The 144179-nt window shown below is 29.1% G+C and overlaps 4 protein-coding genes across 8 annotated transcripts; 3 read left to right on the plus strand and 1 right to left on the minus strand.

Moving 5' to 3' along the window:
* Positions 1–3352: 3352 nt before the first annotated feature.
* On the plus strand, positions 3353–28726 carry LOC129956781 (2-hydroxyacyl-CoA lyase 1-like). Its single transcript, XM_056068726.1, has 17 exons — positions 3353–3752; positions 5530–5634; positions 7035–7075; positions 7431–7511; positions 9811–9883; positions 10210–10287; positions 11253–11460; positions 19031–19166; positions 19843–19948; positions 20088–20171; positions 20542–20643; positions 24676–24729; positions 24965–25065; positions 26478–26636; positions 27390–27500; positions 27933–28116; positions 28514–28726. Exons 1-17 carry the CDS (start codon positions 3708–3710, stop codon positions 28544–28546), a joined length of 1701 nt encoding a protein of 566 aa, XP_055924701.1. The 5' UTR covers positions 3353–3707; the 3' UTR covers positions 28547–28726.
* A 4453-nt stretch (positions 28727–33179) lies between these two features.
* Positions 33180–33793, minus strand: LOC129961669 (CXXC motif containing zinc binding protein-like). The gene has a single exon (XM_056075197.1). It carries the CDS (start codon positions 33709–33711, stop codon positions 33229–33231), a length of 483 nt encoding a protein of 160 aa, XP_055931172.1. The 5' UTR covers positions 33712–33793; the 3' UTR covers positions 33180–33228.
* A 220-nt stretch (positions 33794–34013) lies between these two features.
* LOC129961977 (leucine-rich repeat protein SHOC-2-like) lies at positions 34014–81833 on the plus strand. 5 transcript variants are annotated; one of them, XM_056075628.1, is made up of 10 exons: positions 34014–34186; positions 36498–37694; positions 50950–51081; positions 60533–60661; positions 67020–67185; positions 67705–67782; positions 67944–68021; positions 68183–68260; positions 79246–79344; positions 81377–81833. In XM_056075628.1, exons 2-10 carry the CDS (start codon positions 36510–36512, stop codon positions 81529–81531), a joined length of 2100 nt encoding a protein of 699 aa, XP_055931603.1. In that variant the 5' UTR covers positions 34014–34186; positions 36498–36509; the 3' UTR covers positions 81532–81833. The 5 variants fall into 5 exon arrangements, with proteins under 5 accessions (XP_055931603.1, XP_055931605.1, XP_055931607.1 ...); XM_056075629.1 differs by lacking the exon at positions 34014–34186 and adding an exon at positions 35023–35094; XM_056075630.1 differs by lacking the exon at positions 67944–68021.
* A 6544-nt stretch (positions 81834–88377) lies between these two features.
* Positions 88378–111983, plus strand: LOC129961964 (peptidyl-prolyl cis-trans isomerase FKBP8-like). The gene is made up of 11 exons (XM_056075613.1): positions 88378–88791; positions 93104–93248; positions 95036–95123; positions 95382–95489; positions 99285–99359; positions 101012–101042; positions 101907–101993; positions 102780–102869; positions 106319–106396; positions 107114–107236; positions 111353–111983. The coding sequence occupies exons 1-11, from the start codon at positions 88483–88485 to the stop codon at positions 111431–111433; spliced, it is 1215 nt and encodes a 404-aa protein (XP_055931588.1). The 5' UTR covers positions 88378–88482; the 3' UTR covers positions 111434–111983.
* The last annotated feature ends 32196 nt before the right edge of the window (positions 111984–144179 follow it).

Genomic DNA, 144179 nt, shown 5'->3' on the forward strand with positions numbered 1-144179 from the left:
ACTGTCAGCGGGCTTGTAAAGTTCCATAAGTCGCAACACAACAACAGATGATTACATTAGTAAAAGATCTGAAACGCTTATGTATTAAAAAATCAATATCTGTTGTAGCAAACTGATAACTATAAGTATCTTAAGAAAAGAGAATGCATGAATAATATCATAATGTGAAGAAACCTTTGAAAAGAGAAGTAGATTAAATTTTTCAATAAAAATTTATCATTCAGCGAATGAGTGGAGGAATATCACTTTATTGTCTCATTTTTTAAATACACTTATCAATCTATACTTCCTTATCAATCTATCAATGGACTTATTAATCTATAGGACTTATCAATCTATAATTCAAAAATTAAAACAATTGTAACAGAAAGATTTTTTAACGGGTTAACGAATATTTCGAAGAATGGTTTATAGAAATATTAGCATTCTAACAAACAACGTGTTTAAAAGAAAAAAAATTGCAATTTCAAAGAAAAGGCAACAGTAAGAAACGAAAACAAGAACCAGTAGAAGTAGTCTCCTTGAAACTTTTTCGCATACTCTTTAATAAAAGTATTCTTTCCTGCGCAAAAACAATGGTGCTTGCACAAATTGCGAATGCCACAAGCGCTCAGATTTTTATTTTCTGAATACTTCAGAAAATTGTGCTTTAGAATTAGAAGAATTCTGTGCTTATAGTATAGTAGGGGGGGGGGGAACCGAATATGATTTGGAAGTTTTTTTATGAACCAATTGAAACCAAAATTTGACACAGAACTCATATGCCAAATGTCATTAATCTCAGTCATTCTGTTTTTGCGATATCGCATTTAGATACATACGAATATACAGGCCAAAAAATACCCAATCTGCTAACCGATTTTATATAAAATTTGAAACAGATTCACTGTAGATGGTAAAAATGACCCAAGTTGAAGAATTTTACCCAAGTTGAAGAATTTTACCCAAGTTGAAGAAGTATTAATGAAACTTCGATACAACTAAATATTCTGATTAAGAAAAAAGTTTATCTAAAATGAATTCGGCAAAAGAAAATGATAATTTTTAAATTGTAAATGGGAACGCTTATTGTGTGTGTGTGTGTGTGTGTGTGTGTGTGTGTGTGTGTGTGTGGATGTGTGGGTGTGGGTGTGTGGGGGTGTGTGTGTGTGTGTGGGTGTGGGGGTGTGTGTGTGTGTGTGTGTGTGTGTGCGTGCGTGTGTGTGTGTGTGTGTGTGTGTGTGTGCGTGCGTGCGCGTGTTATCACTCTAGAGTTCAGACTGTTTGAAAAGTACCAAATTTGACATGAATATACTTTCGAAGATAGGGAGGAGGGGTTGGTTGTGATAGCTTCTAAAAATATTTCCACCCAAAAAAGATTTTCACATCATTTTAAAGTCAATAAAATCTTGTGAATGTTGCTCATTTATTTGCTGTAAAATTCTTTAGTCTAGATTTAATTAACTTTGAAGTATACTTTTAAGTATATTTCATAATAATAGTTTCATTTTTCTGAATGAAACCCAAATCATTTTCATTTTTCCATCAAAAATGTGATTGCCGGATTTTCTTCCATAAATGAAAGTTGAAGAAGGAGTTTGCTTAATATCTGAGTAATTTACAGAAATGAATAAAAATGTGTGAAATTACAATACAGTTAAATTTAAAAGATGGACGAATGTGTCCTTTACGTTTTTAATAATGTTATGATGTCATGGAGCTGATCTCTGTTAGAAAATTTCATGCACTCAATAAACAGATCATATATTAGTCACTTAAAATAACACAGCTTTAATATCAGACAATTATAATTTCATATCCATCACGTCTAAGCAATTTAATTGAAATTTAATATAGCCAATATATTCGGCAAACCATCTGGGCGCAAAAGGTGGCGAATATTTAATAATTTTAATGAATCATACTAGAAATAATTTTAGTAAATATATAAGTATTAAAAATGAAGTTTCTTTAAATAATAAATTTAAAGTCTAAGCACTTGAATATAACAATTATTCAATATAAAACTTCAAAATAAACGCTCCCTAAAACCAGCAGTAGTGATCACCCCGAAAATTTCTCGTCCACTCTTTAATAAAGGTGTTATTTCCCTCCCCTAAATAAAATTTTGAATTTTTGGTTCAGGTTGTGTATGCTTTTCATTGCATTGGAGGACAATAGTTACGAAATATTGATTTTAACATGAATTAAGCATTTTTACTGAATCACGATAAATTCAGTAATTTTTTTAACGAAAAAATTCTGACACGTAATAATAGGTATCCGAAAATCGAATTTGTGCTTTATAAGCGAATTAAACCAAAATTTAACACAGCCATCGTTAAGGACAGATATTCCGGAAGTGTGCTAAAACTTTGCATGTGTGAACGTGAATTCACCCCTTGTAGTCACAAAGTCACTTACCAAAATTTTATATATTTAAATCGCTACATTTTTTACTTATAACGCTTAGAAACTTCTGAAAGTACAAACCGACGAAAGTCAATCCCTTTTCAGATTTGGTTCCAAATCTGATAGACATCTACACTTCAGATGTTAAATATATGATACCAAATTTTATTCATTTATTTCTCTTCATTGTACTTACGTTAATTCTTATTCGGATTGCAGTATCGGCAGATTTCCTTGGAATGGATTTCGCCGAAAATTTGATAAAAATCTATAAGTTTTGAGTACTCCAAATTTCTTCACTCTAGCTCAAAGCGTTTTAAAATCGTGAGCTCGAATTTTTGAGGATTATGATCTTTCTTGTATACTTTCCATACTTGTGCCGATGTTTAAGACAAACGACTAATAGTTTAAGACTATAAGTTTTGTTTTATGATCATTTGTTTTATGGTCTTTTCTGTATTATTTTTTTCAATACATCGTAAACATATAAACCGAAATAAAATTTGTAACTTTGCGGTTGAGGATACCTATGTCTGCTTTGATTTCGAAGTAAATCCTGTATGTCAGGTTAATGAAGCGATGGATATTTTTTTTATTGCCCTTGTATATACTTTTATTTGTATTTCAATTACTGACGAATGAATGATCATCTCTATTCGGATAACAATTTCTTCTTTATTTCTAGACATTCAAGTCGAGAGGACCTTGCGTTTCCCAACTCTAGTGCGATTAAAATTGCATTTATTATTGGGTAAGCTGAAAATATAATGGTTTTATTTTTATAATTTATAGTTCAAAAATAGCGGAAAGGTAATAACAAGATGAATGATAATGCACAGTTGCTAAAGTTATAATTTTCTGATAATTTCTTGATTGTTATCTTGACTATTTCTATTGCAGTCAATCGTTTGTTGCCACCACTCTTGGTTTATCATTTCTCTCAAGATCTACAATGAATTTTCGGCGAGTTTTTTAATGTTGGCGAGTTTGTTAATGATTTTGTCGTGTTTGGCGAGGAACCGGGACTTTACTTTGAAGACTTGCCGCATTTATATTAACTACAATAACTTTATTTATAAACTTTTTCTCTGAAAATGATATAAAAAATCAAACTTTATTATCTATCATTATTTTAGCTTGCTACGTAGAGCCAACCTTCTTGATTAGGATTTTTTTTTTTTTCCAGATACTTTTGAATTCAAAGTACATACTTTCCTCTTATCATCTGATCAAATAAAGTTATCTTATTTTACAATCAGTTTTCCTCCTTCAGTGTGTTGACTGTAGGAAAATTGATATTATAATATAAAACAGCTATGGCCTCTACTGTGTCAGTTGTTGCTAAAGCTCTTAAAACACAAGTTAGTTCTTATTTTATATTGTATTAAACTGAAATAATAAAATGAATGTTATACTTTTATAAGTTTTCTTTAAACTAACTTAATAAATAGCATGTATAATAACTTATAAACTATTTGAACTAAATTAAAAGTAAATACTACTGTCTGTAACTATAAAAATTTCCAAAGTTATTTACTTTTCTGAAATATATGTATAAATTCATTTCATAAATGAATCAGACTTTGTTATTATTTGTCTTTCTATATAATTTCAAAAATCCAAAATTTGATTAAAACTAATGTATATTTTGGAAATTGTTATGAATCGAAAGAGAATGATTTTAATTTTTAAGAGAAGGAATAGAATGTTAACTTTTAAAAATATGAAACTGTACAGTTGAGTAGCACTGTGGAAGTGGACATAAAAACGGATTGTCTTTCATTGTATATTAATTATTACAAAAATGTAAAATATACTAAATTTTATCATTGAAATAACCATTTCAACTGATATTTTTCACTTGTTAATTATATTTTTAATACTTTCTTACTTTGATCAATTATTATAAAGTCAAAAACAAGGCATCTTCTATTTATAAAATAATTAAAATCCCACAAGAGGCAGGCATCTGATCAAAGTATTGGCATGAGCCGCCCGCTCGCATATGCAAATGCTCAATTCTTCTGTGTATCTAAAGGCAATGGATTCAAGAGATTTTATCCAGACTTTCTTATTAAGTCAAATTACTAACATTATCATAAAATTATCACCTTGTGTGGGGGGTTTTTTCCCAGTGTCAAAGATTATTATCTGAAATTTTCATAGGGTTTTATTCTTTACATGCAGAAAGAATCTTACATGTGAGACTTGATGGGGTGATTTATAAAAGGGATATAGCCCAAATATGATTTTTGTCATCTGATTGGCTTCAAATTGTTATGTTTGTGCAAAGTAGTCTATGCGTCGCTCCAAATAGGTTGTTAACAGGGTCGCCTTTACAAAATTGGGCACTTTGGATTTTGAGTAATTTTATATTCTATTAGAACCGTAATTTGAGAGCTATAGTCTAATGACAATATATATATCTAATAAAATAATTATGAAATAAAAATGTTTCCTGTTTTCTGATTAACACTGACAATGTAGTAAATTAATGCTTTTTCAAAATAGGATTTTTCAAGACAATTTTTATAACATATGTAACTTCCCTTACATTCGTAATTTAAGTTTTCTCAATGTTTGTTTCTACACAAATATTTTTTGAATGATATGCTTACTTATGTAATATTACGAAATTTGCAGCTAACTAGTTACAAGCTATAACTCCATTTTTTATTTCTATGTGTTTAAAACTCTATTTAAATACTTTTTAACTCAAAATTAAAATACAATCACTACAAGAAATTTCTAGGCTTAGTTAATCAACATAAGCTACAGCTCAATAAGTCCGTTCAATGAAACAGCCATCAATATCTAATTTAGCCAGCATGCATAAATTAAAAAAAAAAAAGAAAAGAAAACTGACTGAACTCCAAGAGTTTATCTTTTAACAAAAAGTAAAAGGAGCATTTTAATTATTAATGGTAAATATATTACACAATATTTAATCTCATAATAAAAGTTAGAGCATAATATTTAAATAACTAAATTACCTCCCTTTCTTGAATATATTTTTCTGAAAGTGTTAAAACAAAATGGATAATTTCATTTTAAATTTGTATTAGAGTCAATTTTTTTTTCCTGAATTTCTTTTCCTTTGAATAAAATTCTTATAAATTTTAATTTGTTTGCTTCAAGGGTATCAAGTATGCATTTGGAGTTGTTGGGATTCCTATAGCTGAAGTTGCTTCTGCCCTACAAGAAGTTGGAATAAAATTCATTGGAATGCGAAATGAGCAGTCTGTGAGTCAATTAGCGCTTTCTATTATTATATTTTTCTACTTTTTAACTTTTAATCCACAAAATTTTGTTTCTGTTATGAACATTTCTAAAATTTTTATTTTAAACAGAATTTTTGAGAAAATGTCATTATTTTTTTTTTTCATTCTTAAAATTGATGTATTTAATGAGCCATTAATGGGTATTTTATAATTATTTACTATATAACTCCAAAGGATTATATTTTTTTATATCAGAACTTTTAAAATAATTTATTTTTCAAGTTAGTTTGCGCATGAAAATATTTTCACTGATTTGCTTTTATTAAAAAGATTTTGTCACAAACTTAAAAGTAAACAAATAACTTTTTTAAAAAATTGAAAATTAGAGATTGAAAAATTTAGTTTCATATATTTCTGTAGGAACTTTTTGAAAATATTTTAAGTATCATTTATATACGCGTTCATTCCTATGATACAAATTAAAATTTTGTAGAACAATATTTTTGCTGTAATTAAAAATAGATTTTGCAAAATAATATAAAGACAGATGAATAGAATCTGAAATATTTTTATTCTGAAGTTTCTAACTAAATTTGAATTTTCTTTAATTACTTTTCTTTCTTTGAAGTCAAATATTTTCATTTATTCACTATAAAATTTAATGATGATAAAAAGTTTTTATGGTGTATTAAAATGCCATACCATTAAAATACCAGTTAGTAATTGGATTTTTTAACAAATGTTATAATTTCATTTTTCCATTTGCCATGTATCAAATTTCAGTATATCTCTCTCATACAAACTAGAACTGTTTAAAGAGAATATTATGAGCTATATTTGTATTTAAAAACTTTTTTGAACTCCTTTATAAAACTGGGATTTCTTGTATTATTTATTTAGCTATCAGCATTTACCATTTATTTCTTTTTGCTGTTATACTTAAGATATTCCTTTTTGTTGTTGTTGTTGTTGGTATTTCTAAATTTGTGAATACACCTAAAAGTCAATAAATAAAAAAGAAAAAACTTTTCTGCTTAAGTTCATCCTGATATGATAATTCATATTTATATTAATCTTATGATACTTCTGTTAGTACTTATAGGCTTGTAAATGAAATAATACATTTTGCTTCTTAAAACTATTTATAACTTATTATATAGTTATAAGTAGCTACATTCATCATCATTAGTGGTAAAATTAATCTCTTTAAGAAACATTACTAAGAATGTTGATTAAGTGGACTTGGCAGAATTATGATACATATCCCTGTAGGAAAATACTATTGGTTGCCACTTTTAATAATTTATTTTCTACTTTAACTTTTTGAATTATTTTAATACTGTTTTTACATTGAACTATTTAAACAGTACTGATTTCGGAAAAAAATTGCTGATTTAACTGTATTCTTTTCGACATTTGTAGGCATCTTATGCTGCTGGTGTTTCTGGATACTTAACGAGAACGTAAGTTTTAAATTATAATAACAATGATTATTTAAGAAATTTGCAGTTTGCTTCTTTCAGAGCTATATATTTATTAGAATGAAACTAATCAATAGTGAAACATATATTTGTTAGAATATAATATTTTTCAATTTTAAGATATATTCTCATCTGTTCGGATTTTATTTTATCTTCAAATGTGTATTGCTGTACCTATGAATGTGACTAACATTTCTTTTAGTAATTATTTCATTTCTGTTTTATCAGATGTAGGTGATATATTATGATTTTAATATATTTTTCATTTGGATGTTATTTTTGTACAACTATTGTGCAACAAATTTTAATTTAATATTTTTCTTTTCTTTTATAAAAGGCCTGGAGTATGTCTTGTTGTTTCTGGACCAGGTTTTGTTCATGCATTAGGTGGAATGTCAAACGCTCAGATTAATGGATGGTATGTATCTAAATTGTGAACCATTCATAAATTGATAATTTCATATTTACAATTGCACTTACATCGACAATCAGCGAAAAAAAATTTCACGTTAAACATGATAATGTTTGTGGAATAAGATCAATTATATCCATTCTCTTAAAAACATATACTACATACAAAGAATGATTTCATATGTATATAAAATTATTGGATGTTTCATTTTAATGTTGCATTAAAATTATTGGATGTTTCATTTTAATGGGGAGAGGGGGTCAAAATTCATGTTGGTATTACCAGCAGATAAAAAAGAATATAACTTAAGTATTGGATAATTTTAAGTATATTTTAATAGTTTCTTGTGTATAAATCACATACCAGCAATTAAATACCAAAGATGTCATGTTTATTGAAACCGGAAACTAATTGATAAAAATGTCATATTAGTCATAGCTAAAATTTGACTGTATTCACCAGTGACCTGCAGTTAAGCTTAAAACTCACCATTAGCAAGTAGTTAATATGCAAATACCTTTAGATTCATTTTGAAGACAGTCGTATCTTTTTATAATAAAAATTATAAATGAATGTTCTGTGGTAGGAAAAAAATTAATGATTTTCCCTTTGATTTCTTTCACAGTTTGTTTTTCTCTGCCGATATCTCTCCTAATGATGTGTTTGATAAATTTAATACAGAGTTCAAATTTTGACATTGTGATTGCATAACTCTTACATTCATCTTGTATTCTCTATTTGTGAGTTAGTATGTTCATATATACACCAATGAACAGACAATATACTTTTTGAAAAATTTTGTCTAAAATTTGATATAGATGTACAATTTTGCTTTAAAACTTCATGTATAATTTCAATTTGCTTGCTTGTTTGAGTTTTTGTATTGTTTATTTCAAACACATTTAGGCATAATTCTAAACATTCATTTTTCAAAATCATAGAAATTTAAAATTTCATCAAAATCTTACGATTGGATCTTTGAAAATTATGCAGTTAGTACAATTCATGTAGAAAAAGATTGTAGTTTCTTTTTAAAATGCGAATATAGCAAGTTTTCATAAATATTTATATTGATATCTTATTTTATTTGACTATCAATTAATCAATAATGCCAAAGATGTGAAAAAATTTAGTAAAAGAATTTTAGCACAAGAAGCCAGCATTTTCTGACTATAATAGCTCCATAGCAGCAACATTATTCATACATTTTCTAAAAATATGTGGATAAAAAAAAAATTTCAGATTTCAAACTTTAAATTTGTATTAAAAAATTTGAGTTTCATTCTCAACAATATCATTACTTTGAATTGTAAATAAAGAGATCAGATTTATTTGGTGTTTATTTAGCTTTTATTTAAACTATAATCTTATGAAATTTTTTTTAAAAATATTTCAGTATATATTAATATTTAGTAATTCTTTTGGACCATTGTTATAGCTTTAGTATAACAATTGTGTCTGCAGGAATAATTTTTTGAAAAGTATTGATTATTTTGAAGAAAAAAAATTTAGTTATAAAGGTACAGATAATCAAAAGCATTTTTAATAATATTAAAACACATTATTATGAAACTTTTCCAAAAATCTGCAAAATCAGTGAGTTTGATGTAGTGGATGTACAGTGAAGCAATCCAACAGTAACAAATACCACAGATTAAATAACAAAGAACAACATTTATTCAACACACAAACACAGACAACAAAGCACAGGTGAAGCATACTCAAGAACAGCACTTACAATAAATAACAACACACATGTAACAAATCAGTCATAAACAACTATAATAGTACAAAACACTCTGAGAGAATCCCATAAAAGAGAGCCTCTTCAATATCTACTATTTTTCACTGCCTACTCACTTGAGCTAAACTCAGCTGCTTACTCACTAATTACAATGTTCAACTTAATAATGACTAGCTCTCCAGATGATGACTCAATACTTGACTGAACTGCAGCTTTGCCCCCTGGAATTTTATAGTTTCCATGGCAGGGAAAAGAATGTTCTAAAAATATTTTCATACTCATACCCTAATGAATTTATTGCTAAAATTCCTGTAAATTCTTAAAATTTCTATTTTTTTCACCAAATTTGTTTTTGAGATCGGGGGTCATTGATCCAGCATACATCAAAACTATTTGTAAAACTTTTTTTCACAATGGAATGAACTGTGCTGGAGAGCAACATTACAAATCTATAATTATATTAATTCTTATTGAATAGTTAAACATTAAAAAAAAAAAAAGAATGAAGCTAAAACTTTTATAACTTGTTATGTTAAATATATAAAAAAAAATTCCTTGTAGGCCAATGATTGTAATTGGTGGTTCTTGTGGGAGAGATCAAGAAGGCTATGGTGGCTTCCAAGAATTTCCCCAGGTAATTTCCTGTAATTAAATACATGTTAATTAGCTTGTGAGGCATTTTTAAAAAATTTTCTCAGGTAAAAATTCAGTTTTATGAGCAAACTTATCATTTTTTTTTTTTTACTGTATTTGTGCTTGTGTGTATGTGAAAATGTTTCTACAGATGCTTTGATGCATATATGATAAAGTACAAGTGAAAAATCATTTCACAATTTTAGTAATGTTGACTGCATAACTTAATTTCTGTAATTTTTTCAACTATAACTTTTTTTTAAAATGCATATTTTGATATTTTTTTATTATGTTTGTGCTTTATTAAATATCTGTATATTACAATAGGTTGAAGGTGCTCGTTTGTACAGCAAATATACGTGTCGACCAGCAGATATTACTCAAATACCTTTTCATATTGAAAAAGTGAGTTAAATCTGTGTTTTTTTTTTTTTCATAAGTTATGCTCTACTTTCTTTTCATAAATTATGTTATATTTGGATAGCTTATGTATTCAACACAAAAATTTACTGGGATAAACAATATTGAAGAAACAATGAAAAAAATATAATAATATTTACAAAAATCTAAACAACTATAAATATTGCTAATATTTTTATGTGCTGATTATGTGACTGGATATAAAAAAGCAGCATATTTCTTAAATAATGTCAATATTGTGTTTTGTTTTCTATTGTTTGCAAAATAAAACATTCAGCTACATTGTTAATTTAATTTTCTTCATCAGCAGCCAAATTTCTATTTGTATGAGGTAAAACTTGAAATTTTTTTAACATATTTTATTATTTATATTTTTATTCAGTCAGAAGTTTCATAATAGTTTTTGTACTGATTACTGGCATGAAATCTAAATACTGTAATATTTTATTATGTTATTCATATAGCCAAAAATTAAGTTACTTAGCCATAAATTTTGCCTATTTTTGCCCTTATCACAATAATATGAGATTTTATTTTTACTTTGCAAAAAGCATATTTACTGATATATTATTTGAATAAAAATCAATTTTTGTTATCTTAAATTAATTTGAATCTCAAATGTGACATGAAATGCCCAATAAATGATATAAATCTTCATGATATTTTCTGGATTCGGAATATCGAGCAATATCATGGAGATATTGGAGATCTTGTGCTATAATATATATATATTCCACAGTTGCATTCAATATATAAATTTGACCAATTTTTGAAGAAACTTTGTAAAAATTTTCATTACTATTTTTCATTATTTTCTAGCATATCAATTGATTTATTTCCCTAAACATTTTAAATCTTTTATGTTTGTAGGTAGAATGCACAGTTGTAGTTTTCTAAATTGTTTGAAGATGTTTGTAATCTAAATATTTCATTTGGGTAATTTTTTTCAGGCTATAAGATTAAGTACTTTTGGACGCCCAGGTGCCTCATATATTGATCTTGCAGCAGATGTAATAGCTCAGGAAACACCTGAATCTTCAATAGAATATCCACCCAAGTGTCCAGAACCTCCTATTTCAATGGCTCCATTAAGTCTTATTAAATCTTTAAATGATGTTTTAAGTACTGCTGAAAGACCATTAGTAGTTATTGGAAAAGGTAAATTTGCTATATTTATATATATATATATATATATATATATATATATATATATATATTATATTGTTACAAACATATAATATTGCTTCCCAGCACGGTTAGTTCAATCATTGAACAGGCCGTCGTTGTACGATCAGCTCAGTTGGGTGCTGATCAGGGTGTTGCGTCTGTGGTGATGTTCATGTAGAGTGTAGTGTAAAGCATTTCATCGCTATTAGAAAAATAAACTCTTTATTACACTATCAACTATCGGAACATCGCTGCTTAGCGCACGTATACACAGAACGGGGATTCCCCGGGAGAAGTATTAACATAGATTGTATTAGGGAAAGTAGATAGGTAGAGCTTTAGAATGACATGATTAAAGATGGCGCTACGATCACTACATGAGTATCCCCCTAGTGAACAAGGAGAACGACAAATGTAATAATACAAGATAATTATACGCGCATAAAAATAAAACATCACATAATACAATAAGTATAATATAGGATAATGGTTTCAATGGTAAATAGAAATTGAAGTAAATAGATGCAATAATATATGAAATACATAAAATTACAGTTACAATATATATATATATGCATAACAATTTATATCTCAGTAATTAATCTCGTTGGAAAATGGACATGACGTCCACTACGAGTGGTAGTTGGTTTTGTCGGTAATTGTTCATTTTCAGAAGAAAGTTCACCTTGAGTTTTATGAATAGTTGCAGGTATAGAAGGTAACGAGTCATTAGATCCTGTCAACACATATGCAGGTTTGACACGGTCTATGGAAACTGTTACATTTTTATTATTAACTTTTAATACAAAAGTTTTATCTTTCCTGCTGATTACAAGGTGTGGACCAGTGTAAGGAGGTGAAAGAGGAGGTTTAACACTGTCCACTCTCAAAAATACATGAGAGCAAGTACTTAAGGATGGATGAATATAAATAGGTTTAACCGAGTGTCTAGACGTTGAGATAGGATTTATAGATTGCATTAGTGCTTTGAATTTTGATACATAAGTATCTGTTGGTACTGATAGATCTACTTTTGAGGTTAAAATGTCAGAAGGCAATCTGAGAGTTGTACCAAAGACTAATTCAGCACATGTGGCATTTATGTCCGGTTTAATTGCAGATCGAATTCCGAGTAAAACTATGGGAATAGTTTCAGTCCAGTTTGGTTGACAATGGGCTATAATAGAACTCTTAAGAGCCCTGTGGAAACGTTCTACAAGTCCATTGGATTGGGGATGGTAGGACGTTGTACGGATTCGATTTGTACCCAAAATATTATTCAAATGTCTAAATAGATGTGAATCAAAATTTTTACCTTGATCTGTAGTTATAGTTACTGGACAACCGAAACGAGATATCCAATTATGAATTAGGGCTTTACATGTTGTTTCAGCAGTTATATCTGAAGTAGGAATAGCTTCCGGCCATCTGGTAAATCGGTCAACTATTGTCATACAATATTTATAACCATCAGATAGTGGGAGTGGTCCTATGAAATCAATGTTTATATGGGCAAATCGAGCATCTGGCAAAGCGAAGGTGCCTATAGGAGATTTTGTATGTTTTTGAATTTTAGAACGTTGGCAATTATGACAAGATTGAACAGAATTTTTAATAAATGAATTCATGTTTGGCCAAAAATAACGTTTAGTAATCAGCTTTCTTGTTGCTCGAATGCCAGGATGAGAAAGATTGTGAATATTTTCAAAAACTATTGAACGAAAAGAATTTGGAATGTACGGACGAGGTGAATTAGTAGATAAGTCACAATACAAGGTTACATCCTCTAAGGGAAAATATTGCTTTTCTATTTTACAATTTGAAGACTTCAGATATTCTTTAAGTTCAGAATCATTTAACTGTGCAAGTGAAATGTCATTAAAATTTAAATTTTTCTTTGAAATTGAATTGATTTCAATGCGAGACAATGCATCTGCAACAATGTTTTCTGTACCCTTGACATAACGAATGTCGGTAGAAAACTGGGATATGAAGTCTAAATGTCTCAGTTGACGAGGTGAGCATTTATCCGGCTTTTGCTTAAAGGCTTCAGTAAGGGGTCTTTGATCAGTATAGATTGAAAATTCCCTACCTTCAAGCATGTGTCGAAATTTTTTTATGGAAGCATAAATAGCAAGAAGTTCTCTGTCGTATGTTGACCAATTAGTTTGACTTTTAGAAAGTTTCATTGAGAAGAATGCAATAGGTTCCCAAATTCCATTTGAAAGTTGATTTAAAGAGCTTCCGATAGCAAATAAGGATGCATCAGTCCACAGACTTAAAGGAGCTCCAGGAATCGGATGTTTGAGTAGGGTAGCTTCGGCAAGAGCTTTCTTAGCATTAGAAAATGCCTTATCAGCTTCCTCAGACCATTGCAGAGTAGTTTCAGATTTTTTTGCTGGCCGTGGTGATTTCTTTTTGTTAGTATGGCCTTCAAGAAACTTAATCAAAGGTGATAATATGTGAGCTGCCTTGGGAAGAAATCTGCGGTAAAAATTAAACATACCCAAAAATCTACGAAGTTGAGTAAGGGTAGTGGGTCGTGGGAATTCTTGAATTGCACTAACTCGATCAGGAATTGGAGAAATACCTTCTTTGGAAACTTTAAATCCTAAAAAATCTAGGGTAGGAACACCAAATGTACACTTAGAAGATTTAATTGTAAGTCCATAATGGTCTAATTTTGAAAAGAGAGCTCTGAGATGTTGTCTATGCTCTTCGATTGATTTTGAAGCAATTAATAAATCGTCAATAAAAGCATACACACCATCTAAATCTCTAGTAACTTCATCAATAAATCTCTGAAAGGTACTTGATGCATTGCACAAACCAAATTGCATCCGAGTGCTCTCGAAGAGTCCGAATGGAGTACAAATAGCTGTTTTATGAACGTCCTCGGGAGCAATCGGAATTTGATGAAAAGCTTTTACCAAATCAATATGAGAAAAAATTGTGGTTCCATGTAGTTCGCTAGTAAAATCCAAAACACTGGGAATCGGATATTTGTCCTTTTTGGTCTGAGCATTAAGAGCTCTAAAATCACCAACAGGACGCCAATCGTCACTTCCTTTTTTCGGAACCATATGTAGAGGAGAGGCATAATTGCTATTGGATGGCCGCATATGGCCTAAATCCAACATATGCTGAAATTCCATTTTAGCGATTTTTAAGCGATCGGGTGCTAGCCTACGAGGTTTTGCATAAACAGGAGAACCAAAAGTTTCAATATGATGCATAACAGAATGTTTTACAGTTTGGTTTGCACATGGAGCTTTAACAATATTAGGAAAATCATTCAATAACTTTGAAAAATCATCATTACAAAATACAGATTTTACAGAATGAACATCAGTATTATTAAGAATAGCATGAGCATTTATATGTGTATACATATCATTTAAACAACGATTTCTTAAATTAGGTTGCAAATTAAAATGATGTAAAAAATCTGCACCAATAATTGCAGTTTTAATATCACAAACATAAAAAGGATAAACAAATTGTTTTCTTAAACCTAAATCTAAAGATAATAACTTCTGTTTATAAACATTTATGATGGAACCATTTGCTGCAAAGAATTTTTGAATCGGAATACACAGTTTATCATTTCTAGTCGCAGGAATCAAACTACAATCACTGCCAGTGTCAACAAGAAAATTTACATTTGATTTTCTATCGCGAACAAAAAGGCGACGAGAACTACTGGGCGAGGCGTATGTCGCCGCTACTCCTTGCCGTTGTGGTTTGGCTGATAATTGCAAGGCGGAATGCATTTTTGCGCTTTGGAGTCGTACTTCCGATGATACCAACAGATATCATTATTACTGGCAGGGCTTTTCCGTCGAAACCGAGGTTGGCGATTCCGTGAATGACTTCTGGAATGGCGACGTATCTGTGCAATTTCTTTACGCAACATTTTAATTTCTGATAACAGTTCAGAATCAGCTGTAGCAGTTGCATTTGAAACAGCACTTACCTGGTTTGGTGTTATATCCAGTATTTTGTCGGCTATTTCAGAGGCTTTTTGAGGTGTCAAAGGTTGTATTGAGGCAAGAATCGATTGCACATTAGATGGTAGTTGCTGAAGAAATAATTCCAGTAAAAGAGAATCGGCAATATTGTGACTTTCGGCACGTCTTTGCATAATTCTTAACAGCTCGGACGGCTTTCTATCATGCAACTGCTCTCCAGCCAATAACTTACGAATTTCCTGAGATTTTGATTCTCCGCATCGGGAAATTATCTCAGATTTAAGTTGGCTGTAAGGGTCAGTTGCATCTGGCGAAAGAATGATATCGCGCACAGTTATCGCGATTTCAGGTGGCAAAGTGCTCACGCAGTAGTTGAATTTAGTGCGAGAAGCTGTAATTGGCTTTGGAATAGCCAATTCAAATGTTGACTCTACCATCGTAAACCAGAGGGAAGGGTCGGACGGAATGAAGTTAGGCATCTTCACCGCTGAGATTTCCTCCATCATGAAGTGCGCTTTCGTTTCAAAACGAAACTTAGTAAGATAATATTAATCAAATTGAATCAAAAGAGATGCGTGATTTCTTATCCGGGTCACCATTTGTGGTGATGTTCATGTAGAGTGTAGTGTAAAGCATTTCATCGCTATTAGAAAAATAAACTCTTTATTACACTATCAACTATCGGAACATCGCTGCTTAGCGCACGTATACACAGAACGGGGATTCCCCGGGAGAAGTATTAACATAGATTGTATTAGGGAAAGTAGATAGGTAGCGCTTTAGAATGACATGATTAAAGATGGCGCTACGATCACTACACGTCAGTGATCTCAGAGTGTGGTAGTCATTTCGCGATAAACTTTGCTACTTTGGAGACAAAAGAGATATTACTGGAAACGAGAATTTTAGCAATTCAGTCAATAGGAAGCGAGATAGGCCTGATTAGTTCAGAACCTTCTCTGTCCGCCTCTCGGGAACTATATTAAGCTGCAGTAATAAGTGATAGTCGTTAAGTCAGTCGTGTATCGAGTCGTCGAGAAAATAACGAAGCAATGTGGAATAGTTCAGTGAAGAACAAGCGTTGTGTGGAGCTCAAGAGATTGCTGAATTGAGCGGTGTGCCGAGTCCTGGTGTCTATTGAGGGAGCAGCATCGATTCGTGTGGTAGTGAGTCGGCAATTGGATACAGCTAAGGAGAGGAGACAGTAGAGAATTGCAGACGTTTGGAGAGGCCGTAGAGGGAAGCTACGCAGATTCCCTCCTTCTACTGAATTCTGTCTGGCCTCTTTGTGTGCTGTGGTTGCTTTTATTACCGATTATTACTTGTGAGCTATTGTTTGTTGTAGTGCGTTGCCTGTGTTCGTCTCGGCTGTATATTTGTCGTCGTTGTATTAGTGTCTTCGTGTTTAATAAAATTCGTCATTTGTTATTGAGGCCTGCTGATTGTTTTCATACCATACACTCACTGCAAGCGACCCCGGTGACTTTACGGACTTAGTGGAATTGAAGTTCCGTAACAATGTATGTGTGTGAGAGAGAGAGAGAAAATGTATAATTATGATAGAAGCTATATTTGAGAAGCCGGGTAGCTCAATGATGTTGCTGTGACTGTACACAAGATGTATGGATGCCTTGAGCTCCCGTCTAATGATGTGGTGGCAGTATGTGGATAAAATGTTTGAAGCTATATGACAATAGTATTTTTAACTTAACAAGAAAATTTGTAACTGTTGCCTTTTTTTTAATGTGAATATTTCAAAAATTAACATGACATTCAGAGAAGATAATCAATGTCTCAAACCTGATGCTGGGACATCAATATACATAAAAAATTCAATATACATAATCTGAAGATTAACTTGTCCGATATAGTGGATGTGCAGTGAAACAACCTAAAAAGCTCACTAACAAAGAATGAGATTTATTCAATACGAAAACATGAAAATAAAGACAACAAAACACATTCAAAACATACATGAGAACAGCATTTTCATTAAGTAGTTTCATACAAGCAGCAAATCTGTAGTAAACAGACATTGCAGCATAAAGCACTCAGAGAGAATATTATGGAAGCGTCTACTCGCTTGAACTGACTCACTACTAACACAATGTTCGGCTCAACACTGAATGTTGTTCAGCACATGAACACCATTCTGCCTCAATACTAGACTGACTTCAACCCTGTCTTCTGACTTTTCATAGTTTCCGTGACAAGTCAAAAGAGATTCTGAAAAGATCCTCATAACTGTCATTTTAATGGGGCTTATTACCAAAATTCTTGTTGTTTCTAGAATCTTAAAATTTTGTTACCTAGACTGGGAGTAATTGATCTGCATCCGTTCAGCAATCATGAAAGTCATCTGTAAAATTGTCTTCCTTACCAGGTGATCCACTATACTAAAAAGCAACATAGTTATAATATTCTCCTTAAATCCTTTGTCTTTTTCATCGTTGTTGTAGAAAGAAATAATATTCTTTCTACTCCTGAGATCACAGCTGGATCCAGAAAATTCAATACTTTGTGTGAAACTATTGTAATGCTGCCATTTGTGTATGTGTGTGTGTGCGTGTGTGTGTGTGCGTGTGTGCGCGCGCGTGCGTGCGAGTGAGTGAAATCTGGAGAATGTCTACATATACCAAATACCTCGGTGAAAGACCGAATATTTTATTATATTCTTATATATTCGGACTATCACCGGTCTATTTCTACAATCATCACGCACTGATGGTGAATGTTGAAAAAAAAATATTTTTATTACTTTCTTAAATCATACTTTATTATTAAAACATATTATGAATGATATATGTCAAAATAGGAGGAAACTATAGTAATTAAACTATTGAACTTAAAGCTATAATATTAAACTTAATTATGTGATTGACATTATACTATCTTATTTGTTACAATAATTTAAACTGTTATGGTATTTTGAATTGCACAAGAGTTCCTTGCTTTTACAATTGCATTTAGCAATGAAACATTTCTTTTTACAATGACAGCATGTATAGTCCTTGCCTTCCACTTCTCGAATTAGCTGCAGTGGCTTCTCCCAGTGACATTTCTGGAGAAGAAATCTCATCTATGGAAAGTAACTTTTCTTTATATATATATATATATATATTCCTATTACTCTTCAAGATTTATAACCATTTGGCAACCTTATGTGCATACAGCTTTCTGTGGCATGGTTCAGGCAGTTTATCTCTGGAGTCACCCTGCATTTGAGATAACTAATTACAGGAACTATTATTTTGTTAGACCTGTGTTGCTTATGTGAATGACCTATCTTGCCTAAATACTGACATTCAATAATTAAGTGCTTCATTTTTAATGTATTTGGAATAAATTATTTTGCAACTGAAATATAATAAAATAATTAAAAATATTTATAAATTATTTTTAAAGTGACTTAGCTGGTAGTCTTTTTTTTTTTTTTTTCGACAATGCATTTTTGCAATAAATAAATAAAATTATTTGTAATATAAAATTATTAGTAATATTTTGGCACTGAAATGGATGCTTCATTATTATTATAAGAGCTCCAGTGTAATATTATGCTTCAAGTAAATACTTTTTTTTCCTTTCTGAAGGTTCAGCTTATAGTCATGCTGAAAATCCTGTCAGACAATTTATTGAACAGCATCAAATTCCTTTCCTTCCCACACCCATGGGAAAAGGTGTCGTTTCTGATCGTAGTCCATTGTGTGTTTCCTCTGCCAGATCTAAGTGAGTTATCATTGTTCTTATTTTAATTTTTTTAACCTTTCTTTATTCTGAAGCAAAATCTTCCATCTTCATAAAGTTATTATTAGTAACAATGATTTGAATTCAGTTCCAGTAATTAATTTGTATTGAAAGGGATCAATAAGTTAAGGTGTCTGTAGATAAAGGTTATAAAGAACATAATGGTACTTTCATATTCACAATAAATAATTGACAAAACACCCAAATAGGATGACTTCTCAAAAAATGGTGGAGGCTTTATCGTCATTTCTAGATATATAAAAAAGCAGTTGTAGTACCATTAAAATATTACTGACCTTCCTGTATGGTTGGGAAATGACCAGGAAAAGTGTCAAAAGTTAAAAAGTAAGTTGAGTGTCAAAAAGTAAGACACCAAATATTGAAGTATTTGGGATGTATATGATATTTATGATATAATGTATTCTTAAGTATATTGAAACAAACCTCAAGCATCAAAAAAGTTATTTAATAGTCAATATTTCTTATTGTTGTTGATGTGAGTAAAGTCAAGAAAGGATATGGACCTTTTTGTTTTTGTACTTTCATTGCTAGACTGCATACTCTTGACTATTCAGTACTCCACACAACTCCATACATTGGCAATGTAAAAGAGTAATATATTATTTACATTTGAAGATTATATTTATTTAAATTCCAGAGCACTTGCCAGGGCTGATGTGATATTACTGTTGGGAGCTAGACTAAACTGGATACTTCATTTTGGCAGGCCCCCTAGATTTCATCAGGATGTCAAGATATTACAAGTAAACAAATGTTTTTTCATTGTGTTCTTCTTTGGAAACATAATAGATAAATTATTCAGTTTGGTTATCTTATCTGGCACTTTTCTGTATTAGTGTGTTTATTCATTCTAAATATATTATGTATGTGTATTTATATTAGGTAGATATTGCCATGGAGGAACTCCATAACAGCAAGCAAGCTTCTGTAGCAATAGCTGGTGATGTAGGAGCTGTTGTACAGCAAGTATGTCATTTTAACATTAAGTACTAATATTAATTTTACAAAATATATTTGTGCCAAATTTGGAGGCTACAGACTAAATATAATACAGATTTGCCTGTAGATGGCCATCACGGAAATACACATTCTCTTTTATTAATGGAGCAATTTCAATAAACATGAGAAAAAATTATTTTCCAAAATATGTTTCTTTAATTTAGAAAAACTTGATTCTTTTAGTCTTATCATACTTAAAGCTATTTTTTTGTAACATTTCTATCTAAAAATTATTTTTATTTTCTTGTGGAAAATTTATTTTATCTCATTTTCTTTTTTATGAAGATATTTTCACCATAAAATATTTTATTTCAAGTATTTCTTTTGAATGATATAGATAAATGAAGACCTTAATAAACGCCAGTGGAAGTTTCCCCAGAAATCAATATGGTGGACAGAATTAAATGAAAAGAAGTCTGCAAATGCTTCTGCAATCCAAGTAAATATTTTTTGTGTGTGTGTATTTACATCATTTAACAAGTTATTTTAGTTCATTACTGTATTTATTGCCATTAAACTCTAGTCACTTGTTGAAAGTTGTATGCATGTTTAAATTAATTGGTAGTTTAATATCTCTAAAACAATAGATATCAGAAAATTCAATTTATTTAAAATATAGGGAGATTAAGTATCTAGTGACATGAACATATAGTTTTTAAAATATATTAAAGTTTGAAATGTGATAAATGTGTTTCATATATAATGTATTTCTTTTAGCAATTTTTTCAACCACTTCTTAATGAAGAAAATATGTTTTATATCCATGATATGTTACAATTTAATAACAATGATTAAACTTAATTCAATACAAAGAAGAAAGTATACAGGTAAATTACAATTAAAGTTGCACCTTCAAAATGCTATAAAAAAAGCATCACTGATGAAAATGACATAATATTTCATCTGAGTATCATATGGAAATTTGTTTTGAGGAAGGAAGAATAGTTTGAAAATTGACCAATAAAGGGCACAGTACTCGTCATAAATTAATTAAAATGGATTACTAGTTACTGATTAAAAGATATGAAATGTTCAACGTCCATCCACCAAACAAGTGGTGCCCCAGCAGATAGGGAAAAAAAATCTGTTTTAACTGTCTCTAGGCCTGAAACCGTAGAAAAAGCAAAAAGTGATGAAACCATCAAGGAAAGAAAGTCTTACTTAAGAAATGTTCAATATAATATCCATTTTTCCATTATTGCCCTGTCCAGTTTTCTCTTACGAGCTGAAAGCACAAAGTAGCATGTTGCACAATAAATCGGAGCGTTTCAGTAGTGATATTATAAATGTGTTGTTTAATGCGTGTTTTCAGTTCACCTAAATTCACAATCGGGTCTCCATACACAGAGTCTTTAGATAAACCTTCAGCCAAAAGTCGCAAGAGTTCAGGTCAGATGATCGTGGCTGCAAAACTGTTGCTCCAAAATGTAGATTCTGTAGCTGCTTCACTGCAATGTGCCATTCTGCATAAAAATTGGGCTATCCGCACTGCTGTAGTGCTGGGATGTGCAGTTGAACAAATGAGCTAGTTGTGCAAAAAAAAAAAAAAAAAAAATCATAACATGTTTCCATTGACAGTACAGGATTTAGGACCCAAAGGACCAATTTCCTCGAGGAGGCTGGGAATAAAAGGTCAAACGATAAATGCTACTGTAAACCCACATGATACAATGACCTTTTGAGAATGAAGATACTGTGATTGCAATTCAAACAGATTCTCTCTTGCCCATATTCTGCAGTTTGAATATTAAAAGTACCTTGAAAGATAGCAGTGGGCTCATCTGTCCATAAAATTTTCCATCACCATGCATTACCCACTTCCATTTGAGCAAGAAATTGCAGTATGTAAGCTTTTCGTTTTAGCAGATCAATAGGAGCAACTCCTGAGTATGTAATTTTGAATGGATAGCATTGCAGGGTGTTTTGTAAAATTTTACAAACTATGTTGTCAAGCATGTCTAAAATTTAGGAAAACTTCCTGTATATTTGACAGTCCTAAAGCACTTTTTGCAATTCTGTATCCACATCTTCCACTGATGTCAAAGCGGTTGCTTTCCTCCTTTTGCCACATATCACATCAAATCAACCCGTCTCTTCGATTTTATCAATCATCTTCTTTGGATCGAATGCAGTCATCAGACCAGAGCTACCTCTTAAACCCTTTAATGTCTGGAACTCCTCCAATGCAATTGCCACACAGTTCATGCTCTTGTAAAAAATCTTCACAAAAAGAGCCGAATCCTTCTATAATAGAGTCATGAACAATTTTCTCAAGTACAGAATAACTGCATATTCCTTTCCTTACATCACAAGTGTGATGTGCGCTGCACAGGTCTTTTTTTAGTTAGACTCTTAAAATTAATATACCTTTTAAAGCATTCTTTTTATAGCATTTTATTATCATAGCATAGTGACATTTATGGGTCAAGTTTTGAACTATTTTTTTTTTCTGTCGCAAAAGAAATTTCCATTATTTACGTATGCTCGGCTGAAATAACAGGTTATTCTGATAAGGAATTCATTTTTTACTGCCTTTTGAACATGCAGCTTTAATTATAATCACTTTGTATATCAATGTCAAATAATCACTTAATAAAAGAATTACTTCAATTAAAAATTTTAAAAAATTAATTAATTAATTTTATTTTAAACCTAATTATATGGCATTAGTTGCAAGGTGAAAAGTTAAATTATTTTAAAAAAGAATCAATGTGTATTAATGAATACAACTGTTTAAAGCATTGTCTAACATTTCAGAACTGTATCTTATTGCTTCTAATATGTTTTTCTCTTTTTAAGAGAACTGAATGCATCCATAGAAACAAAAATAACGTTATATCTGTTCGAGAAGCTCTGAAAAATGTATTTGATTGAGTTCTGTGTAATCCAATTTTAAAAATCATGACTTAAGAATATGCTGTAAAAATATTGCAATCTCAGTAGAAAGTTGAGAAAAATGTTTGGATTTCATTAGTTTATGCATTATTAGTTTTTCTGAGATTATATGATAAACAATTGTGTGATTATCATATTGTGATATGTTCCATTTTCAAGTGTTTCTTTTGATGGATATAGATAAATGAAGATATACAGATAGCAGATAAAGATTCATAAACAGTAATAATCTGTTATCTCTTACTATAGAAAGAGTGCATGTGTATCATATTTTGTACATTGCCATACTAAAGTAGAGTTGGAATATTTTAATACAGTATTTACTTTTAGTGTTTAGATCAATATTAACCCTGAATATATATTTTTGGTAATTGATATTTATGTTGTTGTAAAAGAACAACACTTCAAGGAATAATAATAAAAGGAATTCATATCTCAGAATCTTTATTAATCCCATTACGTTCTTACAAAGTTGGGTCAGCTTCCTTTTTTCCTAAAATGAACTGATAAACGAATATTTTTAAAAACTGATAAACGAATACCATATCATAATGATTATTTTTATAGTGAAATAGTCTTAATCATCAGTATTTATATGATAGAATATAATTTGAACATCTCACAAACATTATTCTGCTGAACTGAATTAAGTCATTTACAACATTTATGTATGTATCCACATTCTCATTTCGACAAAATATAACATAATATATTCCCTTAAAATTTTATCTTATATTTATCACTGATTTTTAATATTTTTTAGCATAGTTGAATATAAATCTTGTGAAGCTGTAATTTCAATAATGATTTTTTTTAAAATTTGAATGCATATGACAAATGAAATATTTACTTTATGATAAATTTTAATTACAGAATTTGTATTCAGACAATTCAAATAGGTTTTGGTTTCATTTCATTCACATAAACAAATATATGGTATATTTATTGAGGTATGTTTTACTTTTAATGGCAAATGCATCGCATTTGTATATTAAGATCTTTGTGTTGATATTTTCTGAATAAAATTTGTTATTAAATTATTTATGATTTTACATTATACGAAATACTTTAAAAAAATTTCATTTTTTTAAATTCTTATTGTTAAACTTTAAAAAATTTTGAAAGTTATAATGATCTAGTAATAAGGTTTTAACTTTGGACTTGAGGGGTTCAAGTTCAAAACTCATTCTTCTAATGATTCATCTTGCATATGGATGTGATGTACATTGAATCTCATGCAGTGGGTCAAAAATCCTGACTTATGTGATGCAGGTGTTAATAGCATGCATCTGCAGTTCAAAATTATAAGATCCGTCCTAAAATACATCTGTTTGATATTTCAATATAAGAAATAATTAATTCAAAATAATTTTGTTACACATAAAATTTTGTTTATTATCTCTCTCTCTCTCTCTCTCTATATATATATATATATATATATATATATATATATATATATATCATAACTATCTATATCTTTATATAAAGTTTTATTTTTAATTAAACTTTAGCCTGTAGAGGGGTTTTTTTTTTTTTTTTTTTTTTTGCTAATTTAACTAATAATTTTCCTTTGCAGAAAATGATTGAGGATAAATCAACTCCTTTAAACTATTATGCAGCTTATCATGAAGTAAGTTATGCAAATCTAATGTATATAATTTATATGTGTTAAATTGTTCTATTATAATTGAAATTTCTAAAAATTACATGTGAAAACAACAAATATTCATAGCTTTAAATCTTTGGTCTTAATGTCATCTATGTTATGAATGTCACCTTAAGATAACATTGTATATAAATTTATCTATTATATACTTTTACTATTATTATAATTATAAAACAAGACATATTTTAAATTGATTTAGATTCAGTCTTTGATTCCTTCTGATGCCATAATTGTCAATGAAGGTGCAAATACAATGGATATTGGTCGAACCATGCTATTAAATGATCTTCCACGTCATAGGTATGTAATTCTACTTGCATCTATTGTATGTTAATCTATTCTGCTTGCGCCTATTGTAAATATTAATTTGTCTTTCTGAAAGAAAGGAAATATGTGACAACTATTAAATATTTAAAAAATATATATCCTTTTGTGTTTCAGTCTATTGAAGTAATGAATTAATGTTTTAAATTCTTTCCTACAAGTTTACAACTATGAAATAAACTGAAGTATTCACTAAAATTTATTTAAATTTAATTATCATTTCATTTGAAGCTAGAATAAACTGAACTTTTGGCTTTTTATTTATGAATGAATATGTTCATGAGAAAAAAAAGTGTATTTTGTCTGAAAATATGATTTTTCTCCTATCCATCTTTCTTATTTTTGCTCAATCAAAGTTACACTTGTTCCAATTTTATAAAATTAAAATAGAAATGAAGTCTACAATAGCTCCTGAAATAATATGTAAAATTACCTTCAAGTAAAAATATTTTTAATATAAATTGTTTTAATTAGGATTGTCAATAAAATTTGTCTACAGTTGCAATAAAATAAAAATTAATTAAAATCAGATTATTTTTTGTTTTTATGTATATATTCATACAAACTGTTAACTTTGCTTATAGATATTTACTACAGAATGCTTCTTTATAATTCAAAAAATATATTTGTATTTTAACTTTCCTCTTTAAAAAAAATAGAAACATGGAATCAATATTTGACTATTCTTTCATCTTGTAATCATTAAAATTCTTATATACTACTGTATATTTAAAAACTTCAACAAATTGTTTTAACTTATTTTTTAAATTGCTGATTCTTTTAAATATTCATATTAAAGCAAAGTTAAACAGGAAGTAATAACTTAAGAGTAATGTATTGTATTACTAAACGATTTCATTTGGATATCAGCCATATGAACTGCTCTAGACTAACCTTCTGATTTGTTTAAATATTATTCAAATAAATTCTGATGGCACATTGCATTTCATTCAGTATTACAACTTACTACTTTTCTCTATGTTAACTACTCTCTTTTTCTCTATAAAAGTCTCTTTTAGATAAATTTCAATTTCATAAATTGCTTTGAAATAATTATTTTCTTTGCTCATTGTTTTTTACCAATATTTTATGGATATAATGAAAAAAAAATTGAAGATTCTCAGCCAATTGATTTTTTAATAATTTTTGAAAAGTAATTTATGCAAAAGTATGTTTATGATTTAAACCTATATTTATTCAGAAAAGATATCAATTAATTTAGAGCTATAAAAATATGTGCAAAAATTTTGACTTGAAAATATATTCATTATATACTTAAAGAAAAGTAAAATATTTGTTCAAAGTAAGTATGCTGAACAAGTTGCTTTTTTTTTTTTTTTTTTTTTTTTTTGAAAAAACTAGAATTTGTATCTGTTTATTTTTCTTAGACTAGATGCTGGCACATTTGGAACAATGGGAGTTGGCTTAGGTTCAGCTATAGCTGCAGCTTTGTGGTGTGAAGATCATGCTCCAGAAAAAAGAGTTATATGCATTCAAGGAGACAGTGCTTTTGGTTTTTCTGGTATGGAAATGGGAACAATTACCAGGTAAATCAAGTTAACTAAATTGTGAAGTGTATATTATGTTTTATTTTTACATATTCCACTAGCGTTTAAAATTATAACATTTTTGAAATGAAGTTTAATTTATTGACACTTTCTCTTCCATTAATGAAATACATGGTGGTGAATTTATTTACGAACTTTTCAGGAGACATATTTCCAAATTAACAATCTTGAGATATGAAATGTTTAGTCTAATGTAATTTTCAGCTAAATTTGTTTCTTAGTTGCATTTTTACATAAATGATCCTCCCTGGTAAAATTGCATCTTGTTTTTCTTTCCTTCTTTTTCCCGTTAAAATGTTAAAGGGTCAAGTCTTTTTATTTTAAAATAAAATCAATAGTTTCAATTTCTGAAATTATTATTTTTGATAGAAACACATTATCTCAAGATAATAAATTATCTTTGGTGGGGGGAGGACCTTTATTTCTCACATTAAGCAATATTACATCACTTGCATTTGAATTGGATTATTATAAGCATTAGCATCACTAAGTTTAGATTATTATTCTCTAAAAGTTGTCCAAATATAGGAGCAAATATCTTTGCTATCTTTCTCTTGAACATTTAGCTTGGAGGATTTGATGTTAAGTAATCAGGTATATAAAACATATACCATGTTTTGCTAGTTGCTTTTAAACATTTTATTGAGGTTTCAGTTAGTTAAAAGTATGAATTTGTGATTAAATAATTTTATAAATATATAAAATGAATTGTTTTATCTTGATTTTTTTTAGATATCGCCTTCCAATTATTGTGATAGTTTTTAATAATGGTGGAATTTATTTTGGACTTGAAGAAGATAGTTTCAAATCACTTCAGGAAGGTGATGCACATTCTGCCCTCAGGTAAAGTTCATGTTTTATAAAGAATTTATATATTATATCTGCATAAAATTTGTATATCTAATGTATAATTTTAAAAATGTCTAAATCGTCTCATCTATTCCTAGAATCTAATTAGTTAAATTTATTTTTCAATATCCAATTAATCATTCTTATTGATATAGATAAATTAATTTTAAAAATATTTTCAATAGATTTTACAGCCCTGCCTTGCACTTTTGTTATATCTACTAATGTTCCCTCTATATCCGAAAGTTTTAAATGAATATCCATGTTATTATGTTCATTTTTATTAAGAAATATGCCTATGCTTCTTTATTACTATGGATTAAAATAATCAGAATAAAAATTTTATCTTGATTATGTAATAACTTTTATCCATTTTCTTTTGTTCCATTGCATATGACACATATATTCTTTATTTGGTACTTTTAGCATTCCACCTAATTCCCTTTCACTTGCTGCCAAATATGATAAAATATGCGAAATGTTTGGTGGAAGAGGATTTAATGTGAAAACTGTTGAGGAACTAAGGACTGCTGTGACTGAATGTTTGAAAATTAAGGAACCATGTGTTATAAATGTAACGATTGCACCTTTTGCTCAAAAAAAAGCTCAGGTACAACAAAAATTTCCCTTTTTAAAATTAAATTCATTTTAAATTTCTATTTTATGTAATGACTAGGTGTGTACTCCACCATTGTCTTAAATATATATCATAATGTAATAAGAAAAATTATTCAATAGGTATGGTTTTTATTTTCTGATTTTGTTTTCATGTTTTAAAGTAAAGTCCATCCATTCTTCTAAATGCGAGTGTTGCTTGTTTTTTGTTAAAAACTATTTTTAAAAAAGGAAAAATGCTTCATTCTTTCACTTAAATACAAGAAATGAAATATGTTAAATTATAAATTAAATATTAATGTTTTATTATAAATGTGTTTTGTGTTCATTACAAACTACCATATCTTTCATTTGACTTCCATAATAAATGAATATCTTTCCTATATTTACAGGAACATCCATGGTTGACTAGGTCACATTTGTAAAGATTCGTATACAGCAGAATTATTATATTTTTCTCATATATGAAAACTGAAGACAAATGTTCACTATTATAATTATAAATTGTTCTATGTACATGAATAATTTTCTGTTTTGTGTATTCATAATTGTTTTCTTTGTATTTATTGTAATATGAAAATAAATAATTATATTTTTCTACCAAATCTTCATTTTTAATTTGTTCAAGCTCTGAATGTGTATAATTGTATGAATTTTAATCAATAAGTCAATCATATTGTGATCATTATATTCTTTTTCATTTTTCTTTTTAAAATGCAGGATTTTACCCTTTTAATTTTTTTACCAGCCAATCATGTTGATTTTCCTTTTATATAAAGGAGTATTTCACATGCAACTAAAAATAGATAATTTTGTAAAAATAATTTCATTATTAACTGTTTTCCACATAGCAAGCTCTTTTCCTCTTAAGTAACTAGCAAAAACGAAACTGTAAAAAACACTTGTTTATGTCATAAAAGCATGGTATTATCTAATAAACTCTTTAATTGATTCTTTATAGATATCAGTTTAATGTAATGGAGTTAAAAAGATTTTAACTCTGTTATTGCTTGGCATTTTGCCTAAATATTGTTTTTAATGAGTTTTTTTTTTTTAAACTTGAATTTTATTTTCTGCCAATACTAAAAAATATGACTCATAAAAATTAGCTTCATATTAAATATTTATGAGCTATTTGCTAATATTTTTGAACAAAATAAATAAAAACTTGAATATAAAAAAAAGATTATAAATTGCTTAGGACTGTTTATAAATAGAAAAATTATCAATTATGTTTATCTATATCTATATTACTTTCTTTCCTTAGAAATCCCTCTCTCTTTTTTCTTTTTAAGGTACATATGTATCTTCTCAAATTTTATAAAGAGGAAAAATATTATGAGGCATCAATTATTTTATGTAACAATACTATGAATGCTGCAGATCATTTATTGTACATTATCATTTATTGTATTACTAGCTGCCTTTGGCGACCAGCTCGGTTCACCAATCTTAATGTTTGTTAAAATTTTAATAATTAAATATCTTATACAATTCCTACTTTAATAACTGCTTCATCAAAATATTTTAAAACTTCAAATTTTGATAGTCATATAATTTACTCATAATATTATAAAGGCCTTCAGTCATAACGTAATATGTATCTCTCTAGTTTTCTGTTAGCTCCCGTAGAATTTATGCTCTAAATTAAATTGGAAAGGATTAATTTGCAATTAAATAATAATATTTTTTACTGAAACAAAGCATTTTTTTTAATAATATGATTACTGAAAATAGAGTCACTGAGCATTTAAACTTTATAGGCACTAAAGAATATTTTCCTTAATTTATGTAATATCTCAAGAATTTCTCAACTAAGTTTTCTCAGATTCATCATGAGCAGATTGATTAATTAACAATGTTTAATTTTAAATGCATCAAACACTAAGGAAATAAACAAAATCGTTTAAAATAATTGGTCGAAAACAGGTTAAAAAAACTACTTAAAAAACGATGTACTTAAAACTATAAGCATATACAAAATAATATATATATAACTAACATAAATTCAATTTAATTACAAAAGCATACAACTAACCTAAAAATAATTTAAATCAACTCTGCATCCGTTGAAAATAGTTAACAACAATCAGAACACAATGTGCATGCGTGAATTTTCAACGCCAGTTATGATAACTGAAATGCATTAATTTTTCTACGGCAGTTGGGGTAACGCTATGCAGATTAGAAATTTTTTATTTCCTTTATTCTGTTTTATTTTAATTCAAAAGTACTTCAGAATGAATCTGAAAGATTGATTAATTAACAATTTTTAATTTTAAATGCATCAAACTTTAAGAAAATAAACAGAATCGTTTGAAATAATCGGCTGAAAAATGTTAAGCCTAGCCTCATTACTGTTGGAAAAAAAAACTGAAGCCTTACTCATTTGGCACTGGGGAAAATAATAAGATTTTTTTTGCGGAAAAATTAGTTTTTAATTAATAATTAAAATTCTAATTCAAAAAAAGGAATCCCAGATGCACATTCCCAACCTCCAAGGTATACATGTACCAAATTTGGTAGATATAGGTCAAACAGTCTGGCCTGTAGAGCGCCAACACAGACACACACACACACATTAAGCTTTATATAAGTATAGATTTGATATTTATTTTTGGATGAGCATTATTGAATTGGCAAAAATGAAAGTATGTATGTAAAGAAAGTATAGAAAAAGGCTTTGATATTTTTATCTGCTTAAAAACATCATCAGTTCGACATTCACATATTATTCTATTAGCAAAATTGAATGTAACATCAAAGATGTTGTTTAATATATTTAAAATGCAACAAAATTCATACCTGACTTTGAAGTTAAAAAAATTCAGATATCCTATGGATAATTTAATTTTTAATTGCAATTTATGATTATTTGTTGCAGTATTAACTTCTAGAATGACAATGACCTTCTTGTAATCTTAGTTTAATTTATTTAAAAACAAACAGAAAAATATCTGTATAAAAAAGGCATTTAATTATATTCAGTTCTGAAATCACACATGCACACCAAAAATAGCACATAAAATATTTTGATTAAAGTTAAAAGTCCTGTATATTAATTTCGATTAAAACACACAAATTTAATTAAATAAAAGTCATTGTGACAATGTATTTATATATCAGATACAACACAGATTTGGAATAAGAGAAAGCTGAACTGCATAAAATAATGAACTGTGCCAAAATATAAATACTGAGAAGTAAAATAACTATAATTGATTAAGTGAATAATAAAATGAATAAATTTATACAAAAGTGCTTGACACAAATCAAAAGTAATAGAGCATAACATGAAAAGAAAATTAATCTATCTCAATAAGGATAAAAATTCCATTACAGTAAAGGTTAAATCTGTATTTTTACAGAAATATGTCATATCTGACATGTATATACCACATCCTCTCCTAAGTAAGTGGACTAAATTTTTAACCCAATTTTGCATACTTATTACATAAAACATGAAAAAGAATACTGCCAACATCTCAAACATTAATTAAATATTCAACAGATTAGAAACTAAATTTTTTATCTTTTTTTAGTAGGAACCATTCAACCTTTATTTTTTTTAATTTCTTTTATCATTTTGCCTATGCTATTACTGTTTTTAAAGAATTGATTTAAATGTACTTAAAATTTAGCATAAATCAATTCTTCAAACAAAGGTAGTCTTTCCAGTACTTCGGCATTGAACAAAATTTGCAATACTAAAATAACAAATAACTTATGGTGGGAATTAGCTATCAGTGATTTCTAAAAATCAGTTGGTTAAATTGATATTCTAACTGAATAAAAAGAAATGATAAAAAAATTTCATGTATTATATTTTACAAAAAAGTAGTTTTGACTTTAAAAATATTATATATCAGCTAGTTCTCAATACATTGCTCCAAAAAAAATAAATGGCTTTTGCACTCTACTAATTGAATTAGATTTAAAAAGTTGAAGATTTTACACATAATCAGCTGGTTAAATTGATATTCTAACTGAAAAAACAGAAATGATAATATATAATAAATTATTGCTAATTATAACTTTTTTTTATGATACAGAAAAAATTATCTCTTACACACTAATGAATAAAACTGGATATGATATTGGTTTCCAAAACATGGAAGATGGTGGCCATCATAATAAAATAAAATGGCTAATCAAAAGTCCTACCTTAATAAGTTTACAGTTAAAGCTTAGTTATCTGTTTTTATTTAATCTTTAATGAATGAAAATGTTCAAAAATAAGTTCAAATATATTTCAGTTCATAAGTTTTTATAAATTAAATTTATTCCCTCTAACAAATAAAATTAATTATTAGTTCATATAATAATAAGTATTCTATGTTCAAAAAATTATCCTTCCAGTTCATTAGAAGATAAATACTGTCATGAAGTAAATATCCGTTTTTAATTTTCATTCAAAACTTTTAAGATGAAATATTCAGTTTAAAAACATGAATTAATATATCAAGCTCAAAAACAGGCATTCACTTATTTAGAAATATTTATCTTAAATTATAATAAAAAGATACATTGGAAATTCTTAAACTTCTCTACAATATAAGTTTTTCACAAATTATGTCTACAATATATAAAAGTTCTTAGAAAATTTAATTTTGTATTTCAAAAAAAAAAAAACTAAATAGAAATCTATTAATAATAAGGAAAAATATTTTTATTTGACCTTAAACTATTTAGAAATAAATTACTTGCCATAAGAAATCATTGTGCTTTAATAAAAGATGCAAAGTTCTGGCTGCTAGTAATTACAGTCTATCAGCTTTTGATAGATTTGTTTTATAGTTTAAAAAAACATTTTTATTACAATTAAATGCCTTTTGAATCATATTCCTAATCAATTATAAATGGAATAAAAATTACACGCTATATGACGTAACCTATAATTTTTATACCAGCAGAAAATTTTAAAAATTTAGTCTCAAATTAATTTTTATGAAACAAATTCTTCTTATTAATTATAAGACTCGAAATTTTGGAGCAATTTTTAAAATTTTATCTTGTATCATTAGTGGAAATCGGACAGTTATTATAAGAAACTGCAAATCAGTTCGGATTTATTTTATTTATAAATCAAATCGAATAACGATATACATCAAACTTTGATAAATTTATGTTCAATTTCACACACAGATACAGACATATTAGCTCTTTCATCGTAATCAACCCATTCTTTCTCTTCCAAATTGATTTCGTCGAATTTAGTGCCCGAGGATTCACCGACAGCTTTCCATCCAGCTCTTGGTGAAAAATCAGTCGGATCAACTCCACGACAATCGAATGCAACAATAGTTTTGAAAGTTTCAGAATCTTCTGCTGTATATTTTTTTAAGGAATCTGGCAAGATCTCTACGGAATTTTCACGAGCACAGAGTTTACACTTACTCACAAAGTTAGCTTCGCCTCTACCACCCTTCAAAGGTAGCTTTTCTTCAAGAGATACGTATTGCCATTTTTCGGGTTCTTCACCGCAGTTCATACATTTCAATTTTAAATACCAACGAAAATCTTCACCATTAGGTTCCAAATCAGTAATATTTTCTAGTACAGCCTTAATTTGGAGGCCTATTTTCACCATCCTCACACTTATCAAATTCCGTAGCGACTCTGCTCCCAACTTTGTTTATTTACAATTTGATGGTTCCGATTCGAAAGTAAAAGTTACTAATAATTGCAGAACTGAAATCGTTCAATAAAATATTTCTATTCGAAATCGATTTTCATATTTAAAAAATATTCCTGGATATTATCTTATGATATTATGAAATTCAAGTTGCGACTAAGCAAAATTTTATTACAATCTGAAATCTTTAAAAATATTTCCCTGAATAATTGAATATGGCAACATTTTCAATATATGTTTACATTTTGCAAATAATTCGCGTTGTTTGAATTTGCATGCTCGTTCCCGTGAACATGTGCATCTTTTGTAAAATTATTATATTTATTTCTATAGAATAAATGTGTTGAATGATTTTCATCATTAGTAAACAAAAATACATGTTTTCTAAAAATATTTTTTTTCTGTTTCTTTAGTGATTTTCTAAACCAAGGTTTGTTCTTTTGTTTGACACATTACTTAATTATAACAAAATTTATTTTCTTGGAATAGCTAAAAAAATGTTTGAGAATTTAAAACAAAGAAATGTTTTATGAAATTTAAATTTAATTCTTAATAAAAATAGCCTGTTAGTTTTTTCGTTACTTTCTAAAAAATTTATAAAAAAATGTTATTAAAATGTAATCAACATGAATTGTATGAAATTTTTTAATGCAATCGTTTCTTGTGACATTTTTGGATTAACCAATTGTATTTCAAAAATTTCCAATTAAATATTAGAACGAAAAACAAGATAATGTGTAACATTAAAGCTTATTTGAAACGATTTATTGTTCCCTTGCAGTATTTCATTTTTTTATAAATTCTATGAAATAAAAAAAATGAAATTTCCAATTATGAATATGTTCATCAAATAACCTAGTCAGTAGGCAAACGAATTTTTTTAATTTATCTGATTGAAAACTATATATATTTTGAAAAGTAAATTTCAGTATTACTTTTTAGTTTAGTTATATGCTATTAAAAATGTGGGTATTTCAGCATTCCTTTTTTTTTTTTTTTTTTCTGAAATTCTCAATAATTTAAGATGGTAATGGTGAATTAATTGCTTAACATCAGGATGACGCAAATTAAAAGTAATTGGAATTTTGTATCAGCTTGATGCTATCATTGTTTTAACCATATTAAAATGGATTTTTTAGTATAATTTTTCAAACTGTATCACTTAATATCTACTTCTATTAAAAATAAAATAAAGGCAAAACTGATATTTTGCAAAAATCCACATTTTTTTAGGTGCTTTGTTTCATAACAATAGTTCCGTTTCTTGAGTCATTGCTCATTTTGGTGAACTTAGTGGCTTGTTTGTTGCCAATTGGTCCTCTAGCCATTTAAAAAAGTGTATGTTTTTGTTTTTTAATTTTATCAATACAATTTTTAATTTTTCTTTATCATGTTGGATGGGAATTCATTTATTGAGAAAGGAAAGAATAGCTTTAATTTCATCAATCTGTAAACCAAGTTTCATTTTTCTTGGTAATTCTGTGATCCAGAAAAGGGCAAATCTATTATTTTTATATGCTAAAAAGTTGTACTATTGTGAACTGAGTTATAACGATAAGTATGGTATTAAGATAGCATGTTGCTTTGCATGTTTGGTGTAAAATTACTTATGACATGATGGTATTGTATATGTTTTTAAAGATTTTTGTTTTGCACTTATGACACAATGTGCAAAAGATAATTTAGTTTGTAAAATAATATGCTAAATTCGGAAAATACAGGCCATAGATGTGTCTGGAATTCTATCACAGATATGGACAAAAAAATATCTTTTCTGCAATTGTACTGAATCTATTTTTACAAAATAATGTAAAATATTACCTTTTATAAATGATGGGAAATATTACTGATATATAAATTCAAAAAAATAATACGAAATATGCTGCTGCTTGATGAAGAATGTTCTATCATGATATCTTTTCTTAGGAATAAGAGGAAACTGCCCATGCCATTAAAAAAAAGAACAAAATCTTTTATTGTTCTGATGCTTGGCATGTCTTAATGCACTTTTTTTCCCCACAAATTAGAAGTATTTGTCTTTTTTGCCGGTAATTCTTTAAAATATTTTTCATTAAAAAAATCATATGTTTCTTAAATGACAGGAGGAAAATACACCATTATTCTTTATACTCTTTTACATTCTCATAATTAAAGGATACAAATAACTCTTTATTTTTTAGATATCCCAGCAACTGAATAAATTGTTTTTCAATTGGAATTGTTTGTATGTGTATAAATATTATAATTCTAAAACTGAAAGAAAGAGCAAATGTGAAATTAGATATGAAAGCATTACATTATATTTATTGAAGATCATTATACTAAAATATTTAGAAGAGAATGCTCTCTTTTATTTTCAAACATTATAAAAATGCATTTTATAAAAAATATAATTCCCCCCCCCAATGATAATTTATTTTAAATCATTTTTAGTACTTGTGTATTAATTATTATTCGCCTAGTATTTATATTTGTTATAACCAGTGACTAATCCTCAAAGATGTCATGTTAGTCCATTGATTATATTCACAAGTGACTTTCAGTTAAGCTTAGAGTTTATAGTTAGTATACCCCTTGTTTTTATAAAATAAAGTACACACAAATAAAAATGTATCTCTTTTTATAATTTATTTACATGTATTGAAAATTTTCTGATTTGCTCTGTATATTTTCTGTGCATAAATAGATAATTTATTTCAGTTATTTTTCTGAAGTGTATTTAAATATATTTTCTTTTACAGATTCTCCAAGAAATGGAAGAAATTTGTTTAAAATCAGCAAACCTTGTTGAAATACCTGATTCAATTTTGAAATCAAATTGTCTAAAATTAAATCTGGACTTCAATGATATTTCCTCTCTTCCTTCAGAATTATGTGAAAGTTTACTTAATCTGGTGTTTTTGTCTGTTAATGGAAACATGTTAGAAACCCTTCCTCTAAATATAGGTTTACTAACTGAATTGACAGAACTCTATTTAAAGGAAAATGATCTCATAGAGTTACCTGAAAGCTTTGTTCAATTAAAACATTTACAAAAACTTCATGTCACTGGCAATAAGTTGAAAGCCTTTCCTAAAGACCTGCATTTACTGATCAATTTGACTGAATTAATTGCTGATGAGAATAATATAGAAAGCCTGCCTAATACTTTTGGTGAACTAAAATGCCTTTCTCATTTGAGTATTGGTTATAATTCTATTAGATGCCTACCTGATAATTTTGGTAATTTACATAACCTCAAGGAATTAGACCTTTCTCATAATAGTTTAAAAAACTTACCTGAGAGCTTTCAGTGTTTACCTTCTTTGGAAGTGTTTGATATGACAAATAACAAAATATATTCTCTACCTCATGAATTTCAATCTTCAAGGACCTTACAAAAGCTTCTCATGTCTCAGAATGATATTTCATCAATACCTGCTTGGTTTTCAGAAATGGAAAACATTAAAGAAATACATTTAAGTGATAATCATCTAAATGAAATGCCTTTTCCAGATGATTTTGGTGACAGATGCAGTAGTTTAGAACTATTAGATTTGAGTGGAAATAATATCAAAGGACTGCCTGAAAATTTTGGAAAATTGAAAGCTTTATCTTTCTTAGATTTGGGTAGCTCATTCGAAGAATTAGAAAGAAATCGAATGATTTCTAATGGGAATGATATTGAACACTTGCCTATTACTTTTTGTGATCTTAAAAATTTAACTAAACTTGAACTTGATGAAAATCAACTTCTTCAGCTTCCAGAAGAGTTTGGACTTCTGGAAAACTTAATTTATTTAGATTTAAGTCAAAATATACTTAAATTTTTACCTGAAAGTTTCGGTCAGTTACAACTACTGAAAGTGTCCTTGTTGTCTATGAATTTTATTACTCATTTGCCTGCAAGTATTGGTATGCTAAAATCTATAGAAGAGTTGAAATTGGATAACAATATGGTATGTAAGATTTTCAATATTTTTATGCTGTATTATTTAAGTATTAGCAATGTTTTCATGCATGCAATTTTAGAACAGGCCTTTTATGTTTTTACCATTAAAAACTACACTTTGAATAACAAAATATTCTTCATCTGTAAATGAAACATTTTTTTGAAACTCAAAGCATTCATTCAACATGGAGGGAGAAATAGTCATTATAGTTAGAAAAGCAAATTAATAAAAAATGTATAAAATCTTAGGGAATTATTTAAATATAGGTAATTTTTAATATTCATTTAGCTTGCTAATATGAAAGAAGTTGGTAAAAATCGTTTTTCTTACTTCAAAACACAACATGATCTAACACTACTGTGTATGTTATTTCAAACAACCTGTTCTAGAACATTAATGTATACAAACAATATTATACATTACTTTTTTTAACTCTATATGCCTGAATAATCTAAAAATTCTAGTTTGTCAAAACCCAGGGCAATTTTTTGTTACAGAAACAGAATGAAATCTTCACGTCTTTCAGATTAAAAAAAAGAGGGGGACACTTGTTAAGTTATAATTGAAATGTCTGTCCAATTTTCCATTCTAACAGGTCATCTTGTGGTTGTCATTTGCAGTTTAAGGGAAATTTTTAATTTGTTATTAGTTACTAAATTTATACTCATTCAAATTTCAAAGATTTTTGGCACATTTTTTATTTATTTTGTGTGTATACTCCTTAATGCTACTATGTAATTAGATGCAAATTTTGAAAAATAAAATCAGAATAGTTGGATCAAGCATGATTATCTATAGAGTTTCAAATTAGAGGTTCTAATCTCCTTTAAACTTTTCCCTCAAAAAAATGTATTGCTTATTTATTACTTATGGGCCTTGATATTTAAAAATTTATTGAAATATAAATATGTTTAAATTTATAGCACAAAACGTAAGTGGTGTCATAAAATACAAATCAATATATATTTATATATATTGTTACAAAATTTTCCTTGTGGGTGTTTTTGGAGACAATTAGCTTTCCTGGTTTGGAAACAACCACCGAGCATTCTCTCTGTAAGTGCCCCTTCTAGTTACACCTCCAGTTTCGACGAGGGATGTTCTTTTCACCATCACGGCTATTCAATAATTTTTCCAGCATATTGCAGAGCGGTTCAAATTTGCCATCACTTTTTCCGCCGGTACCATTCTGAATCTCAACCGGTCTGACATGCCTGGAACTCCGGAAAACAGTTTTTGCAGCCTCATACTTCATGCTATAAGCTAGAGCTGATTTTAGATCTTTTTCATCCATTAGCCTCGTTGCAAGCTGCGTGTCTTCGTCTCTGATCGAATCGACGAAATACTGCGTTGCTAGGCTTTCCCGAACATTTAGAGGGCATTCGGCGTAAGCCAGGCTCATTAATCGCTCCACATCCGCGGCCAAAACTTGAAGGCTTTCTCCTGCCTTCTGTCGTCTTGTCTTCATCTCTGTTCTGTAAAATTGGGTTTGATGGCTGTTCCCAAATCTGGATTCCAGGGCTTTTTCAATTGTCATTAAGTCCATCAGCTTTTCAGATGGAATTCCTTGAAGAACCTCCGCCGCTGATCCTTGGAGAGACGCTACAAGTTGGCTGGCTTTTACAACATCTGTCCATCAAATGTCAATGGTTTTACTGTCGGTCTGGTATACGAGAATTCTGGACTTGGTAAGAAGTTGTTTGGTCTGTCTTCGAGTTCACTAAGTCTATTCTCGAGATTGCTGATCCTCTCCTGAACTGCTTCGATATTGGTTCGAGCCTCGTCCCTCACTTCTCCAATTTCCCTCTCGGCACTCTGGACGTTTTCTTCTATCTTCTCTATGCAACTGTTAACGTGATACTTAATTCCCTTGACTTGACTCTCGACATGCCCCTGAATCTGATTCTTCAATTTCTTTTGACCTTTCCTCATTTCGTCCTGTCAAGCTTCCAATTTCTTTTCTAATCCTACTTTCATCTCCTCTTGTCGTTTCTTCATCTCTGCCTTCATGGCAAGTAGCTCTGCCAATTTTTCATCCATTCCTCTGGTCCGGGGCATACACAGGAAAATACAACTAATCCCACATCTGACATCAATTGTTACAAAATTTTCCTTGTGGGTGTTTTTGGAGACAATCTAATAAGCAGGATCTTACAAAAATAAAGCTCTTTATTTTCACGTAGTCTAACAGGAAAACTCTAAAATAGCACTAAGCAATAGAAATATCAATAAATAACGCCAATCAAATTCAATAACACAGCGCATTTAATCGCTAGTTCTGCAGTTTGCTTGCTGTCTAATACTCCAATTCCCCCGGTCTTGAGTGCTTGCTCCTTTTTTTTTTATAGTCTCTCCACAGGAAGTGATGTCACTGACAGGAACTGGTGTAATCTTGGGAAAGTTCCAGAACTTTCTCCAAGTTTCAAGGAAAAAATGGTCTCGGTTGATATAATGTTCAGACCATCTGAATTCTTCTAAAAGATTCCTTTTGTCGCCAATGTTAGGGATACGTTTGGCTACTTCGTAATACTGCTTCCCCCCCCCTTCAAAGACTGCGCGACCCGGGCAGTCTCATTACATAGAACTATGATCAGTGGCCCGGTACGGAACCAGCCGATTAATGCGGATTACTTTTGGCATGGCATTCGACGACCTCCGTACTCTGTAGACGACATTGTTTAATCTCATGACAATAGTATAAGGTCCTTCCCAGTTCTGTTGTAACTTTGTACTCAGACCTCTCCGTCACTTCGGGTTATACATCCAGACTAGATCACCATCCTTAAATTGGTGGTCGATCGCTCTAGAGTCGTAACGAGTTTTCATTCGTTCGCTGGCCAGTTTAATTCGCTCTCTGGCAAAATCATGTATACTTTCCAAACGCGCTTCTAAATTTTCATGTACTCATTCGGCGAGGAAGGTGTTTCACTCGGTCGTCCAAAGAGAATATCACAGGGCAATCGCAGCGTTTGACCAAAAAGCATTTCTGCTCGGATCAGCCTGGTCGCTTCATGTTCTGCACTCCTATAGGTCAAGAGAAAGAGTGGCAGATGTACATTCCAATCTGTCTGATTTTTTTGAAACAAATAAAGGCAGATTATTTAATGTTGTTCAATTAAACCTTTCGACCATTTCATCAGACTCGGGATGCAACGCAGTCGTTCGAGTCTTTTCAATCCCCAAAAGTTTACAAAATTCAGTAAAGAGTGCCGAATTAAAATTTGTTCCTTGATAAGAATACAAAATCCTAGGCATGCCATAACATAAGATTCAGCTTCGCACTAATTATCCAGCTACAGTCGTGGCCTCCTGATCTGGAACTATAATTGCTTCGGGCCACTAGGTAAAATAGTCCATTAACACCAGAACATACTTATTGCCCTTTGTTGTCACAGGAAAAGGTCCTAGGATATCCAAAGCAATTCTTTCAAATGATGCTCCCACATTATAGAGTTGCAAACGACCCTTCGTTCTTGTTTTAGGTCATTTTCGGGCCTCGCAAGCATGGCATTCCCTGCACCATTTTTCAATGTCAGTGCGAAGTCGATCCCAATAAAATCATTCCCTTGTTTTACTTAAGGTTTTCATGACTCCAAATGCCCTCCACTAGGGCTGTCATGAGTCTCTCGCAGAACTTCTGGAATTCTACTCTTTGGGACAATTAATTGCCATCGGCAGGTGGTTCCATCATCACTCTCCCACTTGCGGTATAAAACACCGTCTTTCAGATGTATTGAGTCCCAAAGAGCCCAGTATCGTTTCGTTGCCGGACTTTCCGGGACGATTTCTTGCCAAGATGGTCAATCCGCCGAATTTAGTTTCTTCTCCAAAATTGGTTTAATAGTGGGATTTTCCAACTATGCTTTTTATATCTCACTTGAAGACCAGGGATCCACCTTTGTTATTGTTAAAACTTTCACGGAAATATCCGTTTTCATTCCGAACTTTTTTTTCCGCATTCGTGCAATGTTTGCAATTTTCCCTACAGGGTCTTCGAGTGAGAGCATCTGCGTTTCCGTGCGAGATCCCTTTGCGATGCTGGATCTCGAATTCATACTCTTGAAGTCTTTGAATCCAGCGAGCTATGTGACCTTCAGGTTCTTTAAAATTTAAAAGCCATCTCAAGGAAGCATTATCAGTCCGGACAAGAAACTTCCGTCCATAGAGATAGTGATGGAAATGCTCTATAAACTTTACAATGGCTAGTAATTCTTTTAGTGCGACACAATAATTTCTTTCTGGCTTACCCAAGCTCTTGTTGAAGTAAGCGATGACACGTTCTTCATTTCCAATCTTCTGGGATAACACAGCCCCTATTCCTTCATTACTAGCATCCGTATCCAATATAACATCTTTGTCAGTCCGAGGGTAGGTCAAGACAGTGGAAGTTGTCAAAGCCTGCTTTAAACTGTTGAAAGATTTATCGCATTCTTCTGTCCAATTAAATTTAGATTTAGTTTCAGTTAATTTGTGTAAAGATCTTGCTTGTGTAGAAAATTTTTTTACAAAACGTTGATAATAAGTACACAGCCCAAGGAAATCTCGAAGGTCATGCACTGTCTCTGGACGAGGCCAATCGACTACGGCCTTAATTTTCTCTGGATCGGTTTTAACTCCCTCTGCTAAAATAACATGTCCGAGGTAAACTACCTGCTTTTGGAAGAATCGGCATTTCTTAGGGTTTAACTTAAGGTTGGCTTTCTGCAGTCTTTGGAATACTTTCCGAAGGTTATACAAATGTTCTTCAAATATCCGTACTACTACTATGATGTCATCTAAATACACTAAACTGGCTTAAGATGATAGTCCACGTAATACTGTCTCCATTAGTCTTTCGAATGTTGCTGGAGCATTACAAAGTCCGAAAGGCATTACCTTGAATTGCCAAAGGCCTTGCCCGGTGGTGAAGGCTGGCTGTCTTTTCTCTATCTTCAGGTCGAATCTCTATCATTCAATTTCCTGTAGTCTACACAGAATCTTGTCGATATGTCTTTCTTTTTAACAAGAACAATAAGCGAAGCCCAAGGGCTAGACGTTTCCTCAAATATTTCGTCTTTGTTCACGATCTTGGATTTATTGTTCAGATTTAATACTCGAACGGGGATGGCTTCCGTTTTCAAATCAACCAGTGAGGCCGTCACAAGCACACCCTTTTGGGGAACTTCACTAGGAAAGACCGTTACATCGTATCTGAATTGTGAAAAAACTTCAGGTACCCCCTCGATAAGACATTCAGATCTTGGCGGTATTAAAGTTATCCCCTTGGCCAATACATAACATGGCTTTCAGTTCTGTACTTGAATTCTCTGAAAGTAGAGGATTTCTTCCCTTGCTGTCCGTATCTCGTTTCTCTTAAGGTCTACGGTAAAGTTAAATTTTTTAAGGAAATCCAGACTTAGAATGCATGGGTCAGTCATGTCCGCTATGTAGATCGTATGGTGAAATTTTCTTGATCCCAATTCAATGGATGCATCTAATTTGATATGTATTTTCAAATTTTCACCTGTAGCAGTCTTTAAAGAAATATTAGGAGCCGTGTAATAAAATTGTTCTTCTAGTTTCTGGGCCAAGTCTGTTCTTAAAAGTGTGACATTTGCTCCCATATCTACCAACATCATACACTGGATGCCGCAAATAAGTCCTTCTAAGTAGAACCCATTTTTATTTCCACCAAGAGCGAAAACTCTCAGTCCTTCTTCAGGGGCTTCATTCAGAAAAGGCAGCCTTCGGCCCGGAAGACGGCCATGAGTTAGTTTTCCTGGTTTGGAAACAACCACCAAGCATTCTCTCTGTAAGTGCCCCTTCTAGTTACACCTCCAGTTTCGACGAGGGATGTTCTTTTCACCATCACGGCTATTCAATAATTTTTCCAGCATATTGCAGAGCGGTAAAATTTGTCATCACTTTTTCCGCCGGTACCATTCTGAATCTCAACCGGTCTGACATGCCTGGAACTCCGGAAAACAGTTTTTGCAGCATCATACTTCATGCTATAAGCTAGAACTGATTTTAGATCTTTTTCATCCATTAGCCTCGTTGCAAGCTGCGTGTCTTCGTCTCTGATCGAATCGACGAAATACTGCGTTGCTAGGCTTTCCCGAACATTTAGAGGGCATTCGGCGTAAGCCAGGCTCATTAATCGCTCCACATCCGCGGCCAAAACTTGAAGGCTTTCTCCTGCCTTCTGTCGTCTTGTCTTCATCTCTGTTCTGTAAAATTGGGTTTGATGGCTGTTCCCAAATCTGGATTCCAGGGCTTTTTCAATTGTCATTAAGTCCATCAGCTTTTCAGATGGAATTCCTTGAAGAACCTCCGCCGCTGATCCTTGGAGAGACGCTACAAGTTGGCTGGTTTTTACAACATCTGTCCATCAAATGTCAATGGTTTTACTGTCGGTCTGGTATACGAGAATTCTGGACTTGGTAAGAAGTTGTTTGGTCTGTCTTCGAGTTCACTAAGTCTATTCTCGAGATTGCTGATCCTCTCCTGAACTGCTTCGATATTGGTTCGAGCCTCATCCCTCACTTCTCCAATTTCCCTCTCGGCACTCTGGACGTTTTCTTCTATCTTCTCTATGCAACTGTTAACGTGATACTTAATTCCCTTGACTTGACTCTCGACATGCCCCTGAATCTGATTCTTCAATTTCTTTTGACCTTTCCTCATTTCGTCCTGTCAAGCTTCCAATTTCTTTTCTAATCCTACTTTCATCTCCTCTTGTCGTTTCTTCATCTCTGCCTTCATGGCAAGTAGCTCTGCCAATTTTTCATCCATTCCTCTGGTCCGGGGCATACACAGGAAAATACAACTAATCCCACATCTGACATCAATTGTTACAAAATTTTCATTGTGGGTGTTTTTGGAGACAATCTAATAAGCAGGATCTTACAAAAATAAAGCTCTTTATTTTCACGTAGTCTAACAGGAAAACTCTAAAATAGCACTAAGCAATAGAAATATCAATATCAATAAATAACGCCAATCAAATTCAATAACACAGCGCATTTAATCGCTAGTTCTGCAGTTTGCTTGCTGTCTAATACTCCAATTCCCCCGGTCTTGAGTGCTTGCTCCTTTTTTTTTTATAGTCTCTCCACAGGAAGTGATGTCACTGACAGGAACTGGTGTAATCTTGGGAAAGTTCCAGAACTTTCTCCAAGTTTCAAGGAAAAAATGGTCTCGGTTGATATAATGTTCAGACCATCTGAATTCTTCTAAAAGATTCCTTTTGTCGCCAATGTTAGGGATACGTTTGGCTACTTCGTAATACTGCTTCCCCCCCCCCCCTTCAAAGACTGCGCGACCCGGGCAGTCTCATTACATAGAACTATGATCAGTGGCCCGGTACGGAACCAGCCGATTAATATATATATATATATATATCGGTTGATATAACGTTTAAACCATCTGGATTCTTCTAAAAGATTCCTTTTGTCGCTTTAATAATTTGTTTCCTTAATAATATATATATTTCCAAAATGGTGAAAATGAAACTTCTTTATTTATCAATATTTTATTACTTTTTATAAGAACAACAATTTTATTTCTAGTTTATTTTTCGCAGATGTTTCTTATTTCAAAGATTTTTATTTTAAAATAAATTTTATTTCTCTAACAAAAGAATTTTATACTTTAAGACAAATTTCAAATTTGAAAATATAAATAGTGGCTTGCTGCTTTTATACAAAGTGCATTTTGCATTTGTTAAAAGATTAAATGTATACAATTATGTATATTTAATTTGTTAGTTTTTGCATTGCTTAATCAAGGAAATGGAATGATTTTTTTTTCATTATTTTTTTTCTTACATGCTCAAAAATATAATTTAAAAACTCTAAGATTTGCATGAATTTTATATAAAAAAAATACAGACAACATTTCTATAAGTTCACATTAAAAATAAAGGACAAACTTCTTAATTTCATTTCAAAACTGTATAACTAATGAGAAATTACATTTAATTTAGAAGAAAGTATTTTTATTTAAAGAACTGCATATTAATAATGTCATAAAAATAATAGACTGCAGTATTATTTTTTAAATTATTCATAATTTTTTTTAAAAAAAGTAAAATTTAGTACTTCCAATTTCATTTTTATTTCAAAATAACATTCACAATCGATCTTACTGTATTTAACAGTCATAATATATCTTTAATATATGGTGACAATAAAATGTAATAAACTGTACAAATTATGAAAAATTGAGAATTAAAAAAAAAGCAGTGTTTGGCAAAAAAAATGGTAATCTTATAATTTCTAACGTGTGTGTGTGTGTATGTTTGGGGGGAGGAAGCTAAATAATCACTATCAATAAAAATAAAGAAGGAAAGAGAAATGGAAAATCTTTTTTAAAACGTTTTTCTCGAAGTTAAAATTTCTCTATATCTTAAGGCATAAAAAAGAACCCACTTATATCAATCATAATAAAATGTATAAGAAATTTACAATCTTTGAGTGAATTTAGATTTTTTTTTAATGACTAAATGATTTATGTCTATAATTATTGTCTTCCATACCCTCTGCTCTTGACTAAGAATGACATAAAAAAACTACTCAACCATCACTATGAGGGGCATCAACACCCCATAGAAAACATAATCATGGATGATCATGAATTCCCTTCACTCCGACATTTGAACCATGCCTCTGTCGAATGGACATTTTGAGGGAAGTCTGGGCTCATAGAGTTAATTTTAATATTGGTACTAATTTTCCTCTGCTTTTTTTTTTTACAATCATTAAATTTTAAAACATGCTCATACTTATAAAAATACAATAACATATTAATCTGTAAGTATCTTAACCATGTAAGGACACAATTGACTTTTTGTGCATTTCATATTCATCTCAAAAACAAACAATTCTACATATTATTTCTAGTTCTACATATTATTTCTAATTCTACATATGATTCTACATATATTCATCCGTCCTTCTCTATTTTTCAATTAATATAAAGCTACAGCTACAAATAAGATAATAAGAGTTAAAATCGGTGCCTGGTTTCTCTCCAAGCACAAGAAAATTGCATCAAGGGTCCACTATACTTAATGGCTGGAAGAAGTAGTAACAAATGACTCTTTAAAGTTGCTATAAAATATTGACAAGATTATATTTGGTGAGAAATAATTCAGCTTTGCCAATTGGACTTTAATCTTAAATCTAGTTGAATAAAATATCAGTGGATAGAATTTAAGTAAGGATTAGTGGATTTAATTTATGATAAAACACAATGTTTGTTTAAAATTTAAGTCAAGAGACGCTTAACTTTGCTTCAGCTTTCTAAACCTAATTTATTTGAAATATACAAGGAACTTGAAGTGAAACATGCTCTAACAAACTATTTGCTCAATAAATTTTGGTCAAAACTTATATAGTATAATTTTCTTTATCATTCCTATTATGATATAGAAAATTATACTATAGATAATTTTCTATAGATTTCAGATATTAAGGAGAAGAACTTTGGAAGAGAGATATTACTTCGAATACAGCTTTTACAAGGGTTACTAAATTTAACAGCATTTTTACATTAATTATTGTTTATAACAATCAAAGAATTAACGAGTATTACATTCTCATATCAAATATAATAAATAAAGAGGTATTGGGGTTATCACTATATTCATATCAATCAACTGTCATTATTATTTTGGATATATAATTCACTGGATGTTTAATTTCAATGACACAACAAACGACTTTTAATCATATTGGGGGGAAAGGTGAATGTACAAATGTTTCATCTGGATTTATTGCTTCATATGTATTATTCTTTTAAAATTAATATATTATTCTTTGTAATATATTATTCTTTAATATTATATTATTAAAGTTTTGATTACTTATCAGAAAATACGCCTACATAATAATTCCTTTTGTACTATCAGTATACTTTGGATTGAAGGTGTTCTTGAATTATAAACAAAAATTGCTATTATTGTGAAAAGTGGCTTTACAAATGCAAGTATCTATTAAATATGAAAGTGCCTTGGAAATGCAGGAAATACATTATGAGCAGACCAGTCATTGTACTATTTCTTGTTCTCTGGATTTGAATAATATATGCGGCTTGTAGTTTTCAAGCATTAAAAAGATAGCCAATATTTATTTGGGAAAATTCTTATAGACAATTTGCCTCAAACTTCAAAAAACGATTTTGAAAGATAGTGATAATAAAAGAATAAGTGAGAAAAAGATTTACATTTTTTTTAAATGTAAACGATTTTATTTAATAAAGCTTTAAATGGTGACACAATAAATGCTTTTTTATTGCATCTGAAGGGCAATGAACTAGGGAATGGTAACTAGGGTTTATACAAAAACCGACTTTTTGAAAAACCGGTTTTCGAATTTTTATCAAAAAAAAAAAATTGAATAGGGAAAAATAAAATATTTTTCCCTGTTCTATTTTATTTTAATTTATATAAAATAACAAAAAGCGAAATAAATATCAAAGTCAAAATATAAAAAACAAAATTAAAGATTACATATACATATTACTTACACAAAATAACGAAAACTCAAACAAAAATTTCAAATAATATTTATATTATTTTCACGAATTTTAATTTCTCCTAAGGAAATAGGATTTTAAAAAACATAAAATATCCACTGAACGGTGGCTAAGTCTCGTTCTTATTTTGGACACAATATTGCCTGAAATTGAAAATACTCGTTACTGAGTTTGGCATCAAATTACAAATCTAAGTTTTTTGTTCTTTTATTCGTTTGTTCAAATAATGAAAATTCAGCTTTCAGTGTCTTGGGGTTTGTAAGTTTTTCTTCAGGGTCTTGAAGAAACTAAGCAATTATATTATTTCCAACAATTATTTTATGAACTGCTTTCAAATGATTATGTAGAGTGCTCGTAGATGATCCTCTGCAACTCAACATTTTATTACAATGATTTCAGATTGCCTTGTCTATCCCGAACTTCCGAATTACTCATTTTTATCTAAAAATGATATTAAAGTTATTGAATAAATATTTTTGACGTTTATTTTACTATTTTAACTATTAATATTAATGCAATTTTAAAATAATCTAATCTACACATTTCCTAGGAATTTTGGGAAAAAAAAAAAAAGCACCTTAATCTAATTTCGATGCCTAGCTAAAGATATAATTTATGTTAAAACGTTACGAAAGAAAAGATGGAATATTTTAACACCTTGTGTTTTATTTAAAATTCCATTTAACAGAAGCCAGAACTTCTTATTTTACACTAATTTTTGATAGAAGAAATTTATATAATAAAATTTAAATTTTAAAATGTAAGATAGAAAATATAAACATAAAAATTAAACATAATACTTAACGTTAGTTTTACCAAATATAGCAACTTTATATTTTTGTTTCCAGTTTTCACCTTCACAATATTAAGCAAACCTGTCGTGACTCGAAACGGGTCGGATTCTGAGACCACATTTCGACAATTCCATTTCATTAAGGGGTGAGACGCGGAACGATGAACACATTCGACCTTGGATTTCTTGCATTAGATACTTTTTTAGTTCCATTTATTTCACGTGTATGTGAGTGTTATGTCATTTCTGACAGCATTTTATTTTAACTGAATATTTTGTATTGATATGACTAGTTCAAGTAGTGTAAAAAAGCTTTCAGGAGTGGTACGAAGAAAATTTTATATATCATTAAATACTGTGATCAAGAAGCAGAAAACGGGGAATTATTTATTCCTTTCACACTTTCTTCGAAACGAGCCAGTCAAATTGCTGACGTTTCTATTAGCACCGACTTCATACCAATAGACAAAATATCCGACGAGAAGAAGGAGATGAACTTTATCAAACATTTGTTTCACCTAGAAAAAAAAGTGAAAAGGGATGTTCATAAAAAACATAAATTGACTAATTCGAGGCGCAACTGTGCAGTGCACAAGCACTGGCCAATGCAACTTGCAACGTTGAAAAAATGCGTTTGCTGCCCGTTGCATAGAATGAATAGCAAATAAAATAAGTTCAAATTAATTTTTACATAATAATATGAATTCTTTAAACCGGTTTTCTTAATTTAAAAACCGGTTTTCGATTGTGACAAATTTACTTTAAAAAACCGGGTTTGAAAACCATCAAACCCTAATGGTAACAAAGAGTGAAAAGATTAACTTTTTAAAATAATGTCATCTACTTTAGTTGTGTCCAAATATGATTCCAATACCAGCCTCATATAACGAGAATGTAAAAAAGTGTCTCGCCTAACGAGCGATGTTTCGCAGAATGAGGGACAAGGAAATACTGTGACATCACGTGCTGGATTGGGTTGTAGTAGTTTCTTTTGAGCACTTGTTTGGTGAGAATCTACTAGTATATCTGCATGGAAAAAGTTTTGGCTGTAAAGCATTATCAAACCCGACTCCAAGGGGTTTGAATAAATGCCCGTAGAGTCTTAATAAAAGAGATTTTGTCTTTAGTTAAGATTGCGTGCTAGAGATGGGTAGCAACATCAATGAGAGGATAGAAGAACATACTTAGAATTACCAATAAGTGTATGGAGCTGCATTCTGTGTCACAGCAAAATACTGTAGAGGAGATTTGATCAGTAAAGGAAGAAATAATAAATGTAACAGCCTTCCATTGAAATTAAGGAAGTACTAAAAGCATGGGAAAATATTGTATGGTATATTGAGAAGCTTCACCCTGATAAGTAGCTACGCGCTCTACAAATTCATTTAACAATAATGACGTGTCTTATGTTCACCAAATTTGAAGCATGGTCAAAGACATATATCTTTAGACAATTATTCTTGTTTAAAAAAAAAGCATGCATTAAAAATAATAAATTATAAATTTGTATGAGTACCTTTTTCGGAATGGAATGCATTGTCTTATTTTGCAAGGATTATGAAAAAAAAAAAAAATCATTTCGCATTACGATTAAGATTCGGGAGTGAATTATGCTTGTTAAGTGAGGTTCTACACTATCTGCGTATATTTAATTCTACGTGATAGGTTTGTGACATATTGAAATTTATATTTCATAGTTAAATAGAATGCTAAAACAATTATGGTATTTTATTTGTGTTAATTGTACTAATTATCATTATGTTTCTGATATTATCAGATATCTGAAAACAAAGGCATAATAATAATTCTTAATAGCTAGGGTTTTTTCTCCCCCCCCCCTTTTTTTAACCCTGAAAATAAAATTGGTCATATATACATATATATATATATATTTGTGTGTGTGTGTATGTGTGTGTGTTTTAGATTGAATTGTTCTGTTCTGTTTTTTAGATTGAATTGTTGCCGGAATCTTTTGAAAATTTGACAACATTGAAAACGCTTGATTTATACAACAATAATCTGAAAGTGCCTCCAACTGCTGTAAGAAAATTCAAATGCTTAAAGCACCTAGATCTTAGAGAAGTAAGGACATATTTTTAATAGATGTGTAAGCAATAGTACTGTTTAGTTCTGAAATTTCTTTCTTTCTTTCATTTTTTTTCTTCGAAATAATGGACAATATTTTGTTGGACGAACTTTTCTTGAGACAGATTTTTTTTTTATGTATAAAGTAAATATTTTTTGTGAATGCCCCTCCCCCCACTCCTGTTCATAAACATATGTTATTTTCCCAAATTATTCTATTGTTTATCCTTAAAAAGATGTAATATAATTTGGGTTCATATTTTTTTTTAAGATCTTCATTTCTCCGCTTAATAACATGTTCTTGACAGTAATGAGAGGATTGTGATAAAAATTACAATGAAAAGTCTCATTTATGAAACAGCGTTGCCACGCTATCGGGAGAACAAGGAAAACCTTAAAAGCACAGGGAATTTAAAAATCGTCTAAAGAAATCGTGAAAATGTAGGGCAATTTCAAAAATTTCATAAAAGCTGGGAAAATATAAAAATTTTAAGTTTATTGGGTTTTTTCCCCTCTGATCCAAAAAATACCGATCTCTAAAGATTGCAATAATAAAAGATCGTAGTCATCGCTTCCTGAAGCGAAACAATACCATTCGTGATTGTGTAATGCTTAAACTCGCACTTTTTCTTTCTCCTTTTGTCAATGTATAGGCCATTCCAGTTTCAATTTGCCAGTCACTTGTTCTTTTTCCACAAGATTCCCGAATTGCAGCTAATGAGCATGCGCGGAACTTCTGTAACTGCGTGAAAGAATAGAATACATTTCTCTGGCAGGATTAGTAAGATTCAACCTTCAGAAGCAGCGCGGTGGTGTTTTGCCAATCATACCTGAGTTTGTTGAATGGTTTGTTTATTAAATGAAAAACTGTTAATTTATCCAAAGTAGATTAGAGAAGTTTTTAAAACAATGCTCAAAATCCGTATCTATGCATAGCATAAAATGAAGTCTCCTGAAAACGTCTGTATGTTTGAACTCGAGAAACATTTAACTGATATTGGAGATATTTGTACCATTTTGTACGACATTTATTGGAGAAGGTTTTAATGTATTGAAATCATATCAAAATTAAAAAAGAAGTTTTATAATTGCGATTTTCATTATTTCCCACTACGATTCGCGCATGCGTAAAACACTTATCCGCGCATATGTGAAAGCTTCAAATTGCGCATGCGCAAATAGCAAGAGCTGTGGTATGCATAGGCGATACAATCTTTGTTTACCTCTGTTTGTCAGTCAGTCATGCCAGAACGGCTGAACGGAATTGGATGAAATTTAGCACAGAGATAGATTATAGTCTGGAATAGGACATCGGCTACTATTTATTCCTGTTAATTTAGTGGCTAATTTTTTACTAATTAAAAATTAACTTTCTAGCCAAAAATCTTTTCATTTCGCCGCCGCCAAATGAGTAAGGCTTCAGTCTCCCCCTCCCCCTCCCCCGCGCTAACGTGATTAGGCTTAACATGTTTTCGACCGATTATTTCAAGCGATTTTGTTTATTTTCTTATTGTTTGATGCATTTAAAATTGAACATTGTTAATTAATCGATCTTTAGGATTCATTCTGAAGTATTTTTAAATTAAAATAAAATAGAATAAAGGAAATTAAAAATTTCTAATCTGTACTGCGTTACCCCAACTGGCATAGAAAATTCACGCATGCGCAGTTTGTTCTTATTGCTGACAGCTGTATTTTCATTTTAATTCAATCTCGATCGATAAATAAAATAGAATTGATTATAAAAAAATACGAACTTGATTTAAATCTTCTGCTAGGCCAACTCCGCAATGACCGCAATATAGCTCTGGCTGTTGCTTCCTCGGGCATTCCTCTGCAACTTTGCTTAACGGTGGCCCGACGGCACATTCCGTTTTCAAATTGCCGCTTAATCTTGCAAGCAAAGATACCCTAACATGCAACATCACCGAAAACAGCGGCTAGGGAGTCTTTTTGCTGTAGTGCAAGTTAATATTATGGGACGAGTGCAAAATGTCGCACAAGCATGCATTAGAGGCGTTAAATCATAGGCCTGCAGGAAATCCACGGCAACCAGGCGGTGATGGCCGGCGTTGTTGTTTTGCTCACAATGACCTGTTTGCAATTTTAGTGAGCACTTGCGGACTATCAAACCCAGTCCAGCTGTGGGATAAATACAAGGACACTTTATTAAAGATATCGTGCGTAGGCTGGATGGCGCTCACAGTGACCTAATCATTAACGGAGCTTAGATATTGATTGAGGCATCAGATGCCTAGGTCAGTTCTCATACGTATATATCAAAATTTCCACGCGAACGAAGTCGCGGTTAATAGCTAGTTTAATAAAAAGTGGATGGATAAAAAAAAACAATCCTGATTTTGCTGAATGGGTTCGAGAAGTTCCACAAAATCCTTTTATTGCGTACTACTCGCTTTGTAAGAAGATAATAAACCTAACAGGGTTGTCATTCAAATCTGGAAAAAAATGACCTCCCCCCCCCCCCGAATGTATATTCAAGATATGAAGAAATGCGCGAATAGCTCTCATATGCTAATTATAACTAATGTGATGTTAAAGAATGGAAAAAGCAAATAAAGGAAGCAATAATTTAACCTTATTCCAAATAATATTCAAAGAAGGTTTATATTTACACACACAAAAAAAAATTAATTTCTCTTTATGTATTATCTAGAATTTAGCAAGACAAAATTTATATATTAAGGGGGCGGGGATATATTATCTCTCATACTCTTCACTGTAAGTCACTGAAAATTAATACATCTTAAATAAATAAAGCAAAAGAAAAAAAATGTTATCATGATTTAAAATGATATAATGATTACTTAATAAAAGACATTGCAAAGCAATATTATAAATTTTTTTTATTTATTCATTTTGGCCGATTTAAGTAATCTGTAACAAATTAGGTACAACATTTTTGTATGTCCAAACCTGCATTTTTTCAGCTATATTTCATTTTCAGTGAACATATGTGAAAATATTTTCGATATATCATAGAATGAATTAAAAGACGAATGTTACGTAACAGGTTTTTTTTTTGCCCATAAAAATTTAGCTTTAAATGATTGTTCTTGAACTAAAAAGTTCGAAATCAGTTATTTTCGGATATTAAATCTGGCATTTCCGGATTTGACGTGTCATTCCTTTTAGATACTAAGTCCAGTATCAATGATGACTCTTTTGACCTAACATGCTGTCTTGCATATTTTCCCCTTTTGGCATGATTAGTAAATGCCTTTTCTCCAATATTACGTAGGCTTATTATCTTCTTACAAAGCGAGCAGGACATAACAAATGGATTTTGCGGAACTTCTCGAACCTATTCAGCAAAATCAGGGTTGATTTTTTTTTATTCATCCAATTCGTATTACATGGGGACTTTGAGCATTTCATTAATTTAAAAATATTCTCTAATCTACTTTGAATAAGCTCATAATTTCTCAAATAATAAACAAACCATTCAATAAACGCAAATATGATACACTAAATACCACCGCGCTGCTTCCACAGATTGAATGCTGCTGGTCCACCAAACAACTGTATTGTATTCTTTACGCAGTTTCAGAAGTCTCGCGCTTGCTCATTTGCTGCTATTCGGGAATCTCATGGAAAAGAACAACTATCTCCCAAATCGAAACTAGTATGATCTATACAGAAAAAAAAAAAAAATGGGGAGGGAGAGAGAGAGAGAGAAAGGATGAGTTCCCGCATTACACAATATCAAATGGTATTGTTTCGTTTTGGGAAGCTATGACTACAATTTTTAAGTCTTGCAGTCTTTAGACATCAGTAAAAAGAATAATTAAGAAACTTAAAATATCTTTGCATTTTCTCTGTCGTTATGAAAATTTTCAAATTTCTTTGCATTTTCCTGTGTGTGTGTGTGTGTGTGTGTGTTTTTTAGACTATTTTTAAATTTCCTGTGTTTTTCCTGTTCTCCCGGTAAACCTTGACTTAAGTTATTTTGGAAAAAACAGGTACTTATTAGTCGTGCCAAAAGAGAAAAACATATAAGACTGTGGGTAATTTCAAAAAAATATGTGAAAGGAATGCAGGAAAAGATTTCACGTCAAATTTAATACCCGAAAATAAATCGATTTTGAACTTATTTTCAAATTTAGTTATTTTTCTTTTAGCATTATTATAGAAGCAGCAAGTATCTCAAAGGAAATGTCAATAGATTCGATTTATTTCAATAACTGTAATCAATAATTATTTTAAATACTTTAAATTTATGAGGATCCCTGGAAGTTGTTACACAAAATGTAATGGTATTTTTCTTTTCAAATAATTATCCCATTTTCAAAATAAAATCTCTAGTTAGTACTCTTATAGCATTTGAATTTTATTATAATATTAAAACACAATTTTAATCTTCTTATTTTAAATTAATCAAAATTTATATTTTATTTTAAAGATAGATGTTTTTTTCTCGTGGGATGTACATGTGAAAATAAAAGATCACACATTAATTTGGCAATCTTGTTAACAATTTTAAATCTATTTTTATGTATGAAACCAGAACCGGCCATGTGGGGGGTGCTGTGGGTGCTATGCACCGGAGTCCCTCGATGGAGGGGCCTCCAACATGATCAAGAAATAAAATAATGTTTTGAACGGTAATAGCAGGATGGAAAGAAAAAAAGAAGAAATTAAACTGAAACAATTTATGGGTTTTGAAATTTACGAAGGTTACATATTACAGTTTATTGTAAGTGTGCAACATATTTTAAACATAAAGTAAGGTCATTTACCTCACCTACAAGGTAAAATTGCATATATTTCTTTGAAAATCCATACTATAAAATGTTTAATATTGTTAGATCTAATCATGTCCATGCGAAGGAAGTATTCATCTAGGTGTAAAAGACTCGATTTCAAATTTTAAAAAATTAGCAGGAATGAAAAGAAGGGAAAAAAAAGTTAAATTTCAAAAAGTCATGAGTATATATGTTTTTTTTTTTTTTTTTTTTGTCTACGAAGTAATTCTGGCAATGAAATTGCTTCGACTTCAGAAGTTACAATTCAAGCTTCAACAACGAAGAAAATTCCGCACAAACTACACAATCTTGCAATGAAAATGTAGAAATTGTGAAAAGCTTTGAAGAGCCATGTGTTTATACAAATATGATTGAATCAGAAAATTACAACGAAAATGACAATAACAAATGTGATCAAGCATACAAGTGATTCAGGATTATGACCAAGCATTATAACTGATAAATGTCTTATGTTAAAAACAGACCTGTACAACACAAAGGAGTTTTTTCTAAGAAAGCTGAAAGTCGATCATTTTTCATTATTTACTGCTTTAAAAAAAAAAAAAAAATGCCAAAGGGTGAAATGTAGATTCGCAGCTGGTTGATTTATTCAAAAACGCAAAACTCGGTATTTTGTTTTTGTATACATTATTTTCCGGAGGAAATGAAAAAAATCTACACGATTTATAGGTGTCTATAATAACAGAGGAAATTTATCAACTGTAGTTCAAGATCAGGAGCGTTCTATTTGTCACTTAATTCATTTATTGCTTGGAAAGAATGACTGAAACGACTCAATTTATGTTCGACTATTGATAAAACAAATTCAGTTAACATAAATAAGGAAATGGAACGACTTAAATTGTTATCTCAAAGAATTGTAGATGTGATTCTATTTTTAGAATGTAGTAATTTTCCACTTCGAGGAAACCATGAAATAACAAAAACGCCTAATAATGTAATTTTTTAAACTTTAAAAGAATTATTAAATAAACACTACTCTCTGCTTATAAACAGAATTAAAAAATCCAAAAATAGAATTGTGCATCATTTAGCAGAGACATCACAAGAATAAATTATCCCTGTGTTTGGAAATGAAATTTTTTACTAAAAATTAAAGACGATATAAAAGCAAGCACGTATTACAGTATCCAAATGGAATCTACTTCTGATATTTCCCATATAAAACAAACTTCAGTCTTTATTTGGTATGTAAATTTTAAAGGGAAAAGATTAAGTATAAATGAGTCATTTATAGGATTTATTGAAATAACTGATGTGACTGAAGAAGAACCAGCAAAACTCTATTGGAAATATTGAGTGAGCTTGATTTAGATGTTATGAATTTTAATGGCCAGGAATACTACAACGGTAGCGATATGTAAGGAAAATATAAAGGTATACAATCTAGAATAATTGCTCAATTTATGTGCCTTGCCTGTCATATTCTTTTAATTTATTAACTTGCGATGCCGTTTCCAGCAGTATATATAATAATTTTGTGGATATATTGCAACGTTTATATTACTTCTTTTCTGCATCTTCAAAAATATGGGAAATTCTACAAAAGCATTTAAACATTATTCTTAAACCATTATGCGACACTCGGTGGGAAACCAAAACAGATTCGGTTAAAGCAGTATATATGCAGTTTGAACCTAGAAAGTAGGTTTTAATACCCTAGTTTGTATTACCCTAGAAGAATTTATTGATGCAAATAAAGATAAAACAGCTCTATGCGAAGCTAAAAGTCTATTGAATTCAATACAAGAAGTGACATTTATTATATGTTTAATAGTATGGTTTACAATATTGTCCAAAATTAGCACTATCAATAAACTATTTCTAGTAAAAACAATTGTTCTCGATTTGACTTTTAATTTAATCAATAAAATTAAAACTGAAATCCAAAATTTAAGAACAAAATTTAACTCATTTTTAAACGAAGCAGAAGCAATAGCGCGTAATTTAGTCTTTCAGAACATTTTTTAGAAAAACGAATTCGAAAAAAAGAAAAATTATTTTTTGAAACAGCAAAAAATGAAATTATAGAAAACCCTGTTGAGGAATTTAAATGTTATTTTTTAACTCTGTAATTGATAATGTTATTGTACAGATAGAAGATACGTTTAAATTATTTCAAATTCATCACTGACATAAAAACTTTAGAAAAACATAAATTAGAAAAATGTTCCAAAAACTTTGTAACGTTTTGTAATAATGATGTAGATGAAAATCTAATCCAAATAATTGTTTTGCTACGGCAGTGTTTCCCAAAGTGTGGTACGCGTACCTCCAGGGGTACAATAAGAGTTTGATGGGGGTACAACAGAGGCAAAAGTCAACCCCCGGAAAATCACGTGACTCTGTCCAAAATGAAAGAGGCCCAATCATCTGTGGTCCACTGACCTCCCCACATGACCGAAATCGGAGAAACCTTTGATTGAAGAGAGTTGGAAGTGGAGAAGTAGACTCGTTTCCCTCTCTTCATGAGTTTATAACAAGTTCGACTACTAAAATTGATGCTGATACTCTGAAATGCATAATACAGCATTTGGAGAGATTGCAAGTGGGCTTGAAAAAAACTATTTCCCTGATTTAAACAAAAATATTGAATGGATAAAAGATCCATTTAACATTGACACAACATCCATGCCAGAAAATTTGACGCATGCAAAAGAAGAGCAATTGTTGGAATTGGCTTCAGACGGATTTTTGAAAATTAAACATAGGGAGAGTACCTTAACATCATTCTGGTTGCAAATGCAACATGTGTATCCGGTCTAAACAGAAAAAGTTCTGAAATACGTCTTGCCTTTTCCAACTTCATATTTATGTGAAGTTGCTTTTTCAGCATTTATATAGATTAAGACGGAAAAAAGGAACAGGCTATTGGACGTGGAACCGCATCTAAGATTAAAATTAATAAACAGGGAACCAAATTATGACGATCTGTCATCTCAGCACAAACCATTTCATCCTTCTCATTGATCCAAATAAATGTTACTTACAATATAACTTTTATTTATATTTTATTATGAATAATTTTATTTTCCTTTTCTTATTATTTTGTGTATGTCATAAAAAAAGAGAAAAAATAAATATATTTTTGATTGTTATTAAAATCCGTCTTTTATTTATTTTTTTGACGAGGGGTACTCAGCATTACGAAAATTATAGAAGGGGTACACATATGTCAAAAGTTTGGGAAACACTGTGCTACGAGATTTGATTTTGAATGAAAGGGACATAAATAACGCTCAACACATATTGCTATATATATATTAAATAATAACTATAATGATTTATTTCTAAATGTATTAACTATGTTAAAACTTTTCTTTACATTGGGAGTTATTATAATAAATGCTGAGCGCTCTTTCAGCAAATTAAAATTAATAAAGTATTGTCTTCCATCATGCATGTATGCATAACGCTTAAATGCGCTTACTATACATATATCGAAAAAAGAACTGCAAAAAAAATTGTAACTTTCCTAATGCAATTAGCAAAACAAAATCACGCATCAAATAAACATGCAATAGTAATATGTGTTCGTATCTATCTATCTATATATATATATATATATATATATATATATATATATATATATATATATATATATATATATATATATATATATATATATATATATATATATATTAACTTTGCACAACATTTAGGGCTCAAAATGGTTTCTTGCACCCGGACCCCTTCATAGAGAAGGCCGGCTCTGTATGAAACACTGCAGTTTTTATGTCTGAGAATTCAAAAACTTTTTAATTTTTTGCACAACGAAGTATTTTAATATGAATTTGCAGTATTGCTTCTCTGCACTGTTAGTTTAAAAGTAAGGTAAATTACTGCTGAATGGGTGGCAGGTTAATGACACCCGGTGTTGGTGACAAAAATGAAGATTCTCGAATATTCGCAAATCCTGGCAGTATCTTCTTTAGAACTCGAGTTCCGTTTATTGTAAAACATTCGATGCCCTGTCATAGAGGTTATAAAATCAGAGACGCTCATATAAGTGGTATCAAGAAAGGGGAATTCAAGTAATAGTTCAATAAAGTTTCTTTTTGGAGTGTTGCTTTCCAACGAATTTCTCTAAGCGTTTTGTCCTTTCGTAAATATTTAACTTCCTAAATTGTTGCCTGTATACTACTGTTTACTGCAAGTACTGTTCTTGTGTACTCTTTGTCTGTGTTTTGTTATTCTGTATTCGTGTTTTCTTAGAATAAAGCTCCTTTATCCGTTATTGAGTCTGATGAAATTTTTACCGTAATGAATGGATTTTCCATAACTCCATCTTGTACTTTGAATTCAAACAAGTACTTTTTCTTGTCTGAAATAGTATTTTAAAGTCGATAAGAGACGATTAAAAATACCACTACAAAAGAAATAGGTTTATTGGACCTCTCACAGATTCAAAATGTAGTAAAGAGAAATTCTTTGCAGTAATTTTCAAAATCTCTGTGTCATTTAGACGAATTTGTTATCTGACAAATGTGCATTTTAGAAAGTTTTACTGAAAATAATTCATTGTTACCAAAAATTTAGTTGGTTTTAATCTCGGTTTCGTAAGATTTGTTTGAATAAATTTTATTAAAGTATTCAATTTGTAATTGTTCATAATAAAATGATCAAAATATTCTGCCATATAAATTGATATCATATATTTTTAGAATGATTTTGGAAGAACGTTCGAAGACGTACTTAATATTTCATATACACCAACTTACCCAGTTCGTGATCCTGATTTGCAGAACGACTGGCGTGGAAGGAAACGGCCTGATATCCAGCCAACTTCATGGGTAAAGCATTTAATGACGCTAAATTGCATTTTTTTAAAAAATTTTTTATCAAGGTTATATTTGAACACAACCCTGTAGAAAATCCAAATATTCATGTTTACTATCATTTCTCAAGTTGGGACGTTTAATAATTTTTTTTTTTTTTTCCTTTTTATTCTTTTTTAGATACTTTTTCGTTCCCGAAGATCGTAAAAAATTGCAAATTTGTTTGCGTTTTTTTTTTTTTTTTTTTTCGATTTGGTTGAAATAATTTAATTGTCGCCAACAAACGTTCGTGAACGGAAAAGTGACTTTTTTTAAAATTATTATTATTAATAATTGATATCTGAACTATTCGAATTCATTTAACAATTTCTGAAATTCGTTTATTATTATTTGGATGTTTTCCTTTATGTTAAAATTTGATTGTGGTGGGCTTACCCAAGCAGCAAAAGATCGTTGGCCAAGCATCGCCCCACGGAACGAGCGAGATTGGGGCGAGATCGGAGGCGATCTCGCCCCGACATTGGTCATGTCCCCCGGCGGTTCGCCGCGCGATGGCCGCCCCGACTTGTTTTCGACGAATTTGCCGATCCTTTGGCGACTTGTTATTATCACGGGCGACGTTATACCAAGCATTTCGCGACCTGTTTTATCAATGGGCGACCCAATACCAATCATTTCCCCATGTGTTTTAACAATCGGCGACCCAATACCAATCATTTCCCCATGTGTTTTAACAATCGGCGACCCAATACCAATCATTTCCCCATGTATTTTAGCAATGGGCAACCAAATGCCAATCAATAGGCAATTTATTTCTGAACACTTGCTGGTGTCAAATTGAAATATTAGTTTAATGGTTATTCAATTTTCTCAAACTCTAGAAACTAGTGTCATAATATTTAAAACTATCATACTTTCAAAATTTTGTATAGTTTACTTTTCTTTTTTACCTATTAATAATAGTGTTTGTTATTTATTTTGATAAATTTAAAATTCCATAAAATACTTGTTTTCGATAAAAATTCATGGAAAATGTCATTCTAACAATTCTTCCAACTTTTTTTAACTATTATTATTGCAGAGATTTTACCACAATCTTACCCTATAAAATGTTTAAATGACATTTTTTTACTGCTCTTTAAAAAAAATAAACAAATGTTAAAATTATCTGAAATAATTTTAAATTTGATCCCCAGAACATCTATTTACATATAAGATTTATTTCCTTCATTGATATTTCCTATTTATTTTCATTGTTTAATGCATGGGAGGAAATGTTAACATAATCATAGTTTCAATTATATAATTAATCAGTATGATTTTAACTGATATTAGAAATTTAAAAGTAGATGTATTATATATATTGCCTATATCATTCGTTTTTAAAAGCTATTTTATAAAAATTCGAAACAGAAAAATATATAATTCTTATTAAATATATATATATATATATATATATTACTATACACACTTTTATATTGCTCAATGTGAGCAATAAACAAATAATTCCTAAAGAATAATGAATAAAACACAAATTCCTATTTTAACACCCTAAAATTTAATGCATTGGTTAAAAATAGTTTCAAACACTAAATTATATAATTCCTATTATATGTTTCTTCAATAGAAAATATTTTACAAGCACAAAATAATAATGTACTTCAAATTTCTAATATTTTTTTTATTATCTATGATTAGTTTGGTTTTATGGCACAAGAATTAAATTTGATCTTTGATTAACACTGAATATTTCTCAAAAATTCCATACACAAAAATGCAGCACTTCTTTCAATTCTACAAAATTCCTTATATTTACTATTAACATGCAAAGTTTCTTCAAGTTGTAGAAATTTTACACATTATAAATGTTAGTGTTGGTTGATGTCCAACATACAACATTTTACAAGCACAAATTAATAATTTACTTCAAATTTCTAATATTTTCTTGATCTATATTTAGTTGTTTGGTTTTGTAGCACAAGAACCAAATTTAATTAATGATTAACACTGAATATTTCACAAAAATTCCATACTTAAACATGGAACACTTCTTCCCATTATAGGAAATTTTATTTACTATTAATTTACAGAGTTACTTCATATTGCATTAATTTTAAACCTCATTATAAATGTTAGTGTTAGCTAATATTCAATAAACAACAATTTACAAGCACAAACTTAATTCTTATTTAATAACTTACTTCAAATTTCTAATATTTTCATAATTTATGTTTAGTGAGGTTTAGATTTGTGGCAAAATAACCAAATTTGATCTATGATTAACTCTGAATATTTGAAAAATATGTTTCACAAAAATTCCATGCACAAAAATACAACACTTCTTTCACTTATACGAAATCTTATTTATTATTAACTTACAAAGTTACTTTATGGTGTAGAAATTTTATACCTCATTACAAATGTTAGTGTTAGCTAATGTCCAATTGATAACATTTTACAAGCACAAATTAACAATTTACTTCAAATTTCTAATTTTTTTTTTTTAAATCTATGATTAGTTTGGTTTTGTTTCATGGCACAAGAACCAAATTTGATCTATGATTAACTCTGAATATTTCGCAAAAACTCCATACCTAAAAATGTAAACACTACTTTCAATTATACAAAATTTCTTTAGACAAATATTTTTTTAATTATTATTTTCCCCTCTTTAGTTTTAGGAGAAAAGAAAAACAACTATGCAAAACAATTTATTTACAAAGACCTTCATTAAATAATATTTTAGAAATACAAAGTAAAATAATAATTTACTTGAAATTTTTTACTGAATTTTCTGTAATGACTTATACACCCAAGCAAAATCCTGAAACTATGACTTATAATTTAGAAGAATAAATAATATTGACACAAAGTAATTTATAAAAAATTTATTTAAACTTTATTTATTATGTAATACTTGAAGAGTTTGAAATTTCTAAAAATCCACACACATTTAAATAAATATTATATATATGTATAACTGAATCTTCAGCTACATATAAAAAATTATACATTTATTTATACATTTCATTTTTCCTTTTTGCTGAACCTAGAAAACAATTATAATAGTGATTGAGATTTCGCTTCATTTAAAAGTACAAATAAAACATTTGTTGGCAATTGGAGATGAGTAATTAACAAGCAAAAGTCTTATAGAACTTCATAAGCATAATATTTTTGTTCTGATACTGGACTGTGTAAGCAAACTTTATAATAATGTTTAGGATAATAAAGAAAAAAAAACTCAAACTAATGGGAGTAAAATTTATGTTACTGTTTTATGAAATGCGAAATACTTTGAAACTATTCATATAAGAGAACTCAAAAATGCCTGCATAATCTCAAGTTTTAAAGATTTTTTTTTTTGAAGTTTAAAATAAATACATTCTGCTAAACTTTTTTTTAGCCTCATATCAAAATAAAAATAATTACACAAATGTTATTTCAATACCAAAATATAAAAATGTTATTTAATACTTTATTAAACTTCTTTCATAGAAAAATTGTAAATGAAAAGGAAAATTAACTAAGCTAAATAGAATTAAAATCACTTGAATTGTCAGTCTGAAAAAATAATGAGGTTGCCATTAAAAAAATTTATTCAAATTATATAGAAAAATAAAATTTGTACAAAACAAAATTTATGCCTTTCTAATTAAGGCAAATAAGTTTTCAGATTAAAAAATCAGAAATTAAAATTTACCTACTTGTCATTCAAGCCTATCACATTGCAACATTTTGAAGTTTTACTACATTTTTCACGAAAAGACATTACATATTTGGGCACTTAAACACATACATCTGATAAATCCTTGATTGCTTCCACTGCTCTGGAATATCTTCAATTCTAAACAAGTTCTTAGGATATTAAGTGAATTGGGACATATAATTGTCTCGCATATAATTGTTTTAAATTTCCTTCTGATGTTCCAAGTTGGTAGAAACCATACTCCGTCACATAAATTGTAACTTCCAATATTTTGCTCTTTTTTGAAGTCAGGAATAGAAACTTGCACAGTAGTTTCCAAACAAATAGTGAGAATTTTTTTTTTTTTTTTGTTTATATTTATAGATCAATTTTAAAATTTATTTTATCTTTAATTGCATTTTCAGTTTTGAAACAAAGGTTGCACAAAATTTTTATTTCATTGAATGAGAGATGTATTTCATACTTTGCCAGGTTGTCATTTGGCATTCTATAGAATGCTTAGAAAATGTATGAAATACAAATTGTTTCATACATTACTGGCTTGTTTTAGGCATTATATACAATGCTTGGCCATTCTATAGAATACTGGATTTCATATTTTGCTGGTAATACATATAAAGAATTATACATATACTTTTCTTCAAGTTCACTCTTCTTTTTGCAGATTTGATGAACCTAAAAAACATATTCCTTAATTAGAATAATGATTGAGCTTTCACTTCTTTTAAAAGTACAAATAAAATATTTGTTGACAATTGGAGATATGTAATTAAGGAGTAAAATAGATATATAGAACTTCATAAGCTTGATAATGTTTTCAATCTGATAATGAACTATATAGGCAAATATTATAATAATGTTTAGGACAATAGAGAAAAATAATATAAACTAATGGGTGTAAAATTTATGTTACTATTTTATGAAAGGTGAAATGATTATAAACTATTCACATACGAGTATTCAAATATAACTACATAATTGCAAGTTTTAAAGATTTTTTTTTTTTAAATTTACAATAAATATATTCTGCTAATCTATTTTTTTAGCCTTATGTCGAAATAAAAATAATAACACAAATGTTATTGCAAAACCAAAACATAAGAACACAATTTAATATTTTTTTAAAAACTTTTTTCATTAGAAATTGTTGTTAACAAAAAGAAAGGCATTGTAAATGAAATGGAAAAATATCCGCAATAATTTAAGAACAGACACACACACACACAAAAAAGATAGGAAATAAAATCACTTGAAAAGAATACAAACAAGAAAAGAAATGATAATCGTCGCTTACGCCTAACGCTAATAATATCACGTGCAACTCCATGTTAAGCAACAAGTTCGAACGGCTTCAACAAAAATAATCTTTTTTATTCACTATTTAGAATAAATAATATATTATTTACAAATATATAATAATAAAAACTTTACACTTACCAAGTTTCTTGAAATGACAGTATGCGTTGCTGGTTGAATTTCAAAATCCAGTACACGCCAGGTGATTCATGGGAAATTTCTAAAATATGTTCGCATAGCGCCACCTAGGAAAAGCAACTTTCCCGACATCGAGGCGACTATGGGCCGATTGCTTTGAGCCGGTCTTTTTCACTAAGTCGCCGTAGGAGTTCGCCCCGATGAAAAAGCGATCTTCAGAGGCGACAGAAAAAAATATGGTCAAAATCCGATGTCGGGCCAATGCAAAGGTGACATTGGCAAAATACGGGCGGCGTATATGAGATGGCTGCGATGCTTGGCCAATCGTTTAGCGACTTCTCTTGCTGCTTGGGTAGTGACAGTCTCAGCTTCTGCACCAAAAGAAAATAGGTCCTCCACTTGAAATTTGTCATACACCGCTTTTTGCATATTACCTCAGACCAGATCAAATGTCTTCCTACAGATTTGATATGGAATTTCAGAGAAGGTGAGCAAACTAAAGTACCTTAATTGTTATCTTTTCACAATTCAAAAGTATGTAGTCCTTCATGATATAATCTTTTTATAACATTTTTTTCAAAATCCAATGTTATCTATTCTACTTAAATTGAATTTAACTAAACATAAAGACTTAGGGATTTTGTTAAATAAATATAAGTTGTTTTAAACAGAAATTGAGATTGTCCAACATTTTTCTCTAAATGTTTTCTGATGTAGAATTGAAAATTTTGGCTGATTCAAGTCGCTATTCTAATTTCTGTAAAAGTGTTTACAGCTCTTTGTATGTGCGCTGTATATAACCACATTAGATTTATCTCCAACTTGCTTAAGAATGAATGGTTTAATTGAATGGCCATTCTCATAGCAGCAGGAAGCATTAAACTGAGGTTGGATGCCATGTACTTTGACGAAAACAGCTGTATTCACAACCATAATCAATACCCTCTCGTAAGAAATATATCTGTCCTTAGAGTAAGGCAAAATCAACCCCACAAAATTACTATTCTCCAAGGAAATGAGAACCTGCTTCGTTTTCTGTTTGCTTCTTAACAATATATCTGTGGTGCCACTTAGTGGGGGATGAATTGCATGTAAGTAGTTGAGAATTAATATTAAAAATTAAACATTTTGTTTTTCCAGTTGTAAAAAGCAATAAATTTAATAAAATTAAATTTTTCTAAGTTGTTTTTAATATTAAAATATAATTCTCTAGTCATAATTTCTTTGTAGGTAGAGAAAAAGGATGGCACTCAGAATACAGGAAATTTAGAAGATGATTTCCTTCACAGTACTTTGATTTCAGCTTCTGCTTTATGGAGGCAACATGGACAAACGGATGTGAGAAGCAAAACACTGAACTCTTCCATGTCAATCACAAATGGAGTAGCAGAAAATGGTATTCAATTCAATATTTATGAAATTTTAACTTAAACTCTCTCAATGGTTAACATTTTCCTTACTTTTAAGCACATATTAATTTCCATTAAATGTTATTTTATCAATTGCTTTCAAATTTCCACAAATAGAATGCAGTGATCTTGGATGTAAAATTTTTTGTTAAATTTATAGTTATTTATATTGTTATTAAATTTTTTAAATTATAAATTTTTTCTATATAAATAGGAAGTGCAGAGAAGTTAAAATTGTAGTAAAATCTGATTAAATTAAAAACTTAATTTTTAAATTTTTATGATTCTTTTAACAAAAGTAGTAGCTTTTTATTGCCTTTTATCTTCCAAACAGTATCAAATTCTGTAACTAACATTTTATATATGTATACACATCATATAGCAATTCTACTAGCGTGTGTGTATGTATGTATGTGTGTTTGTAAATGTATGCAAGATCTAGACATTATTAAATATTTTTTTCTTGGATCTAATTCTGAATTATTTATTTTTTTCAATAAATACAGAAACTGAAAATAAGATCATTACTGCTGTAGCTCAGGATGAAAAATATTGGGATGATGACATAAAATCAATATCATCAGGTAAATACAAGACTTTAAAAAAAATAATTAGATTGATGAGTCAGTTGCATAAATCATTCTTCTGTTCATGTATGTTTGTAAATGTATGCAAGATTCAGACATTATTAAATATTTTTTCTAGGATCTAATTTTGAATTATTTATTTTTTTCAATAAATACAGAAACTGAAAATAAGATCATTACTGCTGTAGCTCAGGATGAAAAATATTGGGATGATGACATAAAATCAATATCATCAGGTAAATACAAGACTTTAAAAAAAATAATTAGATTGATGAGTCAGTTGCATAAATCATTCTTCTGTTCATGTATGTTTGTAAATGTATGCAAGATTCAGACATTATTAAATATTTTTTCTAGGATCTAATTTTGAATTATTTATTTTTTTCAATAAATACAGAAACTGAAAATAAGATCATTACTGCTGTAGCTCAGGATGAAGAATATTGGGATGATGACATAAAATCAATATCATCAGGTAAATGTAAAACTTTAAAAAAAAAATAGAGTAATAAGTCATTGCATAAATCATTCTTCTGTTCTCTAACTAAAAAAAATTAAGTTGATTTCTAATTTCATGTATTGTGAGTTAGATAAACTAAAATTAATTTAAAGAGTTATATTTTATTAATTTAAACATTAATTTTAAAATTGGAAGAAAAAATCTAGAAATATTAAGAATCTGACCTGGAGGTTTTCCTTTATTTCTGCATATGAGCCATTTATTTTGAAAATGGGGCAAGTCCATTTCTTGTTATTGCAAGATATTTAAAGGTTTGCGTTTCAATAAATTTAAGAATATTGGTAAGTATTAATAGATATATTTTTTGTATTTTGTGGTACCAGATAATGTAGGTTTATAATTCAATAGTGTTTACAGTGCTAACTAAAAAAATAAGAGTTCCATTATAACTAAATGAACTTACCTCACTTTCAAAATTAACGAATTATTGCAATCATTCATTTAATTGGGAAATAATATTTCAGTTGCATCAGTCTTTTTTTAAGAATAAAAACAAAATACTATTCAAATTTTTATAAATATTTATTTATTTGATAAAAAGGGAAACAAAACCAAGAATATTCTAGTAGAAAATATAACATAACAACAAACAATTCAGTTTTATTAAGAATTTCAATGAAATTATATATTTCAGTTTATACGTAGGTATAATCAATTTGAATTTTATGCAAGATTTAACATTTTAAAAAATTCATGATGAATGGGAGGTATACGTATATGGTAATAAATCCCTCATATCCTTGTATTTTTCAGATGTAATAAATCTCCTTTTTTTCTTACATAAAAGATAATTTTATATTTCTGAAATTACTTGGAATTATTTACCTTTCTCGTTGTGTTGACAAATCGATCATTTTAAATTCAAAATCTCTTTCTATCGAAGTTTTGTTGAACATTTCGTATGGTGCATCCCTTGTAAATCTGATTCAGCATATAGTTAATCAATTCACGGTTTCTCCTTCGGTATTTTTCTTTCTTTTTAAAACCGCTTTTTCCAGAGGTTGGGTTGAAAATAAATTTCTATGTTTAATTTCATGTACTAGAAATTTATGTTTTCGACAATTTTGTATTACTTTATATTAATCCTGGGGAATAAGCAAGGAACTGGTTTCTGGATTGAATAGTTACTGGATAGTTCCACTCCAAAATCACGATCTATCGGTAGAAATGAATGTCCTGACAATAAAAATTTGTGATCAATGATATTTATTTCGTTGTCACTGGACTGAATAATCTGTGATGGAAGTAAATATTATTATCGACACACAAAATTAAGATATACTTTTTATTATTTATAAAATACTGTACAACCACCGATTTTCAGTATCAAAAATAAATAGAAACACCCTAGATATCAGACATGATGTCAAACGGCCACATTTCCTTTACCATAGAGCAAACGGGGCTAACGGCAATCTAAGATGGACTTGCACCACTTTCAAAATAAACAAATTTTCACTACTGTTAAGAGCTAAAACTTCCATCTCCAAAATACTAGAATCTAAATATTTTTTTACTATAAATGTTTTACTCATAAAAAGATCACAACAAGGTTTATCTATAACTGCCATTATCTCCATTTTTTTTCAAAAATGGACTTGCCCCACTTTCAAAATAAACGGCTTATATATCTTTTTATAGATTTGATTTTTTGTAATATAGATATATTGATTTTTGTTTCTTTGCATATTAATGTGAGATCTTCAACTTCACAGGATTTTTGGGTCACGAGGGATCAATTTTTGTATATAATTTTGATCCCTCCCAGAAAAGTTCCTATTTTGAATCCTTAGAGACGATCCGAAACAAACTATCCAGTCTATATTCTAAAAATATCTGCCCTTCCCCCACCCCACATTTAAATCGATGTTTATATTTCTATATAAGGCAGAGTGGCTACTTAATTAAATTTTATTGTGTTATAGTTTTTAGAGTTTTCTTTTTCCTAATTAATATTAATTGTTACTTTCTTTGCTCTTTCTGCATTACATTTTATTAAATAACTATGGAAGTTTCCATTTAAGATTGATTTAACTTAGTATTAAGTAAGAATTTTATAATATGTTTAAAACTATATAAATCACTTGTAACTTTTATACATAAAGTTTTCTAACCAACATGAATAAAGAAACAAATATATACAGGGGTGTTTGTGCTCCGGGGATTTTGAACTTCGATCCCCGGAATTTCCGGGGATCGTCGTTCAAAAGGAAGTAGGAATAATAATGAATTATTTATTTTGATCTGGGTAATTTTGTTTGCTTTTAAAGCAGAAAACGCAAGGTCAGTGTGTGTGGTGAAAACTTTTCCTTTCTTTCTCCAAAGGCAGTGATAATGCGTGAAAAGGGGGAAAAAACTTCTTTTTTGTTCTTTCCTTATTGCGAGTTATGACTCATTCCCCCGGTTCTCGGACATTCTCTTCTGGATTCTTTTCGGCAAGTAGGCGCGGCAGAAAAAAAAGGGGGAGACTTCGTTCGACCAGATGTGCGATAACGTGACTCTGGGTTCAAAGGTCTTATCTCTACTGGCGTGGTGCCAATAAGTAGAGAAGGGGGATTTTTCGCCGTATTAGCTATTTGTCATTGATCGCTTCGGAACTTTTTTTTCTTCGCTGTGTAAAATTTTCGTTTCATTTATTGATGCACGTGTAAATTTTTCGTTTCGCTTATTGAAATATTTTTTTATTTATGTACGCAAGAGAATTTCATTTAGAAATTTCAGCATATGAAACAGAAATTACCCCTTAAAAATTCATATCTAATTAGTTTTACAGCATTAGATCCAGAGCTAAGAGGTAAAACCAGTACAATATTAGCTTTTGAAAAATTATCATCTTTTATGTCCCATATTTTTAGTGATAATGAAAAGTCAAAAGTAGAAGCTGAAATAAGGTTATACCAGAGTGATATTGATATCACCAAAGAAATGCTCTACACATCTGATGAAAGTGGAAATCAAGTCAAGTGTACAATTGATAAATATTGGTCTAAAGTTTTTAATTTAAAAGATGATTTCACAAATGATTATAAGTATCCTACATTGGCTAAATTGGTCAAAGCCTGCCTTAGCTGCTTCCATGGCCCATTAGTGGAAAGTGCATTCAACTTAATGGATACACTTGTCACTGACTATAGAACCTCTCTTAAGATTGATTCCCTAGATGCAGTGCAGACTATTAAATATGATTTAATGGCTTCTAAAGAAACCTCATGTGAAAAATATGGCTCAAAAAATCCAATGACTGATCCAATTCACAAAGATCTCTTACTGAATATGAACAGAAGTTGGAAAACATATCAAGAGGACTTGTATTTCAGATGAGTCACCTATAAAAGTCTCTGAAAAACCTTCTACATTAGCAGAAAAGCAAACTGCTTCTACCTCTGCATGTGCAGTTCTCGTGGAAATTTCTTCAACTGTAAATGAGGAAAATAAAAGTCAACCTTCCTGCAATTATGAAGTTCACCACAAAAGAAAGACAAGCCCACAAACATCAGAAAATAAAAAAAAAAGCAGCAGAAATTAGATAATTTTTTTAAAAGAATTAATTCAGGTAATTTAAAAGATTTGCATAAAATGTAGTAGTTTATATGTTTGAAAATTTATGGTTATTAATTTTGCAAAAAAAGTAATTCATTGAACTTTTATAATTAGGTCATTCAATACTTCATAATTGTAATTTTTCATTTCTCCCCCCCCCCCCCTTCTCGAAACTCCAAAATGCCGGTAGTAAGTCCGTAAAAGTTTCCGGGGATTTTTTGGGGTCCCACAAACACCCCTGTATATAGAAACCTCTGAAATTTTCTACTTTTAATTTTGAAGTGGAATTTTAATATATTTTAACACTTTTGGATGAATCGTAGTTTAACTCCCTTCTTCGCCATTGGCGATAACGCGCCAAAGCTGGCAATCCCCGTTTTCTCTAGTCTAGCACTCCTCCGGAAAACACGGCGCAAGCTCTTGGTTGGCGATTTTTGAAAAGTGTGCCAAGCAAGGGGTTAAACTACGATCGCGCGTTAAGGGTGCCGTATACACGCCACCTACAATTTTCAAACGTAATGTTATCCTATGGAAAAATATTTTAAGTCTTTTAAGTTTGCTATTGCGGTTTCTTTTTTATGAAGTCAACTGCAATCAGTAGAAGGAATAAAAACACGGCTTCTACCAAAGGAATTTTTCTCTCGGTCTTCTCAAAGTCTTTTTAAATATTTATTAAAAGTCGCAAAACTTCAACTTCGCACATTTAAACAATTCTATAAAAAGTTTTATCGTAAATAAAATAAAAATAGCAAGATAAAAGCATCAGTTTTAGTATCTTCTTTCCGAGGCGTATTTAAATTTAAAAAAAAAAATGTTTAAAAACACTATTTTAGACCTAAAATTGGAAAAATAATTTGCACTCCCGCCGCCATTGCTCCTTTAACTCCTCCCATTCCCGGAGGAATATACTATAAACTCTCCCTTTACCCACTGATTGATTGTGACGTTTATTACCTGGTCTTCACTACGGCTTAAAATCTCCCCCTTAGCATCATTTATTTCTGCATTTCGGTTTTTTTATTATTATTTTGTTAACCATCACAGCCGTGGTAATCTGGGCCTTCACAATCCACACTTGTTTCAGTGAATATACCGCACCCCTGGAAACAAATTTAGTAGACTTTTGTGAAAGAATTTGAAAGTCCAATGTTGCGGTTTATTCTTAAACCCAAATTTTGCATATTTAGCTGCATCTCCGCTAATTGGTGATGATGGAATTGTAGAAGTAAAATGCTCAGCATCCTGTAAAAATATTACTTCGGATGAGACAATCAAAACTAAAAAAATTTCATTTTGGAAATTAAATAAGGATGGAAAAACAAACATAAATAAAAATCACAAATATTATTTTCAAGTTCAGGGCCAGCTGCACATGACACAAAAAAGCTTTTGTTTATTTTCAAAGTGGACGGAGAAGAGGCAGAAAACAGAAAAAATATTTCGTAATCCAATATTTTGGCAACAAAAAAAATGGAAATTTTTTTATTTTAACTGTTTATAGCCAGAACTTGTTGATCTCAGATATCCTAGATGAATGAAAATTCGATGTCCTTCTGCGATTATAGAGGCCCAAAAGAAGATAAGATATCAGAAAATCTATATCTCTGTTATTTACTAATATTTGAATATCCTCATGTTTCTGAATGAGTTTTCTTCAAAATCGCTATACTCGTAAAAAGGAAAAAATGTATGTGTGTGTATGTATATTACAATAGTTCACTAAGCAATATCTTTATTAAGAAACTAGCCGCCTTTGGCGACCAGCCGGTTCGCCGGTATAAATGATCTCTAAAATATTCAATTACATATTTTATGGTCTCTTAATGACTTTTTCTGCAGAATATTTAGCTATTAAAGCTTCAAATTTTGATAGTTATATAATTCAGTCATACTATTATGTAGGTCTTAAACAGTTCTGTTCATTGTATTGTTTATCTCTTACTAATTTTCTGTCAATATAAAAACATTTTTTACTGAAACCAAGCGCATCTTTTTTTTTTAAAAAAATATGAAAATTCAGAGCAGAGGCGTTCAGCATTGCAGTTGTATGCTCATTGCAGAATAATTTTCGTAATTTATACAATATCTTAAAGAATTATTCAACAAAAATTTATCTGATTCATCGTACAATTCTGTTTTTAGTTTTACTTTCAAAATATTTAAATGATACAAATGAAAATATATTATTTGACTTCATTCAATAAATATTCTTTTGAAAAAATTATGAAGTTTAAATTTTACACAGTCCTTTTCTCTGTATATGGCACTCTTAAGAGAGCCATATACAGAGAACTCTCTCTGTATATGAGAGTGTCATATACAGTAAAAGAAACCCGATGTCGATGAAAGCGCCTCCTGGTGATTGGGGGAGTAAGGCGTTGACCAAATTATTGAAGGAGGTTTGATTGACAAGCCGAATAACACCCAACAAGAAAAGAATTCCTAATCCCCTGGAGATATTGCCGTGAGAGTGTGACTTTCAGAAGGAAAACCGACCCGTTGAACAACCCACAATAAAACTTTCCCTTACTCTTTCAAGAGGTCTTTCGAAAACCGACACTTCCTTTAGTTCGAACGTCACGAGAGGGGTGGGGGTAATGAGCCATCCAAACTTGTTTAGATAAGATATTTTAGATTTTCCCTGTTTGCTCAAAAAATCCTACTGAGCACCGAGTGAATGTCAGCAGTACTTTTAAAACATAGAACTGATTAACTATTGAAGCACTTCGATTTTTGGTCATTTAATTGCTCTTCATAATTCTGTTAATTAATATTAGAGAATCCTGTAATTTAGAAGGAATAAGCGAATAATACAGTATTTATAGTATTTCGTTTTGACACTAATTTTTAACAATAATTGCGTTTATTAATTTTTCAATCCAGGAGGATCGGGCAAGGTCTATATACCTATGAAATTGTAAGACTTCGGATTCATCCTCAAAGAATGGGCTCAGTCCTTTCTCTCAATTGTTTTAGTACTAACAACGAATTTTAATAAAATGTTTCATTTTTTGGAGGGGGAGGGGGGGTTATAAGTAAATTATTTATTTAAAAAATATTCAATAAGTTTAATTGAGAAAGAAAACGAACAAAAGCAAGTTGAATTTTATCAACTCTTGCTACATATTTGATATGTGTAAAATGACCGAGTGTTTCTGTGTCACTGAGGTATTCCTGATTTCTGCCTGATTTTCTCAAAAAAAGAGAGTATCTTAAATTTTAATTAAATGTCTCATTTGTACCATATTAAAAAGAAAAGATAAATATAATTATTTTGAAAATAATGTTAGGGCGCATTCTATTCCTCTGCTTTTCTAAGCGTGGAATATAGCCAACTTAATATGATAATGGGCATAAATTGGACGAAAAATAATGAATTAAATTGTAAAATGCATATATTAGATTAAATGTCTCCTGGGTTTTGAAATTTTCAACCCATTAATTGAGTGATCATTTCTAAATTTATTTTGATTTAATTATGTATTGGATTTTGCAAGTACCACCATTCATCTGCTTACCCAGGGTTCTATACTTCGTGTCAGAATTCTGAAATATTTCAGACTGAACATTCATATAAGATTTGTAATAATTTTCATTTATATATAAAAAAATAATATGAAAATAATGAAAAGGATTTGAAAATTTTTACAAAAAAAATGAATCAATATTTCACAATATGTATAATATGGTCGTCTATATTTAACAAAGAAATGAGTAAACTGACTGCAAACCTTTCTCTCTGTGACATTCAGCATAAGTCAAGACTGTTCCGCATTTCTGAAAGCTTATCAGCAGTGTTTATGCGCATTACAGATAATATTCTTATCTAATATTAATTCATTTCACTAACACTGATCCTTATTCATTCAATAATTTATTACATTAAGGAGTAACAGGATTTAAAAATGAATACGCTTTATAAAAATTACAACGCTATAACTTCCGAAAATATTACAGCACAAAATTGATTCTTGCGTCAAGATAGAGCTAAAAAAATTATCTTTTTATTGATACAAATTCTTTAACCTATAAATTAAGTTTCGATTTTTAACGAGTTTTTAAAGGAATATTTTAACCTTATTTTTCAACAATATATTTCGCACAAAATAAAAATAAAATTTAATCTGCATGAGCACGTCGATGGGAAAAAATTAGGTTTTATCAATGTATTGCATTACATTGACAGAAGTTCAAATTAAAAAAATAAAACAACTATTATTGCAAATTAAATACATAAAAGTATAAATTTCAGCAAGTATCTGTATGAAGCAAAAAAAAATTTGAAATATATTTTCTAAAAAGTAAATGGAGGAAAAGATTTCCATGATCTTTTACAATATCTATATTATTAATTAAATCAGTTAAATTTAAGGCAAACATGGTTTAATATATATTTATAGGATAATCAATTTTAATCAAGGGGCATGCATCTGCTAAAAAAATGGTCTAAATGAACTAAACAATTATATTTTACGTAACATGAGTCAGTAAATGCTCCGATGAATTAAGAATTTTAAATTATTACATAGGTCCTTTGAATCATATTTAACAAAATGTTATTGAGACACCAATATTTTAAATAAAAATTGTTGAACTCCAATCAATTAAATCATTAACTAAAACTGAATAATTTATGAAATTTGAATATCGCTCTTCTATAAAAACTGGCGATTTTAGACGACTTCATAGATTGTCTCAAAAAAGATACGCCAATCTTTTACCAGGTTTTCTCAACAGCGATTGGCCTATGATTATGAAAATATTGATTATTCTACTATTGATATATAAAAACTGATAGATTTTATAGTAGAAGAAAGAAACATTTTTATTTATTTATTTCAAAGTTGAAGTATTAAGAGTATTTCGCAGAATATGAATCCTTAGAACAAAAAGACTGTGTAAAATTTAAACTTCATAATTTTTTCATAAGAACATTTACTGAATGAAGTCAAATAATATATTTTCATTTGTATCATTTAAATATTTTGAAAGTAAAACTAAAAACAGAATTGTACGATGAATCAGAGAAACTTTTGTTGAATAATTCTTTAAGATATTATATAAATTACGAAATTCTGCAATGCACATACAACTGCAATGCTGAACGACTGCTTTCAATTTTCATATTTAAAAAAAAAAAAAGATGTGCTTGATTTCAGTAAAAAATGTTTTTATATTGACAGAAAATTAGAAAGAGATAAACAATACAATGAAAAGAACTGTTTAAGGCCTACATAATAGTATGACTGAATTATATAACTATCAAAATTTGAAGCTTTAATAGCTAAATATTCTGCAGAATAAGTCATTAAGAGACCATAAAATATATAATTGAATATTTTAGAGATCATTTACACTGGCGAACCAGATGGTCGCCAAAGGCGGCTAGTTTCTTAATAAAGATATTGCTTAGTGAACTATTGCAATATACATACACACACATACATTTCTTCCCTTTTACGAGTTTAGCGATTTTGAAGAAAACTCATTCAGAAACATGAGAATATTCAAATATTAGTAAATAAAAGAGATTTTCTTATATCTTACTTCTCTTCTTAATTTAATTCCGCTAATTATTTTTACTGATAAAAAGTCTTAGTTTTCTATTAACATTAGAATTAATTACCATTTATTGCAAGATATATGAATAAGATAAATGTATGTACAAGATCTCATAAATGCAAGATCAAATAAAATGTTTACAAAAAAATGCAGACAGAATAGCATTGATTTCTGAATTATATATAAAAAAGTACGATTATTAAAAATATCGAGGAAAAAAAAGCTACGGAAACATTCTTATTGTGTTTTCTATTTTTTTTTTTTTTTTCCCCTTCCTTTTAGGCCTCTATAATCGCAGAAGGATCTCGAATTTTCATTTATCTAGGATATATGGGATCAAGTTCTGGCAATAAACAGTCAAAATAAAAGAATCTCAGTTTTTTTTTTTTTTTTTTTTTTTTTTTTCCCCAAAATATTAGATTACGAGTTATTGTTTCTGTTTTTTGCCCCTTCGACGTCCACTTTGAAAATAAACAAAAGCTTTTTTGTGCTATGCCTTGCACTTGAAAATAATATTTGTGATTTTTATTTATGGTTGTTTTTCCATCTTTATTTAATTTCCAAAATGGAATTTTTTTAGTTTTGATTGCCTCATCTGAAGTAATATTTTTACAGGATGCTGAGCATTTTACATGTACAATTCCATCATCACCAGTTAGCAGAGATGCAGCTAAATATGTAAAATTTGGGTTTATGAATAAATCGCAACATTGGACTTTCAAATTCTTTTACAAAAATTTACTAAATTGGTTTCCAGAGGTGCGGTATATTCACTGAAACAAGTGTGGATTGTGAAGGCTCAGATTGCCACAGCTGTGATGGTAAACAAAATAATAATAATAATAAAACCCGAAAAGCAGAAAGAAAATAATGCTGAGGGGGAGATTGTAAGATGTAGTGAAGACGAGATAATAAACGTCACAATCAATCAGTGGGTAAAGGGAGGGTTTATAGTGTATTCCTCCGCGAATGGGAGGAGTTAAAGGAGCATTGGGGGGGGGTGTAAATTATTTTTCCAATTTTAGGTCTAAAATACTGTTTTTAAACATTTTTTTAAAAATTTAAATATGCATCGAAAAGAAGATACTAAAACTGATGCTTTTATCTTGCTATTTTTATTTTATTTACGATAAAAAAAATTTATAGAATTGTTTAAATGTGCGAAGTTGAAGTTTTGCGACTTTTAATAAATATTTAAAAATACTTCGCGATGTCCGAGAGAAAAATTCCTTCGGTTTTTATCCTGCGTTTTTATTTCTTCTACCGATTGCAGTTGACTTCATAAAAAAGAAACCGCAATAGCAAACTTAGAAGACTTAAAATATTTCTTCATATTATATAACATTGCGTTTGAAAATTGTAGGTGGCGTGTATACGGCACCCTTAACTTAGAGCCATGAGAAATATGCTTCCCTCCAGATTCATCAATCTTTGTATGAAATTGTGTAAGTTGTCATAAGTTCTGACTTATTTTTAAATAAGACAGAAACTTAGATGCTTCAGTTTCATATATGACACAAAATAGTGTGCCTTGGTTTGTTAATTATTTATTAACTAAATTAATTAATAAATAAAATTAAATTTATCTAATAAACTAATTGAATCACTTTTCTTAACCCTATATCAATTCTAAAAATATTTCTATATAATTAGAAAAGAATTGCTTTTTAAATGGTTAAATTATATTAAAAACCTTATAATAATTATATGCCCAAAACATTATGTATTCTATGGGAACTAAATTCCAATTTAATTGGTTTTATAGAATAGTATAGTTACTGTTATGATGATTCTCCTCACAACTGCTTAAAAATATATAATTTTTTATTTTCCTCTAGAAACTTCTTCCCTAAGCTCTCCTAAAAGCATAAATTTTCATGCAGATGTACTCAGTGACAGTGATTGGGAGATAGATTCATATTTTGAAGTTCCTAACAGTATGATTTTTTTTATTTCTGTTTATGTATGTTCTGTATGCATTTGTAATGAATCCTTTTACTAATAGAATTTTTTTAACTGAAATATTGTTCTAATTAATTCTTTCATATCAGTTTAAAGAAAATTCTGCCTCAAGTTATACATCAAGTTATGCCTCAAGTCATTTTTAAAATATTGTACTGACTATCATTCATGAAAAAGTTAGAAATTTTTGTTTAGAATCATGGTATTTTTGGATATTCTGTAGATAAAAAGAAGGGAGAAAGAAAGAAAGAAACTTAACAAAGATCCTACATTGAATTGAAATTTCACAATTTTTAAAATTGTATTGCACTGATTATTTCGGAGATAAATTGTTATTGCCAAAATCATTCACTCAGTAAATTACATAACTTTAAAATTTTAATTTCTGTCTGATAATAATTAAAGTGAAGCATTATAAAATGAAAATCATACTTGTGATATTTTCTATAATGTTATATCTGTATAACAATTTTTTATCAGTTTTTTTAACACTATTTTTAATTTGCATTTACTAAACAAATGTAGCATTTGATGCATTGTGACCTAAACATTTAATATTATTTCTAGGGCCTTATGTAATCCATGTTTTCTGAAAAATAATATGGTTAGAGATAAACATATTATTTACATTGTTCTAATATCATGAACTTTAAATTACAGGAAATTAATGTAATAAATATCTGTAACTGAGTGATCTAAGGACAACAAACACCAGCTAATAGACAAATTCTAACAGCACTACATTTTTGATGACTAACGATTGAACATATATCACCGCTAGAATGCTATCTTTCTATATATTACATAGCATAAGATATAGTTATGTTTATATATTATAGTTTAGATGTTAGATATAAAATATATTTTATAAAGATTTTGATATATGTAAATATATATTTCCTGTACAGTACCTCATTTATTATCATTGTTTTATTGACAAAAGACATTTTTTATTGACAACATAAAGGTATTTTTTATTCTATATTTAAATCATTTATTTGATATATATTGTTGATTATGAAAAGAAGTAATTATTAATCTATTGTAATATGTTTATTTGAATAAAATGGTTTAGCTCAATTTCCGATCATTTCCTCTAATTTCCTAAATTGGAGAAAAATTTTCAGTGCAACATCCTTTTCAGCAAATTAATTTATTATCAAAGTGAATGCTTTGCAAGAATTTATTTTTTTTCTTTTTTTAGTTGAATTAATAATATTATAACATAATAATATAGATGCATTGTATGATTTTAAGCGCAGTTAAAAAATACAGTATTGGGTCATGTAGACCTGTATGATACATTAATATATTTTGAAGAAAATTATAGAAACTATATAAATAAAAAAAAAAAACTTTTTGAAAATAGCATCTTCACTAAAAAGCATGAAATATTTTTAAAAAATAATGTGATACTTCTAAGACTGGTAGTTCTTCATAAGGGGTTCAAAGGCACTTTCAGTCAAATAAACCTGAACAAGAGAGCAGAGTTAATAAAGAAAATAAATAAATAGTATTGCACTAAGAAAATATTTAAATTAAAAAGTGATTATGCTTCAATTAATTTAGAATCAAAATAGATTAGCTGTCATAATACATTCTAGAAACTTCTGAAATTTTTGAAACTATGATTTCAATTTATTAGATAAAATGTACAATTTTCATGTTTATATGTATCGTTGTTTTGAAGCATTATTATTATTTTAAAAAATTCTTTAGTATTGAGAGAATAATTGTGATTTCAGCCTTTTTTTTTCAACTAATTAAAGGGTATTTGTTTGTTTACAAAATGAAAAGAATTAACATTTATCCATCTCAATTGTAACAAAGAATTCTGTGGAAAGACAGGTAATTTGAAACAATCCTGTCATCAACTCATATATTTATATTTTCATAAACACTAAGATTTTAAGAAAACATTAACTGAGAAGAATTTCAGCATATGAAATTAATGTTTTGAATTGATTTTGTAAAAATGATTATTAACAAATTTTAACTTTTTCTTAGATTTTAGAAAGACATACAAGCACCCAACAAATGACGAGTCATCAAAAATAAACAGGTTGTTTTTGCCTTCCGATTTGCATGTTAAAACGGTTGGTCGTCCTGAAATTTGGCATCTAATCGAAGATGGACAGTTTGATGATGCTGATTTACAATAAAAACTAATTTATTGCTTTATTGCATTTTTTGTGAATTTTATATTTTTGCATTATTTAAAACCTGTATTTTATCTTGAATCATGATCACATTCCAAAGCCTTCATCATAAATTATATGTGGATTTTTAAAACTTTTTTTATTTCCATCTTTAAATTCAGTGGGGAGTGTATGTACTTGGCTTTACTAAATTTTTGTTCACTCTGCAATCTAAATTTTTAAAAAGAAAATCATATTTATATATGTGTTAAGTCCTGGTTTTGTGAATAAAGTTCATTGTGAAATTTGTGTATTTTTATATAAAAGCTGTGGAATAAATTATTTTTTTCATAACAAAGTTTGTTTTTTCTAAGTTCTTTAAAGTTTTTTTTTTTTATATAATTAAATTGTTTACTTTATTTGCTTATTTCATTTTGAAATAGAATATCAGATGCTATTCTTTATAACTTGAAATTTTATCTCAATTGCATTAGAAAATTTTAATTTTTTTAATTATATTTTTGAGATAAATATATTTTAAGGCCTTAAACTATTTGTCAGTGCTAGAAAATATTTAAAATATTTTTAGTTTGAAATGATGACTATGGTAAGAGAATTTTATTTAATATTTGATTTCCAAACTTCTTTTCATGCATTGATTTCTCTAGAATGCTTATCTAAGAAAGTTTTTATCTAATTTAATCTTTCTTATTTAAAAAAGATTGCTTATCTTTAAATGTTTCTTAGTAAAATTAAAAGCTAAATAAAATGTATCAATAAAACTAAAACAGATGCATAAAATATTTCATTCAAGAGGTATTCAAACACTTGGAAAAAGAATAAATAAATAGTAAGTAGTGCAATCATGGGTACATGTGTATTAAGGTGGAACGAGAAAATCAGTTTTTGATTTTTAATCTGTAATAGTACGGTAAAGTTGCCTTTTGGTATATATAAGATAAATAAAAATTATAAAAAATATTAGAGCACATCTTAAGGTGCCGCGAGGACGTTAAAGTTTCATGAAAACACACTTTTTGCAACTTTTAAGGATTTTTGTGTGCCTCGATTATGAAATAAAAAGCTTTAAATAGCCGTTGTCATATGAATAAAAGTATAAAACGGTTTTGCTATTGCACTGGCATGGCACTGAGTCGTCGTTGGTGCGGTTGTTATTGAGGTAAGGTGGAGATTTGTCTGTGTCAGGTGACAAGGACAGAGCTGGTTTCAGATCAGTAGCTTTTCCAAGTTCAGTTGAATTGGCGTCTCCCCTCCATCTATTGTGTAAATGATTTGTTAGTTTGTGCTTGTATGCTTTGTTGTGAGTAAAAATGGCTCAGTCTGAATTAGAGAAGACAAGACAAATATCGGAGTGTTCTATTTTTGGGAAATTTAGTGATTTGCTTGAAGTTGAACACACTATTGACGAATCTGGTGCTACTATTATATTAGACATAATCTCAAAATTGCTTCAGAGAAGGATCCTTCTATAAGCGCAATATGTAACACTTTAGTTCCCATATTAGAAAAAATATGGTCAAGAGCTTCTATTCCCATTGCTTCTAGCAAAAGAATTTCACAAATGATAAAAACTTTATCTTGCTAAATACAGGAATTTATCATAGTGTAAAAGCAGAAATGTTCAGATGAGTTTAATTCCAACCTCACAGAATTAAGAGAGGTAGCTAGACGTTTATTTGATATTGCTGACTTGTATAAAAAAATTGCATTTATGGAATAAAAGACAGGAAAATGGTTATATTGATACCACAAGCGCTTTGAGGAAGAAAGAAGCAACAAAGAGCGAAGAACTGCAGAGAATAGTTAAGTTGAATCAAGAACAGGCAAAAATATACTAGTGCAGAAACGATTACTGCCGATAATGACAATGTTGAACAACGGAGTTCTTTACAAAAAGAGGCAAGTCAACCAGATCCATCAAGAAGCGTTAAAGCTACCAAGTGGATGTGCGGTTTAATAGTAAGTTAAAACTTCATACAGAAGACATCTGAAGCTGAACCAAATAGTATAGGGGAATCGGCCATCGATTTTCCCCGGCTTCCTTGTCACATGCAAGCAGTAGAATGAGCTGTGAGACTGGTGGCCGAAACGGCTCAAAATGTCTGTGGTTCATTCAGAAGAGAAAGATACATAAGAGCAAAAATTGACTCACGTGTGAATATGCCAAAGTTTAATTTAAAAAAACAGTTTTATTTGGCAATGAAGTAGAAACAAGCATTTTGCAGGTGTAATATTTATAATCATTAAGGATACAGAAGTAAGTAAAGCAAAATCGGATTTAAAAATATTGTATTATACTTTGTAATTAATAATTTTTCCAATTGCAATGTTTAAATATGTATTTAAAATCGTCTTTTATAGCATTATATGAACGGAAAATGCATAAAAATATTTTATTAAAGTTTATAATTTTTCAATTTTTTTACAAACTTTAAGCTTTTTGCGACACTAGTATTGCAACTAGAATTTTTTTAAATTCTTTTTGAACCTAAAAGCTAACTTTTCACCACTATTACCAAACTAGAATCTAAGAAAAGTTTTTAAAGGCCCTTTTTAAAAATTTCCATTTTTTTTTTTTTTTTTTACAAATTTTAAGCTTTTTTGCGGCACCTCAAGATAATGAAATATTGCAATATAATTTTTAAATATTGTTTTTAACCTAAAAGGCAATTTTTCCGCACTATTACCAAACTAAAATCTTAAAAAAAAAAATGTATGGTCATTTTCGTTCTACCCTAATATGTATGTGTAAAACTTGACTTGGAGAAGCAGTCATCGATTTTTTTTAAAGTTTTATTCTTTATAATTTCATGGATATTGGTCCAATTTTTAGCTTTTGTCAAGATTTCTTTTCCAAGCCTTGACAAGAACGGAATGGCGAAACAAGTACATAATCAGAAAGGATAAAAGAGGGAGTGCGAAAAAGAATTTATTTCTTATAAAATTTTAGAAGAAATTTGCAAACTTGAACCTTTTGAGGCGGAAATTTGTCTGCGTGCGGTGGCAAGCTCCTGAAAATGCATAGAGAGTGTACTAGAATTTCTTGGTAATAGAGAACACAACAAACAATATTTGAACATTACTGCTACTAGGTGTGATGGTACCATTGTAAACAGTGGACATAATAATGGTGTGATTTCTTTGATGGAAAAGGAAATAGGAAGACCTTTACAATGGTTAATTTGTTTGTTCCATTATAATGAGATACCACTGCAACATCTTTGTTATCATTTAGATGGTAAAACTAAGGGACCCAATTAGTTTAAAGGCGAAGTAGGTCAGCAACTAGAAAAATGTGCTGATCTTCCCGTGGTTACTTTCTTACAAATTGAAAATAGCCTTCCACTTTTGGAGGACAAAAATGATTTAAGTACAGATCAAAAATATTTATTGGATATGTGTAACGCTATATTTTACTTATAGATTTATCTTGAACAAACCCTGGAAAACTTGCTCATCCAGGTAGTTGATATTAACTAACCGCGTGCTTAGTTTGTATACGGCAACTGAAAATCCAAATGAAGACACTGGATGAGTATATTGTGTCAGTGTAGGTGTTCCTGTGCGGCTTCATATTGTTAAAACCTTCATGTACTTATGGTTTCAAATATCCATTTAACCGTATCTCATATTCATGCTATCTCTCTGACGATCTCAAAAATGTTATAAGCCCGCTTATTCAAAAAAAAAAAAAAAAAATGGGTACTTTGCTGCTCCAGAAAATATCCTTTTGTCCATTCTAAGTGATGAAAGTAAAATTCAGAGAACTTGATTTACGACATGTTTTAAAATCAAGATCAGAAAGTAGAGGCGAAGTCAGGAAGTTCCAAAGATAAACGTCGATACAAAGGATTGCATCGCCATGATCTCATGGCTTGAAAACGACTTAATTGACCCCCCCCCTGTTAAAATATGTTTCCAGTGACTCTCTCAAAGACTTTATAAGAAAGATATCTGAAGCTGAACCAAATAATATAGTGGACCCGATTATCGACTTTCCCTGGCTTCCTTGTCACACGCAAACAGTGGAAAGAGTTGTGTAATTGGTAACTGAATCGACTCAATCAATCGCAAGAGAAGAATACATAAGAGTAAAAATTGATTCACATGTGAATATCCCAAAATTTAATCAAAAAAGTTTATTGTGGCAATGAAGTACAAACAAAAAATTTGTCATTAATTTTTGTAATCATAAAGAATACAGAAATGAGAAACACAAAATTTGTCATTAAAAATATTTTTTTATCATTATTATATTTTGTAATTAATAATTTTTTTTGAATTGTAATGCTTATATATGTATTTAAAACCACCTTTTTTTAACATTATATATTCGAAAAATTCATAAATTTTTTTTTATCCATGTTTATAATTTTTTTTTTTTTTTTACAAACTGAAAGTTCCTTGCGGCACGAAAACAATGTTAACTGATTTTTTAAAAATTCATTTTGTACCTAAATGACAACTTTTCCCCCACTGTTACCAAACTAAAATTTAAAAAAAAAAATAAATTTAAAAACCCTATTAAAGTTTGTCAATTTTTGTTACAAATTTTAAACTCTTTGCGGCACATGAAAATGATGCAATATTGCAAACAAATTTTTAATTCTTTTAACCTAAAAGACAACTTTTATCCATTATTACCAAGTTAAAATCTAAAAAAAAAAAATGATAATCCCATCTTCGTTTTACCCTACTGTATATAGTGAAAGTTTATATTTAAAAGATTTGAAATATTCCCTCTGTTAAATTTTTTTTAAAAAAATGGATGCAAATATTTAATTTTCTCTTCATCCCCCTCCCCCTTTATCAAGAGTCAATAGTTCATTAAAAAGAATAGTGTGAATAAAGTAGAAAGCAGTATATGCTTAAAAGAATAATAGATTTCAAAGAAATTTTCTTTCAAAAGTTCCATGCCTTAAAATAGAGCCCTCCTCCTCCCCTGAATTGACAAAACATACGAATTTTTATTTGCGATTTCAGAACGCTGTCTGAATAAGTTATAAGTGCTTATAGATACCTAGAAATGGCATTAACTAGAAAAAAAGGCACCAAGTATCAATAGGAAGTGTAAACAATTTAAGAAGAGCTGACAAATTTCTACTGAATTCTCGACTGTCAAGTTAATGAAGGAATGGAAGGGTTTCTTGAAAAATAATATAGCTGTCTTTTAGAAAAAGAGAAGTCGGGAATAAAGGAAGAATCGGAACCTCAAAGATAAATTAGAAAGAAAAAATCTATCCAATTTTGAAAATACACTTGATAATATCTTCAAAAAGCAATTATATTTGTCATATGTAAGGAATAAATACTGACGAAGAAAGTTGAAGGCTAGGATGAGACTAAGTAAGGAAAAAGGCTATCATCGCTCTTGGCAGGATCTTCCTAACAATTAACCAAATTACGATGGAATGTTTTCTTCATCAGGATAAAACGCATTATTTATTCGTGTTTATTGCCAAGTAAAACTCAAACAGCCTCTCTTGTCCTTAAGAAATTTTTCTGAATGGAAATACTGGTTAAATCTTAATTTTTTATTATTTTTTTGCATTAATGATTAGATTTTACTAAAAGCTTTATTAAATGTTACTATTTGCATTACAAGTAGCAGACTAAAGCAATCCAATGATTTATTCATTGTCGATCTTAATTAAATTGAATGTGTCTCAAGCCACTAAACGATGGATGCATACAGTCGCTGTAATTAGAAATCGCTTCGTTGTCCCAACATCTGAAAATGAATGATTATCTTCTAACTGGATTCAATTGTTTAAAATTGATTTATTATTAACGAAATGATTTTATTTATACACGTTTTATTTAAAAACTAATCAAAGTAAGAATAATTTTCGTTTCAAAATGTACGCATTCGTTTCGTTTAAAGTGTGGTGATGCTTTATAAGCCAGATAACAGCTACGAGACATGAGCAATTTCTTTTGTCTAGTGGTCGTGTTACTAGGCTACGAACCCAAAGGTTGCGAGTTCGATCCTCGCCTATCGCCAGCAGCAACAAAAGCAACAAGTTTAATTCTCACAATGTTTTCTTGGCGAGTCCTTCTATTGTTAAATGTTAATAAATAATAATGATGATAGATATTGATAAATGATGATAGATTAATCGATGTGAATTTCAGATTTATCATCTGTTTTTTAGTTCCCTGTAAAGGGGTTTATTTGATGCAATAGTAGTTTTTCAGTAAGCAGTTGATACCAAACCAAGAGGACAATCGAATTAGTGGAGTGCTGGTTATGGATGATCTAAAAAAATGCATTTTAATAACATTATGGTTATTGAAAAAAAATACTAAAAAATTAAACTATATACTATACTTATTATGAAATATAATTTAAAATCTGAGTAGCAATCTATTACTTAAATCGCTCTATAAGATCACTGACACTGACGTATGCAGCGATTTGTTTTTACTTTATAAAACCCTACTAAAAACAATAGATATTTAAGGATGCCTATAGTTGTCAATTATATGAATGTAAAATGTCCTATAACTTAATAAGAATTATATTCTAAAATTTAAACGATATTTGGGTTAAAATTCACATCAATTCAAATGCGCAGATCTTGTAAATTAAATGAAAGCATAAAATTAATATACTCACAAAACAAATCTTTTTTAAATTGAAATTTCGAGGGTCAAACAATCACATATCCACTATATGTCTTACAAATTAAACTTAGCAATTCATATGCATTTCATACCAATAGGATTATTCTTTTAGGGTATTTATTCTTTTTTTTTTAGGTGGGAGCGAGAGGAAAAGGAAAGGAGTACTAGAATTTTCTTTTTTGTTATCTCATTTATAATAGAAGCGCTTGCAACTGGCAACAAACATTGTTTGTGATTGTGATTATATCCATAGTTTCTTTTCTTGTTTTATCCTCCTAGCACTTTGTTTCGCCAAAATTAATTTTTCTGCGTTTACCAAGTTTTATAATGTCTGAATCAAAACAATCTACAGAATTACTTAATGGTGAAAGCATAAATAATTCTGAAAATCAATTTCCTATTGAAAAAAATTGCAACATGCCGGAAGATATACCTGAATCATCTGAAATTTCATCTAATGAACCTCTACTAGAAAATTCTACAAACATTCCTAAATCTACTGAATCATTCCAAACTGAAGATGGAACAAAATCAAAAAATTTGGACACAAATTCTGTAGAATTAACAAATTCAAACGATGAAGATACTGAAGATGAATGGATAGATATTACAGGAAGTGGAAATTTCAAGAAAAAAGTAATTTTTTTTTATCATAATTGAAATAAATTTCCTGCTGTTTTATAATTTAGTTTATTACTTATTTGTTAAAAATTAAAGTAGGTATTTTTTGCCAATAATTCGTTAAAAATTAATTACAATTGTTTTTCTAGTATCAAAAAAATCTACAATTAGTATATAATTTTGTATGTATCTTGCATATGATTTTTGTCATGTATTATTGTTCATTTGTTTATCAATATTTAGCTCAGTTTTCTTTATTTATAAGGCATTCATAAAGTTTATTTCCTTGTTTTAGTTTTTAAATGCATTATCATTTATCAAATTTTAATAGAGATGCCTGTATTAAACTTTATTTTATTGTACACATATTCACACACATATATATATTCCTTCATTTATTTTAAAATTATAGAAAATAGATTTTGTTTAGAGTTGAAAAAAAAATGTTGTTTGAAACATTATATTTATGAGAGAAAAACATGATATTTTAACCCACTCTTAGAATTAACCACTTTTAGATACTCTTTTGGGATGTTTGTATATGGGTGCTAGTTAATTGTGATGGTAATTTTATTTTTATATTATTTTTACTAAATGTTTACTCCGATTATCACTAAAAAAGAAAAAAGAATTAAAAAAAATCTTAATTTTTATAAATTTTCTCCTTGGTTGTATTTAGCAAAATATTTATGACACATTAACATTTTTAGAAAAAATAGTTCAAATTTTCTCTTGACTAAAATTTATTAAATTCTGAATGTATGAATTTCATTATTTTAAGCCAATCAGTGGAAATTATAACCAAGATTAAATGGGTTAGTTCAAGATAGATTTATTACAAGGGCAATTTGTAAAGTAATCACAACTCCAAGTTTCTTACACACACTCAATCGTCTCTACAACCTCATATGCATTAAGTGCAATAGAAACAACAAGATTTCCTGCATCTTGTTCATATACTCAAAATATACAGGGTATAGAGTTGAATTTTGGAAAGAAACTAAAAGTCAAATATATTTTTTTTCTTTTATATTATTTCAAACTTGTAAATAAAAATCATTTAAGCAACTTCATATAAGCTTTCATGTACCTTTATATTCACTAATTGTAACCTTTTGCAATCCAGGGAATTGCCTTTGTCACTAAATATCCCACATTGTTTGCATTAGTCTCAAGCCAGCATTTTCTGTTGAATAGTGGATTTTCTTTTAGATAGATATTTAAAGGTCTAAAATAACGATATTCAAAGTTTCATTACTTGGTTGCTTTTAGTTGCAGAAAATAAAAAAAAGATTTTCTAAAAAAATTAGAATTTCAAGATGCCAAGAATATTTGACAAAATAAAATCAGTAATATTGAAATACTCTAAAAATGTAAACTTTGTAATTTTTTTCAGTAATCCTGCAATTCTTTACATCATTTAAAGAATTGGAAGTAAGGATTTAGAAATTAGTTTCAGATTACACTTAGAGTGGATATCCTGTATAATTAATCAGTGTTATTAAACTAAAGTTTATTGATCTACTTGTCTTGGGATTAAATTATTACAAAAAAGTTTTCGAGAAATTTGTACAATTTGGTAGTTTATGAAAGGTTTGTACAGCTTACTACTACTCATGTTACAATTTTAGAGATTTGATTATTGCTTGATAAAAACAAACAAGTCTCATTAAAAAAAATACACATATAAAGAAAGGTTTATTATATTTTAAATTTAGCTGTTCTTTAACTTGACCATTGATTAGTCGATTAGATTCTCCTAAATGGCACTTGAATGTACAAAGAATGACTTCCTACAGTGTGACTACAGAAAATACCTGATTAAGCTTCAAACATTTTCTTATAAAATTATAAGATAAGCTTATAAGCTTTTCCCTGATCAAGCTTATAACATTTTCCTGACTTACGACTGCTAATTATATTAGTTTCCTGGCTTTCTTCCTACTGAATATTACAATACACATTATTAAAAACAGCATTATGAGTTATTTAATATAAAACATATATTTTTCCATAAAACTTAATTTTTTTAAAAAAATGGAATGATCTTCCTAAAAATAATTATTAAAACAGCTAGAATGATTATTAAAATAACTAGAAATTTTAATAAAATACTTCACTTCTAAAACTTCATAAGAATTCTAGGAAACATTAAAACTACTCTTTGCATTATAAGTTAAATTAATTTAACTGTTATTGTGATTTTTGCTCAAAATTTTGAAACAGTTTAGTAACTAATTAGTGCTTTTTGCATAAGTACCAGAATTGCATTTTGTAGCATAAATATAGAAATAGTATGATTATACACACCTAATAATATATATATATATTTGCAAAGATTTAAACAACAACAAAAAAAAGTGTCAAATTTTACTTTCAATATTTTTTCTTCAATAAACATTAAGAAATTACTTTCTTTAATTAAAAATAAGCTTATATAAATGAATACAAATATTTTAATTTCATTTTTATTACAAATACTATCAATTAAAATACAAATACTATCAATAAATCAATATATCAATTAAATACAAATACTATCAATTTAAAGCTAATATCTCAAATAACAAATGCTTACCTATTACAATTAAAATGAATATATATATAAATAATGATCAATTAATAATTTCAAAATTGAAATATCAATTATTAGGATACTAATAAAAATATTTGGTTTAAAACAATGTCCTACTTTAAGTGAATTAAATAGTTTTAAAACCTTATTTTAGCAAAATTTTCAACTCTTAAACTCGTTTTTTTTAGCTACTATAATAATTTTTAATTAATTAATTTATATTTATTATACTTTTAAATTTTTGAAATAATACTCTGCTTCCCATTTTTCTTTCCAAATTTTTACATAATTCCTTCCCTTCCTTTCTTTTCTTTAGATTCTTTATATCTGGCTTATAAATTCTTCGCACTTAAAAACAATTATTTTTACACTTTAAAATTATTTATTCTACTATTTGCTTGAATGCTGTCATAAATGATTAATTTTTTAATGAATGTTTATACTTTCATATTCTCTCATAAACTATTTTTATAGATTAAAAATCATCTTTGAACAATACTGTTGCCATGAGAAAGTTTTATCATTTTTAATTAAAATATAGCATTGTTGCAATGTTTTGAGTTGAAAGCAGGTTGAACCAAAATTTATTCACACTTTGTTTTTTGAAAGGTGAAAATTGATCTTTCTGAAAATTTCATTAAGGTTGTTGTTAGCAACCTACAACATGCATTGCCTTATCATTTTTTTTTTATTATAATTAAATTTTTAAATGTCACCATACTCTTGAAAGAAAGCTATATTGTTTGCTATTGCTGTGATCATTTTGGTGACATTAGACTTCGAATATAGAGAAATGGTAATGCAAAATTGCCGAACGCCCTCATGCTTGGTGCAAAATGCTGTTGCATGTAATTTTCCTTGAATTTTAGATATTTTAACAGATTTCACAGGTTGATAAAATTTACTGATTTCCCGATTCTTTCACCATCTTGTTCTGCATTCCAGCCATTCCATTGGCAAAACTTGTTGGGAAGACTTTTTATTTTCCAGCTGGATGAAGAATGAAATGTTCTCATGTTTAATTTGTGTTGCAAAATATTGGTTCATATGACATCCTTGTTATTTGATTGCTTTAAATTCTTAGATCTACATTTAACATAAAGATTAAAGAGGAAAAGAAACAACAACATATCAGTTTTTCACTATCTTAACAATTATTATGAACACATTTATAAAATCTAGCATACAGTTTTGTAATTTGGTGATAAAAAAATAATTTAAAAAAATGATGATAGAGATTTTTATTTAATTGAATAGTGACAAAAATTGCTAATGTTTAAAATTCATTGTAATTCCTTAATTGAAAAATAATTTTATTGCTCATATATGTGAATTTTGAAACTTTAGATTTAAGATGTGTTATCTTTTAATGACTAAATTCCATTTTACAGCTTAAGATTATTGCTTGTTTTAATAGATGAATGTGCATTGAAAATAGATAGATAGCGACTTTATAGCTGAAGACATCTGAAGTACATAATAATGATTTATAAAACATATTATAATTTGTTAGCAATTTCTGTGCATTTTTTTAGCAATTTTTGTGTTTGTTTCCTTCATTTTACTATAGTAAAATTTTTATTTTTAAAAATTTATATTTAATAATTTTGAAATCATTCAATTATTGTCAGATGAAAAATAAAATAATGCTTTATTTAAATAATTTTTTATTGTACTATTCATTCCTTAAACTATTTATATGCTTATAATAAACTTATTGGTCTGTTTTTTTTCTTTCGTTTTTTATAATAGGTTATTGAAAAAGGTCTAGGGCCGGACACTCGCCCAAAACATGGTGATAGAGTGACTGCAGATATTTTTTTCTATGTTAATGGGACTTTATTTGAGGAACATCAAGATGTTAAACTTATTGTTGGAGATCTAGACATGATGCAAGGTAAACACACAAGTATCAATATGTTGATGTACTAACATAGGTTATCATGTCATGCCTGCATGGTAGACTAGGACTATCTATCTAAATCTTTGATTGTTAAAGAATTAGAATGCTAATGTGTTGTAAAATTACTGTCCAAAAATATTAAGCTGCAAAGTTAACTGATTAGCATGACGATATATTTTGAAATGTTTTAAAGATATAGATATGATGAGTGGAAAAAACTTTTTCTGTTTACAGAACATAAATGATAGACTCGGGTAACATATTAAGATAATAAACTGATGTGGAAAATAACTGTTTTCTCTTATAATGTTAAACACAGTACTTCAGAAATAATATTTTTGTCAAAAATATCAGTCAACCCTAAAATTTTGAAAATCATGAAAAAAAAAAAAAAAAAATATTTAAGAAAGCATGAGCACATATTATCAGTGCAGTGAAAAAGACACTAAATAATATGTTTTAATTGCAGTTGTGCTATTTGAAATTTTTTCAGAAAACTTTTACTACCATTGCATATATTATGCTGACATTTATATATTAAAAGAGGAGGGTGAGAATTTAGCAACTGTATATTCTGTGTCATGCATAACTGAAATCTTTTAGATATTTTTAGGTGTGTGTTTATATTGAACATTTGAAACTGATAGGATGAATTTGAAGAAATCTTCATGTACAATTTTAGTGTTTTTCTTTTTCTGAATATAAATTTGAGAGAAGATAATATCATAAGACGTTATTCATATCTGTTCAAATAATTTTAACAAAATTCTAAATTAATCCAACATTTCCTTTTCTTCTTTCAGTTATACAAATTTACTATTAATTCCTTCTGTACTAGTTTCCCTCTTGGATTTCCAAGTTCTGATTATTTAAATTTTTTTTTTACCTTTTAGTAACTATAACCATAAATTAACAATGGGTGATTATTTAGTTGGAAAATACCTCATAAATTATCTGGAATTCAAATATAATTTAACATATTAAAAAATAGATCTAAGTCTCATTGAAATGACCTTCACAAAGAAAAATCTAGTATTTATTATTTCTAGATTCTTGAACTCTGTATAAATGGTGATGACTAGTTCTTGAACATCAAATGTAAGTAACAAATTCAATTTTTAGCATCCCATATTCAAAGAGTTGTAAATTATTGTAAAACTCAGTGAAACTTGGATCTATTGACTTAAAATAATAATATTTTCTTAACACTTTATTAACCAATACTAATAAACATTTAGAAGCATTGTTTTATAAAACTTAAATAATGTCCTTTTAAAATAAATGATTTATAAATTGAAATGAAAATTTCTTTTGATAGTTTGTTTTTTACTAGAAATTATTATCATGAAAAACCTTGTGTAAATTTATCTAATCTAACTTCAAAGGTATTTTATATTAAAAAAAAAAGATCATCAAAGTTGATTTGATAAATTTATTTCTTCAGAATTATAATGATAGTAAAATGGGAATAAAGCGTATCTTATTCCATTCCAAAATTATTTGATTGAAGGTATTTGAATTATATTGAATATTTATTTGTCCAATTGCTTTTGTTCCACCTCTATATTTCTTCTATTTAAATTAATCCAAACTTGCTCTTCACATTAATGAAAATAAATGGTTAATTTTCATGTTGAAAAGTTATTTAGGTTTTTATTGCAAAAATGCTATTAATTTCAATTATGATTTCATATGTGAATAAGATATGACTTTTTTTTCTTTGTATCCTTAAACGAAATTTTTAATTATACACTATATTGAATTTTCTTTTGCTCTTATAGGTATTGATATGGTTCTTTGTTTAATTGAAACAAAAGAAAAAGCAAAAGTCATTATACCATCTAAGCTGGCTTATGGAAACAAAGGACGGTAATGTATATTACATTTTCATGCAAAATTTTTATTTTTTTGACTATCAAAAAATTTTGTTTATTAAGTCTTGAGGTGCTCGTTTTTCCTTGTTTTGAAATTTTATGATTTATTTCTTAATTTATGATTTCTTGCTACTATTTAGGTGATTTTAAATTATAATCATTGAACAAAAATGGGGATTTTCAACTTCCTTTCTTATCTTGTCTGTAAAATATTCATTTGATGATTTTTTTTAATGAGTAATTGTGCATGCAGATTACCTGAAGTTCCACCAGATGCTGAAATTGAATGTGATATAGAAGTGAAAGAAGTAGAATCTTTAGATCTTGACAGCCTTTCATTATCAGAAAAATTAAAGTTAGGGTATGTACATTTAGAAGTTTTATTTATTTATTATCAGAGCGCATTATAACAGTTGCTGATAAATTTATAATATATAAAGCTCCAATAATTAATTTTAGTTTTGTAGATTCAGTGGTTTTAATGATGCATAATAGTTAATATTTGTAAAAGCTACTGATAAAACAGATTTATATAAAATAACATCAACATTTTAACTGAATATAATTTTAATCCCATCACATCTGTGCATTATCTTTAAATAAATAAGGTTTAAATATAAGTAGGTAGTTTTAAATTTCCCATCATTAATTTTATTATTAAGAGTGAATCAGTTATTTGAAAATTGCAATAAAGTGAAATAAAACTGTTTTATTTGAATACATGCCTTATGGGGAAATTTTTCTAGCTTTCATTTTAGTTTATCCTCATGGACTTGTCTTTTTTTAGATTAATATGACTGTCTCAATCTCAAAGATCCATGGATCTATTTTCTATTCAGTTGTGTCCACCTTTATAGCTTGTTTGCTTTGTGTGTCCATAATCTTGGTGACAGTCAGAAGAGCTCTCCATGAGAAGCTGTATCATTTGTTTTGTTAAAAATGTTATATTTTAGCTATGCATAGGAACTTATTAGATGGGTGATGCACTAATATTTCTTAATGTTTCAGTTTTGTTGGTGGCTAGCCACATGAGTGGTTAAGGCTAAGGATGAAGTGAAGGTATCACTACATTCATCTTAATGTTAAGGATGGTTGCTATCTTTGCAGTTGATATCTAATGTATAGATTAGATTGTAAACATAAGCATGCAAGATGTAGAATAGCCAGAATCTGTGGCTGGCAATTAGAACAATAATTTAACTGTATATGGATTTATTTAATCCATCTACTGTTCAAATTGAAAAAATTTGATTCTTATCCAGTTTGTGAGGGGACTTCAGCTTCTCTGATTTGTTTGCGTTTAAAATAATTATAAAAAATAAGAAACCTATGATAATCAAATTCTTCCAAGTTTGAACAAACCTCATCTTTTAGATTTCTGGTATTATGCATGTCAATAAAGCTGTTCATTTAGCCAATGCAGCTAATGAAATCAATAATACTTATAAAAGGAAATCTCCCCAAGTTAAGTAACTTTGAATATAAGTCAGTAGATGACATCATAATATCAAATCTGATAATAAAATCATCTACAATGCAAGAGGCCATTAATTGCGATCCAATTGAAACCTCAATAATTTAAAATCATTCTGATAAATTTGTCATGGAACATAAACTGGATAGAGCTAATTAGCATGGGTTGATTTAAAATTCTTTTATAATTTGCCCTAAATATTCATGTTCAAAGACAACATCTGAAAAGCTACAATGATTTTTTCCCTTATCATTTGTTACCAGAAATAGTCATTTTATTGTTTTTTCAGGTTTAGATCTTTTGAATTTTGATTGATTGAATTTTGATCAATTTTTCATTAATACTGTTCAGACAATATGCTCTTTTTATATTATTTTTTATGATTATTTAACAATTAAAATTGCTAGATTTAATGATTTCTGGTTTTTATTACATATTTTTATTATTTTTAATAACAACTGCTAAAGTTTTCGAATTTTAACAATTTTGAATATTTTGGGTCTGTCATTTTAGTGTTAAAAAGGCTGCAATACATTGAATTGATTATTAGAATTATCAGCCTTGTTATTGATAATTGATAACCTTAAACCAAATAATAAGACATAGTTAAATCGAAAGATAAATATGCATTTATACAGTCATAAAAATGGATCTATTAAAATTTTTTTATTAAAAAAATTCAAAAGAATTATAATAAAACAATTTTATGCTTTACTTTAAAAAATGATTTCTGATGATGATCTGAGCTAAACAACTTATTGACTGTACAGAATTATGATTTTAAAAATGTCTAAATTGTCTATAAATATAAAGCTATTTCTTTTTCAAGGAAGTAGGTGTGTATCTAACAGGAAATCAGAGTAAAATAATTAAATGTGAGGATGTCTTTTTTTTCCTTTAGTACAAACTTTTCAATTGTTTTCTTATTTGAGTTATTTCAAATAATGTCATAATGTCACCTTGTGCATGATTTGTTATTATTCTGAAATTTTATAAGGCTTTCAAGGAAATAGATATTGTGCAAAATTATAAGATGTTTCAAAAATTTAGATAATAAAGAATATGAATTTGCTATGAGAAAACATGATAAGCTGTTGAATAAAAATAAATATATAAAAAAATATTCATATGTTCTTGCATAATATACTTGGCACTTGTTCTGTAGTTATACAAAAGGTTTCATCTTTGTGCATGATTTAGGCATTTCTATTCTATATGCAGAATTTGGTTAATAGAAACATGCTTTTTATCCTCTTTAATTCTCTTTTTGCAGCTGACTATTTCTATTTAAGATGACATTATTTTTTCTGAACATATTTATGCTGTTTTAATATTAGATTTTGTTACCATCAATTTTCATGTTTGCATTTTTCTTTTTAATCTTTTACGGATCTCAATCCTTATTTTCTAAAATTTGCTTTTATCATTATTTGCCATCAAAAATACATGATTTTTTTATATTTGCTAACAACTGGTCATCATGGTATGCAGTTGATTTACTGGAAATATTAATTCAATCAAAATTCTTATGCATAACTTGATGTTTATGATTCCATCATCAATGTATTTTTAAACATCAAATAATGACAGACACTAAAGCCCTGCTGTTTTAATCTCATTGTTTCTTTTTATTGTATGCATAATTCTTGCTAATTGTATCAATCTCTGTGATACCATATTGTCATTAAAAACTTAAGCACATGGGCAACCTATTTGAATGCACATTTTCTTTTGCAATTTCACTTTTTCATTTTTTGTATGAACTGCATAGATAATGAGTATAATCTTTTTACCTTAAGCTTCAGAAACAGGGGAAAAAAAAAAAAGTCAGGTGATTTAAAAATTTGATGTAACATTGAAAATGTTTGAATTTCTTTGTAACAATGAAATATGCTGTTGAAAATTATGCAACAGTATTATTTTAAAAAAAAGCTGTTAAAATTCAGGAAGAAAATTTCAAAACTTAAATTGGTATAGTTAAGAAAGCAATTTTTAAAATTTCAGAATAGTGTAATAATCAGTTACATATGATATTATTTTTGTTTGTTATTGTAGTCAAATGCCAAAATGTCACTTCATTTTTAATTAATTGAAATTTCAGGAAAATTGTTCTAAGGCGCACTTTCTTATTGTGTGTGTGTATATATATATATATATATATATATATGCTAAATTTTGTAGCTCTAGGTCAAATGATCTGACCTATAGAAAACCAACACACACAGAGAGGCATATATATTTTCCTTTATTAATAGTAGAGATTCATTACTGAAAATTTTTTATATTAGATATAATGCTTTATTTGTGGCAATTGTGCACATTTGTGGCAATGTTTTTGATATTTTCTTAAATTTTCTTAAATGTAGGCAAATTATATACATTATGAAAATTGTCATTTGGTTATCTAATTTTTCAAATTGAAAATTTTAAGAGTTTTTAACTTATGTATGCTTGGTAATTTCTTCTTCTTTGCTGGTCAATCTTAGTATTTTTTTTTTTTGGTCAATTCTGAAAATGTTAAGAAATATTTTTAAAGTATATTTACATAAATATTAATTGTATATAATACTTCTATACAATTGAAATATTTTGCATTTATATAATATTTGTTTCTTAAAATTGTAGAACTATAAAAATATGAAACATAAATTTCAAATAAAAAAAAATACTGCTATTTTACAGAAATGATAAGCGATTAAGAGGAAATTATTTTTATGAACGTGGAGAATTTATTGAAGCCATCCATTGTTATGAAAGGTATGTACTTCTTTTTAAAAATATTTTCCTTGCGATAAATTTGCAATATATTTCCTTATTTATCATCTAATTAATTTTGTTTATTCTTAATCTTTTGTCTTTGTTGATATAATAAATTACAAGTTGCAGTATTAAAGAATATATGAATTATCTTTGTATTTTTGAGGGATACCATTTGTAAAATGTTGAGAAGTGAGCTCTATCCTCAATTAATATAAACATACTAAATGAGAAATACGGTAAACTACATGGCTGAAATATAATATTGTATTTTGTTTACTTTATTTATACATTTTTACCTAAATCTGGTTGTATAATCAAATCAATCATCTATATTAAATTGCCATCATTGTATTCTTTGACTTTTAAGATGACATAAAATTATTTTTGTTTGATAGCTCCACATTTATTTCTTTGAAAACATTAAAATTATGAAATCAAAATGCAATTATGAGAAAAATCTTTTCGAGGATATTTTTTTATACCAGTTGGAATCTTGTTTAATTCACAGATATAATAAACAATTTGCTCTAAGTTACATCCTTTTGTGGGAAAATATATATATATAAAAAAAATTGGCTAGGGAAGAAAAACTTATGATTTTTTTAAAAAAATTCTAAATTTCAAATATATTTTCTTTTGTCCACATTTATATTTTTTTCAAGTTTTTTTAAAAATTCAGTTTTTTGGATATAAGCTTTTTGATTCTTATAATGTCTGAAAGATCTTTATTAGAATAAAAAATATAATTTTCTTTTTTATAATTGCTATTTTATTTTGAAACATTTGATTATAGACATTTTTATTTTGTTAATTTATTGTATCTTAATCTGATTTTAATTTTTTAACTTGTATAATTTTGTTGTGCTCAGAATAAATTAGATTTTTTCTTACCTTAAAATGATTTTTTTTTTTTTTTTTTTTTTTTTTTAAATTTCAGAAAGTTATTCCTAACCTACTACTTCTAGCGCGAAAACTGTTTTGATTTTCAAATTTTCAGCTGTAAAAGAGATAAGCTTGATTTATCTTAAATAATAGCAGATGAATATTCTTTTAAGTTATAAGAACTACAAACTAATATTATAAGAATTCCATATAATGTAATGATTGAGTTTCTTTGTTGTATATTGACTCATGCTACATAGTCAAACAGTTTTATTATGTGAAAACCTGGATTGTGAAATGCATTTTATAATATTATCCTCTGATTTGGTCTTGAATGTTTTATAGTCTGCTTTATTCTATATTTATAAAATAAATTATATCTTCCCTTTAATTTAAATAGGAATAATGTGACTTTACATGTAGAATTTGAATTGAAGCAAAATCTGTTTGAGATATTGTAAGTTATATAATCGTTGTAACTTTGGTAGTAATTCCACTATCTATGACTTAATCTTTCCTGTAGATTTTTTTCATTCAGAGCTTTTAGGAAGAATGATACAATTGAAGTATAACATTTAGAGTGTGATATAGCTAATCTCATTATTATTATTATTACTATAAATTTCAAATTTATTCTTCCTGAATTTGTTTTGATACAAAATTATAGCTTTATATTATGGCACTTATTTTATTATTGTACTTATTCTGTTTATTTATTCTATGATTAATAAATAATGTTTGATAGTAATTAAAAAAATTTATTTCAGAGCAGTTGAATATTTGGATGCAATACATGATGTAAGTTTAAGTAAATTTATTTCATAAAGTGTATTTTTTTGCATATAAAATGATATTCTCTACTTTTTTTTTTTATAAAAGTATTTTATGCAATATGAATTTCTGAAAATAGATATAACATTTCATAATAATGAGGAAGACGATTTTTTTTGTTGTTGATAGTCAATGGCAGTTTAAGTGAGCATTGCTTAAAAATTATGTAGTATATAAGTTGCCTGATTAAATATTTTTAAATTTATATTTTAATGCAATGATTAAAATTGATTTATTAGATTAGAATTCTGTTTAAATGCTATTAATAAATAATTTATATTATCAGTGCTTTTCAATGCTTTCAGTCTCTTCCTAGTTTCCTGTATACTGTCATCATTTTGAGTTTCCATTAACTAAAGAAAGTGATTAATGGCAATTTGCATTTTGCATGTAGAATTTATAAGTATGTTTAAACTTTTCATAAATTTTAAATTTAACTCCACAGTTTTAATAAGATGCAGAATTTAATAGGAAGGATGGAATTATTGAGTCTATTATTTATTGGCTAGTGCTTATTAAATAAAAGAATTATTTGTCCTTATACCATAGTTGAAAGAATTTGAATCATTAAAAAAAGATGACTGTTTTGATGATGATCACAAGATAAAATTAATTTTTTAACATTTATGATGGTTTTTAAATTAATTTGTAGTTAATCATGAATTGCAAAAGAAAAAAATTAAATAATAAAATATAAAAATATTAAAAAAATCTCTAAATATTAAAAAAAAAATATCTCTGAAAATTACATTTATTTTGTGATTATTTTTATTGCCATTTTTAAAAATTTTATTAATCAGTTGCTCATATTTTCTTCTTATTTTTTTTTAGTGTTCTGGTGTTTCTGCAGAGCAATCTCAGGAAATTGTAGATATGAGAATTAAAGTTTATAACAATATGGCTGCTTCTCATATGAAGGTATGTATTTTCCTATTTTTTATAAATTTATAATTGTCTTTTAATTTTTAAAAATTTAGATTTCTGAGAGGGAAAGTTCATATTAATAGATAGTTTTAGAATGAATAATTTGGCATTAAATGCTTCCTCCTCCAAAGAATAATCAAAAATGTCGAAATGAATGAAGGAAAAAGAGTCAATCTTGTCCCCCCCCCCCAAAAAAAAATAATTACAATCACAATTTTGTTTGAGGTAAATTGCCAAAAAGAAAAAAGTATTTTATCTGGAGTAACATCAAGAGTTGGTGCAATACACTACTAAAAGAAGGGGTAGGGATTAGCTAGCATTAAGGGGAGGATTAAAAAACTTTCTTTTTAAATGTATGATTTTATTACACAGTTATTAAATATTAATATTTGGAAATAATTCTGTTGAGTTTCTTGATACACCTTGTAACGTTTTTCTTACGAAATGTCAATGACTAGAATCAAATTATCTACAAGTATGGTTTTTTCCCTTTTAATAATATTCAACATTTTATGATTTATAAAGTTTCTTAAGTTTTATGATTTATCACAAAACATTTCTTAAAACATTTATGTGCTTGTCTAAATCTCCTTTTTGTTTTAAACCATTTACAGCAAATTTTTCTTTGTTAAAAAATTTTTAGAATGTAAAGTTAATTTTTAAAAATCTTTTACAGATACTTATTGTCTAGAGCTGTGTCATGATTTAAATATTTCTACTGCTGGTAAAGTATTGCAATATGAATGATGAATAATGAATGATCATTCTTGTCTTTTTTAGTTAAGTGCATATAGTGCTGCCCTTAAATCTGTTGAATTGGTTTTGAAAGTTCAACCCAAGAATGTAAAAGCTTTATTTAGGAAAGCAAAAGTGAGTGTTACTTCATTTAAATTCATTAATACATATTTGATGTCTTTTTCCCATTTCAATAAAAGAAGATTAAAAATCAATTCAATCTCTAGAAGATGAATAGTCAGCTAAAAAGTTTGCTAATTGTTAAATAATTTTGACTATGTAGCTTCACAGTATTTTTTTTTCTTGCTTTTTATTAATTTTATGACCATTTATTATTGGTATATGCACACGTGAAACATCCTTATTCCACTTTTTTTTTTTTTTTTTACTTTGTAAATAAATATTGTGTCATTTTTAAATGTATATATTTTTTATTATGCCATTTATTTTGAAGAAATGTTTTAAATACATGCACACACTCATATATACATACACCATACACAACAAAAGACAAAGCACAAGATATAGAATGAAAATGATAGAATAAATTTAGAACAGAATATTTTGGAATATTATTAAATTAACTAATTAAATCAACTTCAAAACATTAATTGTTAAAGTAAAACAATGTTAGATTAAGACAAAGAAATATATAATAATACATACAAAATACAGATTTTAAAAATGACATATACAGTGTAACCAACAGAAGAAAAAAAAGGTGATAGCTATTTTCATTGCTCTTTGCATATAAACTCTGCAAAAATATTATCATCATCCACATACTTGAATATATATATATATATATATATATATATATATATATATATATATAGAAAAAGTTATTGTTAATGGAAGAGAATTTGAGGAGTTTTATGGAATGTCTTGTATTTGCGGAAAGAGTCTTTTCTAATTATATGTATAGTATACAGACTTGTTGAATGGGCAATTAAAATTATTTCAAGTTCCCCAATAATAACTGCTTATTTTTAGAATTTGCTTTATATTTTCTTTTTGCAAATGCTCCATTTTTTTTCACCCTATGCGCCCTGGCCATCCGATATTGCCCATTCAACAGGAGCCTGACTCAGGTGCTTTGAGCGGTTAAATGGATTAATTTAACTGCCATTCATTTAACCAACTCATTTGATGCTTAATGAATGGTTAGTGGCAATTAAATGGTTGTACATTTAACTGCCCTTCGTTTAACCAACTCATTTGAATTCATTTAATCGCCCCAAAGCGCCCGAGTCAGGCCCCTTTCGAACGGGGCGATAACGGATGGTCTGGGCTCATAGGGTTAAAGCTTTGTTTTTAATTGTGCTTATTAAAATTTTTTGTGCATATGTGTGTGAGTGTGCATAACATTCCTAGTTATTTTGTCAAATTTGAATTTATTATTTGAAAGAAATTAAATGTTTTATTAAAATTATATATTGAAAATCGTTAAATTAATCCCATTAAATTAATTTTATTTTCAAATTTTGACCTGCATTTTCTAAATTTTATGATAGTTTTTATTCCCACCATCCTATGTGATGATATATTCCTTTTTCTTTTCTTAATTTAAAGAAGCAGGGATAGTTTTCTGGAAATTATTAAATGAAAATTGTTTTGCAGTAAAACAAGCTAATATTCAATTTAAAATTCTGTCACCTCTATTACAGTATTTTGACATTTCTATTTTTAAATTTTGCACATAATGCTCAGTGCCTCGAGGCATGCTAAAATGTGGCCGGTAAGAAAATGGCCAGACATCCTAGATCAATCGAAACTGTTATGGATTCCAATCTTTGTTCGATTCTTATTTGATTTTTTTTTTGGAATTTTTTAATAATTCTTATTAAAAGATGTCAGTGAATTAATTTTTTTAGATTTAGCACAGTAGAGTTTCGACAATTCCAAAAGGAAATTTAAAGACCAATATTTGAAAATTTTTCTTCTCATCTTTTACCTTAAGTTATATTAAAATGACTATTTTTTATGAGAATGAATATGCCTGAAAAATTCAGTTTCTGAGAAATTCAGGCGAATACAGTATACATCATTCATATTCATTTGTTTTCTCATTCAATATGCTGAATTGAAGTTCTAAAACTCCAATTAAATATTGAAATCAAATACCATTTGGAAAGACTGGTCGAATTAAAAATACTAGTTCTGTTGTGGCCTTTATTTTGGGATGATCATTGTTTTTTTTTTATTTTTATTAATTTCTTAAATACTAGATCCTGTTAATAAAATCAATTAATTGTACAGGGAAATACGAAAGCACCAATAGAACGATAAAGAACAAAGTGGCTGTTTTGATTGTATATAATAATCGATTGTAATTAACACTAGTCATCTTTGGTGACCAATTGACTCACCAGGGATATTGATTTTACTTAATTTTAGTTAAATCCTTTAAATATATGTTCATGCCTACTATTTTCCCAAATTGTTAAGATTTAAGGCTGTGTTATTTTAATTGCCCTGTATTTTTTCTATTTATTGAGTACTTGAAACTTTGTAATGGATACTAGTCTTATGACATCATTGCTTTAGTAAAAACCCAAATATCCAGTTAATTTCTCTAAATCCATCTAATCTTACTCTATCTAAATTTATAAAATATTCACTTAATCTAGTCATCTCAGACCACCAGCTGGTTTACTGTGGATATTGCTTATTTTTGATTTCAGATGAATTGTTTTTCATAAATTTGTGATTCTGCCAATATCCCTGACATTAAAACCTTATTTTTATTGGTTTAGTTAGTTTCTGTTTTTAGTATTCAAGAATGTTTCTAATTGAAACAGTTCTATAACATCATAATGTTATTAAAATTGTAAATATCTTGTTAATTTATCTTCTAAATTTCATGATATTGTAACTTCAGTTTTTTTTTATTTGTCTTTAGAACCACTCAGATATTAAACAGAATTCTTTTTCCTTAGTTTTCAACAATCTGAGAAATTCATGTGATTAAGCATTTGTGGAAACAATGAAAATGATTTGAATTTCAGGGTAATAATATAACCTATTGTTGTAAAACAGGCAATATATATATATTAAAAATTGCCAAATACAAATGAATTGAGGAGTAAACATAAATTAGACTGAAAGAAAAATAGATGAATTAATTAAATATTTTAGTCATGAGAAAAATTAAAAGTGGCACTGAAAGAAAGATATTTTTTGAGAAATCTAACAAACAAACAAAAAAAAAAAAAAAAAAAAATTCTATTACACACTTTTATTTATCTCTAATTTGATTGTAGTACCTGGATGATAGGCATTTTAATAAAACATTGCAAATGATTGGCTACAATTCATTTCTTAGAAAAACATTTCTGTTGATTATTTTTATCATTATTGAAACTTTTAAAAGCATTTTATTTTAGCTTTTGATTATATATTCCTTTTTAATTCCATATTTGTTATTTTAATCTATAATTTAAATCTTTTATTTTAATTGATATCTGGTATAAAATATTTAATTCTTTTTTTTAATTAAGTATTGCTTTTCAACTTATATGCATTTGCATATTTTAAATATTTTAAAAAATAGCTTTTATATGAGTTTATATTTTTTGCTCTAGATTTTGGGTGCTCAAGGATCTACAGATGAAGCAATTATGTGTCTAAGATTAGCTGCAAACTTAGAACCAGAAACTAAAGTGAGTAAATTCTCCAAAATTTACTTTTTAAAAAGTTTGAAATGATATGCATTAGAATTATGCTTGAACTAGAAATGCATGAAGATAAATTTGTAACTAGAAATGCATTGAAGATGCATGCATGAATTTGTAATAAATATTATTTGCACATAAATATTTATATAGATGCATAGTAGATGTATCAGTAAAAATTAAATCGAAACACACAGCATGAAATTATCTGGCTGGCTTTTACATAATTATTTTCCTTGATTATATAAGAAAATAAAAACTTCTTTTTTAAATCCTTTTTAAAAAAGTGTATTTACTTATATAAGAGAGCTAAAAAAGGTATTAATTGAAATTTGTATTAGAAATCTTTTTTTAAAGCTAACTTGGTAGTTTATAGCATAGTTTAGGAAGAAAAAGATTTTTAAAACCATCTATACCTCTTAAAGAATATTTAAATCTTTTAAATGATATTTTATCTTCTGATCAAAAAAAAAAAAAAAAGTGCAAATGTCTGCATATGAATGTAGTTTTCTGTAATATATGTAATAAAGTAATTACTGCTAAAAATTATTATTAGTATGCTCAAGTGTTTAAAACTTTATAAAAATGTTATGTAAAGCTTTGTGATATCCCATAAGTTTCGAGAAATCATATCTTCAAACACCTTTACTTTTTATAGATATTTTTAGTTTTTCACATATTCTTTTTTTTCTTTTGTTTTTGTAGATAATTCAAGTGGAACTCAGTAAATATAAAAGCAAAAAGAAAAGAGAGGAAGAGTCTCAGAAAGCCATGTATCAAAGAATGTTTCCCCAATCAGTTCCCCAAAAGTCATCTTCATTTTCAAAGGTAATAAATTTTTCTATAAGAGAGATAGAAGACATTTATATTATCCAAATGTATATTCAAGAAGACAGTTAAAATGCCATGCAAATGTTAAGAGACAGAGTAGAATGAGGACTAATTCTTTGAAGTTGGTATGAAATGTAATTTGTTAAATTATAATTTTGCTAAGTGCCATTTAATTACTTTTCATTCCACAAATAAAGTAATAGGAATTATATATATAATATAACAGAGCTTTTTCAGAATTTCATTTTTTATTTGCTTTGTTAGTGCAACTGTTTTCTGTATCTATCTTTTTTTTTGTGCAATTTTATACTGTTCTGTGTACAGTCCATATCTTTGATTATTTATTATGCAATATTATTTTTAACAGGGTATGTAACGTCATGCACTTTAATAAGCACTTTAAAAGGGCTTAATTTTCAGAAAAGGTCCTTAAAAAGTGCTTAATTTTTGTGTGAAGATGAAGGTTTTCATTTTGTTTTGTTTCCCACAAATTGAGTATGATAATTCGAGATCATGGTCGTAATGGTTTGTTTACCAGATGCATCAAAAAAGAAAACCAACAAAAGGGAAGAATTCTAAGAAGTATTCCAGAGGTTCCAGCACATATTAAGATAACACTTAATGATTCTTTTTCCTCCCTTCCTTTATTCAGTTTTTTTTCAGCAATGTGCATTGTCAGTTATTAAAATACTGGAATAATAATCTGGAAGGGGCAGTGAGAAAAGCGTATTATGCCATACTTTGCTTGAACAACCTACTACAGGTATATTGTACTATATCGAATTGTACCAGATGCCGCTATATCGAATTGTGGTACGTAATTACGTTAGACAATCACGTGAAATCTGGTATGATGAAATTTTTTGAAGCCTTAAATTTTCAATGATCATGATATCTTTCATGGTATTTTTTGAATGTCCCTATCCATTTGAACATTTTTATTTGTTGAACTAATCTTGGCAAATTTGTTTTGACTAAGAAAAAAAGGAACTGTTAGATCTGGTACTTAAATGTTTTTAAAGAAATAAATAAAAAAAGTTTAGAATTTTTCCCCCCAGGATTTAGGTTTTATTATTTTATAATAATATTTTTTTCTTTTTATAGCCCTTATAAAAATTTTTTCCCAATAAGTCTCTCTTTATATATAAAGTCTTGTTCTGAGCAACACCCAGCATTAAGCCATTCAAGTTAGGAGCATGAAATTCGGGAAGTTATTTTTTGGGTGTTAGAGGCACACTAGGAACGAAATTCTCAATTTTTAATTTGAAGTTTAATTAAAAAGTAGAATTTTAATGTGTTTTCATTATAACATCAAAATATATTATCGCATAAACATTATTTTAATGCTATTTTAAAGGTTAAAAAAAGAATAGCTTTTGAATAAACAGAAATTTTGTTTGGTTGAATGTAATTTTTAAAAAATGGGTTCTGAGAAATTAGTTTAGGAGTTTATAACAAAGATTTTTATTATAATGAAATTCAAAATGATAGAGCTTCTTCGAATTGTTGACTCACATTATTCTGCAGCTGTTAAAATTGTAGTAAAAGAAGGGAGGAAAAATGCTTTCTTTGCTTTTATTTAAACTTTAAAAAATTTTAAAGCTTGTTTATTGAATAAAATTTTTCATTTGATTAGTTTTGTTAAAATTTGAAGCAATGTGATATATTGTCTCGCTCTGGCTTCAAGAATGATATTTTTTTAAAAAATTCTTCAGTTAGCATTTTTACTTTCTGTATACAAAATTTAGAGAAAATATTGCAATCTTCAAAAAATTCGAACTCGAGATTTTAATGAATCGCCACGTTTCATGTCTCTTTGAATTTTAAAACACATTTTTGGAAAATGTCTTTCTGTAATAAAGATAAAAGAAAAATGCTTTGAGCTAGATTAATGAAATGCTGAACCACTCTGTTTTCATTACTCATATTTTTAAAAATGCTTGATTTCAATAAAAAATGTTTTTTTAGATAAGTGGCAGTTTAATCATTTCCACTTTAATTTAAAGTAGAAATTTTACGGGAGCTGACAGAAAATTAGAGAGATAAATAGTATATTATGGCTTAAGGCTATTATGAGTGAATAATATGACAATCAAATTCAAAGCTTAAAAATATTTTGATGAAAAAAGTATTGAAAGTTAAGTTACATAAAATATTTAATTGAAATTTTTAACAAGCATTGGGATTGGTGAACCGGCTGGTCGCCAAAGGTGACTAGTATATAATATAATAGAGCTTTTCCAGAATTTTATTTTTTAATTAGCTTTACTAGTGTAACTATTTCCTGTAGCTATATTTTTGTGTGTGCAATTTTATACTGTATTGTGTACAGTCCATGACTTTGATTACTTATTATGCAATATTATCTTTCAATTTATTACTTCTCTTTGATTTGGTTTCTCAATGTACTTTATTATATAATATTTGTGGTTTATAGCATTTTATTTGTGTATTTACAGTTTATATGTTTCATTTTGTATGATTTATCATGATGCATATGTAATGCACAAGATAAGAAAAAATGACTGTTTAGATAAATATTGAAAATGTTTAGTCAAAAGGTAAAAGAAAAGATAGATTGATTTCAGAAATGTGAGTTGTATGTCTCAATGTATTTTATCTGACTACTTTACCAGCAGAAAGTACATGTAATATTTTTCAAGTTCTAAGAGAAAATTTAAAGCTCAAACTGAATGGAATATCTTCTATTCATGAAAAAGTTTCTGCTTATTGTATAATTCTTTATTGTTGATGTAAAGAATAAATGTGAAGTATTTGTAAATATGATATTAAACACCTGGTAATATTTTAATGATAATTAAATCTTGTTTAAAAATAAAAAGAGAAATTAGTATTTGATATTTATTTATTATTAGTCATATTACATTAAAATAATGAAAAGCTGTGTAAATAGACATTGAATATTCATTTTATATAAGTAATGCACTCACTCAGTTTATTATTTTTAATTCATATAATGCATTTATTGTTTAGAAATATTTTTTGCATTGATTTTTTAAAGCTATGTCATTATACAATAATTTAAAGATTATAATACATATTATATTATAATCTTATATGATATATATTATTATAATCTAATACATATTATATAAGATTATAATACATATTTATGTCATTTGCTTTTAATGTAGTGAAGTCAATGGCTTTAGAGATATTTAATATTGGTGTTTTTCTAAAATTGATATAAAATCTAAATATAACGTTTGGAATAAAATGTAAAAAAAGAGAGAGGGGAGAAAGAAAGGAAAGAAGAAATGTGCATTTGTTTTTTTTAGTACTTGTATATCTGCCTGTCAAAATGTTGCAAATAACAATTTTTAACATACTAAAAGAACTTTCAAAGTCCAGGGTACTACATACTATATTTTATATTTTTTAAGAATATTTAGTTGTTTAGCCCCTTGGCATGTGATGATATCTGGAAGATGCCATTAATTTCTCATCTTCATATCAAATTCTGTCTTTCGGAGAGCCATAAATCATGCTTCAGTTTTATTTTGTTTAAATGCTCAAGATCCCTGCCCCCTTTCTTTTTAATATATATCTGTGATCACTAAAAAGAAACATTCTGTAAGAGGTACTATGTGTGAAAATAAAATGGTATAAAAGGCGAAGCAACTGGGCAATGTATTAAAAAAGGTCCAATTCTTTTGCATATCTAAATTGTTTTGAAATGTTTCATGCCTTACAAAGTTACTATTATTTTATAATTTTACTTAATTTTTGTTCACTAACAGTATTTATCACCCTGATTAACTGTTATGTAGCAATAGAAATATCAAAATAAAATATTCTGTTTCTTATCTTACACATAATTGTGTAAGATCTGTTCTTGCACTCTATAGCTATGACACTTTACTCACTCAGAAGTGTTGTTAAGGTAATGCAAACAGAGTAAGAGTGTCAAAATAATATTTTCATTTCTTTTCATACAAAAAGGGACACTTTCAAAACTGCTTTCAATAAATATCAGGCTCATTTAATTTTTATGTATTTGAATGTCTTAATTAGATATATATTTGTATGTTAATAGCAAAATATATTGTTAGTCCATTGTGAAATACTAAAATTTTAATTTTCTTCTTTTAGGCTTTGAAGTGGAGTATGGTTACAGGTGGTGTGTTAGCATTAGCTGTAGGAATGGCTGCATATCGACAGTACCACAGCTGAAATTGTTTTCCCTCGGCTCATTCTTAATGCATTGAATTCCATTTCTTAGATGCATAATCTTTTAAATGAAATTTTATTATATCTTTGGAAGAAAATTTCAGTTACAGATCCATTCATTAGACTTGCCATATATCTTCCTCCTGCAGCTATAAAATATTATAAATTTCTTTATGTATTGTTTTTAGATTAATTTTCAGAATTATTATTTACCAGAAAATTAGTTCTGTTCTCAAAGACCAAAATTTTCTTAATTTTGTTTGTAATCAAAAAATGGCCAGTAATTCTTTAAAAAAACGTGTTTTTCTTTTTTAAAAATTAAATATAATGTTTTCTTTTTGCTTTTTTTATGCATAATGTTTTACATGATTTAAAAATTTTGTTCACACTTCAGTCTTTTTCTTTATACATCTTTGATGCCTACTTTTCTCTCTCTCTTTTTATATACTGATGTTTAATTATAAATTGACTTACTCTAGTAGTATACCAAATTAGGAATGATGAAGATGTTTGTAAAATATATTAAAATTTTTTTGTTCATCCTGCTTTAAAAAAATTAGATTTCTTATCTAATTTTAAGAAATTGTTTTATAATTTAATTAATATTTTTATAAGATTGAATTAAATTTAAACTAAAAGTTGTAAATATTCTTGAAAAACGAATGTACAATTTGTATATTTTGTTGTATTTTTAAAAAGAAAAGCAATAAATCTAGCAATAATTAATCATTTAAAACTTTTAGAGATCATTCGATTTTGGAATCATATGCAGATATTAAATAATTTCACTGAGCATTACCTCATTTATGTATTTATATATATATAAAGCATTAATAATCTAGTGGTCCTTTCCTTGATATAGGTTGTTTCAAATTATATATCTGCTCAACCCTATCCAGAAAGGATTATATAATTTATTACTGTGAGATTTGTTATGAATATTTGCAATAAAGTTTATGGTATTTTCAAAACTTTTGTTTTGTATTTTTAAACTTTGTCACATTTATTTTAACTGATAATTTGAATTGCCAGTTAATTTTTATATGGGTTGGATAGTTAATAGTAGTAACTGTCCATTATCCATAGCTGTTACCATTTGGTTATCTGGAAGCAGTATCAATTCTTTTGCTGATTTGGATTCAGCTGTCAATCACTTTGAGAATCTCTGAAATAGTTTGAAATGAATACAAGTTCTTCTTTGGAATAAAAATAATATGAGAGGCTTTGGATTCAGTTCCAGTGGATCAGTATTTCCAATATGTTAAAAAGGTCCAAAGTCTCAGGAATCAAACAGATTAATCATGTTATAAATTGTTCCTGAGATTTTAAAGTGGCAGGCAGTAAAAATTCTTGTGGATTCAGTTATTCTGTGACTTCCATGTTGCTGGAAATAAGTTGTATGCAAAACTACATTGAAAGACTAAATGTTTCAGGCTAATACCTAAACTGTGTCAGTTGTAGTTATAAGATTGTCACTATTAAATTTCTAATTTTTATAAATTTCCTACATTATATTAACCATAGTCGCAAAATATTAGCATAAATTGAAATAGATGGTACCATTGGATATAAATATCTTGTCCAATACTCCCACAAGTTAAGAACCCCCCCCATTAATTATATAATATCATTTATAATTTTACAAAAATGAAGAGTAACCTGCTTACATCGTAAAGGGGCGTTTAGATGCTTATTCTCGTTACTTTTTAATATTGTAGAGTCAAATAACCTGTAATTTATGAAAGTGAAAATTTTATCCATTTCCTGTTCTATCTGTGAGGACAAATGATAATTTCTGGGCCTTTTGGCTAAGATCAAAGTATAGTATCTATATGGACAAATGTATTTTATTTTGAAAGATGAAACAATTCTCTATCTTACCATAGTTAAGTTGCGTTGGGTTTGATTCCCCTTAGTAAGCAAGATTAATCTTGTGAAGAAATAATTATCAACTTATTTGTTTCTGAAAGGGGCTCTAAAAATAATACATTTTATCAAGTAGGATTAATTAAGAAATATATTTTCCTGATTTTATCAATTAAATTCAGATTTCTGTTTATAAATTAATAAAACTAGTTTATACAAAAAATTAGGTTTATAAAAAATTAGACTACAATAATAATATATTATTTAAAAATTTATATTGAATGGAAAACAATAAGATGCACTTGAATAAATCATTGACATTGATTTTAAAATTAATATACAAATTTGTAACTTTTATTAAACTATTACTCATTGAAATTTGTTTCAGGTTATAATTCTGAATTAAATTGATATCTTTATGAGATTATTTTTATTTTGAGACTCTCTCTTTTATTCTGCCAAAGAATAGTGATGAGGGTAAATATAACTTGAAGCCTGTGATATCATTACTAAACTGGTATCTGATGCGTCCATCTTTTGTAGCAGAAGTGCGAGAGTCATAATTGACTTCTATGAATTCTGACTGGATTCTTTGACTTCTGTTTTAAAGGTTTATTATTTCAATTATATCTTGAGAAAGTTCTTTCCCTAATTTTTTCCCTAATATCCACAGCATAATAGTAAACATCGTATGGAGGTTTAGTGTAGTATACAGAAATTGAAAGAAATTGTCCTGTTGATTTTGTAGTTTGAGTCAATTGTTGACTCTCAAATTTTTGGTAATTTTTTTAATAATTTTTATGGATTATTGTTTTATTTTTTGGTAAATACACCATTTCTCCTTTTTAAGAAGGCAATTTAATTTTTCATCCATCGCATTGGTGAAATTAGACGTTTTAGCGATCCAAATAGTGCCTATCCTGATACTCGTTTTTCAATTATGACTCTTAATGACTTTGTAGATAGGTATGCTTTTTATTTATTACGACCCTGACTGTGCAGCATGTGTGTTGATACAGAATTTTAAGCAAGTATTTGATATTTATAAACAATGTAAGGATTAAGTGAAATTGATAGGAATTTGACCAATAATTCTGGAAAAAAATTTTAATATTATTTTAATAATTCACAGAATTTCTATTTTTTAAAATTTTATTTGATGAAACATACTGCATTTTAGGGCTACTAATATTTATGTAATTGATTTACTTGGGCCCCATCCCACCCCATCCCTTCTCATCAAACAACTAAGGCAGTTGCCCAATTTCCATAGTCGGAACTTTGACATTACTCCTTTAGAGTAAATAGAAGCTATTTTTAAATTAATTTTTTAATAAATATTACAGCAAAATAAGAATTAATATGGAATGATCAAACCTTATTTTAATGCTAACGAAGATTACAGAGTACCTTTGAGAAGGTATAACGAAGATTACTAAGTAAAATAAATATCAGTTATGCTAAATACCCGAAAAGAATGAAACCGCATAAGAGCTACCCTCGCCATGCCGTAGGGTCCGCGTTAAACTGAATGGCCATCATCGTCACTACAGCACTCTAACGGAACCATCGTTGAGTTATAATGCTTTCAACAGCCATGTTGTTAACCTTTCCTCAGAAAGTATATCTCAATATTATATGGAGATAGCAGGCACTACACCATTACTTAATTTATCAGTGAAGCGATAAACAAGCACCGAACCAGAATCTTTTCATTCTCGAAACGTGGGGATAAAGAAAAGAATGTTAATCATGATATACCAATTGTTGAAGGAAGAATTACAGAATTCAGTTTAGTAGAATTTATATGGAAATAATTATCACCGAATAACGCAATTTTGAAGAAATGTTGCTGTTTGAGGATTTTTGATGTCTTGACTGGTCATTCGAAAATAATATACTGAAGACATTGAAAGATTGTACTATAAAATAAAAGAAAAAAAATCGGATACCACGATGTATTGAGTTCTAACATTTGAGTACTTCTTTATTGTATATAAGCCCTCCATGACATTTTTTTGGCATTTATCTGCTTCTCTAAATTTGGTTGAAATTATTTTTTGCTCAGAATTTTTCCCATTATATACTTAAATATTGCGATTATAATTAATTTCCTAACATATATCTAAATATTTTTATGCTGCCCGTATTGTTTGCATTAAGAGGCATTATATAAAACAATTCCTAGAGAAATTCTTGAATTAGCTTCCGATTCAGATTATTAGGTTAACTCACTTCTAAACGGAGGAGGTGGGAGGGGGGCAACTTTTAAATGAAATAAAGAATTATATTTCATGTTGTTGGAGTCAGTAAATGTTAATGCTGAAAATATTACGAATTTAAAGCTTTTTACGAAATTTAAAGCTTAAAGTCCGTCTATTGTTCATCTCCTTGTAGTCAGTCATATTTAATTGAAAAATCTCGATCCCTAACATTTCTACTAATAATAAACACGATCTTTATACATAAAAGAACTTGCATGAACTTCCAAAATATGGATTTGTTTGTCACTGGTATAAAAAAAAATGGTTAAAAATCTTTGAATCACGCACTATAAATGTGAAATGCGCAGTAAAATTCGACAAGGGGGAAAAATGCTATCGAGTATAAAAGATTATAAAATCCGTGAAACTTGTAAAAATAAAAGGCGAAAAATATTGTTCTATTAAAATCATTTTAAAAAGTAGCAAACATCTATTTATTTGCATTTCGTTGGTTTTATAATATGAGAGTATCTTATTTCTCGTTTTTCTATTCCAAAGAGTGGAAGCATAGAACAAATATCGGGTTGTTTTCTAAATTTTCAGACTCCTTCTAGCATATCGTCTTTCGATGCACTGGAAGAGTGTCAGTAACAGAATTTCCGAGATAGTGAATCGTTGATTTTTCCCGAAAGGAGGATTGCCATTGATTGAGACTTGAAGCCAGCAGAACGAATTAGGGATGGAGATTCTGTAATTGAAACTATTACGTTATACGTCCGATTTTGCTTTGTTTGGGAGAACTGGACATTTTCTAATTGTAGTTTTAAGAAACTTAAAGAAATTTATTCTGTGTCTCTCCGTTGGGAGACACTGAAAGCTGCGGGATTTAATAATAATTCGATATATTGTTTCTTTATTATTCGTATTAATAATCTTTCTTAGTCTTTTCTTGTAGATAATTTTGAAAGCCAGAAAGTCAGGTGAGTCAATAATATATTTTATAATAATAGAATTAGATAAAATTATCTCTATAAATATTGGGATTGGATACTCTTATAAAAGATTTCAATATCAAATGGTATATATGAGAGTCAGAAGGTAAGATTTGAATGCTCGTGATCGCGAATATTTTTCTCCTCGCAGTTGCATAATTGGCTCATGGAGCTGGTATACGAGACTTCACAATGCGTCTAGCCTCAACATACGAAATATATATATATATATATATATATATATTTTATAACCGTTTTAGCAGTTATTTTCTTTTCAAATTTACATGTAGAACAGAAGGGGGGGGGAGAGGCATTGAAGTCATTGTAATTTTTTTTCAGCGTTGTACGTTAAAAATTGCCAGTGGTGGATTTTGACATGAGACCACAGACGCTAAATTATTTTGAGGCCCCCTTCTAGGTAAATTCTACTTATAACAAGAAAATAATATGAATTAAACTTATTTTAGCTTTTAATCTTAACTTTGCGCTTACTTTTTAGCAATTTCTACATTATATGTATATATCAAATGGATGAAGAAAGTTGCACCTTTTTTATATAAAAAAATCTAACATGAAATGAAAAAATAAGAGTTTTACACAGTAACTATAAGGAGAAAATATTCTTATTTACATTTCTTCAAAACTTTGAATTGGTATAAACAATGTCAACATCCTTTGACAGAAGGATTAAGTGGTATTTTCTATTAACAGTGCAGATAATAATAATAAAAAAGAAAATATATACGATTATCTCTTTTAAGATTTTTTAAAATAATATTTAGAGAAATTTTAAAATAGTTCTTAAAAATATTATCTAGTTTAAACTTTACAAAACCGATCATTAAAAACATTTCCACCTTTTCTTCTAAAATGTCCTTTTCTTAAAAAGTTATGTTATAAATTATATATAAAAAAACAGGCATTGTGCTCCAAAATAATATAACGAAACAAAAATATATCACAAAATGCACTGATATCCTAAATTGAGTTTATTCACATATTTTCTGATATAGAGAGTAAAATTAGGTTTATATTTTTGGAATGTGATGATAACGATTATAATGCTAAATGATAACAAGAAATTATATTTTTCTAGGAAGGACAAAAATATATATTAAATAGTATTAAAATGATAAATGGTAATAAAAGAAACAGACGCCAAAAATAATGGAAATAAAATTTCTACAAAAACAGAAACAAGTATTGAAACCCATAAAATATTTAAAATATCATTTTCCTTGATTTTAATTTGCAGAATTTGTCGATAAGTTTTTCATAATCTAATTCCTGTACTACCTCACTTTCAATGAATAATAGTGAAAGTTCATATAAATGCGGTTGACTCATTTAATATATATTTTCTCAATATATTTTAATATATATTGTAAATAGTTCTTAATGCATTTTAAAACCGAAAATGATCTCTCTCCGTTTGCATTGTTGCAAATTGGTAGGGCGAGGAAAATTCTTAAAAATTATTTCCTCGTTAGGAAATATTGTTTGTTAGTCATTCACAATCAATTTATAAATATCAGTTGAGTTTGAAATGTTTCCGTTTTTTGCATATTTAATAAAATGCTGTACTTCATCTTTGAAATAAGGTATTTCAATATCATCACCCTATTTTGTCATTAAGTTCGTTATGCAAATGTCAAAAGCTTTTTCTTCTAAGTTGCCGTCAAAAAAGATTTGAAAATCATTTAAAATATTTTATATATAGAATTCTTTTGAGAAATGTCTGAAATAAAAGTATCACATATTACACTATGAACATAAATTCCCAGAACGAAATTTTCGAGTTGATTTTTTGGCACCAAGATTTGTAAGTATCGCCTTTTGAAGAAGGAATGATGAAACAATGTGAAAAGACTCATTCATTCTCGAGATTCTTTCAATATAAAGGAAACATCAAATGGGTTATCCAATTTCATTTGGTTATTATGGTGCCCTCTAAGAGGTAATGTGTTTTTCTTTTCATCTGAGAAGCGTGAAGGCATCGCCCCCGGCAGAGACTAACGAGAGACGATGACACCGCCTCTCAACAATTTCAGCCTCGGCGCTTTGATCCTAGCCGGAATCTGTATCTAAAGCCGTGTTCCACCAACCCGTGATTCTTTAGACAGGGCACGCTTTCCCCTGTTTCCCCTCTCTTGCGATTTCCTGGGGTTCTTTGATGCCTGTCTAGTTTACCAACAAACTGTCGGTAAACTGACAAACATCAAAGTACCCCAGAAAACCACAAGAGAGGGTGAAGGGAAGAACGCGTGCTTCGTCTACAGGCGGACAGGTCGTAGGAACACCGCTTAAGTCACCCCCAAGGGCAATGATAACTTTTAACGCCAAGGCCAGGAAAGTGATTCCATCGTTTAATCCCTGGCAAAATAGTCACTTATATGGTTAGATAGCAGCCGAATCGATTCGCCTTGGATCACAGTGGATACCTATCTCCACCGCACATATGGATGCTTGCCATTCAAGGATGGAAGAGAAGCATAAAGCAGAAAACTTGGTGGAGGGGTAGGTAACTTTGAAGGGTGCAAGGATTATTGGGTTCTTCGGAATTATGAACATTCTTATTCTCCTGAAGTGGGTAAAGGCGTCTTATCTTACAAAAAAAAAAAAAAAAATGAATCTCTAATACTTTTATATTAACATGCATAACCAAATAAGAATGAAGTAATTTTTCATTTAATTAAACCTTTAAATCGTGCAACAAGACAAATTGATATTAAAAAATGTTCATTAATTTACATTTTAAGCATCAATCAGTCATTAATGTTATGCTTATTAATATTTTTACATTTACAATTAAACGTATGTTGCGAGCGATTCAGTATTTTTTGCGAGAAGTTCGTCGAAGTTTGATTGGTAATCTTTTCATTATTAAAGCGATCATCTTCAATGTCATTTAATGCTAAAACTATCCTTTGCACACTGCACCGTTTACAGTACCGTCCTGCATTTCTAAATTTAAAATGAAAAAATATCTTTCTAATGGAGTTTATTTAAAGTAAATCAAATATTTATTTGAGATCCTTGAAGTCCTAATTATAGAGGGAAAAAATCATTCAAAAACGATTAAAAAATTTCAATAATTGATTAAATGCTTAATACAGAAAACAGAATGGAAGAGCCTGAATTTTTGGCATTATTAAGCATGTATTGCTATCAAAATGGTTCGAATAAGGAACACGAATTCGCGATATTCCATAATTCATTTCTTATTTCCTACTAATTTTTCCCTGTCTATTTTGCATTTTGCAATTTATTATCAAAGAATGAAGCGTCGATTATTTTAAAGCTAATGTATAATTCATAGATTTCTGTATTTTAATTTAAGGTTATGATACAAAGTTATGAATGCTGAAATTCTGATTATTGATTCATTAACTAGAGAAAATGAATTGATGCAATCATAGGAAAGGTTTCTATATAAAATAAATATGAACTTTACTCATGCTTGAAATATTCTTTTAGAATAATCTACACCAAGAACGTGCGCGACATGAATTCGACAACCTTTATATATAAATTAACAAAAAATATGTTTTAAGATTTTGTTACTTACAGTATTCTTAATGTGTATACAGTGGCTTCCAAAAATATTTAGGCATTTTAGAAACTCGTAGAAAAAAAAGTTTTTGTAGTTGAATTGAAGTCGATTGATTGATAGTCTTTTTATGGGAAAGCACCAGTATTGATCAAGCTGGTTAATTCAAAGTACATATCTTAAAAGAAATCTTAAGGAAAAAAACCCCAAACAAACTTAAAAGAAATTATTTATATAAAAAACAGTATATATATATATATATATATATATATATATATATATATATATATATAAAGGATCGAATGAAATGAAAAATTAAATGCTACTCATGAAACCGATGAACAAATGAGAAAATCTTGGGTTGGTAAAACTTGCCTAGCACTTCTTGGAAATTAGGGTAAATCTTACCAAAATATTTTAATCTTGAGAATTGATATTTAAGGCGTTCACATAAAATAAATCGAACAGAGATAATGATATTGCATCTTGAGCACATTATTCCTGGCTCCGATTGAAGTAGATGTCTACAGGTGAAATATGCATAACCAAGGCGAAGTCTTGTTAGTGTGACACTTAATCGATGGTTGAGAAGTCAGCTTTAAATTGTTGAATAGAATGCAATTTATAATTTAGTTGTGAATCCCATGTACATAGCCACATAAGGAGTGAGTTTTTCTTTATGAAATTAAATCCGAAATGAAAAATTAAAAATATTCATTTGATTTTGAATAAATGGTGAAATATATAAAGTAATACTGTTTAAAATACTGTCTTTTTATTATTAATCTTTTCAATATTTTCTTTTCTTTTATTTTTTGTAGGCAGCGAAAAAATGTGCCACAAAAAGGTACCAAAATAATTTTTGGACAATCTCATTTTTAAAGTTATTGTTTACTTTTAAAGGATTATATAGTTTAAAATATCTCCTAACTTTATTGTTTATTTTATAAAGTTAAGCTAATTAAATGAAACCAATTTTTATAGGCCGTGTTGCTTTGAAGGTTTAATAGGCCATATTCTTTGGCAAAAATGATATGAAATGATAATCTAATTGAAACTCCAAATTGTCAGGATTGATAGTGAAGCCATCAATCCTGACTATGATTGATGGTGGCATTGTTCTCTAGATCCATCGACGGGAACGAGTCTTTCTTTTATAGAAGGATCGACGCATATGCTGGGGCTAGCATGCGTTACGACCTGACTTTCAGTTTACAGCGAGCCCTGAAACAGAATGGTGCGGGTGTGGTGCTGCTTTTTTATGTTTTTCTTTATATCCTGTTTGGGTTAGAACCGAATTAGAGAATTATTAGATTCCGAATTCTCCTATAATGTCCAATGGGCATAGTTGATACATGGAAATAATATTCATAGTGAATAGAAAATACAGTTTCTTCTGTAGTCAAAGCTATCTTTGAGTACCTTATTTTCATCTAAAATAAACTACTGACTTGATTCTAAAACATGGAGAATTTGTATTCCTAGAGGACTTTAAGGGGAAACCCCCTCCTCCCCTATTTTTGTTTCGCGTGACGGGAAACCTTCAGCAATCGAATGACCTCAGAAAACAACTTGAAAATGTTTGTTAACACATGTGGTAATTAATCTATTAATTTCTGAAAAATGATGGTTACGAACACAATCAAAATAGCAACTATAATGTTCTCTTTCCAATTTACATTCCCTAACCATAACATTTTATGGTTTTGGAATGCAGTTACAATACTTGGTGGTCAGAGGCTTCAGGAAAGGGTTCGAAATCCAATTCCACAGAAGAACTAACTTTTGTAAATGGACCTGGCGGATGTCCCAAAATAATCCTCGTGTTACTTCAAAAACGGGACGTAAATATAATTAGTTTTAAACTACCAGCCAATTGGCAATTGTATCTAAAAACATTTCCAAGTCATAAGGATTTCTATTTTTTATTCTTCAGCCTTCATTATTCTGAGAAAAGAATACAATTTGTGTATAAATGGCTTTAGATTACAGGAGTGGAATTTATTGTATACATTTTAGCTTGAAATTTTATTAAAAGATGAAATTGACTCATATAATGATTTGCATCATCTTAATCAATTTCAATCAGAATTCAATAGTTAACTCATCATACTATGATGATTTGAAAGATGCATTTCTATCTTTTCAAATAGTTGATAGTGCAGTATCTGTTGCTAAGTTAAATATTTATGGCTTAAATTTATTATGCCCCAGAAATCTGAACTCAGCTGGTTAAAAAGCTCATTATGCAATGGTTTATGAATAATGTATTCTTTTTGTTCGAAATAAATGATTATGAATTTCAAAATATTCTTTTAAATATATCAAAAAAGAACAGTCATCTATCTATATCTATATCTATATCTATACTTATAATAAAGCTCAATGTGTGTGTGTGTGTGTGTTGGCGCTCTACAGGCCAGGTCATTTGACATACAGCTATCAAATTTGGTACATGTATACCTTAGAGGTCGGGAATGTGCACCTGGGGTCCCTTTTTTTGAAATTTTAATTATTAATTAAAAACTAACTTTCCCGCCAAAAAAATCTTCCATTATCCCCAGCGCCAAACGAGAAAGGCTTCCGTTGTTTTTTTCTCCCAACAGTAATGAGGCTAGGGTTAAAATTTTTCGGCGGATTATTTCAAACGATTCTGTTTATTTTCTTAATGTTTGATGCATTTAAAATTAAACATTGTTAATGAATCAATCTTTCAGATTCATTCTGAAGTACTTTTGAATTCAAATAAAACAGAATAAAGGAAATTAAAAATTTCTAATCCGCATAGCGTTACCCCAACTGGCGTAGAAAAAATCACGTATTTGCGTTACCGTAACCGGCGAAGAAAATTCACGCATGCGCATTCTGTTCTGATTGTTGCCATGACAACATGTATATGCTTATAGTTTTAAGTACAACGTTTTTTAAGTAGTTTTTTTAAAACCTGTTTTCAACCGTTTATTTTAAACGATTCGTTTTATTTTCTTAGTGTTTGATGCATTTAAATTTAAACATTGTTAATGAATCGATCTGCTCATAATGAATCTAAGAAAATTTTGTTGACCAACTCTTGAGATATTACATAAATTTAAAAAAATATTCTTTAGTGCCCATAAAGTTTAAACGCTGAGTGACTCTATTTTCAGTAATCAGATTATAAAAAAATGCTTTGTTTCAGTAAAAAATATTATTATATTAATTGAAGATAAATTCTTTCCACTTTAATTTAAAGCATAAATTCTACGGGTGCTAACAGAAAATGAGAGAGATACATATTACGTTATGACTGAAGGCCTTTATAATATTATGAATGAATTATATGATAATCAAAATTTGAAGTTTTAAAATATTTTGATGAAGAAGCTATTAAAGTAGAAATTGCATAAAATATTTAATTATTAAAATTTTAACGAACATTAAGATTGGCGAACCGGCTGGTCGCCAAAGGCGGCTAGTTACTAATAAAAGTATGTACTACAAATAACATCGCGATGTGTTTTTTGAAATTTTTGCTTATACTTTCCTAGTATAAAATGCAAAGTTTTACACCTTACACGTGCCCAACCACTTCACCTTGAAAGAATGGGACCCGAGATAATCATCATCACTTTTAAAAGAGACAACACTGTCTGGAGACAAAATAAATCGCTCTTCAGGGAGCAGCAGAATGAATAATGAAGGCTGTCTGCATCCATTTTGGGAGATAACGAGGGAGTTTGTTGCGAGAAAAATTGCATAAACAGCCATTCATTTCGCACTAGGGAGATAGCTATTCTGATACACCAGAGATTACATGGGAACATCGGGTTCTCTTCAAAGATTGTCGTTTCACAATAAATGATTTTGGAAGTTTGTATTTTCTTTTCTAAACAAATGCATCCATTTTTTTAAAAATTAAAAAACTTGATATGGATTGCAGTGTATCGAAAAAAAATGATAATTCCGTAGTTATTTGTTTAAATAATGGAGAGAAGGTTTAATTTAATTGAGTTAAGTTAGCATCTCTTTTGGTTTTGAGATTACACAAGGATATCTCAGTACACACCTTTTGATTTTAAAATGCTATCAACTTGGTTAAGAAGGTACTTAAAGCCTTTACTTATTTTCAAGCCACATAAACAAAAGGGCTATTGACTTACGATGAATTTAACTTGTCCTAGGCCCTCATACGCATTGATGTTTCAAAAGGTATCGGTCTCGAACACGCGACCACTTGCCCAGAAGCCAATCCCACATCAGCCCACTGCCCATCTATGCAGGTACTAATAACTGAAACCAGCCTCGGGACAAAGTATCGGCACGCTTAACCCTTATCCAATAACTTCTCCCTCTGACTTATTTCGCGCCATCTAGACTCCTTTCTAGAGCCGGGTCCTAGCGATCTTTCTTTCTTGTTTTCTACTCCTTCTGAACGGTTCTGTATACAACCGGTGGGAGTGGTTTCTCCGAAACTTTCTCGCACATTCTCCAATAAAGATCTTATTTCTCTTCATCTGTATAAAATTATATACCTAGGATGCGGCCTCGAATATCTTGCATGACAATGGTGAACGATAGTTACGAGATATAAATCTTTAATGTGAATTTAGCATTTTTACTAAGTTTGTCAGCATAATACTTATATTAGGCCCTTTTTTTTCGACTTATTGATCCCAAAATTTACAGGTGTAATCACAAGATAACATAACGAATTTTATTGATTTAAGTGATGACGTTTATGAGCTATTGCGTTTACATGCATGAGAGAGTACAGACATAGACGGACAAACCTTAGACATATTTGATTAAAATTTTATGAGAGTCTAAATTTAAGTCTAAATCTGTGTATCAAATTTTATTTATCTCGCTATTTATGTTTCGATGCCATCGGTTTCGCTTATACTCGAACAGCCAGACGGACTTCCTCTGAATGGATTTCATTTAAAATTTGATAAAAATATACAAATTTCATTTAATTCCATATACTAAATATCAGACGTCTAGCTCAAAGCTTTTTTGGATTATCGTGTTCACAGACAAACAGACTAATAATGCTAAAAATATGTTTTTCAGACGCAGGAAGATTGAAACGTGAAGATTCGCTAAAATCTCGAGTTCGAATGTTTTGACGATTACAATGCTTTCTCTATACTTCGAAAATGAGAATTCTCTATATTATGAGAAAGTAAAAAGAGTTATTTGTGTATTTAAAAAATTGTATTTATTGCATTGTTACAATTCTATAATGTTGCTTCCCAGTACAGTTATTTCCATTGTAAAAAAGACAGTTTTACGGACAGTTCTATTAGCTACTGATCGGATCAATGCCCGCCCGGGTTTGGCGACAAACTTGGCGAATTGATGACGAATTTGAAGACTTTGGCAACAAAATGAATGATACTAGAATCTTCAGGTATTTTGGCTATTGAACCAATAGGAGCTAAGATATGCTTGATTATTCGAGAACCTTCTCTGCCCTGCTCTGGAAAATGTACAAAGCCGGCTGTCCAAGCCGCACACAGTCGTGCAGTTAGTCGCAGAGAATCATTTAGTAAGTCAACGAAGAATTAGTTGGATAAGTCCAGGGAAACGCACGCTTGAATGGAGCTCAGGCAATTACTGGATTGGAAATTGGTACCGTGCTCCGAGTTTTGGAGACAAGTATCGCAGCAGCATCGATTCGTGTATGGGGTAGCCAGTCGTATAATAATGAATCGGCAACTGACTACAGCAAATGCGAGGATGCAAATATAGTAGGGACACTCCCCCGGGCCGATCAACATTTTGAGTCTTACATGGCACATGAATAGCAAAAGCGAGGAGACAGTAGAGAATTGCAGGCGTTTGGAGAGACTGTAGAGAGTAGCTATGAAGATTCCCTCCTCGTGCTGAGTTCTGTCTAGCCGCTTTGAGTGCCGTGGATGTTATTAGTTACAGATTACTGCTTGTAAGCTGCTGTTTGTTCTAAGTGTTCTGCTGTTTATTGCTTGTGTATGTTTCGACTGCGTTTTTCATCTGTGTCTTCGTGTTAATAACCATCGTTATTTTTTATTGAGGTCTGCTGTGTTACACCATACACCTAAAACAAAGCAAACCTATCGTCGGATTTTAACGAAATTTTTATTTGTCCGTAACATTTGGTGGCAGTGGTGGGATAAATGAATTTTGTGGAATAATTTCTGTAACAGTATTGAAAATAAAGCGATAGTCAAATGAAATACAATAACTCACCAAGAAGCAATATTTACTTATAACTGCGCAAGGACTTATTAGGTAATCCAGGTAAATAATCTGTCAGACTGTCTTCCCATTTCCTTGTTGAATACATTTGTAGGCATTGAAAGAGACAGTTCCAGTTTACAAACTTATAATTGGATCTGTTTTATCATGGCTTACAAACCATTCAATTTACAAAACTGTAAATTGGATTCCATGATGATCTGCTTAAAAGTCATGAAGCTGTCCATCATTGATTGGTATGTATTATCATTAAAGTTTTTCGCTAATCAGGTTCCCCTTTTTTTTATTCCGAAATTTGATGGAAACTTAGGCAGTTATTCAAAAATTACTACAATCATAAGATTTCTTATTTATATGTTTGTAGCAATTTTTAAAAGATTTATTAGCCATGACTGTAACTAAAAACAATAAGCGATGCTTTGATTTGCAATTAACATATTTATTTGTTGGATGTCACAAAATTCTATAAAGGTTTTTCTGAAAAAAAAGTGCTTTTTCTATGTCTGAAATTATTTTATTGTTAATAAATTGAATAAAACATGCACATTATGTTGCCTATTGCTTTTTATGATATATATATTTTTTTAGATGAAATACTGGCAATATTGCAAAAAACACTTCCAGTTTTCAATCAAGCAAAGCTCTATAATCCATCAAATCATTTCGATTTGGGATGACACATGGTTTTAAAACCAATCCAGAAATAATGAAAACAAAACAAAACAAACAAAAAAAATTGTTTCCTCAAATCTTTTTTTCTCGAAGGTAAAGCGTCGGAAACTTTTATAAGTTTTACAAACACAAAAGTTTCGTTTTTCGGTTGGAAGTGGATGAGAAAAGCTCTTGAAACTATTTTTCTCGGACGATAAATTCCTGTCTTCTGAACAATTCTTCACCCTCGATATATGAAACTGATATTTCAACTTTTTGGAACTCGCCGCGTCACCTTGGCAAAGAGCCATTTTGCTCTTCGATTATCTGCAATGTCGCTATAGTTGCAGCAAAAAAGAATCCAAAATACATGTTAAAGAAAAAGGAATTTAGAATTTATTTTTCTAATCCTTATCGTTCTACTTTATTAGAATAATTTTTCCGTCGCCAGAACTTTTTGTCTGCTATGTTTAGACGATATTGACTTTAAGGGAGTGCTGCCTTAATATTATCTGGAAATAGATAGTCTGGCGTCAGGGTTTTCTTTTCTATTAGTGGTTTTGGGTCTGACAATATTAATTTTAATGCGTTTCAAATCAATATACTTTTAACCACTAATTTGCACAAGTAGTTTGTGTTCACGGATACTTCGGTTTTCAATTTTCTCTATGTTTATGTTAAGTGACATTTCCACATCTTTTCACTTTAAACAGGAAAACTTAATGTTAATCTAGCTTTGAAATTCAACTAATCAGCTAAAAGTAGTTTTCTATTTGTCAATAGAAATTAACATTTTAAAAGTCAAAATTTTAACCGGAATTAAATATGTGTGTGCAATTATCTGAAAATTATTCTTTGTTAAAAATTCTATTGGTGTTCGATTTTTAATTGCAGATTGTCAGCATGATATTAACTTTATTGATTGAGCCAACTTCATCAAAAATTTCGCAGGAAATAAAATGAATTTCAATAAAAGATGGGGATTTTTACTTGGAGATTCAAATTAGTTTTTCTACAAAATGAAGTGGTGCATGCAAAATTAGGATTGCAACATGGGAATTACAATAAAAAGATAGAGTTAAGGTCTTGTTCTGGACACAACTGCATATCTTGATTTCGCTGATATATTAACAATTGTTAATACATGCAATGTAATTCGGGGTGCCTTTTTTTGTAGAAAAGTAATTGTTATTCTAAAACGCATTAAGAATCCTTTATTATATGAGATTAAAAGTTTAAATACCTTTTACGCAATTTTAACCGTATTGAAATATTAGGAACGAAGTTGTACACACAATTGTTGAGTATCAAATCGTAGCAATAGCTCGTCTAAATACTAAAAAAAAATCGTGCATAACATCGGTATGGGAAATATTCTAAATTAAATATAAAATAAATTTTAAAAAACCGATAAGTCAGTGTTTTGAAGAGACTTTTGATGTTCATTGGAAAATATGATCGAGTTCAGAATATTTTAGTAGTTAATGTTTATAGTCATTTACTAAGAGAAGGAAGAATTATTTCGTGTACTTTCAGATGAATATATTGTTACTTAAATCGTTCAGTGGGTGTATAGTAAAAAGAGCCAACAAAATCGACAATAAATAACGACGCTTTATTTCGCAAGAAAATACGAAACACAAGAAGCAAAATGCATCCGAAGAGTACACAAAGACAACACATGCAAAAGTCACTAACAATTAAACAATAGCACAGCTGTACTTACAGTGCAACTAGAGAATTCGCTCCGCAATCAATACTTTAAAGAGAATTCACTGGATTGATTCGCTTTAACTCTAGCGTTTTTATAGTCTCCGTAACAGGATATTAAGAATCAGAGAATTTTGATTCTAGTAGGGTTTTGTCATAGTTCCTGTATTTTAAAGAGCCTTCATTTTTGTCAGTAAGACCGGGGATCATTGATTTGGTATCCTTTTAGCATACAATAAAATAGGTAAAACTTTTATCCTTATTTTGTGGCTAACTATGTAGGGAAGCAAAATTACAGAATTGTAGCACCATTCAATTATAAAATCAATTCATTAGCACAATAAGTAATTATTATTTATCTGCCTTGCCTATATTTTCATTATTTAAAAGGCAAAAAATAATATCTATAAAGTAAAACCTTTTTTTTTTAAAAAAAGAAAATCTACCAATAATTTATTGTTTTCTCTTAGTCTCAATTCATTCATATTGATTTCAATGTTAAAAAAGAACCTAATGACATCGGAAGTGTCCGATCATGCTGTCTGTTCTGAACTTCTAACACATGAATCTTTCACTTTTAAACTCCAATTAAAGGTTATTCTACTTATTCTTATGTCAATATACTCGAGATCCCCCCCCACTTTTTTCAAGGCAATTGAAAGACGATTTTCTGCTGGATGGAGAAAGTTCTTGTCAGTCATTCATATAAATTTCTGTATTTCGTAATTCTCTTTCAGGATCTTCCGATGAGAGAGAAAAGCTGTTATAGATTGGTACTTTCTCTGAGTAAAAGATTTTGAGATTTCTGTCCTAGAAAGATTTAATATCATATATAGAGTTCTTTCCTGAAGAAGAATAGATATAGTCAACCCTTTTTTCCCCAAAAGGTAACACGATGCATAATTATACATATATGAGTGAAGGGATTTTTTTTTTTTTTTTTAATATTCAAGGACAAAAATACAATTACAAATTTTTATAGTTTCTAAAAATTAAAATAAGAGATTTCGATATTATAATTACTATCATTACTAATCATTAATTTGGCTGAAATTTGAAAGTGACGCTTTCTTTAGAATGACTAATTAGACTCAACATAGATTTGCAAAAAGTTCAGGGAACATAATACATTTTGACTATTACGTTGCATCAGCTGAGTATCCTTAAAAAAACTTCTCCTTTTACTGTGAAATCTAACAGAAGAAGTGTTTTCAACTATCACTGAATTATGAAGTGTTACCACAATTATTTATTCACAATTCATTCTAACTAGACAGATCTCGAAGATTGCTATTATTAAAAGACAAACTTATGTGAATATAATACTGAATTTACAGAAAAAGAAATGGAAAAGAAATTAGATATTGTTCCGAAATTTCTGAGGTTCGTTTGGATAGTGGGAGTTATATGGTGTGGAGAACACTCAATCAGTAGGCGGCAGTAGAAAATGAAACAACGACGTTTATTTACACGAAGACACACAGGACAGCACAAAGACGACAACTATATACAGCACAGAAGACGATTATCTTCAACCAAGACGTGCTGCATACACAGCAGCATACAACAAGACTCTACTGCAAACAGTAGCGCACAGCTTAGTTCAGCACTAGCTTGATTCCGTCGCTGTTCCGCTTATCCCTGGAAGACCAGTTCTTCACCATCGATTCCGACTACTCTACTGCACACCACCGGAAGCTGCAGGCTGCTCCTTTTATAGGTCTCAGGAGACGGGGCTAGAAGCCTCTCAACCAATCAGAAACTTTCGAGGCGTATCTCGGCTCCTAATGGACGGATCGGGAAAATTCTCGATGTTTCGGGTATAATCTATTTTGGCGCCAAGTCGCCAAATGGTCGCCAAGTTTATCGCCAAGCTCTGGGACCTCCTATGGAACCAACTATGCTGGGAAGCCGCATCACAGATTCGTGACAATATCTTGGAAACAATTCTAAAAAATATATGAAAATGAAATAATAGCGATGAAAATTCATCTGTTTGTGCCGAACAAAAAATGTCAAGAAGGAGAAAATATCATGTCAAGAAGTAAAAAAAAAAAAAAAAAAAAAAAATATCATGCCAGGAAGGAGAAATATCTCCCATGATTAAGAGTATTTTGCTGAAGTTTTTAAATCAATGTGCAGGTTAAAATATTCCAGCTAACGCTTTTCTACTTAGTTCAAACCTAAGTTACGGAATGATGAGGCTTGTTTTTGTCTTGATATTAGTGATGGTCGTATGTTGGCTAGAAGGAGAATAGGTGGAACCAAGCTAGCGAGGGTATAGACAAGTGGGATACACCAAGAAGTATGTTCTGCGGATCATTTTGCTACGACAGGACTTGCACTCACGTCGTTATCCCATGTATCTTGAGAGGAATTTTATATCTCAGATGATCTGTGTTTGAACTGGATGTACTGGCATTTTTTTTATCATTATTCAATGGGGTGTTTATTCAACAGGATAATGCTCATTTCTATTTTGTTACTGTCACCTAAAATGTGGTTTTGAATGTCGACGTGATGACTTAATTTGAGAGATCATTAGGATTATTTTCCTATTAAAAAATCTATATAGACCTATAAACCTATTGAAGATCTATCATCAGATTTTTCTCATGTTGATTAGGACCTCAGATTAGATTGGGTGGAATAAGCGAAATGGAATGTATACTCCTGGTAGAATCACCCAAAATGTGAAATTCATTCCATTTCACCGAGTTAAAACAAGTCGGTACTCGGGGTAAATCAGCCTTTTCCTTCTGGTTCCCAGGCAATTAAAGCTGCTCCTTTTTCACTACCATGAATCATTCGACGCTTACTTTCCAGCCGTATAGGAAGTTCTATCCAAAATGCCGTTGGTGTAAATTTTACCAGATATTGCCCTCCTACATTCTTGATTGCTTGGGCTTTACCAGAGACGACGTTTTAGAGGACTCGATTTTATTCAACGACTTTCTTGAGGTTTCTGATTTAAAAAGATAGTCTAGCAAAACTGTACCATCTGGGATTAGCAACGACAATAACATATTTTTCTTCTATCGAACAGATATGAAACATTACTGAGTTGGAACATAAATATGGGTCATCCATAACCAGCATGGACCGTAGCTGATTTGACAAAACAAGTGCACTAAGCAATGGAACTAAATTTCGCAAAATGACATATAGCATCTGTATGAAACACTGAACTTTGCACAGAGGCAGTGTCAATGGGGTTCTTTATACGGTACAATGCATAAGTATTTATCTGCTTATTTTTAAATTGGCAACAACAGTTTTTATTAATATGCCAGGATTTCATGTTTGAAATGACATTTTTCACGCATAACGCAACCTGTGACCTTGAAAATGTAATCAAATAAGTATGTTATTCGGACAAACGCTGTCGCTCAATTTCATTTCTCTAATTTCTTCTTAATGGTGAGTTTTCAATTTCCATCAGTGTATTTATATCAGTCAAAGTAATATTTGCAAAATCTTTTCCTGTATTAATTTATATTTATGCCATAGAAACATATAAAATTTTTCTTATTTGAATAATATTTTTCTCATCATAAATTAAAATGCATCTTTTGTATCAAATAAAAGAATAATTTTTAAAATGTTAAATAAAACACGAAGTGTTCATAAAACTTTTATTATATTAATTTAAATACTAAATACATTATATTTTTGTATTAATTAAATATGTAAAATAGAATAGAAAAGAAAACATATTTATTTTGTAACTGAATTGTCAAAACATATTATTATAAGATTAAGTATGGCAGAAATTGGTTTACAAAACCCATTTTTGAAAATGTTGCAAATCTGAAAAATTCTAAAGCCTTAATCATAGAACAGATCTCTTTTTTTTTCGCTCTTCATTTATATTATTATTATCTGGACATTTTCGTGAGGACATAAATACTCTAATTACTAATCGCTGTTTTGACAGAATGCCAAATTTCTCTTGCCCAAAGCGCACTGATTTGTTAATACTGTTTAGATTATTTGTTTGTTGTGCCAACGCTAATGGCACAGAGTATACGGCATCGCTTGTCATCGAAAAATTTAAAAGACGAAAGACGCATTTAAAAATGTAAGATTCTTCTTGCTTGTATTTCATGAAGCAAATAAGAAGGTTTTAATGTTGAATGCTTTGGATAGTGACAAGAAGACAGAGAAAGAATTCTACTCATTATGGATCAATGCAGGGTAAACAAAATACTGCATTAGGAGATTTGCTAGTTGAAGTACATTTTAGAATAAAAAAGATTCATAAGAATTCACCAAAACTGTTATTATGACATGGATTTGATTTAATTATGTCACATAGTCTGAGAAAGGAAGTAAAAATTGCGAAAAAGAGATTTAATTGTCACCCTCAGCTGTATTTACGATCTTTTGCTTGCTTTTACTTAAATTTTGTTATGCTGCTTCATTTAAACTTTTAATTAGCAAACTAATTTTTGATTTTATATTAACTTAATTTTTTAAATCTTGTCCGTATATTCCCATTTTTTTTTAGATATCCAAAAGCGGCTTTGTCAAAAGAGAAACATAACTGACTTTTATTTTTTCAAATCAATAATGAATGTTTTCATCTTACTTTCAAATAAAATCATTGTCAGATTTTTTCTTAACGCGTAACGAAATTTTAATATCACAATATTTTGCTTTTCCTGAGATCACCTTAACATGAGATGAATATAGATGGAGAGTTAAAAAATTTTTGAAACTTTTAGCAACATCAGGTTTTAGAAAAAAGGCTCTCAGCCTTTATGGCTCTATCCAACACCTGATGTTTAATGAATATTTTGAGACCCTTTAACTAAATATATAAAAGCGCGCACACACACACACACACACACACACACACACACACACACACACACACACACACACACACACACACACACACACACACACACACACACACACACACACACACACACACACACACACACACACACACACACACACACAAGATGTCTGCTACTTACTCAACACTTGTACTGATGTTATTTATGTGGTTATATCGTTGAACTATTGTGAATCTCTTGTCTCAGTTCTTGTAATATTTTATTTCCTTTTACTTAATTCATTGGCCTAGAACCTTCGATTAGCGATCGCACTTTGTTTGTTTTTATCATCTCATGTTCTATTGCAAAAATGATTTGTTACTATATCCCTGATCGAACTTGAAGATTTTTTTAAGGACTTTTGAATACACACTGTATAAAGAATGGTGTATGACATCCTAATCCACGCAAACTAATCTAGATTTGATCTCAAAAGGAAAATTAGCATAAAAAAATTAAAAAGAATTTATTTTGAAATCATTTTTATGGTAAGAAATGATAGCTTTTGGAACGTACAGAAGCAAGAGTTAGATTTTATCGTGTTGCTATAATATTCTAAGTAAAGTTCTACAAAAAAAAAAAAAAAAAAAAAAAAAAAAAAAACTGCACACAATTTTTCAATAACTTATAAATGATTTTTTGAATTAATTAGCTATTATTTTTATTAACTGTTTAATTAACCTTAGACCAATCTTAATTTTTAAATTCTACCTTAAATCTACCTTAAAGACTACCTTTGAAAAAGGTGATTGTAACATCATTTTAAAGTCTGTTCGTGTCTAGGGCATTTATTATTCTAGAATGAGGACACATTTCCCGAGAACCACGAAAAAGCAATCTCTATAAATGGAATAGAATAGATATTCTCCTGGTATCTTTTTTTTTTTTTTTTTTTGGCTTAAACTAGATTTTTCGGCATCACCTTGAGTCCTTTAGAAATAAATTTCCCTGCATGGTCGTAAAACAAGATGTTTACGACTATCTAAAGAAAACTACACATACATGGAACAATTTCTTTTACCAATTATCTTGCGGTGTGCAGTTTTGCAGACTTTGATAGTAAGTTATAAAGGGTTGCTAAAAATGGCTATGCCTTCATTTTATTTTGAAGGAATACACGGTGATCTCAAAATTTCATTCTAATTAAAAAAAAAAAGGTTTGGAAACATTTTAAAGTCATTTACAAAGTTTTTAATAAAACTCTTACTCCAGTAAATTTCAGTGTGAGTATTTTTGGTGCTTTGAAGAATGTCAGGTGGTATTTTAATTAACCCCCAGTATTGTCCAAAAATTCGGCTATCACAATATATACAATGACTGTGTTCCTAACTTTGAGTTCCTTAATACTCTCAATTGGGGTTAAAAATATTCTATCCTTTACGTAACTCCATAATTGACATTGAACAGTAATGTCCAATTTGAATCCATGGAATTGAAAAATACGTCGAACTTTTTACTTCGTTGATGCCATTTTGATAACATTCGAATGCAAAATCGCAATTTTTGCATTAGTTGCGTTTTATTTTAAACTAGACAAAATTTAAAAATTCAACGATTATTCCATACTAAAAATTCTACGTAATTGTATTCAATGAATGCTTTTGTAATAATTGTGTTGTAATAATTCTTTTATAATAATTTTGTAATCAGGTAAAAATTTTATACCTACTCTGTACACTAGATTTGCCTTTTCTCTTTTTCTCATATACAAAAAAAGAAGCATTATAATTGTTAAAAAAATTCTACTTCGAATTTTGATGAATATCCACGTTTTTTTACTCCCTGAATTCTAAAGAAATCATATTTAATATCATATCTTTTTCCCTGTGATAATTCCAACACCGAATAAAATTTCATATGTGGTCTTTAAGCCAAAAGTATTAATATATATCAAATTTTAGAAAAAAAATCATCAAAAGGAATTTTTATGTTTGTCCGTAAGTGTGTATATGAAAAAGATGCTTAAGCCCCACAATAAGCCATAGAGATTATATTTGCCATTGAGCATATTAATAGAATTTTGAATCCGATCAAATTTTGTTCTGAATTCTTCAAGGGTTTAATTGCCCGTTGATCTGTCTAGTAATGTGCTTGAGAATACAATAACTATATTTTTTTATAACTATATACAATGCAATTACATATCCTTAATGGTGCTTCTTTTCTTATACATTTTATTTCCAGAAGTTTCGGTTAGTTGTTTAACTTTTTGAAAACAGTATAACTTTACAGAGACAGAAGCATAGAACACAGCCAACCGCAGTATCTTTTATGATAACATTTATTTCTACTCTATAAATGATAAATTTCAATGTCTATAAGGTAAAATTTATCAAGAAAATAGTTTAACGTAAAGAAAAGAACTTATGTGACCAAAGAAATAAGTAGAAGCTATTCTGTAATTAGTTAAGAAATTTTTCTTCCGATAAGTGGATTCACAATAATTATTGGCTTCAATTTATCTTCGTGTGAAAATAATCTATTGCCTTGAATATCCATTTAATTAAAAAATGGAATTAGTTATAAATATCATGACATAAAATGAAACGTTTTTAACCATCTATTTATCTCTCATTTGGGTTGCACATTAAGAAAACTTTCTATTGTAAATGGTTTTATTCTAATTTGTTTCATCCTCATACTTCCCACCCACCCTTACAAAATTAGAAGTAGAAATGGTGGAGAAGAGTTGAAATTTTTTCATTATATTTCCAAATAAGGTAATCTCTATTAGCCTTCTGACTTGCCAACCAGAATTTTGAAAAATTTTATTCTTAACCTTTAAATTCTTTAATGGTAAAAGCTTATTATTGTCATTAAGTTTAATATCATATAACATTATTATTATTATTTCTCTTTAAAATTTTTCAATATTTCCATTTAGTTAAATTATCTATTATCTTATTTTCCTACTTAAAACATATTGCAATTTAAACTTGCCTTATTATACAAAATTAAAATTTACACAAGAATTGATGTAATATATTGTGGTTTTGAGTATTCCGAAAGCCCAAAGTTTGCTTTGTATGCTGTGTTCAATAATTGATCCTTAATTTTGCTAGATGCTGAAAAATAATTCCAGTTCTGCATAAATGCACATTTAAATGCATTGCTATTAAAAGCAGCAACACATAAACGTATTATTCAGTTAAAAAACTAATGAAATATTTGATTCTAGGAAAATAAAACATCTTCGTTACTTAGAATTAACTAAAAAGATAGGAAGACAGCCACAGAGAAAAAAAAATTAATGTGAAATTTATTTCACTTTCTAGAAATGTCTAAAAAAAACAAAATTAATGAAATGGAAACAAATTATACCTGTAATTAATTTTTCATTTAAATGATTCCAGATAAATAATTATTTTAGTGTTTTTTCTATTACTCCTTTTCCCAGATTTATTTATTCAAATCCAATATATAAATAATTATAGGAAATCCGTTTTCCTTGAATATTTAATTCAGATTACTTTTAAAATATATTATTCAATGCTGTTTGCTGTTTAAATCCTACCGTTTCCTAATTTTATTTGCATTAATGGATTTTGGGAGCATTGATTCATTTTTCATTTAATCACCCGGTGTATTCTTACAGCGTTTCAAATTTCTATTTAATATTAATGAGAAAAAAAACCCTATTCTTTATTGAATTGAAAAAAAAATCCGAGCATAAAATCGATAAACTAAAGATTTTTTTAAAGAAATTGTGTATAGGGGAAATGGTTTTATCTTTCTAGTGTACCGTTCTTGAATTTTTATGCCGGATTTGTAGTTTCTCAAACATATAGATTTTGGCATAAGTATGGAGTCAAGGAAAGCCCGAAAATCTAATTTGGTTAAAAAACAAAGAACTTACAAGAAGCGAATGATAATATATAGATTTCAAAATGTACAGAATCAACTTTAAAAAAGTGAAAGAGACAAACCATCTATCGACTTTCTTGTTCACTGATACAATGCTATGCGTTTTCTATTTAAATTCGTAATATAATGGGAATCGAGTATGCATTTTGTATCTCTTCTTGTAAACCTACTGGGTCCAAAATTTTGCATAGTTTACAAGAATCAAAATGGCGTCGAAATGAGAATCGAAATTTTATTTATGATATTGCATTCACATATTGTATGGTATATGTAATAAACTGATGATTATGTATAATTACCTATGATTATTCATTATTTCCCATAAGTTTAGGGTGATTATGAATATCCACCGATAATCATACATAATCATCGGATTATCTTATTTATGATAACACATACGAATGAATCGATAAACAAGCATACAACCCATCTTTAAAGAGATTTCGCTCAAAATTAGGCATTGATTGACAGTTTCAGTGTAAAGATCATATGTACAGAACCGGAAACTATAATGCCAGAGCTGAGGCGCTATTTTAGAAGAATGAAATTTGGTAAATTATTGTTCTAGGTGGCATATTTATTTGATTAAAATTTCAATCCTAAAGTTTTAATCAAATAAATATTTTATGGAGAATAAATATATCAGTAAAGAATGCATGCAAGCCATTCAAGAATGCATCAGAAAAGCCATTTTTTAAATCAAATTTAAAATGTTGGGACATAATTAACCGCCGTAGTTATCACGATTCTGAAGCAAGCATGCGAAAGTTTATTCAAAACGCAAATGTGCCATATGCCATTTTAAGAGACGGTGTTCCATATTTATTATAACAGCAAAATTAGCAAAGGCCCATGCAGGTTGTAAATGGCTTTGGATATGTCGTCGAATAATTTCTCGTAAATGCTCGATAGGAGAAAAATTTGGTGATCTCGCAGCCAAGGCAACTATTTGAAACACCGTAGAGCACGCTATATGATGGTAGCGATATGGGGACAAGTCTTAACCTGTTGGAAAATGCTTCTTGGAATTGTATTTTTCATTGGTTTCTATTTTGAATTGAACAGCATTTATTGGATTTAAAATAAGGCTCAATTTTAATGATGTCAATCAACTCTCAAATTATATTTCAAATAATTTTTACTATTAACCTTTATCACAAAATTGTAAACTCGAGTAAAATTAATTTATTTCCAAAATATCTTTGATTTTTTAAAAAAAAATCTTTACTCACAATTTGTTTGCAATATACCTCAAATACATCACGCCGTCATTTTAATCCATTGCAATCATATTTTGGAGAAGGGAAAAGACGTGACGTGATATCGCAGCCTAAAATAAAATAAGTTAAATGTTGACGATATCTGAAACTACTTTTGTAATGTTCATCTGAATAGAATATATCTGAACGAAGACTTTTAACATGGCGGAGTGCCACGTGCAAGCTAAAAACTGCTATTGCGATATGTTGTTCAATACTTATGAAATTCATGATCAAATACAAATACCATTCAACACACGGATATGCAAGAATTTATGTAATAATAAGCATATATAAACTCATGAATAATAAAACTTAGGAAAAACTTGGTTAAACTAATTCTAATTTTAAGTTGCAATTTACAATTAAGTTTGCAAATTATCGTTGTAATTTTAAATGCGCAAAGGATACAAACATGTTTTTTTAAATCATAAAGTTTATTATGGGTATATGTAAGTATATATGTATGTTCTCCATCTTCTCCTTAGCGATTGGGTCAGTTTTAACTAAATTTGGCGCACTTATTATTTAAGACAAGAAAAAGAATATTGCTAACTTTCAAAAGTACAAAATGAATAAATAAATATTCAATTAATTAGAAATTAATCGAAATTTCACTGTTTTTCTGCAATAACTTCTGAGTAAATAATCTTACAATAAATATTTTAATATCCTCTTAAAATTCAAAATTTTGCAATTTCATTGATATCAGTTTTATTTTTGCGTAATATTTTTTACAATTCTTATTAATTAAATATTAAAACGCATTAAAATTAATGTTAAGTTTGAAATATTGTACACTACGTTTTTTTCTTCTTTATTTTAAACCTATTCATTTGCTTCAAAGTAGTCATTGAACAGTGCCTAAAAACAGGCATAGTTCAATCGTTCAAATGGAGGTAATAAAAAGTAAAGTCATTGTGAGCAGTTCAAACAAACGTATGCCGGCAGCAGCTGCTTCAACCAATGAGAAATAAACACTTCGCCTGTTCCCTACTGAAACTTCAGAGGAAATTATACCGGAAAAAATTCACACCATCATGAAATAAAAAAAAATTGCCTTTTTTAGCGATACCCATTTCATTTTTGTGCAATTTTTTCAAACTATATTAATTTTAAAAAAATTAGCAAAAATGATTCTGAAATAAGAACATTTATAGATACTTCTTTGCTTGCAAGGTCAAGACTTTGAACGTTTCTATTACTATTTTTTAATCTTTTAACGTCGTTTTTAATGCCCTTGAAGTAGGGTTTTAATGTTGCCTAAAAATAAAGACAGATCAATCACTCAGACGGAAGTAAGATAATAAATGCTTTTCCGAGAAAATGAAATAGAGGTTCTGCGGTTTCAGGCTATGAGAAATAGCTAAAATTTTACCTGTCTTTTTATAGTAAATTTGAAGAAAATAACTAACAAAAATTTATTTTTACATCATCATAAAATGTCAAATTTTAACTTTTGAACCATACCAGCTTCATTTATGTGGAACATTCATTTTTTGGAACATCTGTTGAATTCACCGGAAATATTGAAAGACTTGCTGATTAGTGATTCGATCGAAGGAAGAAACTATCGGAAGCATATAATAGAATATAATCCTACTTTAGCTTTTGTTTCCATGGGAAAACCTCTTCCTGGAACAGGGCCATATTGCTATAAGATTCATGGTCAAATATACCATATGGTTTCTCCTTTATACAGTTGTCATAACAAACCAGGGTATGGTCAGTTATATGTGTTTGTTACCAGTGAAGCCACTGAAAAACGCATGGAGAGAAATGAAGGATGTTTGCTCTCTTCGATGAAAAGATTGGATTCTATGTTGAGAGCAATCAATCCGTTCATTGATTATTACCTGCAGATGCATCGTATAATTGAAGAAAATCCTGCTATAAATATCAGGATGGTTTTCATGGAGACTAGAAATTTAGATATATGCAGATATAATTAACCTATTGCAAAAATAGAAATTGCCGCATTATTTGTTGGAGATAATGACGAACCACCTGATAATCGAGAAATCTTTATTTATCCTGTAGGTGATAGCTGTAAAAATATTTCTCCATTAAACCAATGTTGTGATTCCGTGCTCTATCCTTTGCTGTTTCCAAGATGAGAATTAGGTTCAATTTTCGAGTGTATTTTTGCCTTACATTTTTTTTATTTTATTTCTTTCATTGTTTTTATCTTATTTTGGAATGGACTGAATTAGAATATAGCCGCTTTCAGACAATTTATTTTTTTGTAAATATCAAATTCTTATTCTGTTTCTATAGTGTAGCTTTCAAATTTGAACAATTATGAGGAAAGCACATTTTTAAAAAAATTAGTGTCTTTGGTGGATGTATATAGTTATTTAAATGAAAGGTTATTTGTGTTTACAAAGAACGTTGATGTAGGTGATTATTGCGAATGTACTTTTTGCTTTACATTTTTTTTTATTTCTTTCATTGTTTTATCACATTTGGGAGTAAATTGAATCTGAATATATCTGTCGCTAGACTAAAAGTGGTTTGGTAGATGGCGAGCGAGCGAAGCGATACGAGAGGATTTGCATTAACAGTTCCTGGGATTGGCGAGCATAAGCGAGCAGGGACTGGAGTCCCCTACTTATTTTTAAATTTCTCTTGTTAATACATATCTGTTAACAACATTTTTTTGTTTGCGTTAAACTAGTGTTTTAAAGATAACCTAATGAAATCATAAATGCACCGTTGAAATTTAAACGAAGACTCGAAAGCAAATCTTTCGTTGGCAAATGAGATATTTTTTTATTGTTGAAGATAAAGAATGCATACGAAGAGCAATTGTCAGAGTCCAGAAACAAAATTCTAAGAGAAAATTTTAGAAATAGAGACGATTAACAATTTGTACCAGAAAAACTATTAACTTAGTTCATTTACAAGTTTTTTTATTTATTATTTTTATTTTATTCCTTAAACTTCAGAATTTGGGTAAAAATTTTCAATACTAATATAACAAACATTTCAAACTTATAGGGAAAACAGTTATTGGCGGTTTTTAAAGTCCTCTGCTACAATGATATTGTTTATATTTTAATCTTAGTCGACATATTAACTAAAAAAGAATTCTGATAAATAAAAGATAATAAAAGGAAAGGATAAAAGGATTTTTTAATATTAGTACTCCAAAAAAAGACAGGACTGTAAACGGTGAAGGGCTTATATGATTTTATAGAAAAACTAGCTGACCTGGCAAACGTTGTTTTGCCATATAAATTATTTCTAGTGAATATTTTGGTTGTTAATTAAAAAATAACGAATGTATTGTAAGTGTGTGGGGATGGGATCTATGACAGAAAAAGGAATGGAGCGCTGTAGACGATGATCGCCGATAAAAACACCAACCATTCATTTTCTCAATATAATGCATTTCATTAACGTAAAGAACATTTAATTGTTTGATCTCTTAAAAGTTCAATATAAATTGAAAAAAGTGATATATTTTTTATCCTAAAGTATAAAAATGAAATAAAGAAAATCCATAGTCATTTCGAAGAGCAATTGAGTGTACGATATTTTTTGGCAGTCCGTCTTTAGCCAACACAAATAGGCTCGATCGTTTGCCCACGCGAAAACATGCCACGTATAATTGTCCGTGTGAAAAACATGGTGTGCCCAGATCTAAGCCGGATCGTTTGGCTTTGCGACTTGATTGTCATTGCGAATGCCAATCTAATAGGAAACTGAACGCGTTTGAATGCAATTGGCAGGTCTGTGAGAATCATTGGAATTCGTTTCAGCAAAACATTTTCGACTCGGAATTTGCCATTCAAAATGGTGGCTTCGATAACGTTTTTCATCAATTTTTTAATGACCAATCGCGTGCCATTGCACAGCTGTGGTGGGTTCAAATTCCGAAGTAAAATAACCGGAGATCCAGCTTTCAGTCGTAGAAGGTGTGTTGACGTGCCTGGCAAATCCAGTGAGTTCAGAAACTCTGTTGGATAATTTACAGCTTCGTTAGCATCGCAAACTGTATCGATAGATTTGTATGATAATAAGTCGCCTGGCAACGACTGCTGTATCTTGAAGTTTAAATCATCGGCGTCCACATTTTTTGATGACAAAATAGCTCTTTTTGCCAGCCACGCATGATTTATGTATTGTATGCGTATATCGGGAAATATGCGGCCAATGAGAGCATTTGGCGAATCAACGACAGTGCAGAAATTAGTGGGCAATTTTATGCTTCCAGTATTTTCATAGACAGCAACTTTCCCATCGCCGATATTTAACAATTGGTCTGAGAATGTCTCAGCAGATGGATCTTGTAGCATTTGGACGCGCATGTTTGTTTTTAGCTGGACTGTTTCAACATTATTCCATATTGGTGATGATTTCAACCACGCGTTGATCTCATCAGAGTACGTTGAACGTGGATAGGGACACCCTAATTGTCTAGCGTTGTGAAATATACTTTACGACCTATTCTCGTATCTACCAAATACTCATAAAAAATTTCATAAAAATCGGTCGAGCCGTTTCGGAGGAGTACGAACACAAACACCGTGACACGAGATTTTTAGATATTAGATAATTTATATGTTCAAAAGATTACGGATGCAAAGGTGTTAAACCCAGGAGGTGCCGAATATATCATCTAGTCTTAAATAAATGTCGAGTAAGTGGTAATAAATAATGCAAAAAATATATAGATATTTTATTGAAAAAAAAAAGAACCTCAATTTGTCTTGGAAAAAATTAAATATGATTATAGAGCTAAATCTTTTAAAATGCGATGGCATCAAACTTGGAGGAACAATCAAAGAAATTTCTAAACTACCTCTTAAGATTTGAATAAAAATGTAATAATTTTATAATAACTAGCAATTTTTTTATTTTAATATCATCGTTTAAGAATTAAAAACGTAGAAAAAATACTTTGAAAAATCTTTTAGATAATAAATTAAATGGTATCCCGATGGATATTTTAAGACTTTATGTTATTAAAATTAACAGACATTTGCAGTTTAAAAATATGCATAATATTAAAAATTATGTTATTTATGATGAATTTCATTAAAACAGTCCCTGTTTTGAGCACATAAGTAGATGTCATATTTCAAGAATCTTAAATGAGATTCGTTCTTATATTCTGGGATACGATATTTCATCTGATAAAGTAATTTTATGTGATCAGAGAAATGCATGATCCTGTGGTAAGGCCTCTCTCAGAAAACGATTTAAGCAATCGTTCCCTAGATGGAGCCTTCGGTTCTGGAAATTTATAAATCATATTGTTCAGTTTAATATACATTAAAAAATATGCGATTGTATAGCGAAGATCTTAAGAGGCCAGGTAAAAAACGGAACACAAACCTTCCAGGGAAAAAGAAATAGTTACTTTAACCATGGAACTTATCCTGGTGACATTTTCACTGTGCAGAAGTATCAAAGTCACAAACACAATAGTGTCTTGCAGAGCTTTCCACGAATCTAGAATAATAGTGTCTGAAATGTCAGAAGCAGCCTGAATGGAAGAATGCACTTGCTTTTATATGCACCGGCATTCACATTTGAAAAACCTCGTCTGATAGTTAAAATATTTCTAACAATAATCGTATTT

This window comes from Argiope bruennichi, chromosome 2 (assembly GCF_947563725.1).
Source record: "Argiope bruennichi chromosome 2, qqArgBrue1.1, whole genome shotgun sequence".
In the NCBI taxonomy this organism is placed as follows: domain Eukaryota; kingdom Metazoa; phylum Arthropoda; class Arachnida; order Araneae; family Araneidae; genus Argiope; species Argiope bruennichi.

Coding starts and splice junctions, on each gene's coding strand:
- LOC129956781 (XM_056068726.1), top strand. CDS start 3,708: ATGGCCTCTACTGTGTCAGTTGTTGCTAAAGCTCTTAAAACACAA. Junction 20,172..20,541: donor TAGGAGCTGTTGTACAGCAA/GTATGTCATTTT, acceptor TGAATGATATAG/ATAAATGAAGACCTTAATAA. Junction 27,501..27,932: donor GATGCACATTCTGCCCTCAG/GTAAAGTTCATG, acceptor TGGTACTTTTAG/CATTCCACCTAATTCCCTTT.
- LOC129961669 (XM_056075197.1), bottom strand. CDS start 33,711: ATGGTGAAAATAGGCCTCCAAATTAAGGCTGTACTAGAAAATATTACT.
- LOC129961977 (XM_056075628.1), top strand. CDS start 36,510: ATGGAAGAAATTTGTTTAAAATCAGCAAACCTTGTTGAAATACCTGAT. Junction 37,695..50,949: donor TGAAATTGGATAACAATATG/GTATGTAAGATT, acceptor TCTGTTTTTTAG/ATTGAATTGTTGCCGGAATC. Junction 67,186..67,704: donor AAATGGAGTAGCAGAAAATG/GTATTCAATTCA, acceptor CAATAAATACAG/AAACTGAAAATAAGATCATT.
- LOC129961964 (XM_056075613.1), top strand. CDS start 88,483: ATGTCTGAATCAAAACAATCTACAGAATTACTTAATGGTGAAAGCATA. Junction 95,490..99,284: donor TCAGAAAAATTAAAGTTAGG/GTATGTACATTT, acceptor GCTATTTTACAG/AAATGATAAGCGATTAAGAG. Junction 107,237..111,352: donor AGTCATCTTCATTTTCAAAG/GTAATAAATTTT, acceptor TTCTTCTTTTAG/GCTTTGAAGTGGAGTATGGT.